Source organism: Lutra lutra, chromosome 8 (assembly GCF_902655055.1).
Source record: "Lutra lutra chromosome 8, mLutLut1.2, whole genome shotgun sequence".
Lineage (NCBI taxonomy): Eukaryota > Metazoa > Chordata > Mammalia > Carnivora > Mustelidae > Lutra > Lutra lutra.
Window position 1 is genome coordinate 101,839,057 of NC_062285.1, and position 144,179 is coordinate 101,983,235.

At 38.3% G+C, this 144,179-nt stretch overlaps 2 long non-coding RNA genes and 3 pseudogenes across 2 annotated transcripts; 3 read left to right on the forward strand and 2 right to left on the reverse strand.

Annotated features, from left to right (window-relative positions):
• The first annotated feature begins 18,958 nt into the window (after positions 1-18,958).
• LOC125106722 (uncharacterized) lies at positions 18,959-46,194 on the forward strand. The gene is made up of 3 exons (XR_007129398.1): positions 18,959-19,058; positions 22,659-22,715; positions 46,073-46,194. It is a non-coding gene; the product is annotated as an uncharacterized LOC125106722 (long non-coding RNA).
• LOC125106723 (uncharacterized) lies at positions 33,341-100,977 on the reverse strand. The gene is made up of 3 exons (XR_007129399.1): positions 100,908-100,977; positions 36,322-36,393; positions 33,341-33,416 (listed from the first exon to the last, which is right to left on the reverse strand). It is a non-coding gene; the product is annotated as an uncharacterized LOC125106723 (long non-coding RNA).
• Positions 100,978-102,213: 1,236 nt separating this feature from the next.
• On the reverse strand, positions 102,214-102,480 carry LOC125106979 (transmembrane protein 258-like; annotated as a pseudogene).
• A 1,109-nt stretch (positions 102,481-103,589) lies between these two features.
• On the forward strand, positions 103,590-103,801 carry LOC125108154 (uncharacterized; annotated as a pseudogene).
• Positions 103,802-107,387: 3,586 nt separating this feature from the next.
• On the forward strand, positions 107,388-107,914 carry LOC125106980 (40S ribosomal protein S26-like; annotated as a pseudogene).
• Positions 107,915-144,179: the final 36,265 nt, after the last annotated feature.

Below are 144,179 nucleotides of genomic sequence, written 5' to 3' on the forward strand. Positions count from 1 at the left end.
AGGAAGCCTCCAGAAGTGCTTTCAGAGAATCCATACCCCTTTGGTACTCTAAAGCTTCTCTCCTGATGATGTGGACATTTAATCAACCTGCTTGCATAACTTATTTTCCCCCTGCCTCCTGGCACCAAAATACTTGCTAATACATAGAAAGGAGAATCATGTAACTAAATGTTAGATAATGTAAAGATATTGAAAAGGAAAATAAGATGAAATTAACTTCTAGGGATCTACCATATGGGCTCCTGGTTATCAATCATTTTAATAGCAAAAAGCTTTTACATTACTTCTAATTCTTGGATTAGATACTAACTAAATACTAACACAGATATAAACATTAAATGCCTCTTTAAAAGTCAAGTGAAGGGGCTCCTGGGTGGCTCAGGGGGTTAAACCCAGTGGGTTAAAGCCTCTGCCTTCAGCTTGGGTCATGATCCCAGGGTCCTGGGATCAAGCCCTGTATCAGGCTCTCTGCTCAGCGGGGAGCCTGCTTCCTCCTCTCTCTCTGCCTGCCTCTCTGCTTACTTGTGATCTCTGTCTGTCAAATAAATAAATAAAATCTTAAAAAAAAAGTCAAGTGAAAAATTTACTCATTAAGTACCTTCAGTATTATTTGTACAAGTTTCTTGAAAAGAAGGTTAGTAACAGTTAATCATCACCTGATATTTATTGTGGAACCAGAATATGCAAACTATAAAGGAGGAAATCATCTGACAACACCAGTCCAAGGAACAAAAACAAATCCATGCATAGCAGAGAACTACACAATAAAACTTTCTGGTTCAACAATCAATACTATTAATTGAGGATCTACTATAAGCCATGCATTGTGCTAAGTATTGAGAACTCACACAACAGGAACAAAGATCTCTCTGTGGGGCATACAAAGATAGAATACCCCAGTGGTCCAGGCTTGGGATTGTACTGCATTTAAATCAACAGAAAATCTGGTCTTTTCTTTTATTACCCACAAAAGTTCTTGTCTATTTGAATATATGATCCTGGAGAATTCTCATTAAACTTACTCCTTTGCTATATTCAGACACCCTGAAGCTTCTGGGAACATCTCACACTTTGTCCCTATAAAACCCTCATTCTCTCCTACTCTCCCCATTCTTGCCATCTGGGCCTCCTGATTGTCTTCTCTCCCTTTCCATGCATCTGCCTATAATGACAGGTTTCACTTATTGATAATTGTTATGTATTCAGGCAGAACTCAACTTTCGGAATCATCTGGTCTAATGGAGAAGTAAGAGCTATAAATAAATATTTCAGGGGTGATAAGCATCAAAACAGAGATAGGTACAAGTTTCCAAGAACTATGATGAGGAGAACAACTCATGGTAGGCGCAAAAAGATGGAGGTTAGGGGTAGGGACAGTAAGAATGGCTTTTATAATTAAGAAATGCCCTTTCTGCAAGTGAAAATATTGATGGTACCCGGAATCCCTCCTGAAAAAAAAAGCTAGATTAAAACTTATGAAAGTCCCCAATTTTTGTCTCCAATACAGAAAGCATTCAGTTTTACTGATTTTTTATTTAAAAAAATGCGCACCAGTTCTTGCCAGTATTTGATGATTCCTGTTCACGTAGTTTCTCTGGGTTTTATTTCACTGGCCTGCGTTAAGATAGCCTTTTCTCCATTTGCTGTGCCCTTCTACCACCTCCTCCACAAATATTTGCAAAAGCATGTGCCTCCATTAGGAAACACTACACACACACACACACACACACACACACCCCTCAAAACAAAAGTCATAAAATTTGTAACATCAAAAATCATGAACTGATGAATTGTACAAGGAACTACAGCAAAATATGGAAGTGAACATAAGAGTTAAATTTATAAATCTTCAAAAAGTATGTAAGTTCATCTCTTTAGATTTTCACAACTCTTCTCTTGCCTATAATGTATTTGAAAAGAAATAAGTATGTATAAACAAACAAACAACTCTAGGGGACTGATTCCATTCTTAAAGTCAATCCTAAAAGCTCTGAAATTTGACCCAAACATGGCTATGGAGTCAGAAGGATATAGAACAAATGATTTATCACAAGTAGTGGCTGTATTTTCAAATGCATCAAAACCAGAAATTCAAGATGTAGATTATAATGTAATTTTCAAGACTAGTTAAAAACCCCTCCCAATGGAGCAACATACTTATTCAATTAGTTCAGGTGAATAAATATTATCCTTTAATTGATATCTCATTTGTCTGACAACAAGCTGGAGCACACTGTTCAAACAAGCTACATTTCTTGCTATAAAATGATAAATTTTAGGAGATAGGGTGCATAATGGAAATGTAATTGTTCCAGAAGAGATGTGTATAACTTGTAATCTTAAAAAATTAATTCTGCCTGGGCTACATTCCAGTATTCCAGAACAATTATTACCCAAGGAACGCCTCCAAATGGTAGGAAACGAGAATGTATACCCCTGCATACCCACTCCCAGGCACAGCCCAGAATTTTGTGGGGACCCCAAGAAAACTTTTTTCTTCTTTCTAAACAGCAATTTCATTAAAATACATGCTCTACAAGAAGGTGTGAATGGAAAAATGAGCAGTGGAAGGAAAGAGGCCAAGAAATGGAGTTGTGGAAACTATACAGTAAACAACTGCTGATTAATGTGAACATTCTGGTATAGTTAAGGGGAGTTTAGAGTGCAGAAAAGATTCCTAGGATATTTTATTAATACACTTTTGTGAAAGTTACAAATGCTGAAACCTAATTCATCCTTGAGCTTTTATGGTTAGCTTACTATTCTATTTAAGAATCTAGCAAATATTTACAACCACTTGCTAAGGCGATTTGAGTAATCCTGCTTGGTTCCCATTTACCAACTTGATAACCTAAACACCTTCAAGTATTGTAAACATCATTTATAAATTTAAAATATTCTATTTCCTTTTTAGTTAAAAAGATCTGATTGATAAACCCTTCCCAATACTTAAGGAATTCAGACAAGTTAACTTTATGAATATGATAAAACTTGAGTCCTTTTAATATTCTAGTGATGTCTATAACCTTAGTAATATCCACCAAATCGATTATTCAATTACATACTTAAAACTAAAATTAAAAGATTTTCACTCTAAGATACTCGATTTTTCTCAAATGTATAAAGCACTAATTATGCATAAATTCCTACCATAAAAATATTAGTATTATGGTTCTGATTATTTTAAACATTTTATATTAATCCTAAATATTCCCACAGTTAAACAATGCTACTCTCTCTGGAGACAATGGCATTCTCAGTTTATTTGGTTACTTTTGATTAGTAATTTCGACTGAGAGTAAGATTTGCAACTTGAGAAACCCAGGAAAATTCTTACCAGCCACTATTTAGGTGACTATTATTTGAGGAGTCTTCTTCTCAGCATGCTTAAGATTACCCAATGGCTGGAAATTTTGACCAGATGTAATTTTCATACAAAAATTCCAAGGATCCACTTCTTACTGCATACAATTCCATGATCCAAAATAGGAATGGAGTCTTTTTTTTTTTTTTTTTAAGATTTTATTTATTTATTTGTCAGAGAGAGAGGGAGAGAGAGCAAGCACAGGCAGACAGAATGGCAGGCAGAGGCAGAGGGAGAAGCAGGCTCCCTGATGAGCAAGGAGCCCGATGTGGGACTCGATCCCAGGACGCTGGGATCATGACCCGAGCCGAAGGCAGCTGCTCAACCAACTGAGCCACCCAGGCGTCCCAGGAATGGAGTCTTTATAACCATCTAGTGGGCCTTAGGCAATCCCCAACCCCCATTCCCATTGCCACCCACTTCCCCTCCTATCTAATCTCCTCCTACTCTCTTTTTTACTTTCTTTCTTTTTAAGATTTATTTATTTATTTATTTGAGAGAGAGTGAGAGAGAGGGCAGGACGGGCAGTGGGAGAGGGAGAGAGAATCTCAAGCAGACTTTGAGCTGAGCATGAAGCCTCATATGGGGCTTGATCCCATTGAGATCATGACCTAAGCTGAAAAAAGAATCAGACACTTAACTGACTGTGCCACCCAGATGCGCCCCCCCCTCCAAATACATTTTTCTAAGCAGGAAAAAGGAAGAAAGGAGGAAGGGAAGAATGGAGGGCAGGAGGACGGAAGGAAGGAGATAGAAAGAGATACTTGTTGCTCTCTTACTCAATCGACACAAGTTCCCTTCCTGCTTTTGGTACTTGCCCCATGTGCTCATGCCTCAGGACCTTTGCACTGGTTCTTCCTTCTGCATGAAACAGTTGCCTCCTAGAAATATATGTGGCTTCCTGATTATCTTTAAGTCTTTGCTCAGATATCACCTTTTCCAAGAGCCTATGCTGACCACCCTATTTAAAACCACAACCCTGCTCCCTCTATACCCTTTCCATGTTTCCTTTTTCTCAGTCACTCAACACATCTGACATACTATACAGTGTAATTATTTACTCATTTATTGCCTCTTCTCTAAGACTCCATGAGAGAAAGAATTTTCTTCTTTCTTAGTCAGTGCTGGATTCCCATCACCTAAAACAGTGCCTGACACACTGATGGTTCTCAAAAAAAAATTGTTGAGTGAATGAATAAAGGGAATGAAGAAGCTGACTTCTGGGTGTCACAAAGAGAGTCTGTGTGGATGCTATTATTTTTGGAGAGAGAAGCTTTATCTTTTTTAAAGGTGCAAAGCCGCAGAAGCACTTGAGCAATGGCTTTGGCAAGTAACATGTGGATGTGGAAATAGCCCCTCCTGTTCCTCCAGCAGGCCTGTGATGACCTCTGCCTGTTTTCTAAGCACTGTTGGTAGCAATCATTCATGTTTCTAAGTAAGGTTATATATATATTTAAAATATTCCTTCAACAGAATTTTCACTCTTTAAAATCAGCCTCATCCCTTAATTAGTTCAAAGTGGTAAATGAAGTTCACACCCCAATGCAATTCATTCCACTTCTTTACTGGGACCTCCCTGTTTCTCATTTGTTCCATTAACCATAAGGGGAGTTGAGAACGAATAAATTGTTTTCTCACGGTGAAAGGTCTGAATAGAATAATTAGACCAGTAAATTCCCAGAGTGCAACGGATAAATTTTTCTTTCTCTGATTCACACCACATCTCTGCAAGCCACAGCACTGTTAGTTATCAAATATTCCATAGACGTTCTTAGTGGAATCCCCTCTGAGGGTATCAGGGAAGCTTGGTAGAGATCAAAAAGGACTTCACCTCAAAGTTTATTGTGCAGGAGGGAATTGTGTGAGGGATTCCTCAACTTCTTTTTATCACTATTAATACAGGAACAGAACAAAAGAAGAGCTCACTCTGTGTTCTCTCTGTTCTGCATATCTGGTCATCTGCTTTCTCTTTTTTATGGAAAGTACTGGATTGGAGGGAGGGATAGAACCACTTGCTATCCATCTTCCTCAATCAATATTCATTATGTCAGAGTAAGAACATCTTGCCCTGACTTGTACTACCCTAGAGAATACCAGTTAAACTCTCGTAATAAAGACAATTCCCAAATGGCCTGTAGACTAATCTGTGGCGTGGTCAGTGAGAAACCCCAAGAAAGTACATACCTGGACTCAAAGCAATGAACAAAGGCATGAATGAAAAAAAGAATCTTGGGATTTTTCAAGACTATCCTTCCCTTTAATTCTGCTTTACTTAAACCAAAAGGTTAACATATACAATTTGACAACCTGTGGATGCCATATTGGATGACAGGAAGCCCTTTATTCTCAGAAGAGGAGCTAAACCAAAGACTGGGCTATAACCTTGTGGAATATCTATTTTACAGTGGCTATTATCTGCTATATGTAGAGGAAATGAGGTCTTTGTTTTTCTGAGGTTAACCCTGAGGGTTTTTTTTTAATTTTTTTTAATTTTATTTTTTTAAAATTTCTCTTCAGAGTAACAGTATTCATTGTTTTTGCACCACACCGAATGCTCCCTGCAATACGTGCCCTCCCCAATACCCACCACCTGGTTCCCCAACCTCCCACACCCCGCCCCTTCAAAACCCTCAGGTTGTTTTTCAGAGTCCATAGTCTCTCATGGTTCACCTCCCTTTCCAATTTGCCTCAACTCCCTTCTCCTCTCCATCTCCCCATGTCCTCCATGTTATTTGTTACGCTCCACAGATAAGTGAAACCATATGATAATTGACTCTCTCTTCTTATTTCACTCAGTGTAATCTCTTCCACTCCCGTCCATGTTGCTACAAAAGTTGGGTATTCATCTTTTCTGATGGAGGCATAATACTCCATAGTGTAAATGGGCCATATCTTCCTTATCCATTCGTCCGTTGAAGGGCATCTTGGTTCTTTCCACAGTTTGGCAACCGTGGCGATTGCTGCTATAAACATTGGGGTACAGATGGCCCTTCTTTTCACCACATCTGTATCTTTGGGGTAAGTACTGGGTAAGTACAATTGCAGGGTCATAGGGAAGCTCTATTTTTAATTTCTTAAGAAATCTCCACACCGTTCTCCAAAGTGGCTGCACCAACTTGCATTCCCACCAACAGTGTAAGAGGGTTCCCCTTTCTCCACATCCTCTCCAACACATGTTGTTTCCTGTCTTGCTAATTTTGGCCATTCTAACTGGTATAAGGTGGTATCTCAATGTGGTTTTAATTTGAATCTCCCTGATGGCTAGTGATGAACATTTTTTCATGTGTCTGATAGCCATTTGTATGTCTTCATTGGAGAAGTGTCTGTTCATATCTTCTGCCCATTTCTTGATATGATTATCTGTTTTGTGTGTGTTGAGTTTGAGGAGTTCTTTATAAATCCTGGATATTAGCCTTTTGTCTGTACTGTCATTTGCAAATATCTTCTCCCATTCCATGGGTTGCCTTTTTGTTTTGTTGACTGTTTCCTTTGCTGTGCAGAAGCTTTTGATCTTGTACAGAAATCAGTGGCTTTCTTATACACTAACAATGAAAATACAGAAAGGAAAATTAGAGAATCAATTCCATTTACTATAGCACCAAGAACCATAAGATACCTGGGAATAAACCTAACCAAAGAGGTAAAGGATCTGTACTCAAGGAACTACAGAACACTCATGAAAGAAATTTAAGAAGAAACAAAAAGATGGAAGACCATTCCATGCTCTTGGATTGGAAGAATAAACATTGTTAAAATGTCTATACTGCCTAGAGCAATCTATACTTTTAATGCCATTCTGATCAAAATTCCACCAGCATTTTTCAAAGAGCTAAAGCAAATAATCCTAAAATTTGTATGGAATCAGAAGAGACCCCAAATTGCTAAGGATATGTTGAAAAACAAAAATAAAACTGGCAGCATCACGTTACCTGATTTCAAGCTTTACTACAAAGCTGTGATCACCAAGACAGCGTGGTACTGGCATAAAAACAGACACATAGACCAGTGGAACCAAGTAGAGAGCCCAGATATGGACCCTCAACTCTATGGTCAAATAATCTTCGACAAAACAGGAAAAAACACACAGTGGAAAAAAGACAGTCTCTTCAATAAATGTTGCTGGGAAAACTGGACAGCTATATGTAGAAGAATGAAACTCGACCATTCTCTTACACCATACACAAAGATAAACTTGAAATGGATGAAAGACCTCAATGTGAGACAGGAATCCATCAGAATCCTAGAGGAGAACATAGGCAGTAACCTCTTTGATATCAGCCACAGCAACTTCTTTCAAGATATGTCTCCAAAGGCAAAGGAAACAAAAGCGAAAATAAACTTTTGGGACTTCATCAAGATCAAAAGCTTCTGCACAGCAATGGAAACAGTCAAGATAACCCTGAGATTTTTTTAGAGATCTTGAAAGTTGGTTGCCACTAGGTAAGCAAAAGATTTACATCTGGACAGATCACCCTTGTTTTAGAAAAACCACTTAAATGGGCCCATCAGTTTCAGTCATGTAATAAATATAATATAGAAACTATACCTTAGAGAAGAACTGCAAGGTCATTACTTACCTGAAAGCAGATGCTGAAAGTGAATCAGGTACTACGTCATTACTTTTCCATCTGCTTTTTGCTTTTAGTAGATTGTGGTTTAGAGTGATAGCTGTCTTCTAGTTTTATTGAAGATGGGGTTTCTGTTTCTCTTTATCATTTTTCTTATTGTTTTAGAATAATTTATGAAGGTTATGTGGTGAAATGATTTTATTATGTCACTTTAAGACTGGAAGTAATATGCCATACATTTTAGATATTTGTGTTATCATTGTGGCAACTCTGTGAGTATACTGGGAAAGACAAATTTTATTAAACTATTATTAAATAATAATAAATATTATTAAATAAAATTTATTTATTTAATATTTAAATAATTAAATTTTATTTATTTAATATTTAATATTTATTTAATATTATTATAAATAAATATTATTAAATAAATAATAAATATTATTAAAATAAACAGAATTGAAGAGGCTTCCACCTTCTTGGGAAGAGGCATAGTTCATCCCTGTTTTGATAAAAAATGATCTTGGACTTTCACACGTCTTCTGATGGAAAAAGGTTGGGCTTGCTAAGTATTATTTGAATGACTGGGGGCTAGTCGCAGAAGTTGCTATATTTTTCTGCCAATTACACATTGTGAGGAAGTTTGAGTTTCTTTAGGAAGCCTGGAAGAAAAGGGATTAGTGGTCTTAGAACTGGGAAAAGGAAAAGGAGAAGGGGAAAAATGCAAAGAAAGAGCGGGGGGGGGGGGGGGGAGGAAGATAAAAGAAAGGGGGAAGGAGACAGAGAAGAAAGGGCTATGATGTTTTTGAGCCAAATATCAGTAGGTATTGACATGGGAAGAAAGTTGGCCAGCAAGAAATTCCTTGTGCCCTTGTATAGTATGTATAAAGTGTGCATATGTATAGAGCATTATGTATAGTATGAAACGTGTACAATAGATGAAAATATATAATTATATTATTAGGAGCACAGGTACTAGTAAAATGTAGTAAAATAATTAGGAAATGAGTTTAGTGTATCTGTTAACTTTATTTTAAACCTTATTTAATTATAAGTATACTTTCATTTTTAATAATGGCTATGTTTAACAACTAACTCACAAAGTGCTTAAAAATTTAATGACCAGCTCTCATGAGCCAGTAGGAGCTAGCTCCAGCACACCTGAGTCAGCCCACTGTGATTTGGAATGCATTCACAATTTCTAAGCGTTCTTAGAAACCAGTGGATTTTAAAAAAATCTTATCCCTTAAAATCAAGGCCTGAATCTTACATTTTAAACTCTGTCCCCAGAAACTCTAGGAGATCCAGGTAGTACATAATCAGAGTAATGGAAAAGTCTAGGAACCAGGGTAAGCAGATGAGGCATGAGAGTCACCAAGAAGTAGATATTGGTATGAGAATCAGCATGCAGCCACAGAAAGCACACCCTTCTCAAGCATACCCAAACTCAATATAAAGACAAATATATAGCCATACAGGGCTGAAATTATTCCTGGAAATGCAGAGTTTTGAACTTGCAAGGCAGGACAGGTGAATAGTTGCCCTTATCCAATGTCATGGACCCTGAAGTTGCCTTTCCACCACCCAGACCCCCTCTGTTACCTGTACTTTTGTTGTGGGGGGCTGCCCATGACCTTTGGAGATGCTGACTCCAACTCTGAATCCAAAGATGGGGCATATTATTAGGATCTAAGAAAAAAGATTCAGAGGATTCATACCACCTAGTCCTAGATACATTTGTAGACCAGCAAGACAGGAAGGAGGGTTTGGTATGTCTTTTGAGTACACAGTCATTTATTCTATGGAAAATGGAAGTATGTTGACCTGAGAGTTGTCAGCAATCTGTTGGGACCACAAAAGCACAACAGCTTTTGCATGAAACTGATACCACTGAATGCTAGAAAGAAGGAAGGAAACCAGATTCTTGGTGATGCAGCTAAACCCCTAGATCAAACTGATCCTAATACCCATATACTTCTTAACTTCTAGTTATGTGAACCAATAAATCTTTAGAACTTAAGCCAGTTTGACTTGCATTTTCTGATACTGGTACTGAATGCATTATAAATGATAAAATCTTCAAAGTGATCAAGTAGGTGTTCATTGAGAGTCCAACATGACAAAACATGCCAGAGAAATCTGAGAAGTGAAAGATCAGAGAGGGCTGGTGTGGCTCATGAAGATGACACTAGTGTCTTTCTTCAGAAGTGCCCTTGAAGGAAATATAGATGTGGCAGATGAGAAAGAGAAGAGACCTGTCATCTGCAAGGAAGGCCTGACCAGCTGGGTAGGAATGGGCTAGGACCGGCTGAGCATGACCTTGCCCTTTCCCCTGTCTGACAGTTAGAGGAGGGAATTCATTTCCTCATGAGCAGAGGCTCTGCCTGTTGCATCAGCTCACTGTGCCGGCCTGGTGCCTACTCCTCAATCAGATATGGTAGCTAGAGGAAGTGAATGCCAAGTTGTAAAAATAGAAAAACAGATAATGGGAAGTTCTCTCTGATTTTCACCTGGAGAGATACGTGGAAGATGAAAGTGAGTAAACCAAACTGCCAGGTAATCCAAACATCAGGCATAGATTGTTACATGACCGACCTTCTTGGAAAAATTTGCTTTGTCAAATGTGATTTTTCTGGGGGGGGCAGGATATTGATATTCTATAATTAGTTAAGAGAAATGTCTAGAATCCAAGTCAATGTACACAATAAACCAATCAAAATCAGATCCATGTGATACACTCAGACTGGAGACACTGCTCTTTGACAATCTGACAAACTGGAGTTTGCCCCACACTCAGGGGCGCCACCTGGAATCTTGTGTGAACATGGAAACAGAGCTAATGGAGCAAAAGGAAGAGCAAAAATAATATGTAGTCAAAAATCTGAAATTTAAATGTAAGCTCCTCAGAAGTAGGCCCTCCTCCGGTTGCCAAGAAGAAATAAGGGGAAAGTGTCTGACACCATCCTTAATAACCAAACCTGTGCCACTCTGAGCTTCTGGCCCTAACATGGTAGCAATTCTGCAGGATTTCCTGAAATAATGGTTTATAATTGCAGGTAGCCCAGCAGGAATTTTTTTTTTTAAAGATTATTTATTTATTTGACAGAGAGAGATCACAAGTAGATGGAGAGGCAGGCAGAGAGAGAGAGGGAAGCAGGATCTCTGCCGAGCAGAGAACCCGATGCGGGACTCGATCCCAGGACCCTGAGATCATAACCTGAGCCGAAGGCAGCGGCTTAACCCACTGAGCCACCCAGGCGCCCCCAGCAGGAATTTTAAATTATTTTTAATATGGTTTATATTTTCATCTATTTAGTACTCTAAAAATTTTTATTTATTTATATCAAAGTTTTTTGAGTATAGTTGATGCACAATGTTACTTTAGTTTCAGGTGTATAACATAGTGATTCAACTTCTCTATATGTTACTCTATATTCGCCACAAGTGTAGCTCCCATCTGCCACCATACAATGCAATTATAATATCATTGACTCTATTCCCTACCAGCAGTAATTTTAGATATCACAACCTATGCTGACATTTTTCAGAAGTTTTTCTTTCCTTTGTTCCTTTTCCTTCTGTTAAATTTACTGATCTGCTCTCTGTTCCCCCCCCTCCTCCATCAGTCTGGAAATTCTCACACAAGCGTACCTTAGAATCTGATCCATATGTTATTCCTCCAAGAACAGAGGAATAGGAAAAAAATTCATATGTGTATTCCACAGAATACTCACTGATATCTGGGATGTGGGAGTCTCAAGGTCAAGGCCATTCAGAGCTGGATGAACCAAGACTAGAACCAGAGTTTCCTGAATCACGGGGACTACTCCAGTACCCATGTGCCCCTGAGCCTCTTTGTACATCCAGGGAAAACCAGAAACATTTTCTAATCCAAAAGATCATTTTCTTATAAAAATGAGGAGAACATTATTATTAACCTTTTTACTTACAACCTCCCTCTTCCTAATAAGAATTGAAGCAAACTTGTCATCAAATGGACTTTTCAGGGAGGCAGGGCAGAAACAGGTATGAATTTAAGCTCAATCACTGACCAGCTCTGTGACTTCTAGCAAGTTTCTTAGTCTCTTTGTCACTTGTTTTCCCCTTTGCTATAAAAAAGGGTTACTGATACTTGCATTTGGGCATGTTGCATGGATTAGAAACAATCTATAAAAACCACACAGCAGGGGCGCCTGGGTGGCTCAGTGGGTTAAAGCCTCTGCCTTCGGCTCAGGTCATGGTCCCAGGGTCCTGGGATCGAGCCCCGCATCAGGCTCTCTGCTTAGCAGGGAGCCTGCTTCCTCCTCTCTCTCTCTGCCTGCCTCTCTGACTACTTGTGATCTCTGTCAAATAAATAAATAAAATCTTAAAAAAAAAAAAAACCACACAGCACAGTGGCTGGTACAGAGTAGACACTGAACACATTATACTTCTTACTATTTCAAAACAAACCAGTTCAAACATTTGGGAACCAACCTATGCTTCTAGATGACAATATGAGCCAAAAAAAAAAAAAAAATATATATATATATATATATATATATATATATATATATCCTCCATAGAAGATTCCTGTAATTGTATATAGTGGCTGCGAATCAAGTTACCAATCAAGGACAATATATTTAAATCAATCCTAATCAAATTAAAAATAAATTCTGATAACTTGCCTCAAAAAAGGAAACAATTAAGATTCCCATTAAGACAAATTCAGTAACCACAGAAGCATACAGAACCAGACAAAAGAAGATAGTGGCATTCTTTCCATGAGTATATGACTCATTTTCAGCTCAAAGATGGTGTACAGGAAACAAATGCTCATTTACCTACTAGATGGTCCAGAGCTGCGGATACAGACAACACTCCACTCATTTTTTGCATATTCAGGCAAAATATTATGTCCTTTCTTACTGGACTCAGTCCCATTTTTGCAGGTGTAACTTTTATAAGCAACATGGCGGGGGGAAGTGTCATTTGAGAATGTATTTATTTGAAGCCCACTAAGAGGACACATCCACCTGGGTTTCTCCTTAACCTTCAGGCTGCAGGATGGCCTCACAGCCATGCTAGAGAAGCAAGGGCAGAGAGCCAAAAACAACAGAAAAAGAATACTTCAAAATTATCTGGAAAGGACAGGTGTGCTTTTTAAGAAGCCTTTCCCATAGCAGCTTTAGCTTTTGCAAGCAGCCCAGATATAGCAGATAAACTGAGGTCTCTAACTTTGCAGTTAGAGATACAGAATTTTCATACGGTATGTGGGAAAATAAGTCACACAGTGTATTGGACAGTTGTCCCTGTGTTATCAAGCAGCCCTGTTCTCTCATTTCACTAACAAATGTGCAGACAAACATACATTGTGGCAGATGCAAGGAAATCACTAGCTTGGTTTGGAACTTAAGCCTCCTCATTCTTTGGGGTGTAGCATTATTCAGGCAATAAGAGTCCATGGTACAGCATTGCCCTTTCTCTCTAGACTCCTTTAAGACTCTGGAACACTACAATAGCTAATATGTTTCAGTGTATGAGTAATTCTGATCTCAGATAGACAATCATTGTGGAGGAACTGCCATGATAATAGTTACCTCATTTTAAAAAGAAGATTTCATTGTAAAATAAAAATATTCAAAATGGCCACCTATATTTTGGCAAAAAAAAAATATCCTCTTCTTAAAAAGTAGAGGGCTAATAAATATCTGTCAAATGTATGAATAAAAGGACAAAGGAATGTTTTCGTGGATTCTGATGCCTTTCTAGAGAGATACTATCTCAATCATAGCTCATTCCTTTGGTGAGAATATTTAGACATAAAATTAGAGTAAGCCACGAACCTCATGGTCAAGAGCAGATTCAGGAACACTCTTTGCCTGTCCCTTCATGCAATTCTTCTCTACTCTTTGAAAAAGAATAAAACAAAAAAATCCTCTCTTCCTGCTGTTTCCACCCCTGAAATACTTACAGGCTGATGTCTCCTTGAGTCATCACTGAGCTAAGCTGCAATCTTTTAATCCTTTCTCAGAACTCATTTTCTCCATCTGCTTAATCATTGCATTTACTTCTGACCCCACCCAATGTACCTACATCCCTCAGACATAAAGTTCTAAAAATGGAGATAGGCTTCAAGGAACCAGAGGGATGCCTGGCAACATCAAGCCATGACAAGAGGACACGTCCTGCTGTGGGATTCTGGCACTCCTTCTCACCTCCTGGGTAAGCTGCAATCTAGACAGAGCTCCAGGGGCAGTGCTATAGCACAGGAGAACGTGCACTGCTTTTGGCCGGACACACCTGGGTCCAAATCTTAGCTTTCTCATTGTCTACCTGACGCAAGTTCTTTAGCCTCTCAAAATCAGTTTCTTTGTCACAGATAGCTTGGGAAATGCTAGCTACATCGTAGGACTCAAGTGAGAAATAAATTAGTTAACATATGTAAATGGACTATATAAAGTATGTAGAGGTCTCTACCTACACCTCTAAAGACCTGTATATGCTAAACCTCACACATGGTCCGCACAATGCTTCCAATAGCCCCCAAATCTAAAAGTTCAACCAATTCCTCTCAATTTCTTACCACATTCCATTCAACTTACCAGGAATTTGTGTCTACCCTTCCTCCATTTTTTCTAAACTTACCCATTTTTCTCCATGAATGTGAGTCACAGTGGAATCAGCTACCACCTGACTGGATAGGCCACCATTTCTTACCAGGACCATTGTAAGAGCCTGCTTCCTGATGCATCTCCCTGCTTTCAGTCTTGCCCCTTATAAACCATTCTCTACACAGCCATGATGTCATCTTTGTAAGAGTAATTAGATCAATCTACTTCTTTGCATAAAACCCCACATAGGTTTCCCATTATACTTAGAAAAAAATCCAAACTCTTTGCATGGGCTATGGGGCCTAATGGGACGCATCCCTGCCTGTATCTTTAAAGTTAGCCCTCTCTACTCTTCCATCCCTCATTCTGCTTTAGGCACAGAGGCTTTAAAAATAGTAGTAGTAGTAGTAGTAGTAATAATAATAATAATAATAATAATAACAATAATAATAATTATTATTATTTTATTTATTTATTTGAGAGAGAGAGAGAGCATGCCCATAGGCAGGGTCGGGGAGCCGAGGGAGAAGCAGAATCCCCACTGAACAGTGAGTCTCATGCCGGGCTCCATCCCAGGACCCTGGGATCATGACCTGAGCCAAAGGCAGATGCCTAACTGGCTGAGCTATCAGGTACCCCAAGCCACAGAGGCCTTTTTATTTTTCTGAAACTCATTGAGCTTATCCTGGTCACAGGAACTTTGCCCTTGCCTTCCTTGAGGCTTCGGTGTTCTTTTCTCAGATCCTCAGATCTTCATATGGCTGATTCCTTCTCATTATTCAGGTCTAAGGCCAGATATCACCAAGAGACCTCCTCTGATCACCAAATCTCATGTTGTCTCTCCCCTGGACCCCAAGACAGTCACTCTCTAGTACATTACTTTGTCTTGTTTTCTTTATATCGCTTACCACTATTTGAAGTTACCATATTTATTTACTTACTTGCAGAATGTCTGCCTCCCTCAACAGAATATTAACCCCATAACAGAAGGGCCCTTGTCTACCTTGCTTATCTCTGTACTGTCACCTTCTAAAATAGGGCCGGGCAGGATGTAGGCACTCAATAAATATTTGACAAATGAATAGGTGTTTTAAAGCCTGTCCTGGAAGAACTGAGCTCTGTCATACTGTCCATAAACATGAAATCACCAAATAATATATAGAGTCTCAAAGTATTCTCACAGAAGTTTAATATCCAGGTCCTAAACTTCACACTGCCAGAAAATTCTGGAGCATTATAAAATGGTTCAAAACACAGAGTATATTTTAATTCTAGCTTTGTACTTCCTATCCTTGTGACCTTGGACAAGTCAGTTAACATATTAAAACTGATTTCCTCATCTAAAAAAGTAAGGATAATAAGACATACATTAGATGGTTTTGTGAGGAATAAATGAGCTAAGCCTTTAGCTCAGTTCCTGGAACATTGTGCACACTTAATAAATGGCAGTTATTATTGTTACGGGTATTGTTATTACAGTAATTAATTTCCGGCACCATACTTTACAAAGAACATTGACAAATTGGAGCTCATCCAGGGGAGAACAAACAATCCTGTGAAGTGTCTGGAAACTGCAACTTGTGAGGAACAACTGAAATTGCTGAGGATGTTTACCTTGGAAAAGATGGATTTCAAGAGGAACATGATAGCTTTTTTTTTTTTTCAAAACACTGTAAAGAACTGTCTCATGGAAGAGGGATTAGATTTAGTCAATGCTGTTCTAGAAGTTACAATTAGAGCCAAGGAGTGGAGGTTAAATCTTGAACTCTTCAATACCTAATAACCAAACTGTCCAAACCAATACAGGATTGACTTCTACTTATAAAAGTAAAAGAATTAAGGTACAGTTACATATATTTTGATTCAGAAAATTATGTATGAAGCCATTTACAAGAACCACAATGAAGACTTTGTATCAATATAAAAATATGTTTGGCATGTGAATTGTTAAAAAGGAGACTAAAGTATGCATATATGCCGTGATCCCAATTCTGTATTTATCTGAGAAGAAAATATAAGCACAAACACACACAAATGAAATGTGTTTCATGAAGTAGTGTTTCCTGTCACTGCAAATGTTGAGGCAGAGGCCAGACAAACTCTTAGAAGAAATGGCATTCAAGAAGTGGTGTGTCAGAGAAAGGGCTGGGCAGAGAGAACCCGGGAAAGATTTCAAAATTCATGGGTCTCTGATCCTACGAAATTCATTGCTGAATTATGGTAATACAAAATAATGCTTTTCTTTTTTTTAAGGAGTAAAGAGGTCTCTTCAAATATTTTCATTTTCTCCCAGTTAAGCTAGGGGGAAAAAAAAAAAAAGATCGACTCTTAAAAGACCCAAAGTATTGGGCTCTGTGGCCTAAAGGGGATATTGCAGCATCAAATAGTAGATGCTTGTGGCCACTATTTCTCTTCTGCCCCAACCAAAGCCTGTCCATCTCTCTGAATCTGATGTTCTGGAGGCTTCCCTGTAAAGGAGGAAGTTGCATACTTTCAGGATCTGAAAGTCTATGATTCATCTTGATTATTTTGTTTGATAAATATGAACTTGGCCAAGAATTAGGAAGCACCTGAACTTTGTAAATATGAATGTCCAAGAAGACCAACAAAGGAATAACTTTAGGAGAATTCTGGTCCAAAAATCAAGGATGGTCCTATCCCCTGCCAGGTTCACAAAGTAATAACTGATTCCTTTTCTAATTCAATGGGTGAGAAGTTGACCCATTGTCAACTAAGTTGTCTCTAAGAGACAGGCATCCATGAACAGGGTGTTCTAGTAAAATCTCTTTGTTTATACATAAGATGAAATTACTAGGTCACCTACATCGAATTCTTAGCCTCTGATGATAAAGGCACTCTTTTTCACTGTTGTTAAAGTTCCAGGCAGAGCTTTCAGACTGTCTGCATCTTGGAAAGAGCAATATAAAAAGGATTGCCATTTTCAAGCACTGAGGACATTGTTTGATCCTCTCTTGAGGTCACCTTACCTCCCATTTCATACCTCAGATTATTTACAGTGGTGGTGAGAAGTACTTTTCCTTTCATACCCAGTGACTAAGAGATGCACTTCTTGAAATAGAGATATTATGAAGAATATCCGTGTGACCTTGGACACAAGGTGACCCCACAGAACTTCTCAAGACATCATATAAGTTACAGTTATAAAGAATAGAAGACAGTTTCATTCTCTTCAAGTCTTTGGTTATAACTCATATAGGTTATCTTGTGGGAATGGAACAAATTAAATCTTGCTGTTCCATGCTCTCTCAGTGAGAGTTCTGACTTTTATATTTCAGACGAAGAAAGCATTATAATGTGCCAATGGTCAGGAATGCCCCTGCTTCTATGCCCAGAATTTTTTTTTAATGCCCAGAATTGACCTAGAGTCCTCAAAACAATGATTTTAGGCTTAAATAATTACCATTTGAATGGAAGATAGTCTTTTTTTTCTTCTAGAATTTAGAATTTTTTGTTAATTTTGTAAATAATTGAATTAAAATTCACATTATAGAAAATTAACCATTATAAAGTGAGAAATTCCAAGAATTTAGTACACTCACCATTTCCTCCTTCCTGCAGTCCCTACCAGCCTGTTTTCTAGCTCTAAGGGTTTACCTATTCTGGAAATTTCATAGAAATGGAATCATATAATATGTGACCTTTTGATTTTGGGAAGACAGACTTTTTTTTTTAAGATTTTATTTATTTATTTGAGAGAGAGGGAGAACAAAGGAGCAGAGGGAGGGGCAGAAAGAGAGGAAGAAGCAGACTCCTGCTGAGCAGGAAGCCATATGTGGTCTGGATCTCAGGATCCCAGGATCATGACCCAAGCCTAAGGCAGATCCTAAACCAACTGAGCCACACAGGCATCCCAAGGGAAGATAGACTTTTAATCATTCCCAGTATATACTTTAAGAAGAAGCTACATTTGTGTAAGGAAATATATAAACATTATCGTAACAATTTACCTAAACAAACATTCTATTAAGACATGGCATTTGCAAAATATCTAAAGTGCTTTTTGGAGCACACACATACAAAATGCATCTTAACTGTCTTTGTACTCAAAAGACCCACAGTTTGGGAAGAAAGTGACAAAGAAAGGGGATTGGGTGCCAAACAGGAGAGGCCACTTTTTTTTTTTCTCAAACAGGAGAAGCATGGCAAACAAGGGAAGCTTGGAGCTTTGAGGTCCTTTCTTGTCCATGTTAAGAAACGGTACCATTATTAGTTAGAATACTTGGTTGCAAAGTTCCAGAAATTAGCTTAACCCAAAATGGGGAAATTTTATGGTGAAGCAGGCATTGTTTGTGACATGTAGTAGAATAGAGCCTAGACTCAAAAGAGAAGCTCAAGAAACTCCCTCTCTCATGTTGGTTCCTTTATGCATGTTAGTGCCAATTTATTCTTTGCTCTCTGCTCCCATGGGCAAAAAATGGCCATCCCACAGTTCCCAAGTTTCTATCTTCTCTGTTCAAAAGAGTACGTATGCATGGAAGCTAAGATCATGGGATCCAGAGACAGACTGGGGTAAGTCTAAATCCTACTCTGCCATTTAGGCTGCGTGACATTGGGCAAGTTATTTAACCTCTCTGATGTCAGTTTAACTGAGAAAACATATTTAAATATTACTATCATATAAATCTTCAAAAATATCATTTATTACTTTTATTATTATTATCATCATCATTATCATTAAAGAAGTCAGCTTTAACTGAGTTTTGGTCACAAATTCAGCTTTCTAGGAAAGAAACTGCTTGATCTAATTTGGATCCGGTGCTCATCTCTACTCCATCAGTCATAGCCAGAGGGTACAGCCACAAGTGAGAGCAATGGCTACCAGCAACACATTCCTGTGGTAGAGTGAGGAGAGTATGAGCTACAGAACCCAGGAGAAAAGATGCCGGTAATCAGACAGAAGGGATATGGAGAGAAAAGTCAAGGCTCCCATTCTGCCTAGCTAGCTGCCTGTGGATCCCAGTCCATAGAAGGAGAAAGGTGTTGATTAGCTAACCCCCTGGGCTTTGAAATCATTGTTTATATTCTTTTTCTTCTTCTTCTTTCTTATTTCTTTCTTTCTTTTTCTTTTTCTTTTTTTTCTTTTTTTTTTTTTTTTGATAACTTCAGCTTGTTTGGGTTATTCTTTTGTTCTTTCTGACCTTCAGCTTTAAATTTTATTTTATCTTAATTGCTCTTAGCTCATGGCCTGCTTGCTGCCTTCCAATTTCTTTTAACTCATGTTTTCACTTTTGTGTGTGGGGGCGGGTGGAGAAGGGGTCAGTTATTGAACCTAGTTTCTGTATCATTTAATCTTTACTATTTTATCTTACGTTTTACTCTAAGTTTTACTGTTACTTTTAAAGCTTTTTATTGTCTATCATTTTTGTTCTCACAAATACGGCCAGTAATGGTTATTTTTTTTACATCCTGTAAAAAATGCAGGCTGCTGGGTATTCACTTCCATTTACCATCTCAGCCAATCTATAAGGGTTCTCAGCCCCTGAGGCTGATCTTCACAAAAATCTTATAGTAAGCCACATAATTCCCCTTTACAGGTCCCCTGTGCTGAGGTTTTGCCTCAGGCTCTTTCTCACCCTACTTTGCTTCCATCCTCCCAGGAGAAAGCGCCTCCCATCAGCAGACTGAGTAGGCAGGGAGCCCTCCTCCTCTGGAGAACTAAAAGCTTGCAGCTCTGCCAAAGAATTATTGAAATGGATATACCATTCCAGTTAAAGGAGGCCTTCTCATCACGGGGGAGCTGCAGGACTTGGCCCCAGGACTTCTCTCTTCTCCGTCCACATTAGTCCCTGGTTGATCTCTCAGATGCCATCCACATGCTGATGACTCCCAAATTTGCAGAACCCAACTTCTCTCCTAAATTCCATAGAGCTAACTTCCCACCAGAAATCTCAACTTAAGTGTCCAAAAGGTATCTCAACTGTAGCATGTCCAAAACTAAGCTATTGATTCCCACCCCCGCTGAACCAGCTCCTCTTGAAGTCTTCCCTATATCAGATAATAATAACACCATTGTCCTAGTCATCTAGAGCCAAAATCTAGCAGGAAGCTTTTACTTCTCCACTTTTCTTATAGCTCACATCCAATAAATCAGCAAATCCTGTTGTTTCTACTATAACCTTCCATCACCTTTCCCTGGAGGGGTTGGAGTAGCCTATTTACTGGTCTCTCTCCTTCCATCTCTGCCTCCTAAATTCTACTCCTTATAGGACAGCTAGAGTGATTCTTTAGGCCATATTATTCCCCTGAGAACTCCAGTAAAGGTCCTTTTCTTACTAAGACTAAAGACTTTGTCTTGACTATGAGCTACAGGGTTCTACATGATATGCTCTATCACCTAACTCTTTACTCCCAAGCTACCCACCTAACTTGTTTCTTACCATTTCTCCCTGGTTTATTCCATTTCAGCTCTGCTGACTTCCTTGCTGTTGGTCCAACACCAATCATGCTTCCCCTACAAGGTTTTTGTATTTGTTCTTCCATCCTCCTAGAACTCTTACACCAGATATTCACATGATTTAAACACTCACTTCCTTCATGTTTATACTGAAAGTCCCTTTATTGTTCTGCATAAAATAGTATCCACCTCACCATCCTATCACCTTCCCTGCTTTATTTTTCTTCATAGTACTTTTTGCCATCTGCCTCAATTAGTTATTATCTGCCTCCCTTTATTTAAATGTAAGCTCCACTAAAAGAAAAGATATTCTTTTCAATTTGCTCACTGCTATATTTCTAATACCTAGAATAATGCCTGTTACTAGAAGATGCTCAAAAATCGTTTGAAAACTTGAGTTTTCAAATTGAATGATTAAATAAATGATGTGACAAATCCCGGCATAATTCAAGAAGCATTTCAAACTATGTGTGTTTGTGTGTGTGTGTGTGCGCGCGCGTGCGTGCGCGCACTGCGGGGGTGGGTAATGTTGGGAAGGAGAGAAAACAAAAGTGAAAAAGTAAAAAGGAAGGTATCAACCATTGGCTGAACTCCACCTGTATCTAAGGCACTGTGTTAGGTGTCACTTCTGGGTTATTTCTCTTAATTCTAAATTTTATAAGATAAATGACAATGTTTTTTCAACTCTAGTAGCTTCTCTGAAACTTATTCCCCATTATCTTTATCTTTTCACTCAAGCTATAATACTACTTGCAAGAAACATAGCCTTTAGAAAATAAGTCTGCTAATCTACATATTGTATATTTTTCCCCTTATCTATAAGAAATCCATTATGGCAGCCACATAATGACCATATTTATCATGGTGAATTCAAAATAAAATGTGAACCACAGAAAAGCATACAAAGTATTATGAGTTAATAATGAAAGGAGGAATTAACCTCAATATATGGAGTCAAAAAAGACTTTAATGAGAAGGTAGAATTTGATCTGGACCTCAAAGAATTGACAAGCTTTGTAAACTCAGAAGTTTGATATCAAGCAAGCTATAGTATAAAGAAAAGAACTTTAAAATACATAGTGTGCACAAAACCTTCCAGTAAATGTAGTAGGTGCTTCCAAGATGGCCCCCATTGATCCTCACCCTCTGGTATTTATGCCATTGTGTAATCCTCTCCACTTGAATATGATAGGACCAAAGACTTACTTCTAGCCAATAGAATACAGCAAAGGTGAGTGGGATGTCACTTCCATGATTAGGTTACACAAAGCTCTGACTTCTGTCTTGGCTACAGATTCCATTGCCTTCTCTGCTTGTATGCTTTGATGAAACAAGCTTTCATGCTGGAGAAGCCCAAGTGGCAAGTCACTAGCCAAGAGACAGCAAGGAACTGAGGCTAAGCTCAGTCCAATGACATTCCCCAGTCAAGACTTCACTGACACTGTAATTCCAGCCTTGTGAGAGACCTCGCTCAGAGGACCCAATGAAGCCATGCCAGGATTTCTGACTCACAGAAACTATGAATGTTGCTTTAAGCTGCTAAGTTTTATGGTAATCTGCTGTATAGCAAGAAATAACTAATTCAGTAAGGAACAAGTGAAAATTTGTATTTTCCCCCAAATATGTTTTGTAACAGATCTTCTAATTGTTAATTCAAGCATTTATTTAGTACATATTTATGATGAGTCTTCTTTATGAAAGTAATGTTGTTATAGTTACCATAAAGCCTGGAATCAATCACAGAAAGACTCTAACCTCAAGAAGTCTAGCAGGTAGGTACAATGTACTCACAAATTACTGTAAAACAAGTAGATAGCGCTAAGCCACAGGAGTAGCTGGAGATGATCCAACCAGAACTCCTGACAAAGTGGCATTTCAGCTGGATCATAGATAGCTTGGGCATGCCAGTGGACCATATATAAACAAACACATGCATGTAAGAATTGTGGGTTATGTACAACAGACAGACAATTGTGGGGTATGTCCAACAAACAATGTGCCCTATTCTGTAAGACACATTCAGGATACAGGGGATGCGCAGGTAAACAGAAATGAAGTAGGCTTGGACCATGTTTTGAAGTTCTTTGAACACTGGGTGAAGGGCTAAGACCTGGTACATTTTGGGGCACCTGGGGGTTCATTCAGTTGAATGGCCAAATCTTGATTTCAGCTCAGGTCATGATCTTGCCGTCCTGGGATTGAGCCCGTATCAGGCTCCACACTCAGCAGGGACTCTGCTTGAGTTGAGGTTCCTCTCTCTCTCTCCCTTTGCCCATTCCCCCACTCACCCACTCTTCTCTCTCTCTAAAATAAATTAATAAATCTTTGGAAAAAAAAAAGAGTTGGTATATTTTTGGAGCATTTGTTCAAATTCCATTTCAAAAAACAATGCAGTCCCAGCTTCCTTTATGAAACTTTCCTCATTCCGTAGTCAATACTTTTTAATATTGGGCCAAGGACAGAAACTTCCTGTATTTTTATCATGTTGCAGTTCATTCAGGATTAGTTATCCATCAATTCTCCGTGAAATGAATGGCTCACTGCATTTTATAATGCAGTTTGAAGACCTATATTGAAACAGAGATTAACACCATCTATAAAGTATTGGGTGTATTTTTACTAAGTGCAAATTATTTTGGTCTATGTCTTTATTTGTTTCCAGTACCAAAAACTCTTCTAATTATTTTTCCCCCAAATGTCACTTACTTTAAGTATTCCCATTTATTCATCAGGGTTTGGAGGTAGACCACATGGCTACAAAGTATGTATTTATGTCTAATTTATACACAGCTCTTGCATGTACTTTAATCAAAGGTAGCTGAAATGGCACTTGAACAATTTTTACTTGAGCATTTACCAGCATTCAATCACTTCAAAAATCCATCCCAGAACATCTTGAGATTAATCTTCACAAGTGGCTCTCTCTACATCATCTCTGCTAGTTACAAAATTCTTTGTATCGGTTCTCAGTGTGCTTCACAAGATTTCTTCTCACCCAGCAGAAAATGGCTCATTTTAGAGTCTTTCATATATTACTTTTAGAAGATAGCAAAAGGTTACCACTTTTCCTCTAATAGTAAGTTATTTATAGACTTCTGTAATTATACCTCTGTATCTATTTAAATGCCCGAAACAACACAGAAGTATTCCCTAGACTTTCAAAGTGTCAAAGTATTTTGACCTTGTCTCTCTCAATTTTGCACTCTAGGTATCTAATCACACAGCACATGTAATCCTATTGCCATAGGATTAACTGTCCAAGGATCATATTACCATCTCCATATTTTACCAGCTAAAAAATATTTGTAATTCAGTGTCATAATTTTTTTTGATTGATAATGTTTAAGCAGCCTGGAGAATTAGTAGGGTCCTAACCAGGGTTTATAATTGATATTTGGAAGGCTGCAGCCTTTTCCTTCTCAAGAGCAGTCTCATTAGTGAGGGCTGCCTATTTGTACAATGCAGGAGGAGGAGGAGCCCTGACATCTCTTCAGGGTGTGAAATTATGGAGCTCTTTCCCCATCAGAACAGCTCCACAGAAGCAAAAGAGGCAGAATACCTCTAGAAAAGAAAGGCTCTTCAAACATAGTATTTACAATTTATTCATAATTCTCCAATCAATGTTCAAAAGAATTTAGTAGTTTACTCCCCTAAATCTCACATATAACAAAACAAATTTACTCATTTAAAATTAGTTCACTCTGGGGTGTGTTTAAATAGTAAGTTCCTTGATTCACTCAAAACTACTTTATAATATAATTGACACTGGAACTTTTTTTTTTTTAAACTGGAACCACTTTTAAAAATAGGTTCATTTAAGCAGTATAATTTGATTTTTTAAAATTATGGTTTATACCCCTATATTTTAATTTTTGTATATAGTTAATAACATGATACAATGTCTGAATGGTTCAGAGACCAGGATACAAAGCATTTAACTTTTTCTCCTGGCGACCAGGCTTGGAAAAGGAACAGAGAGGAGAGAAGTTTTTGAATTCGAAATGTAATATAGCTCAGCTATATGAACTTTTAAAGAATCATTCATGTTCTTTAATTTTTCCAAATTATCAAGTAGCCAATTTCATGAAAAGCCTGCTTTTTTATAATTTTTTTCCTTCTTCAAATACATATTTCTTTTATTTCCAAATGCACACTTGATATCAAAAGATTTACTTTTGGACTCTCTGTGATCTTGACTGATGTTAAGTCTCTCTTAATCTCAGCCTGTCAAGGTCAAAAGAATATTTACTTTTCATTTTTGCTATGATAGCATAGATCTCAAATCTGTTGAATGCTTTCCTTATGGTTTTTCTGTTTATTAAATTAAAAATGCACTCATTTATAATATCTCACACAAATCCCTTATATTTTATTTACTCCTCTATCCATAACATTTACCTACAATCTTCCTTTTTATCCTTTTTACTTTAAGTTTTTATATATTATTCTCCTCAACCCATTGCATAATAAATTAGTATATTCATTTCCATTCATTCTAAGCATTTTAGTTTGTTATCAATGACCAGAGTGTAAATAATTCAATAATTCAAAATTCATTACTAAATTTAGAATAAAACCAAATGAGGTGGTCATCAGGAGACCAACTTTTTTTTTTTTTTTTTTTTTTGAGAGTGCACACATGACCACGTATGGCAGGGAGAGGCAGGGAGAGGAATAGAGAGAAACTTAAGCAGACTCCACACCCAGCACAGAGCCCTATGCAGGGCTTGATCTCAAAACCCTGAGATCATGACCTGAGCCAAAATTCAAGAGTCAGTGTTTAACCAAATGAGCCATCTAGGTGCCCCAAAAGACAACATTTCTGTCCAAGACTATAAATTCCAGAAAGGCAATGAACTTTTGGTGTTAACTTTTTTATTCTGGGTTATGGGTGAACTTTCTGGCACACAGACTGCATTCAATAGGTATTTGTAGAATGAACAAACTATAGGAAGTCAGTACTATCATTTTCCTCATTTTATCAATGAGTTCACATCATTATTATGTGGTAAAGCCAAGATCGAAAACCACGTGGAGAACTCTGGAGTTTTCTTACATTATTTTCTCACATTCTTAATTACTGTGCAATTGTGCCTCTCTTATAAAAAAAGATAGGCATCTAAGAGTTCCCCTCTTAGAGTTAGGCTCTTTTAAATATTTGAGAAATTAACTAACCTAACCTATAAGAAAAAGAAAAGAATTTTACACCTTTACATGAATATTCTTTTTAAGTAATATAATATTCTCACACAATCTCATTCAAGCATGGAAAACACTGCCAGAATATTAAATATTTAGATCTTGGAAAATCATTAACGTGTAATTTCTGCTGTAGCATTTACTTTTACCCAAATGTCAAAGCCTTGTAATTGCAGGCTTGCAAAAGCAATAAATAAATCGAAGGGTACACTCCTAAGGGTATGAAAGATTGAGATTAATATTATGCTATTACTGCTTGGTTTGCATGTCAGAAGAGACAGGTGAGGCAAATACCAGGGAAACACAGTGGAGATCAGCAGACTCAGCAAACACTGGACTCATCTCTGAGATGACAGTAAGTAGGTCCTAAATTTTCTCTCCATAAAACCTATGTGGCTAATTTTCACTTTAAAAGCTCCAATTTATCTTTTGGGCTGCAATTGCACAATGATCCATTATGCACTGGGAGTTGAAGTCTAGTACCAGTTAGTTGTTTCTGAATGCCCATGGCTACCAACCCTTGACATTACTCTGTACAAATGATATGTTTGGTCAGGAAAGCCCCAGAAGGTGATGACATACAGAGTTGGCAGGAATCACTATGGAGAAGACACATAACAACCAGTTATTGTTCTAGTAGGCTGCATCTGGTTTCATGCAGATTTGGTTTAAGATTTCAAAGTCTTTTGAATGATGAACCTAGGGCTGTGGCACAGGATCTCTGAGGCATAAATGCCCCTGCAGTTCATCCCTTGGGAGTGGGGGGTTGTGGGAGTACATCTCTGAATCCTGGCAATAGTCTCCATAATTATTCCTAACTGTGGTTAAACTGCCTCCTCCCCAAATCTAAGAATTCAATCTCATTTTCTTAAGAGTTAATGAGATCATTTTAAAAGCATTTTTCAACTCTATGATAAGTATCAAGTATAGAAAATCCTTATGATTTAACAAAACAATTTGAAAATTAGGTTTTATATCCTATTTTTATGAGAAAATGTTGGCATTTTAAACAAAAAGAGTGGAGAGTTGTAAGGCAAATATTTACCTATTTAAAATAGTAAACTACTTCTAAATACCATAGAATAATTTACATAAAAGTACTATACCTATATTGTACGTAGAAGCTAGCATTGATTTTTTCAACTTAGTTACTATATTAATTTTATCTAAATCAGTAGAGATTTACTGTCACTGTTTATTCAGTCTGTATATATTAAAATATCTCTGACTTAATATGGTTATCATTACTATACTATCAGTCTGTGCTTATAAAATATTATTTATATATCACAAATATGTATATTTATTATATATTATATGTTATGTCACTATTTTTATGTTTTTTTTAAATGATTATTTATTTATTTATTTATTTATTTTACAGACATCACAAGCAGGCAGAGAGGCAGGCAGAGAGAGAGTAGGGGAAGCAGGCTCCCCACTGAGCAGAGAGCCCAATGCGGGGCTCGATCCCAGGACCCTGGGATCATGACCCGAGCCCAAGGCAGAGGCCTTAACCTACTGAGCCACCCAGGTGCCCCTATGTTTTCTCTTTTTATGTGCAAACAGAATGATCATTAATTTGGAGGGTCACCTAACTCCCAGGCTTTATCTCTGGAAAATGGGAAAATGGTTACTTAAGAATAGTAGAGCATGGCATCCCTCTTACAGACAGGGAGAGAGTAAAGTTTAACAGAACTACTAAATTGAGAAGCTTTGTTATGGCCAAGGAATACAAGAGGTCATTTTTCTTTGTCACTGGTTCAACATTTTTTTTTTTAACTACCCAGTGTGACCAGTGAAATGGAGATAAATGTCCACACTACTCCTGAAAATTAAAAGCCTGAGTTCAGGGGAAGCTTCTTTAAAAGATAGATTGCCACAGAAAAAAGTTATAAGCAAGAAAAGTCTTCAGTTCATGAAGAAATACTGTTAACCTTGTATTTATTACAAGGTAGTGTATATGACTCTCTTGGAATGCACTCTTTTACTCTTGTTCCTTGTCTAAATACACTGAAGTACTAGTCAACACCTGTATCCTGAGCACAAAGCAATGACTTCTGAATTCCTGAAAACTGACTACTTTCCACCTTGTCCACCTAAATATCAATCTTACAACTTCCATGAGAACAACTGTAACAGAATGTTAAATTGATTTTCCTATTGTCATAGAATTTTATCAGGGGCCCAAATACGAAGTATAATTAGGCCAATCTTAGTTGAGAAGAGATCATTAATTCAGGGCTAAGACATTGTAAACTTGATGTGTGAACCCCTGACACATACAAGGGTGAGGTTTAGCTCATCACCTCTAATTTAAGGATATGACTGGTAAAGATGTCCTTAAGAGAGACTTGTCAGTGGGTATGCGTTTCAGCCACCACACACAATGGTATGCTGGAAGAAGAGCATCCACGCCCCCACCAACCAAACCAAATGAAGTGGGCTTTGGAGATCCACCTAGAAAGATCCACCTGAGTCTTCTGAAAGTTAGGTGACACAGGCTGTTTTATCTTACTTGCATCTGAAAATTTTTAAACATGAAAAAATTTAAACAAGAATCTTGATTTCTTAGAAAGCAGAGTGAGAAAAGAGGACCATAAAAGAAGTTAATTATTCCATCACCAATGGTGGAACAAAAATGTGTGTATTCTGAAAACCAGATATGGATTCTATCATAGGGAGCTGAGCTTTAATCATCTTTATAGGGACCTTGAATGGAAGGATGCAGTGACATCCACAGAGAGAATCTGAGGAGTCAGAGGCTGAGGAGGAAACTCTACATGACTGAGTGTAGGAGGCATCACTTGGGTCAGGGACTGGCAGATGAACATGCCACAGCTGTGGGCACTCCTAACTACTCCTGAAATCCCACCATGAGCCAGTATTGGCATGTCTTCCATGGCAGAGACAGTAGAGAGCCAAGGGAGATAGGGAAGACCTTTTCAGTGTATTTCTCCAAACGATCCTTCACCTCCCTTATCTCAGAGAATCCAGAGGAAGCCTAGTAAATGAGGAAGGGGGGCAAGAACTAGGAAGAAGGGGAACAGGGACCACCCAACCCACCTTTCCATTTCAGAGTTGTAGCCAAAACAGATTAGATGCATGAGATGAGAAATGAAGTATAGTAGACCGTTTAATTATCTAGAAGGGATACTCATGTGACACAAAAAGCTATGAGATCATCTAAATTTCAACCAAGCGAAGGGAAGAACAATTCAGCAGAATGGGTTTACAGGGACAGTAATGGGAAAGAATGAAGTTGCTTTCTGCTTGCTTCCTGTCAGTCCAATTCATTTAATAAGGTGTTACATTGTGGGGTTTTTTTTTTAGATTTTATTTATATATTTGACAGAGAGAGATACAGTAAGAGAGGGAACACAAGCAGGGGGAGTGGGAGAGAGCAAAGCAGGCTCCCTGCCGAGCAGGGAACCCAACATGAGGCTAGATCCCAGGATATCGGGATCATGACCTGAGCCAAAGGTAGGCACATAACAACTGAGCCACTCAGGTGCCTCTTGTTACATTGTGTTTATGCACACATTTTGTGACTAGTACTTTGGGGCTAAAAATTATATTTCTATGAATAATAATAGTTATGATGACTTGTTGACAGCTTATACATGTCAAAAAACTGTGCTCAGTATTTCTTCCATTTTTAAAAAATTTAAATTCAATTAGCCAACATATAGTGTATCATTAGTTTCAGATGTGGTATTCAATAATTTATCAGCTGAGTATAAAACCCAGTGCTTATCATATCACATGCCTTTTTTTATAAGCATTATTTCATTTGAGCTTAACCATCACATTAGAAATTCATTAAATGTACTTTGCAGTTCAGGAAACGAGCACCTAGGTTAAATAACTTGTCTAAGGTCACACAACTAGGAAACTCAGTTTTGTCTGAATTCAGTTTTGTCTCCCAAAATTATATTTAAAAAATTTTTTTTTCAATTTTTTTTATAAACATATAATGTATTATTAGCCCCAGGGGTACAGGTCTGTGAATCGCCAGGTTTGCACACTTCACAGCACTCACCATAGCACATACCCTCCCCATTGTCCATATCCCCACCACCCTCTCCCTTCCCCCCTCCCCCTGGCAACCCTCAGTTTGTTTTGTGAGATTAAGAGTCTCTTATGGTTTGTCTCCCTCCCGATCCCACCTTGTTTCATTTATTCTTTTCCTACCCCCCAAACCCCCCACATCTCTCCACTTCCTCATATCTACACTCCACTTCCTCATATCAGGGTGATCATATGATAGTTTTCTTTCTCTGATTGACTTATTTTGCTAAGCATAATACCCTCTAGTTCCATCCACGTCATTGCAAATGGCAAGATTTCATTTCTTTTGATGGCTGCATAGTATTCCATTGTATATATATATACCACATCTTCTTTTTCCATTCATCTGTTGATGGACATCTAGCTTCTTTCCATAGTTTGGTTATTGTGGACATTGCTGCTATAAACATTCGGGTGCATGTGCCCCTTCAGATCACTATGTTTGTATCTTTAGGGTAAATACTCAGTAGTGCAATTGCTGGGTCATAGGGTAGCTCTATTTTCAACTTTTTGAGGAACCTCCATGCGGTTTTCCAGAGTGGTTGCACCAGCTTGCATTCCCACCAACAGTGTAGGAGGGTTCCCCTTTCTCTGCACCCTGGCCAGCATCTCTCATTTCCTGACTTGTTAATTTTAGACATTCTGACTGGTGTGAGGTGGTATCTCATTGTGGTTTTGATTTGTATTTCCCTGATGCCGAGTGATGTGGAGCACTTTTTCATGTGTCTGTTGGCCATCTGGATGTCTTCTTTGCAGAAATGTCTGTCCATGTCCTCTGCCCATTTCTTGATTGGATTATTTGTTCTTTGGGTGTTGAGTTTGTTAAGTTCTTTATAGATTTTGGATACTAGCCCTTTATCTGATATGTCGTTTGCAAATATCTTCTCCCATTCTATCAGTTGTCTTTTGGTTTTATTGCCTGTTTCCTATGCTGTGCAAAAGCTTTTGATCTTGATGAAGTCCCAATAGTTCATTTTTGCCCTTGCTTCCCTTGCCTTTGGTGATGTTCCTAGGAAGAAGCTGCTGCGGCTGAGGTCGAAGAGGTTGCTGCCTGTGTTCTCCTCAAGGATTTTTTTTTTTTTTAAAGATTTTATTTATTTATTTGACAGAGAGAGATCACAAGTAGACGGAGAGGCAGGCAGAGAGACAGGGAAGCAGGCTTCTTGCTGAGCAGAGAGCCCGATGTGGGACTCGATCCCAGGAACCTGAGATCATGACCTGAGCCGAAGGCAGCGGCTTAACCCACTGAGCCACCCAGGCGCCCCGCTCCTCAAGGATTTTGATGGATTCCTTTCTCACATCAAGGTCCTTCATCCATTTTGAGTCTATTTTCATGTGTGGTGTAAGGAAATGGTCTAGTTTCATTTTTCTGCATGTGGCTGTCCAATTTTCCCAACACCATTTGTTGAAGAGGCTGTCTTTTTTCCATTGGACATTCTTTCCTGCTTTGTCAAAGATTAGTTGACTGTAGAGTTGAGGGTCTCTTTCTGGGCTCTCTCTTCTGTTCCATTGATCTATGTGTCTGTTTTTGTGCCAGTACCATACTGTCTTGATGATGACAGCTTTGTAATAGAGCTTGAAGTCTGGATTTGTGATGCCACCAACTTTGGCTTTCTTTTTCAATATTCCTCTGGCTATTCAAGGTCTTTTCTGGTTCCATATAAATTTTAGGATTATTTGTTCCATTTCTTTGAAAAAATTGGATGAGATTTTGATAGGGATTGCATTAAATGTGTAGATTGCTTTAGGTAACATAGACATTTTCACAATATTTGTTCTTCCAATCCATGAGCATAGAACACAAAAATTAGATTCTTAATCACTCTGCTTCTTCTGTAAAAAACTGAGCTAGGTATTATATAAAATAACAAAACTAATGTTTTAAAAAATATATGTCCATGTATTGGGTGCAGCACTGGGTGTTATATGCAAACAATGAATCATGGAACACTACATCAAAAACTAATGATGTACTGTATGGTGACTAACACAATAAAAAAATAAAAATACAAATACAAAAAAATGTCCATTTTCATTTTATCATATTACTCTCCATTTTTATATTAAAAAATTCTCACATATTATATGCTTTCATCTAGATGGCACAAATGAAGTTCAAGGGCAATATTGTTCAACAGAATTTTTTGCAATGAAGGAAATGCTCTGTGTCTGTGCTGTCTAATGTAATAGCCACATGTGACTGCCGGGCACTTAAAAGTGACTAGTGCAACAGAGAAACTGAATTTTTAATTTAATTCAATTTTAACTTCAAATTTAAATAGCTATGTGAGGTTAGTGGCTACAATATCGGAATAATCAAAGATAATACAGCAGGCATATCTTGATCGGTCCATCAGCTGACAGAGCCAGGTACATGGGCACATAATAGACTCTAGGTTATCTAAAGGAAAAAGCTCTGGATCAAGGAGGAGCTAGGTGACTCATTTGAGCCAAAAACTTCCCAGCAAAATCTACCTAACATCTGGGATGATACTGAAGTTTCAAAGATTCTTTGGATTAAGGATTTCTAATAAATTTGGGGATGTTCTCACAGAATCCAAGCTGATAAGCTATACAATTAATGGTCTTAAAATGCTTTTTTTTTTCATCACAAAAACAACAACAAAAACAACTCTCATTTCCAGTGGTTAGACTCAGAGTAACCCAAAAATGTACTGTCTGAGAATCAATGCATGTGTCCCAACAGCTAGAACATTATAATTGTTTGGGGCAATATTTTGAGAAAGACATTGTGAAAATGATTCAGAAGACAACAGCAGTATGGAGAAGGGTCTGGAAAGATAGTCACATGAGAGAACACGGGATTATTAGCCAAGAAAAGAGAAAGCACAGAGCTGGTATGGGTACTGCCTTCAAGCAATTGAATGCTTGTCATACAGGAGAAGGGTCATGTTATTCTGCACTGTTCCAAAGGGCAGAACTAAGATCAAAAGGAAAAGGTTAAAAGATCAGGTGCCCCCAATGAAAGCAAGAGCAGAAAGCTGAGATGTCGAGTCTCAGAATTTGCTATTTGAAAAGTGATGCAGTCCAGTTACTATTTATGTTTAAGCAGATTCTAGAAAATCTAAAATTCCAAAACTCAGAATTATAGTTACCATAGAGCTTATACACCTCAATGGTACTTAATGAGAAGTTATCATGGGATCCTTGAGAACACAAAGGTTGGTGTTAGCCATTTCTTTCTGTTCAAAAGAAAATGAGGATGTTCAGTGAATATTTGTATATTAGCTACCATAAAATTTAAGTTATATCCATATCTATCTGTAACTTGTCATCAAAATTTCAGTTTCTGTTTAAGTACATTTCCAGAAAGGGCAAAGAACTCTTGTATTAGACTATGTGATTTAACAGTTCTAAGTTCTAAGGACTATCGATGTGCAACTTTAAGACTATATTTCTATTATAAACATATTTGCTGGAATTTGTAAAAAATTCAGTGTGCTTTAGTAAAGTTCTAAATTATGTTTCTATAGAAGGCAAAGTTTGCTCACCAATCTTGTGGAAATTAACTCAACTAAGACATCACTAATGTATTTCTGATTAATTCAACCTATATGAAGTGCTAAGTAAAATCTCTTAGAATTAGAAACGTTACCAAGGGGAGCCTGGATGACTCAGTTGGTTGGGTGTCTGACTCTTGATTTTGGCTCAGGTTGTGATCTCAGGGCCATGGGATGGAGCCCCTTGTCGGCTCTGTGCTCAGCTTAGAGCTTGCTTGAGATTCTCTCATTCTCTCTGCCCCTCCTCCTGCTTGTGCTCTTTCTCTCTCTCACTCTCAAATAAATAAATAAATAAATAAATAAATAAATAAATAAAATCTTTTAAAAATGAAACATCAAAAAGCAGTCCTTTTTATAAATATTATTTTGTAAATAAGATACATATACTCTTTGGGCACCTGGGTGGCTCAGTGGGTTGGGCCTCTGCCCAGGGTCTTGGGATCAAACCCCGCATCGGGCTCTCTGCTCAGTTGGGAGCCTGTTTCCCCCTCTCTCTCTGCTTGCCTCTCTGCCTACTTGTGATCTCTGTCTGTCAAATGGATAAATAAAATCTTTTTTTTTTTAAAAAGATACATATACTCTTAACAGATTAATTTTAAGGTATAGTGCATCTCATTTTTTCCCAAAATCTTATTTTTTCTCATTTCTGCCAGGAATTATTTCTTTTCCCTTTTCTAGTTATCCAATTCCCACTTATTCATCAAGTCATATGTAAGCCTCTTCTTTACCATGAAATCTTCCTTTGCCTCAGCTCAAGGTGATACTATGGCCATGTCTAAATTACTGTATACTACACAGCTCTTATCATATGGTTCTCATAACACTTCTTACCGTTGTGTTTATTTTGTTTAACTATGTTGGCTTGTTTATATTCCAGCATGGTGTCTTGTATAAAAAGGCACATGGTATATGAGGATTAATTGATTGAAAAGAACTGGAACATCCATAGTGGGAGAACCAGCCAAACTAGGAAGAAATTCTATCTCGGTTATCTTTGCTGTATAACAAATTACCCAAAAACTTAGTGGCTTAAAACAATCATTTCATTATACTCAAAGATTCTTTGTCAGGAATTTGAAAGAACACAGTGCGGCTGGTATCTCTCCGTTCCATGGTGTCCAAGGTCTCAGCTGGGAAGTCTAAGGCTGGGAGTAACTCAATGGCTTAGGTTTAGAATCATCTGACTTGTTCAATTGCATGTCTAGGTTTGGATGGGAATGACTCAGAGCTTAAGACTGCCAACCGTAGTACCTATATATGACTTTTCCATGTGACTGGGCTTTATCACAGCCTAGCAGCTTCAGGGGGGTCAGACAGGGCTCCCAGCATAAGCTTTCCAGCCAACCAGCAGAAAGCTGTATTGTTGTTTTTAATCTAGCCTCTAAAGCACATAGTGTCACTACTACCACCCTGTATTGGCTAAAATGGTTACAAGCCCACTCATATTCAAGAGGAGAAAACAGACCCCACCTTTTGATGAGAGTAGTGGCACAAACACATTACTAAAAAGCAAGTGGGATGGGAAATATTGTTGCAGCCATTTGGGAAAGTATAACCCACAATGCTGGTTTTTTGTTTTTGTTTTGTTATTGTTTTTTAAAGATTTTATTTATTTACTTGTCAGAGAGAGCATAAGCAGGGGGAGCAGCAGGCAGAGAGAGAAGCAGGCTCCCGGCTGAGAAAGGAGCCAAATGTGGGACTTGATCCCAGGATCCTATGGTCATGACCTAACCTAAAGGCAGACGCTTAACCAAGTGAGCCACCTAGGTGTCCCTGACCCACAACCTTTAAAGTCTTTGGAAAATGCAATTTCTGCGTTGGTTTTAGACTCTGAGAGACTACAGTATTTGGATTGCTCAATCTGTGACCAAGTGCTCTGGAACTAGACAGAGTCCATGCCAAGGTACAACCTGTTAATAACAACAGCAATAATAGACACCATTTATTGACACGTACTATTGAATACTTACTGAGTGCCTGACAAGCTTTATCTAATTCCATCCTCAAAACAACTTTAGGAAAAAGAGCCTACTAGTATGCCATTTTACAAACAAGAAAATTGGGACACAATTTTGTGGGCACACGTAGCTTGCCCAAGGCCTGATATCAGCCATGCATGTCTGACTCTGGATACCAGGTTCTTACCACTGAAGCTGTATTGCCTCCAGATAGGAAATGACTCATCTTAAAGGGTTCAGAACCTTTCTACCCTGCAGCTCTTTGTAAATACTTAAGTCTATCTGAGGAGTGTCACTTTTATCACTTACTCCTCTGAAAGCATAATCTATTGTTCCCGGTTACATGTGGCTTGCACAAAACTTTCTGGAGATTTTGTAAAATTATTTCTCAGTCTGTTTCTCTAACCACAACTTGGTTGTAATTGCTTCTGGCATCTGTTTTCATCCGCTCACAGCATCATTTCTTCCCTTGTTCCTGCCTGTAACAGCAGCGTCAAGGCAGCAAGCAAGAACACATGCAGTTTTTAGCCCCTAATAGTGACTTTAGTTCCTACGCTTGAATCCTGTGTTAGGGCTCGTAACCTGCTCCGAAGCAAATGTCTTATTGCATGTATTTGAAAAAGGTTTACCTGAGTGCCTGGGTGATGGTTTCTCTGATTTATGGAGCAGATGAAGGTTCCTGCTGCCAGTATTGTTCCCATCTAGTTAAACACAAATTGGTGAAATCTGAGATACTGCAATGGACTAATTAAAGAAAAACTGCCAAATGGTTAGAGAATAGAATTTCCACATAGACTTCCTTATAGCTATGCTTATCAATTTGTAGGAAGCTAAGAACAAAGATTCTAATAGGGATCACGCACATGTACAAAAAGGCCCATTTGATAAACTAATAATGGAAGGCACAACTGTGGATAAGCTTCTCCACATTTCTCTCCTTAGAGGCTCAAACGCAACAATGAAACTAACCAGGTACTTGAAGGAAGTGATTTTTTTCCCTCTGAAAAGGCATCATGTTTCATCCCTACTTTCTAAATTCTTTTTTGTCTTGTCAGGCATCTGTCCCTTTATTGCACAAGAATAGAAAGCCACAAACTGCCTAAAGGCAGGTGGTCTAGCTTCCAAAGACACTAATACTCACCATTCAATTAGAATCTCCCAGAGTGTTTAACTGGAATTGGCCTTCTTTTGTTTAGCATTAGCAGGGGGACCAAGAACGGACTTTCCTTCAGGCCAACTGGGGAATAGGTGTTCTGAATATCAACTTAAAAGCCAGGAAACAAGAAAAAAGATATTTCAGGTAACAGAACTCAGCTCTACAGAATATAATTACTAACGCCATCTTGGATAGCTGTGGAGGAAAACACAAAGAGCTTTTGGCAAGTCCTGGTTCCTGGGTAGATTTTTAAACTTCTATTCTAGGACACTGTGTGGATATACCAAAGTAGAAGATGCATATCTGAAACAATGGATGGGAAAAAAAGGAAAAACAACACTGTCTGCAGCAGCCACTGAACTATAGCAACCCATGAAATGGAGGATGGATTCAAAAGCAGAGATTTTTTCAGAAATTAAATGAGATTGTGTGGAGAATACTCATTTCAAGTTTCATAGATTGACAGAATATAAGAGTTAAAAGGAATCTGAAAAGAACAGTCTTCCTAATTTTCTTATTTTGTGCTTTATTTTATTTGATAAGAGTGCACTGGGGAGGACATCTGGAAGGCTCCATTGGTTAAGTGTCTGCCTTCAGCTCATGTCATGATCCCAGGGTCCTGGGATCAAGCCCCACACCTCAGGCTCCCTGCTCAGTGAGGAGCCTGCTTCTCCTTCTCCCCTTCCCCCTCCCCTTCTGCTCATGCTCTCACTCTTGTGTTCTCTTTCTCTCATGCCCTCTTTCAAATTAATAAATATAATCTTTTTTAAAAAGTACACGGGAAAAATGGATAATTAATAATATAAATAAGACTAGCTACTAATTAGGTCTCCTAATTCCTAGGCTCTTATCGTTCCTATCATACATCTATATTTTATAGAGTAGCTTACAATGTTGTCATGTATGTCATTTCATTATATTTTTACATAATGTAAGATGTCAGAAAAAGCAACAGTCTATTTCAAAGATGATACATTTACCTAAATCCAATTAGGTATAGAAAGTTCAAGGTCTTAACATTAGCCACGTAGGTAATGATACCAATAAGACCAAACCTCAGGTCTCCAGCTTTCCAGTTTTATATTCTTCCTACTGATTCAGATGTTCCATGTCAGAAATACTGGTAATTTAGAACATTCATATGATACCTACACTGGACATTAAATGACTGTGCCCACTGAATACTGACTGAATATTCACAAACACTTGTTACACTAAATTCTATACAGTGATACCCTGGACCAATGTTCTTTTACAACAAATCTTTTCTTAAAGAAGAAAAAATAGAAAACAAAACAAAACAGGCACTGGGCATATAGCAGGTGGCAAGATTTAAAACCAACTAACCAACCAACTACTTACTCAAGTTTTTTTTTGGCCTTGACTATTTTAGGAAAAGTATAATGACCAAAGCTGAAACCTAAACTAGGGCAGGACGGGGAATAGAGTGAAAGGGTTTCTGATGGAGCAATAGGTGTAAAGGAGGGGCTGGGGGCGGGGTGGTGACAAAGAGTTTCCTGTTAGAAGAACTGAACGAAGATGGTGGGAGAAGGAACTGGGGATACAGTGGCAGAAGGTGGGACTGGACTGGAAGGCTGGGGCCACATCCACTGGGTGCTGCCAGCCCTGTCAAGACCCTGAACTCCAACTAAGGGACAGCTAGAGGACAATGAAAGGACTCAGTTGGGGAAGACGTGAACAGATGCGAATTAAGGAAAAATTACTCAGGCCAGTTAGTGGGCCAGTTAGGAGGCCGTTACTCTCTTTCTGGTGAGAGATAATAAGGGCATAAAAATAGTTGTACAAAATTGTTGGACTCACAGGACACAATTTTGTGGCCTCAATTTCATACGTTGATTTTATATTACTTATCTGCTGTTTTTCCTTCCTGTTGAAAATTTCAAGACACAGCCTATCAAATGCAGAGATATTTTAGGAGCAGGAGCCTTCAAATCTACATGCTCCCTTGAATCCTGTGAGCCTTCCAGGCTCTGAAGGTGATACGCTGAGGGTTGGTCTGGCTAAAACACATCACTCTCTTTCTGTAACACCCCCCACCCTTCCCATCCCAGACTTTACCCCAGCCTAGGCCACTGCTTTGAAATCTTTCTCCTAAATCCAACAATAGTTTTCTTCTTCAGCTCTAAGTTTTCTGCGCGTTTTCGTGACATAGGCCTCTTTTCCACGGGACTCATTTTTTTTTTTAAAGATTTTATTTATTTATGTATTTATTTGCCAGAGAGAGAGAGAGGTGTGGGAGGATGTGGGGGGCGGGGAATGGAAAGGGAAGACAAGACCAGGGGAGCAGCAGGCAGAAGGAGAAGCAGACTTCCCACTGAGCAGGGAGCTTGATGATACAGTACTCAATCCTAGGACCCTGGGATCATGACCTAAACCGAACACAGACGCTTAACGACTAAGCCACCCAGGCGCCCCAGGACTCTTATTATTTTGACCTCTGCTTTCTGAAAAGGAAGTCTGACAGAGATGTGCATTCTCCTCACTAACAAAAGAGTAACTGATCCTGAGTTTGTTGATGCAATATACTTAAAATTGTTCTTTGCAATATGTGCACAAGTTTATCCTCTTCTCTTGGGCTCCCACATTCCCTCTGTGTCCCCTGGAGAGTCTCTGCCTCTGTATCCATACAGTAACAACTTTGAGCAGCAGAGCTGGTCACAGAGCTCACGTTGGCCTGGATACTGCAGAAGGAAGTTAAGTGTCAGGAGAATGAACTGGGAGAACCCTCAGATTCTGGGCTCTCTGCTTGAGTGCTATTTCCTAAAAATTCATCAGACTGCACATCACACACACACACACACACACACACACACACACACACACGCAAAAGGCATCATACTTTAAAGATTATGAAAGTAAACTTTGCCTGATTTTAACCAAATTCATATTCTCCTACAAAAGGGCACGAAGATAGCTTTTTACTGTTTTGATTACCAGAATGGTTTTTTTGACAATGTAACAATGGAAAACAACTGAAATGTTTGGGGTGCTTAACTTATGTCCTGTGACTTATTAAAGGTTACATGGGTAAAACCAGATTCCAATTCAGTTTGATTCTTTGATGAAGAGGAACTGAAAAGAAATTGACCTGAGTTTGAACAAGTCTTATTTGTACTAAATTTTTTGCATCCCCAAAGTGGTGTTATTTATGACTCCATTACTCTGACATTGGGAAAGGAATGTACTGAATAGAGCCATAATTCACTGCAGTGGTTGAGAGTGAAGTCTCCCTGAGGAAAAAAAATTGATATTCACACTGTCAATCATCCCACAAAGAGACAGATCCTAAAACAAGAAACGAAGGCTTGAGAGAAACATGTCAGTCCCTGAGGACAAAGAGAACCTTTTTGTTTTCTAGATTAGGGACACATTTTGATGAACACTAGAGGCTGAATACTCTAACAGCAGCTCTAGTGACTGGGAAGGGATGAGCTGTCTCTGGCTACCAGATATGAAGCAAAAACTTGCCGCATTAGAAATTTTGAGAAGAATCTAGAACAGAGGCAGTGATTTAAGGTGTTTTATATAGGTTGCACTTCCCTTTTTTTTTTATCCTCAAACAATCCTGAAAATGCTCAAAGTCCTAAAAATCTTAAAATGATAAAACATACATTCTGACCGCTGTTTTAGAAAGGGGAATTAAGTCAAAGAATAGAGAGCCCACAGTTGGAGGGTACTGGTTCAATAGAGTAGTCCGCCGTTCCCAAGGCCAAAATAGCATTGGCAGCAGTAATCTTCATTGAAGAAAACCATACCCACAGAGTGATGCTCTCACAGAAGTAGGGCAGCAGCAAGGACCAGCTGTGGCTAGATTCTAAACAACTGGCATCTCAGCCTAGGCTGTGGCTGCCTGTGTCAGAGGGGGCTGCGGCTAGCTCTTGCTCCACCAGCAAGCAGGGAGAACAAACCTCATGTCTTGCTGAGAATGATGAGTGAGCATGTATCATAGTTCAAGTCAAGTCTCACCCAGAGTATCACCATCAGAACACCATCCATGGGTTTGATAATTATGCAGTTTTCAGTTGTTTTTGTTCTTATTCACTACTTAATTTATATATGTGGTGTAGCATTGGTTAAAGATAGGGAGCTAGGAGTGTCTGGTGGCTCAGTGGGTTAAGCATCTGCCTTCTGCTCAGGTCATGATCCCGGGGTCCTGGGGTCAGACCTGTGTCAGGCTCCCTCCTCAGTGGGAAACCTGCTTCTCCCTCTCCCATTCCCCCTGCTGTGTTCCCTCTCACTGTGTCTCTTTCTGTCAAATAAATAAATAAAATCTTAAAAAAAAAATCCAGCACTGTCCTGATGAAACCAGGACTCTGGATCATATTAAAATTATAATATTTAATAATACATTGATTTACTTTTTTAAAAATTATAATTATTTATATAATTATAGACTTATACAAGATGATGAGATGATTTTTTAAAACCTAAGGGAATCAATGAGATAATATATTACTGTACAAGGAATTTATGAGCCAAGAAAGGATACCTAAGGTAGTGCTATTTTAATCCAGTATATTCATTTCACAAGTCCTAAGCCTAAATCAGCTAAAACTCATGACCTAGGTATTAGAGTTAAACTACAGGAAACTTTCAAGACCCTGAATTATACTAATATCTCGATGATGGATGGCAATTATCAGCAAATCCATAACCATGCTTTAAAGAGTGAACCAAGGAACTAAAAATATAATTTTAAAAAGTACTTCCTAAAATTCTAACAATGTGAAATAATTAGCTCTTTTAATAAAAATCATGAAAAATAATTCTTATTGTCAATAATACTCTAAGGTTTTATACCACATTTATTCATAGAAACTCTCTTGTCAATCTCAGGGGCAGAAAAGATCCCTAAGGGCATCAGAGGTGAGAAGGAAATATCTGGACTGGTGACCTGGGCTGCTCCATATCTGGAGGCCAATGGCAAAGGCAGATTCTTTTTTTTTTTTTTAAGATTTTATTTTTTTATTTGAAAAAGAGAGAGAACATGAGCAGTGGGAGGAGCAGAGGAAGAAGCAGAGGGAGAGTGGCAGAGCACCAAGTTGTGCAGAGCACCAAGCCCAATGCGGGCCATCCCCACAACTCTGATCCTGCAACTCCAAGATCACAACCTGAGCCTAAACAAAGAGTCGGATGCTTAATCAGCTGAGCCACCTAAAAAGTGCCCTGGGGGGAGGCAGATTCTAATATAACAGACAACCAAGACTGCAAGTTCATCCCCACCCAGACCCTCCAACATGATGGTTCACTTAAGTAGCAATAGCTGAGCGTGAGAAAGTGCACTGAAGGAATGATAATCACGGCACCCAAATGAAGATCCAAGATCTGGGTAAGCAGAGTCAATCCACAGCAGTGGACAAAAGTCCACCTGATCTGTGCAAACTATTCACAATGGCCAGAATGGCCAGATCAGGCTTTAGTTCTCATTCTGTTTTCCACTTACAAATAGGGTCAACCCCTAAGAATTCAGTAAACCTCAGAAACCTTTGGAATTTGGAGGAGGAGAGCAATGGCCTCTCAATAAGACACCATAGGACATTTTGCAGAAAGGCAAAAGAGGCACCTTGAGTAATTAATTGGAAAAATAAGACACGTCTATACTTGTACTCCAGGTAGATGATAGTAACAGTTACACAATTAATAACAGTTAATAACAGTTACACAAAAACCATTCTAGGTGGTATTTTTATTGTGCTTAAATTCAAATTGTATGGTAATAGGCAAATGTAGACATTATAAATCATATATCTGGATAGCTTGGATATCTGATTACAAATCAGATATCTGGATAGCTATATAATTCTAGTATGTTTGCAGGCAAATTGGAAAAAAGAAAAGATGAAGAGAAGAAAAGTTATGTCTGATTAAAGAAAATTAAAGGCACCAAGTGAGTAGAACAACAAAGAAAGGTGAAATAAGGTAACAATGGTGCCCAGTGAGGGAAAGTCCTTCCATTGTTACTTAGTGCAGCTTTTCTCCATGAATTTCGTCTTTGCAGTAAACTTAACATAATCCCTTGAGTTCTGTAGAGAAAAGAATGTAAGATTTGAAGACACAAAACTTGAACTCATATCCTTGCCTCACCATTGACCTTGATTGAACATATCACTTAGCATTTTTTGTCCTTGTTTTCCTTTACTAGAGGAGTAGGAACACCTTACTCACAGGGCTTGTTGAAAGGAATAAATAAGATGACCATAGGAGCACGCTTGACATATATAAGACCATCAAATATGTTGCTTTTTTCCAAAAATATTTAAAATGATCTTGAAGAATACTTTTAAAGATAGAATGTATAAAAAAGGGATGCCTGGGTGGCTCAGTTAGTTAAGCGGCTGCCTTCAGCTCAGGTCATGATCCCAGCATCCTGGGATCGAGTCCCACATCGGGCTCCTTGCTCAGCGGGGAGCCTGCTTCTCCTTCTGCCTCTGCCTCTGCCTGCCACTCTGTCTGCCTGTGCTCACTCTCTCTGACAAATAAATAAATAAAATTTTTAAAAATGTATAAAAAATACAGAAATAACAAAGGAAATATGGAACTTGAAAAGTCTTGAAAGTAATGAGTTAACAGCCATTTAAAAGTACTCATTAGCATCTGATAACCTTTGCAGTTGGCAAAGTGCTGTTCTGAAGATTCTATTATTATATGTTATATAAGTTGCAATTAGTGAAATAGGGAAGAATGAAAACTCAATCTATCAGAAAATTGCCAGTTAGCAGGACAGGGATTAAGAATATAATTGTAATTTGAGGAGAGACATTAATAATTAAAAGGTCAAGATGGTTTACGCCTTATGAACTCATGTCATAGGGAGTTTATAATGCAAATCATAGCTCCTATTAGCTATGTGAAAGGAAAACTTCACTCTGAAGCATGCAAATTTCTAAAAGAAAACAGGCTCTCTATTTCCCTACCTAAAAAATCCCTACCCTTCTGCTCTTTGGTCTGGTCATCACCATCACCACAAGCGACATTCAATAAATATACTCTGATCTCCAGCCCTCAAGGACAGTGAGCGTGGCAATAGACATACTTTACATGTGTGTTCTCACTACTGACACCCAGGGTGTCACCAGCTTCTCCACAGCTCTGTGCTGTATGTGAAGCAGCCTTCTAAGGATGGCCACACCTATCTCCTCCAAGTGCGTTTGAGACTAGCTCCTCAACACCAGCTGGCCCTTCTGATCACAGACCACCCTTGCTTCCAGTCAATGTACTGAAGTCATACTCACATAGGTTGTCAGAGAGGATATGCCAGAAAAAGGACAGACATTCTTTCCGTGAATGATACCATGAATGATACTCTTCTCTTTCTGCCCAGGGACCCTTTGCTTATCCTCTCTACTGGTGGAGGTGTGTGGAGGACAGGGATGCAGTCAATACTAAAAGAGATCCCACTAGAGGAGTGTAGTAATTATAGCCAAGACAGGTCAAGAGAAGGCATGGTTTGGGGGCGCCTGGGTGGCTCAGTGGGTTAAGCCGCTGCCTTTGGCTCAGGTCATGATCTCAGGGCTCTCTGCTCAGCAAGAAGCCTGCTTCCCTCTCTCTCTCTCTCTCTGCCTTCCTCTCCGTCTACTTGTGATCTCTCTCTGTCAAATAAATAAATAAAATCTTTAAAAAAAAAAAAAAAGAGAAGGCATGGTTTAAAGATCTGTTTTCCTATATTTACATTATAAAATTCTGAATGGTAAATTTAACATGATAAGAAAATTAATTACTGCCCACATTTTCTTGCAACTCTGCATGAGAGTTGTATTTTTGTTTATCAACAATGAAACAGTATTCAACCTTTGATATTGGACATGACTACTCATGAGTAGCATGAAGAGTGATGCAGTAGCATGAATAATTGTGTGCAATATTGAATCAGTAGTTCTAGAGAATTGCAGAAGCAAGAAGATCTACACTGTTTCTGTACAAATGACTCCTGGATAGTCATGACATGGTGAATAATAAAACCATCACTGTCTTTTTCCCACACTGGGAGATAGGAAATTGATGAGGAATTGTGGACCATTTGACAATAAAGAATACGAAGAGAGAGTCTCTGGACCTGAACAGGAAAAGATGATGCTTGGACAGTAAAAAAAAACTTCATATGTAGTAATGGGACAATATATAAATACCTAAGAATTTCTCTAAATCTTCATCAATAAATCCCTACACTTTACATGAGCCCATACATTTTGTAATACATTTTAAAATCAAATTGTTTTTATAGACCAGAGCCCTGGTGGTGGCTTGGGGCTAGAGGATGCTCAGAATGACAAAAATGGTGCTGAGTGAAAATTGGCTCCCACACTTGGACACAGACCCATGTTCTTTGGTCAGACTTTAGCTCCCCAACAATCTGTTCAGGTAAGTTCTTTTCACCAGTGGTGTTTTGGTCCTTTATTAAAATAAATCTCTGTTGGACCACCTTGTTAGCTGTCCAAGCATGTTTTACATAGCCAAATTTGGGAAAGAAAAAAAAAGTGGTCAACAATATAAGGTAACCTCAGTGGTTCCTGTTTTACAAAAGTTTCTATGTTGATGAACACTTAGGATTGAATGAAGGTGAGACAGAACAAAGGGAATCATGAACAACGGGAAAGGAAAGGGAAAGGTGAGGAATTAGAGATCTGACATTTTAGAAGTTAACTCAGCAGACTAGATGGCTGAGTGAATAAATTTAGGTAAAGGAATATGGGTCTATGCTAATTTTGAATATAGCATACATTTTGTCATTCTTCTGTACCTCCACATATATAATTCCTCATTGTTCTCAGGAAGTAACATTCCTTATCCAGAGAGGTGTATTAGAATCTATCTCCCTCCCTTTTGGGACAATCCATAAATAAAATATCCTCTACAATACATTTCCAAAGTCTGTGCTATGCTGATGAGAATAATGTGAGAAAAATAGGTAGAAGACTTAATTCCAAGGTCAGGTTTAACCTTTGAGGTGGTCTGTGGCCAAGCTTACCATGCTTTTAGGACTTCTGATATGGCAGATCAAAATAGTGTAATAAGCATATGCCGATGTGTTGCCTGGCCACTATTATATAATTTGAAGCTAATGACACAATATGCACTGGTGATGTTGCAAATTAAAGCAAAAATTTTCAACCATTTAAGTAATTATTCTGTAATTTTTGAGTGACATGACTGGTGTGCAACAAGCACAACAAAGACCCTATTCGTCACTTCTTTCAACCTTGCAGAATGACCTCCCTTATGAAGATGAAGACAATAGCCAAGTGTCAACATGCCATCCTTGAGGGAATCAGAAGAAACCAGAGCAGTTGTGATCATGGAGTATCCCCAAACTGATGTTCTCTTGCAGCCTATGTTGAGAGCTATATCCTTTAAGCTAAATGCAATAGAGTGTAATTCATATATAAACACTGTGTTTGTCTTCATTTTCTCCTACCTTCAAATCCAGTTTTCTGTAGACCTAATTCACATTCCAAGTCTCTCCTTGCTCTGCATCACTGAATTGAGGTCCAATGGGTTACACGCATGCACACACCAAGAACAAGATTTAATTTTCACAGTCAGCACATAAGATGTATTTTATGTCCCAACCTCATAAAAATACACACATGCAGAAATTTAACTAAACAAATGTTGGACACACAGTAATTATCCTAATACATATGATATAATCTGGTATTTTCTATTTTATTTTTAACAATAATTTTCATGAACTGATTAGATGATCTACTAATGGGCTTCATTCTATGGTTTAAATTCATTTTGCTCTACATCCACTTTGCAGATTGTACCCTGGAATCCATCAATGCCTAATCAATGAAATTCATTACAGAATTATCTGCCCTGCAGGTCTACCACTCAGATTGCTTTCTTTCTTTACTTCTTGTGTCAAGTGAAAAAACTGTGCCAAGTATTTTACAGTTTTCTCAATTAATCTCTGAATTCAAAAGGAAAGCATGTACCTTCACCTTTAAGTAAATCTAAGAGTAAAGGGCTTCTTTTCCCAGAAAGATAAATATATACATTTGCACTTACAAACACACACACACACACACACACACATACACACACACACAAGCTAGGGCTTAGAAAAAGGTCTGAAAGGAAAGACCCCAAATTTATAACAGTGATTTTCTTAAGAGAGAAAGATTGGTGGAAAAAAAAAGTGAAGGGAATGAGGGACTATCACTTTTTATCTTATGTATTTATGTTTTACTTTTTATAATAGACTTGCATTATTGCTGTAATTTTTAAATTAATGAAGCTATGTTTATTTTTAAAAATTTGAGAAACATGAAGATAAATGTTTTAAACTCTATATTACCACCATTGAGAGAAAATCAATTCTAAAAATTTGATGTATTTTCTTTTTAATCTTTTCTTCTGTGAACATACACACATAAACACCACACAGAAGACTACAATTAGAGTGAATACAGACTTTTGTTCTTTTTCACTTAGCATTAAAATAAAGGATGTTTACCTACCTTGCTAAAAATTCTTCAAAAAGTTAACTTTTTATAACTGTTTATAGTTCATTAAATGGGTATTTTATAAAACAGAAAAGTAATCATTTATTATTAAAACTACTTCCAAAATCTTTAGGTAACTAAAGCAAAAATAAATAAGTAGGCCCATATCAAACTAAAAAGCTTCCACACAGGAAAAAAAAAAAAATCAATGAAATGAAAAGACAGTCTACCGAAAGAGAGAAAATATTTGCAAATCATATATATCTGATACATATGTTATAACAAAATAGAGAACTCATACAACTCAATTGAGAAAAAACAATCCAGAAGATTGTTCAGAGCAGAGGATCTGTTCAAATCCTTTCTTATTTTTCCAAAGAAGATATATAGGTGGCTAACAGGTTCATGAAAAGATGCTCAACATCACTAGTCATCAGAGAAATGTAAATCAAAGCCACAATGAGATATTACCTCATACCTGTTAGAATGCCTATTGTCAAAAAGACATGAAATAACAAGACAAAGATGTGGAGAAAGGGGAGTCCTTGTGCCCTCCTGGGAATGCCAACAGATGCAGCCACTGTGGAAAACAGTATGGAGGTTCCTTAAAAAATTAAAAAATAGAACTAACTGACCCAGCAATTCCACTTCTGGGAATTTAAACAAAGAGAAAAAAACAATTCTCTCAAAAAGAGATATGTATACCCATATACATTACAGCATTGTTTATAATAGTCAAGATATGGAAACAACCTAAATGTTCACTGATGGATGAATAGATAAAGAAACTGTAATGTCAAGGTGTCTGGGTGGCTCAGTGGGTTAAAGCCTTTGCCTTCGGCTCAGGTCATGATCTCAGGGTCCTGTGATTGAGCCCCACATCAGGCTCTCTGCTCAGCAGGGAGCCTGCTTCCCCCCTTCTCTCTGCCTGCCTCTCTGCCGACTTGTGATCTCTCTCTCTCTGTCAAATAAATAAAATCTTAAAAAAAAAAAGAAACTGTGATGTGTGTATGTATATTTGTATAATGGAATATATATGTATATTGTGTACACACACACACACACACACACACAATGGAATATTATTTAGCCATAAAAGAGAATGAAATCTTGCTACTTGTGACAACATGGGTGGACCTCGAGGGCATTATGCTATGTGAAATAAGTCAGAGAGAGAAAGACAAATACTATATTATCTCACTTATATGTGGAATCTAGAAAAAAGGGGGGAAAAAAGCTCATGGATACAGAGAATATATTGGTGGTAGCCAAAGGCAGGGGGTGGGAGATAGGCAAAATGGGTGAAGCAAGCCAAATGGTACAAACTTTCAGTTATAAAATAACTAAGTCATGGAGATGTAATGTGTATCACGGTGACTATAGTTACTAATACTGTGTCACATATATAAAAGTTGCTAAAAGAAGAGAAGTTACAAGTTCTCATCACAAGAAAAAAAAACCTCTGGAACTATGTATGGTGACAGATGTTCACTAGACTTATTGTGGTGACCTCTACTTTGCCATATATACAAATTTGAATCATTATATTGTACACTTGAAAGTAACAGAATGTGGTAAAAGGAAAGATTATTTCCAGAATTTTTAATAAAACTATTTTAATAAATTACAAACTACCAAATGAAAAATAGAATTATTAAATTTCTACCACAATTCTGTATAATAGGCATTAATCCAAAGCACTTGTTTATGGTTCAAATATAAATGATAGTTTAAAAGAAGTGTGTTTTAGTATTATTAAGTATTTCTTATCCAGCCATCACATAAAACAGTTTAAAGAAATGTTTACCCCTTTAAGGCTATGATCAAAAAAATTGCAAAGTAATCAGAATCTAATTAAGTTTAATAGCATTCATGTGTAAGGCTATATAGATAAGAAAACTAGTATCTTACCATTAAATGGGGAAAAATATCTAGAATGGCCCTAGATTTAAACATAGTACACTTGAGGTATCTGTAAAAGTCTTGTAGTAATATAGAAATATACTGTAGGGGTTGTACCTGTCAAACTCAAAAGCAATGAAGTGGTTAGACTGTATATTTAGCAATAAGGCTAAAGTCAGGACTGGTGAATAAGACCAGACAAGCACAGTAAGTATGTGGAATACAGGGAGAAGACCACAGTCACGCAACAAAACCAGGACTAGATCCTTATTGACTCCAGCCTATTCAGACCTCTCTTCCTTTTAGCATTAGAGAAAATCTGTATGTACTCTTCCTTTAAATCTATATCACACATTTTGTATTTCTAAACATATTGTGAGCTTTTCAAGGGCATGTAACTACTTTTCTTCAATTATATATAGTGTAGAGTTGGATCCTAAAGGAGTTCTGAGCTTCCATTTGCAGCAAAGACGGAGTCCATAATCCAGACCACCTTGTATAAAATGTGAATAAGATTTGCTTTAAGTCACTAGACTAAATAAGATAGTGAGTAATTACCAGGCTATGATCCAGAAGAAGAGGGAAATCAAGATAGGCAAGTCAAAATCTAGACTCACTTTTTCCCCTGGGGCACTTGCTACCACTGAAAGAGGCTGCCAAAGGACCAAGAGGCTGAGCAGTGTTCTCATCATATCCAAGGAATAGGTAGATAAAAGCTGCAGTCAAGGAGCTGTTGGACAGTACAAAGAAAGGTTATAAATCTCATGCACTTTGGGTTAAGACTCTGGAGAGCTGTATTTTGGGAGTACAATGAACTATAAGTGGTCCTCCCTTTACAGCCAAACTTTCAATCCTTTCAATCCCAGACAAGAAATTGGGGATCCCGGATTCCAAGGGCCCAGAGGCAACTATGGAAACAGACGTAAACCACCTCTAGAAAGAGATATTACACAAACCTTAATTCCTACAAGCAATTTTTTTTAAAGATTTGTTTACTTATTTTGGAGAAAGAGAGAAAAAAAATAAAAGCAAGAGCAGGGAGAGGGTTAGAGGGAGAGGGTAAGAAGCAGATTCCCCCCCACTGAGTGCAGACACCGATGAGGGGCTCCCAGAAACCTGAGCTGGGATCATGACCTGAGCTATAATCAAAAGTCAGGCACTTAACCAACCAAGCCACCCAGGTGCCCCCCTACAAACAACTTTTAAGTACAATGTCTGGCTCATAATCAAAAACATCCACACATGTGACAAGACAACATCAAATACATGAGAATACCAGAAAAAAAAACAGGAAATTTAAAAGGCCTACCTGAGCTGCAGATGTTGGTGTGATCAAACAGACTTTAATCAATAAGAGAAGAGAGAAGAACCACATGGTCCTCTCAATTGATGCAGAAAAAGCATTTGACAAAATCCAGTATCCACTCCTGATTAAAATGCTTCAAAGTATAGGGATAGAGGGAACATTCCTCAACTTCATAAAATCTATCTATGAAAAACCCACAGCAAATATCATCCTCAATGGGAAAAAGCTGACATCCTTCCCTTTGAGATCAGGAACATGACAAGGATGCCCACTCTCACCACTCTTGTTCAACATAGTATTAGAAGTCCTACCAACAGCAATCAGACAACAAAGAGAATTAAAAGGTATCCAAATTGGCAATGAAGAAGTCAAACTTTCTCTCTTTGCAGATGACATGATACTTTATATGGAAAACCCAAAAGACTCCACCCCCAAACTACTAGAACTCATACAGCAATTCAGTAATGTGGCAGGATACAAAGTCAATGTACAAAAATCAGTTGCTTTCTTATACACTAATAATGAAAATACAGAAAGGAAAATTAGAGAATCGATTCCGTTTACTAAAGCACCAAGAACAATAAGATACCTGGGAATAAACCTAACCAAAGAGGTAAAGGATCTGTACTTGAGGAACTACAGAACACTCATGAAAGAAACTGAAGAAGACACAAAAAGATGGAAGACCATTCCATGCTCATGGATCGGAAAAATAAACATTGTTAAAATGTCTATATTGCCTAGAGCAATCTATATTTTCAATGCCATTCTGATCAAAATTCCACCAGCATTTTTCAAAGAGCTAAAGCAAACAATCCTAAAATTTATATGGAATCAGAAGAGACCTGGAATTGCTAAGGAAATGTTGAAAAAGAAAAACAAAACTGGGGGCATCACATTGCCTGATTTCAAGCTTTACTACAAAGCTGTGATCATCAAGACAGCATGGTACTGGTATAAAAACAGAAATGTAGACCAGTGGAACAGAGTAGAGAGCCAGATATGGACCCTCAACTCTATGGTCAAATAATCTTCGAAAAAGCAAGAAAAAATATACAGTGGAAAAAAGTCTCTTCAATAAATGTTGCTGGGAAAATTGGACAGCTATATGTAGAAGAATGAAACTCAACCATTCTCTTATACCACACACAAGGATAAACTCAAAATGGATAAAAGATCTCAACGTGAGGCAGGAATCCATCAGAATCATAGAGGAGAACATAGGCAGTAACCTTGTCAATATCAGCCACAGCAACTTCTTTCAAGACATGTCTCCAAAGGCAAAGGAAACAAAAGCAAAAATGAATTTTGGGGGCTTCATCAAGATCAAAAACTGCTGCACAGCAAAGGAAACAGTCAAACAAAACAAAGAGGCAACCCAGGGAATGGGAGAAGATATTCGCAAATGACAGTACAGACAAAAGACTGATATCCAGGGTCTATAAAGAACTCCTCAAACTCAACCCACACAAAATAGATAATCATGTCAAAAAATGGACAGAAGACATGAACAGACACTTCTCCAGTGAAGACATACAAATGGCTAACAGACACATGAAAAAATGTTCATCATCACTGGCCATCAGGGAGATTCAAATCAAAACAACATTGAGATACCACCTTACACCAGTTAGAATGGCCAAAATTAACAAGACAGTAAACAACAAGTGTTGGAGAGGATGTGGGGAAAGGGGAACCCTCTTACACTGTTGGTGGGAATACAAGTTGGTACAGCCACTTTGGAAAACAGTGTGGAGATTCCTTAAGAAATTAAAAATAGAGCTACCTTATGACCCTGCAATTGCACTACTGGGTATCTACCCCAAAGATATTGATGTGGTGAAAAGAAGGGCCATCTGTACCCCAATGTTCATAGCAGCAATGGCCACGGTCGCAAAACTGTGGAAAGAACCAAGATGCCCTTCAATGGACAAATGGATAAGGAAGATGTGGTCCATATACACTATGGAATATTATGCCTCCATCAGAAAGGATGAATACCCAACTTTTGTAGCAACATGGACGGGACTGGAAGAGATTATGCTGAGTGAAATAAGTCAAGCAGAGAGAGTCAATTATCATATGGTTTCACTTATTTGTGGAGCATAAGAAATAACATGGAGGACATGGGGAGATGGAGAGGAGAAGGGAGTTGGGAGAAATTGGAGGGGGAGACGAATCATGAGAAACTGCGGGCTCTGAAAAACAATCTGAGGGTTTTGAAGGGGCAGGGCGTGGGTGGTTGGGTGAGCCTGGTGGTGGGTATTATGGAGGGCACATATTGCATGGAGCACTGGGTGTGGTACATAAACAATGAATTCTGGTACACTGAAAAGAAATTTAAAAAATAAAATAAAATTAAAAAATAACTACGTTTACTATGATTAAGGTTATAAAGATAAAATTGAGAATTTCCACAGAGCTGGAAACTATGAGAAAAGACATAGAGGATTTTTAAAAACACATAGAAATTCTAGAAACTAGAAATACAATTAACGAAATGAAGAACTCAAGGATTGGTTGAACACTAAGGTAAATGAAGAGAAAATTAGAAAATAATATATAAATCAGAAGAAACAATTTAGAAAGAAGCACAAAGAAAGAAACAAGAAAAGATAAATGCAGAAGCAAGGATAAGGGGCATAGAGAATAGAATGAGAAGTTATAAACCAGGTGTAAAACCTAGTCCCCGAAAAAGAGGGATGAGAGCATGGGGCAGAAGTAATACTTGAACAACCATTGGTAATATTCTAAAACTGAACATTCTAAGACACAGTTCAAGAAACCCTACAAATCCAAGGGGCAAAATAAAAAGAAATATATGAGTAGACACATCTTAGCAAAAAGCAATTATAATCAAGAACAAATTGTCTGCAAAATAGCAGAAGAGAAAAGATTACCTCAAAAGAAGCAATAATTACACTGAGAATTGACTTCTCAAAAAAAAAAATCAGTGAAAGCCAGATATAGTGATATTTGTAAATGGCTGAAAGAAAATAAGTATTAATTTATATTTCTAATGAATGTAAATAGAAACATTTTTGGATAAATAAGAACTAAGAAAATTCATTACCAGCAGACCAATATTAAGATAAATAAATAAGGTCATTCTTTAGGTGACAGAAAATGAAACCAAACGAAAAATAAAAGATGAAAAAAGAAGAAGAAATAGCAAATAACATGGTAACTTTAGATGTAGATATATTTGACTGTTGTTTATGTAAAATAATAATTAAAATTAACAACAAAGGTAGCATTTAATTTGGAGGCAGTAAATATCATTAAAATGGTCTAAGATATTATATTTTGGGGGGAGCAGGTTAAAAGTGACAATTAACATCAGACTTTGATGACTCAGAAATACGTGTCACAACCCTAAGATACAACTGAAGAGTACATAAATTCTAAGCTAATGGATGAGGGAAATGGAAACAATTTAAAAGTATCAATCCAAAAGAAGGAGAAAAGAAACATAGGACAATTAAGACAGATAAGAAGCACATAATAGATGGGAGATTTAAATCCAACTAGATCACAAATTATACTAACATAAATGTTAAATGTTTCAATTAAAATGCAGATTATTGGACTGGTTTTAAAAAAACAACAGGGGCACATGGGTGGCTCAGTGGGTTAAAGCCTCTGCCTTCGGCTCAGGTCATGATCCCAGGGTCCTGGGATCGAGTCCCATATCAGGCTCTCTGCTTGGCAGGGAGCCTGCTTCCCCGCCCCCCACCCTGCCTGTCTCTCTGCCTATTTGTGATCTCTGTCTGTCAAATAAATAAATAAAATCTTAAAAAAAAAAAAAAAACTACATGCTATATACAAGACACACGTCTCAACAGAGGGATGCAGAAAAAAAAAATTCAAAGGATGAAAAAGATTGATTTTGCAAACAGTAACAAAAAATGTTGAGCTATGGTAATGCCCAGTTAGGTAGATTTAAAGGCAAAACCATAAAGAGGTAAAGAGGGACATTTTTGTTGATCAACAACTATATACCAGTGAGATAGCTAAAATTAAGGAGTGAAGCAAAGGAGAATAAGGCACAACAATTCTCATACATCCCAGTAGGAGTATGAAAAAGCACATTTGTAAGACATTCTAGTATTATGCATTAAAGATTAAGAAGTGCATAGCTGTTATGGACTACATAGTCATATGTTGAAACCCTAACCCCAATGTGATGGTATTAGGAGGTGGGGCCTTTGGGAGAGAAAAAGGTCCTGAGGTTGGAGGCTTCATGATGAGATTAGTGCCCCTTATAAAAAGAGACACAAGAGATCTTGCTTCCTCTCTGCTCTCTATTATGTGAGGACACAGCAAAGAGATGGTCATCTGCAACCCATGAAGACGGCCCTCACCAGGACCTTCATCTGGGGCTTCCCAGCCTCCAGAACTATGAGAATAAATATTTGCCATTTAAGCTACTCAGTCTCTGGTAATTTGTTATAGTGGCTCAAACTGAAAGACAATACCCTATGACCCAACAAAATCTATTCAATGATATAGAAAAATATATACGTATGCATCAGGGTCCATACACAAGAATGTTTATAGTAGCACTATTTATAGATTCCCAAAACTGGGAGCTCACAAATTTTTATGAACTTAGGACAAATAAATGAATTGAAAATACTCATATAGGGGCGCCTGGGTGGCTCAGTGGATTAACCCTCTGCCTTTGGCTCAGGTCATGATCTCAGGGTCCTAGGATCAAGCCCCGCATCGGGCTCTCTGCTCAGCAGGGAGCCTGCTTCCCCCTCTCTCTCTGCCTGCTTCTCTGTCTACTTGTGATCTCTGTCTGTCAAATAAGTAAATAAAATCTTTATAAAAAAAAAAAAGAAAAGAAAATACTCATATAATAGAGTAGTATAAAGCATTTAAGATGAATAAATTATGTTACAAACAACATGAAAAAGATGTTCCACAAATACCTTACAAATACTACTTTTAGCGAAAGATGACAGACAACATAAGAATGCATGATTCCCTTTGAAAAGTAATCATTACTAAATTATAGCATTTAGAAATATATATGTGGATAATAAAACTCTAAAGAAAAGCAAAGAAGTGGCACTATAAATTAGGATAGTGATAAACTTTGTGAAGAAAAATATAGGAGTTATTAACTAGAAGGGAAGATAAGGGACTTTTGAGAAGCTGGCAATGTTCTATTTCTTGACCTGGGTGGTAGTTTTACAATCACTTTGTAATAATGCATTGAGTTGTACATTTTGGCTTGTTTTGCATTTTATTCTGTTTGTGTATGTGTGTTTTGTTGTTTTTTTAAATGTTCGAGGGGCGCCTGGGTAGCAAAGTCAGTTAAGCGACTAATTCTTGGTTTCAGCTCAGGTCGTGATCTCAGGGTCATGAGATCAAGCCCAGCATTGGGCTCTGTGTTCTGCATGGAGTCTGCTTAAGACTCTCTTTCCCTCTCCCCTTTGCCTCCCCTCCCCAAAATAAATAAATAAAGCTTCAAAATGTTTGAAATAAACATATAAATAAAAGCCCTCTGTGACATTTATACTTTACCTGATATGATCTGGAAGGTAGTGGATTGGTCAATTAAATTGGTTCATTAATCTAGGAATCATTTAAATAATGATGCTGCCATACCTAGAATATTTAATTTTCAGTTAAAATTTATATAATTCTACTCCTAGGTATTTATCCAAAATAAGTGAAAATGTACATCCACAGAAACACTTGTAATAGAACATTCATAGCCACTTTATTTCTAAGAGCTCCAGAATAGAAATAACATGAATGTGTATCATTGCAATTTTCAATATATCTATATGATACACTGACACACAATTTGTGGTATATCTATACAAAAAATACTATTCTGCAGTATAAATGAGTGCACAACTGATTTACCCAACTATGTGAATGAAACCAGTGATGTGCTGATCATTGGCTCTTCGGGGTAGGGAAAACCCTGATTTGTAGGGTTTGCCAATTTCTAGGATTTAAATGTTCCCAATGCAATACTCCTAGTTCAGCTTGAAGTCACTGAATGCGGAGTTGGGAAGAGATGCACTCACGTGACTTTTAGAACGGGTTTGAGCGGGCGCCAGTACACCACAGGGAAGTCTCTCAGACATTATGCTGAGCAAAAGAAGGCCACACACACAGAAGTACACATTATATGACTTCATTTATATGAAGTTTTAGAAAAATAGTCTAAAATGGTAAAGAAAATCAGGAAAGTGATCACATTTAGGGAGTTGGGGTATGCAATTCCCTGGCAAGGGGCATGAGGAAATTTTCTGGGGAGACAGAAATGCTCTGTATTGTGATAGGGTCGTGTATCCCACAGGTATCTGGTCAAAATCATACAGGTAAGGTTTGTGCATTTCCAAGTACGTAAATTTTACCTCAAGCATAAAAGAACCATAGAAAAATAATGAGAGTAACAAAGCTGGAGGAATGAGTGGAAGTATTAATAACAGTACAGGAAAGGCAGAAAGTTGATAATTACTGAAGCGAGGTGATGAGTATGGAAGTTCATTATATTATTCTATTTATTTTGTATGTGTTTAACTTCTTCTGCATAAAGCTTAAAATAACATATTCACAGATGAACAAAGATCCACCAATTTTTCCAATGTACTACTGTGACTTCTTCATAGATCAAGGGTCCTCTAGTTTTGCTTTGTGTTTGTTACAGAAAATAACCAGTATATTTCAAGTTGTCCCGCCTTTCGAGTAGGAAGACAAAGACACACATAAAGCCATCATTATGCAGGGGTACCTGGGTGGCTCAGTGGTTTAAAGCCTTTGCCTTCAGCTCAGGTCATGATCCTAGGGTCCTGGGATCGAGCCCCACATTGGGCTCTCTGCTTAGCAAGGAGCCTGCTTCCTCCTCCTCCTCTCTCTCTCTGCCTGCTTGTAATATCTGTCTGCCAAACAAATAAATAAAATCTTTTAAAAAATAAATAAATAAAGCCATCATTATGCAGAATTCTAGATTGTCATGATTTTTCCTATATAGTTCTCCTCTTCAACAGTTGTCTTATCCATACCTAATGGGGTAGATTTTTTTTTAGCTAACTAAATGTATTGTGCTTTTCCATAACATTAAATTTAGTTGCCTTAAAAAACCAATACGCTTCTTTCTTTTTGCATTCACATTTTATCAATTTATGATTTTTAAAGTATGATATTAAAAATAATAATATACCTGGCATATATAGGTTTGGGAACAAAGTCAATGATATCTGAGGTCAGAAGGAAAGAAAGATATGATAGTAACTTATAAACTGAGTACCTCTGCATAAGTCATGCCGCCAAACTCCTCCAACAGTTGAGGAAGGCCAGACACAAAAGAGTGCATACCTTATGACTTAAGTAACATAAAGTTCTAGAAAGTGAATACAACATTAAAAAAAGAAATCAGAAGAGTGATCATCTAGTTTACGGAGAAGAGGAATGAAATGAATTTCAAACATATACAGAGACCATTTACCCTGGAAACAAGGACTTCAGACCAACAATCTTATTTTACACTTATAAGAATGGTAGAAAAGAGAAAAGAAAACTGGGCACAGCTCTGTCTATTTATCTGTTTATCTAGACTAAACTCACCTTAGACAAAAGGTTGCTGTCTATTGTGTTGTTTTACTTCCTGGAGGGAAAGTTAGAACATGAATAAAGAATGATTTTTTTTGTTCCAGAAGAGACTATGGTCAGATATACTCTGACCAATGAATATCCTTCGGTGGCTAACAATGGGCCTTCCTTTAGTCCTTTGAAAGTCAAGAGAACAGGAGAGAATAACTCCATGACTGACAGCCGGAGAGGAGCTCTGAACACCTGTGCAGGCCCGCCCTAGGGCCCACAGTTCCATTTGGGTGCACCTTTTGGAAAATCTAGGTAATCTGGCCTTCTCCATCTCTCTACAGATTAACAATATTTAATTTCATAATAATAATAATAATAATAATAGCAACTCTTTATAGAACTTTTAATTTGCCCAGGGAATAATCACTTTTTATACATATTCTCATTTGACCTTTGCAACAATCCTGTATGGGAGACTCTATTATTGCCCACATTTTTTAAAATGGAAAAATGAGACTCAGAAAGCTTGAATAACTATCCCAAGATTGCTAGATAAACAAGAGGAAGAGCCCAGATTCCCAGCCATGCAATCTGACTGCAGAGTGTACCTCATTAGCCACTGACAAGCTAAGTGACTAATACACTATAGGGAGCTGGGGGAAATGGCAGCAGAGTACTCTCTTTCCTTATACTTAGTATTAGCCAGCAAGCTAAAAGATACAGCGGATGAATTTTGGCCCAAATATGCCCAGTGAGCCAATGTCTCTAAAAGATGATGAAAACAGAAATGATATGATTAGTATCCTGAAAAACTAGCAGAGATCTTTTTAAATCATAGGATTCACAATCAAGAAGATCAACAAGAGCTCTGCATTTTTTTAGGCAAAAGGGAAAGGAAGAATAAGAGGGGAGGCCTAATTTTTAAAGGACATTTTCCTATATTTTAGAACATTATCATTTTGCTCTAGGTTTCAAGAGGAAAGAAGAGTAATGGGTACCATTTCATATCCTTGCAATTTATATCAGACATGAATTATCCGAATTTAAATGCTTCCTATAGTGTATATTCGATCAGTTTATTTTACTACTTTGATGTTTTCACTTTGCCCAAATTCAGACACATTTGTCTACTGTCCCTGCAGACCAAGGAACTATTACTAGAGGCAAAACACATATGCATGCATGTGACTGTTTATACAGATAGAGAATAAATATATATTTCTATCTTATCAAAATACAGACTTCTGACAAGTCAGAAAGAACAGACCATATTAAAACTATCACCATCAAACACAATGTCCAATGACCTCTAGGTTAAATAGGAAGAAAAAATATTTCTTTGTAAAAAGGAACTTCTTGTTTATTACCTTGAGATTTTTTTCCCCCCAAGATCCAGTACCAAAATATTACAAGAGGATAATGGCATGATTAGCCAGATGACCTTGGGCAAGTCACTAAAATTCTTTTTATCTTAGAACAGAGAGCTGAGGTCAAGGCTCCAACTCTGAGTTCTCCTTGAGCCCTGATTTTATGTAGGTCTCTGCTGCAGCATGATGGGGGTAAGCCTTCAATGAAAGAAACATTCCACGTGTTCATTCTACCTCCTCAGGCCGTTTCCCCATTCTGTAGGGAGGCACCTACAAAATGGTGGTGGTTGAACTAAGTGAGGCAGTTGACATCTCTTATAGTTTGCCTCTAGCATTGCATCTGAGTTTTGAAAAGTCATCAGACATTAGAGGTATGTATTCCAAAGCCCCGTGAAACTCAAACTGTTTGATAAGTCTTGTAAAAAAACAGAAACCAAAAATAAAAAAAAACCTAGATTGAATTGCAATAGGAAAACACGTCTGGGTAACACTTAGGGGAAGCTCCAGCTGATTGGGAATGAATGGGCTCTGTGCTCAGCAACAGCTGCAACAACACAGGGCTAGCCTGGGTAGATGGATGCGTACAGAACAAGCTGAGCTGGGGCCTGGAATTTCCCGAAATGAAATCTGAGAAGTATTTAGGTTGACCTTCTCTCTCTCAGCACAGCTGACCCTTAAGAAATAAGAGATGACACATCCCAAAGCACACTAAACTTTTACAACAGCAGCCCAAAAAAAAGAGTTGGAAAATGCATGGGAGTCCTCCTGCAACGCTGGCAGAATAAACTGGTTGATTTGACTGCCTTCTGTTTGGGGAATAAACAAAGAGGTTATTTAAGAATCGTATATGCTGGGGCTGCTGTGGAATGCACAGTTTCCAGAAAACAGATGTATCTGTCGATTATAATCAGGCTTCCTACACTGCAGGACTCACTTTTCCACAGCAGTCAGGGTTATAATGACATAAAACAGAATGCCATGAACTTGTATTTAGAAAAGCTGATCTAAGAAAAACAGTGGGGAGAAAGATTGAAGTGTTTGGAAAAAGATACATAAGCAGGTACAATATGGATGGGGAAATGTATTATTTTCCAATAACAGCCTCCTCAATGGTGTTTTCCAGAAAACTGCAGAAAAAATTTTCTTAGCAGGGAAATCATGGAAGTAAGTGGAGTCACCTCCTGGGTAGTTGTATAAAGACACACCTTAAAAGGAATCTTTAGAGTAGGTTTCACATGTGGAAAGTGAGGCCATTATGAGCTATAGCCCCTCAGGTTATCCACTTCCATCTGGCCTAATAGGATGGGATTTTGTGAGGTAGAATAAAGTGGCACCTAGAATACCTGTCCTGGACATAAGCCTCCTCTTCGAGCTGTGACTGTGTCAAGTCACTTAGCCCTTGCTTCGCTCTGTTGGATCCTCATAACATACACCTAAAGGATTTTGTAAAAACTATGCCTCACTTTCACAAACATAAAAGAAGTAAAAGCAGCCCTAAGGACAACCCAGCAGGAAGTGCTGGGAAATAAAATGCTCCACAATGATTCAGTTGGGAAGAAGCTTAGAAGTCATTTAGGCTCTTAGCTTCCATATGCTGGCTCAAGCCCTGTGTTCTTTCCAAAGTAGTAATCAAAGAAAATAGAGATCAGAGATAGTATTGATTCTATGTTACATACAGAATGTCTATAGACATAGTGACTTTAGTAAACTATCTTACACTGAACACATCACAAATAAAGGAATGGCAAAACTCAAGAGTTGTCTGTAATTCTCTTCTCCCATTTTCTTAATTGCACTCCTTTAAGTCTTTTGGCCCCAACAGCAATAACTGCCCTTATCAAGGCTAATGGTCATGTTGCCAAATCATGTGACTCAGGTCTCAATCTTCATCTTACCTGAGCCCTGAGCAGTACCTGGCGGAGCTGATCATTCCCTCCCTCTTGAAACTCATTTGTCACTTAGATCAGGACCATCACACTCTCTTACTACTCTCCCTTCTTGGCTAATCCTTCCTACCATCCCTCATCCTTCTTTATCTAACCTCTAAATATTGAAGTGAATTTGTAACATCTCTCAGGGTTTATTGTATAGGACCTCAGTAATCCAAGCTTAAGGAAAAACAAAAAGAAAATCATGAATTATATGGAAATTGGGTGCACCGAGGAAAGCATTTCTTAGCGGCGGGTCCTCTCAGTGGCTGCACTGTTTCCAGTCAGGGGCAGACTCTGCTCCCTCCAGGCTCCAGGAAAACAGCCTGCTCCCATGCCCTTGTTACTTCTGCAACATAGAAAGCAGAGCAAACTCCTCTGTGGGACCCTTTGTCTTATTCGCATGCTGACTCATGATGACAGGGTGACCATATAGTCTGAAAACATAGGCATATGTCAGCCATCCCGAAGTGACTAAATAATGCCTATTGCTGATAGGTTAGGAGAAAGTCCTCCAGAGGGCTGGTGCCAGAGTGGTAGGGCTGGATGCCTATATAGAGACTGATGGAAAGCTGTGTCACACACCATGCTCCTTGCAGTTTTGCACAGCACATTACACTGTATGTTGTGAAGGAGAGATGACACATACTATGTATTGTAGATACAGAGATGAACATACTATGTATCGTAAGGTAATATCCACAAACTACTTATCATGTGTATTCTCCTGTTTCCGCGATTTTACTGTATGCTGCAGACTGAATGTTTGTGTCCCCCAAATCCATATGTTGAAATCCTAATCCCCAATTTAGAGGTGAGGGCTTTGGGTGACTAGGTTATGAGTGGAGCCCTCACGGACAAGATTAGTGCCCTTAAGAAAGAGGTCCTTTGTTCTTTCCACCATATGAAGACATAGCAAACAAACAAAAAAACAAAAAAACCCCAGCCAGCTATAAACTTGAAGTGAGCTCTCACCAAACACTGATCTGCCAGAACCTTGATCTTGAACTTCCCAGCCCCCAGAACTGTGAGAAATAAATTTCTGTTGTTTATAAACCACTCAGCCTATGGTATTTTGTTATAATAGCCCACACAAATTAAGACACTAGAGAATCTACTCCCATTGAACAAGGCAATAAATGTGTCCTGACTTGTTCTGGTCCTCTAATTCAAACGTTTATTGACAATATGAGCAGAGGTCCTTTGCTCCTGAAAAACAAAGGAGTTTTTGACCTCTACACAACTAACTGCCCAGATAATGAACAAGGAAATTAATACTCACATAGTCCTGGCTGTACACTAGGCATAGTCCTGGAGACTTTCACACACCCACTCCATTTAACCCTTATGAACTCATAGGCAGAGATAGCACTTAATCCTCATTACAACCCTATGAAGGGGATCCTAACACCTTTCCGGCTCCAACAGGCTAAGGAACTGGGATTTAAACTAATTTCCTCTGCCTTAAACTCATTATTGCTGCTACATCCCACATTATTTATTCAATTTTTATAAATGAGTAAGTAGGGATCTTAAGAGGTTGAAAATTTGCCTAAAATTACATGGCAAGACTGAAATTCAATCCTGGATCTTTCTTTTTTCTTTTTTTTTTTTAAATTTTATTTTATTTTATTTTTTTATTATTATTAATTTTATTTTTTATAAACATATATTTTTATCCCCAGAGGTACAGGTGTGCGAATCACCAGGTTTACACACTTCACAGCACTCACCATAGCACATACCCTCCCCAGTGTCCGTAATCCCACCCCCCTCCCAACCCCCCTCCCCCCATCAACCCTCAGTTTGTTTTGTGAGATTAAGAGTCACTTATGGTTTGTCTCCCTCCCAATTTGAGCGTCCCATGTTCTTCCTGCTATATATGGCAGAACAGTTATATGTATATTCAAAATGGAGGACAAAGAAAAAAGACAGAATAAATCAAAAGGGAATATGGGGTCTAAGTCCTTATGCCAAATAAAAATGAGGTTGATATGTCAAAAAAAAAAAATGAAAAGACTTCAGAACATTCATTATTCTGTATTTCTATGACCTTGAGTAGTTGAGTTGGAACCACCCAGAATTAGGACCAAATTAATGTTGAATTCACTGCAATTGGTTCAGAATATAGGAGCATAGTGCTAATGAGGTCCAGATAAGAACTTCAGACTACCTAACTTTTCTGTTTTACAGCTCAAACTGCAAAGTTCACCCTACACAGTCAACTCAGAAACTCATCCTGTTGGTCACAGGTAGGACCCAGGTGGAAAGCTCAAGTCAATATATTGTTATAAGTGCCAGAAGAACAAAATTCAAGGACATGTCCCATAGCTGGTTCATCAGAGCCACTAGTTTCATATCATATTCAAAGGAGAGCTTCCTATATGGGGCAGAGGAACAAACAACATGCACATCACCTGTGGATTTTATCAGACAGAAAGCTCTAGGGTGTGTAATAGCATAGTCAGAGCCTATGGAGAAGATATACTGCTCTGTGCTGTCCTCCTACTACCTTCTGGCCACAGAGCTCCCTGAGATGTGAACTTGATCCTGCTGGAGACATACGACAGGAGAACTGGGACACTGAACCATAATATTTACAGCAGCACTAAAAACAATCAGTTCTTTGCTTCAAAAATAATGAGTTCAACCAAATTTCCTAAGATTTGTAATTTTTTTTAATGATAAGTTATTTCAGAGAAGTAATTGCTAAAGAAAGGAAAAAAGAGCTAAGGTTTTAAGTCTAGCAGAGCCTCCATGAGGTTGGAAGTGTCTGTTCTTTCTTCAGCTCTACACTATTTAATGAAAAGAGGTCAAAACATGAGTGTTGTCAGAGAATGAAGGGTACAGTGAGGTACACGGCTTTATTTTTAATGTTCAAAAAATCACAAGTGACATTTTTCAGCAAATTACAACAACAGAGTGCAGCAAATATTATACAAGACTGCTTTCCTTCTAGGGAGGGGAGTTTAGAAAGTAATGCATCCCCTTTGGAAGATTTCATTTGGAGAACAAAAGCACCTCTGTCTGCAGTTGGTTCCAGGTGATTGTGATTATACTGGCTCATTCTTTTGCCCTAAAAAAGGGCTGGTCTCAAAGATGACCGGCCCTCTTGGTTAGATTTCTTGGCAGCTGAGCCTAGGAGAGGCCTCGGTACTTTTTCACACCCAGAACATGTGAGGCCAGCGTCTTTTTTTTTTTTTTCTTTTTAAGATTTTTATTTATTTATTTGCCAGAGAGAGAGAACAAGCAGGGAGAGTGGCAGAGGGAGAAGCAGGCTCCCTGCTGAGCCGAGAGCCTGATGCAGGCTCCATCCAAGGACCCTAAGATTGTAACCTGAGCCAAAGGAAGACAACTGAGCCACCCAGGTGTCCTGAGGCCAGCGTCTTTAATGCCTTCTAAAATTAGTATTAGTTACCTGCTCTGGAGATCAGGGTTGTTTTAGGTCCTACAGCCTAGTGTACCTGGCCATTGCTTCCTGGATTTCTGTCTTCCTGCATATATTTACACATGCCCATCAACAGCTAAAAGTTGATCTCTACTTTCTGCAAGGGGTCTGGCTGTCTAGTTCAACATTCCAAATGCTGATGGGAACTGCACATCCTCAGCTTCTGTCTCTGGCCTCCCTGCCACTGTGGCACGGGTGTATTTAATGCTCGGGTTGTCTTTTCTTACCTTGAGTTGCAGTTCCAACAACAGTATCTAGTAATGCTGGAAGGAGTCATCATTCTAATGCTGGAAGGAGTCATCATTCTGTATAGATTCATAAGAATGAGCTAGTGTGTAAACAAAGGAAAAAAGGCACCACAAATCTTCAATCTGCCTGTAGTTTCATCTAGCCTTGCCTCGAAATGTCCCAAAGTAGATGGGAAATGTGTCTGTAACCATCAGACACCGAGTCCAGCTTATTAAAGGAACACACCCGATACCTGCTAAATATTTACTGGCCCAGATGTTCCCTGCTGTAATAGAGGTCAGTGGGCAAATTTATTTGTGTGTGCAGGCATCACTCAAGGATTGTTGTCTAAGCCCTCATTTTAATTACATAGAAATGATGAAACTAGTCAGGATCATAGTCTGTTGCCTCAGTGTGAAAAAGGCAACCCCTCCTTCTGGAATGTGGAAATTGAAGTTAGCCCCATCACAAATTGAATTAAACTGACTACTAGAGCTGAATTATCTGCTTGCAAAAAAAGTCTTGCTCTTCTAGCCGTATGGAGGGAGAAAAGGAATCCACTCCTGGTATCTCAGACACAACCTTATTCCACTGGGGTATAAGAAAGGTATTCTCTGCAAAACTAACTATTCTGAAAGCCACTTAGAGAGGAGGGAGGATGGGCCGCAGTGTGCTCTGCTCGTTAGGTAACACAGAGCTGGACTGACTGAACGCAAGCATCTCCTACCTGTTTCCAAATGCCCTCCTTTCTCTACTCTGAGTTTTCCATAAAGCTCCCCAGTGTCATTTGTCTGGTCAACAGACACAGAGGCAATGCTGAGATTAGTACTTAAAAAAAAAAAAACTGGAAACAAAAGAGAGATAAAAATTGGATCTCAGAATTTGTCAATTTGTTCTTCTTTATATATAAGATGTTTGCCCTCTTATGCCATAGTTCTTTGTATTGTGTGACATTAGACCAGCTCCTCAAAATATTCATTGTTTAGGTAGACAAATATCATAAACTAACCAAGTAATACGAAATTGGTTTTACTTTTCATACCAATAGACTTTGACCAGAATTAATTAATAGGTCACCAGTATCTCAAAGTTTTTAAAAGTATATACAAGACAACTTGATAGGTAATAAAGCAAATACATTTATCACTTGGGTCATTTACTTTCTGTACAGGACTAATAGGAAAGACTAGAGAATTTTAAGTCACAATTCAATTCTAACTTTGGCTTAATTTATCTTTGGGGTTCACAGTTAACTTCCCTTAGAGTTTCAACTTCTACATGAGGATTTAACTGAAAACCCATAATTTGTATTATCATTTGTACTTCCTGTCTCAATAGCCTCACCTTGAAACTGGGAAAGTTCCCAAGAATGTAACGTCAAAGTCAAGTTGAACTACTTTTCAAAGGCTTTTTTGGTGCCCTTTTCTAATCAAGGGACCTTTATTTACCTTGACTCATAGTTCGAAGGGCTTAGAAAAACCTTTGTTGCTAATGCAGCTAAGACGCAATAATTCCTTTTCAAATTGTCTAAATGTTAAACAAATGCCATCCATAATTAACTGAAAATTATCAAATGCCAGATTTGTAGCATTTTATACCTATCTTTGCTTTTCTAAAAAAAAAAAAAAGAAGTAGGTTGTTCACTCTGGCAAACAGAAAAATAAAAGAGCAATATATCTATCTTTAAAATTTACAATGAACCTCAGTTATATAACATAATGTCAAGAGTTGTTCCAGTTGATAGTTTTCCTGATACCAAGGAGTTGACCATGTGAGGCTTCAAGAGCTATGAAGGAATGAAGAAAAATATGTAAAAGATTCTGGAGTGTTTTCTCCTAATTTGCTAAGTGGCCTTAACATCTTTAAGCTTCAGTTTCTGCATCTATAAAACAGGGATAATCTTTTTTATATGATACAAAAAGTACAGCTGGCACATAATAAGCACTGAATAGAAAATCGCAGAGATGTGTGTGTTCTAGACCATCATCTTCAGATACTACTCAACCTAGGGAAAGAAAACACCTGTTGCCTATTCTTACGAGGACTGATGCAACAGCAGCCAAACAGAAGCACTCTTAACTGTCCCTGTCTTCGTTGCTGGCTCCATTTCCCCAGCTCCATTACTCCCCAACCCCCGGATGTCTCCCACCTGTCACCCAGCTGCCTCTGCCCCACTATCATGACCACTACACTACTATTCCCCACTGTTTCTTTTCCTCCATCCCTCTCTCCCCGCTTTCCTCTGTCCCTTCATTCCTTCTTTTTGCTTCTGATTCTTGTTTTCCTTGACTTCTCTGCAGATAGGCATCACTACTTAGCATACCCTTTACCTTCTTTTCCTTCTAGTCAGAAAACTGACCAATCACATAGTACATCAGCTTTTCATTCTTCTGCACAATTTCATGCCAGTTGTTTAAAAGTGTTTTTTCCCTGCCACAAATTATTCTATTTCTTTCTATTCAGAACGCTTGAAAGTGAAAACATATCTGATCACTAGCTGCCCAAGTTTTTGCCATATCTCATGCAAAAAGTCATAATCAAAGTCAGCTATCATTTCTCCTTATTCTGTAAGTCTATCTCATGCAAATATTAAAAGCATTGACGACTGCTTTGTTTAGTAATAATGATCTACAATACTCATGGAATGTTGTGTGTGTGCCAGGTATTAGGATGAGTATTTTACTTGTAATAGCTCATTTACTTCTCACCAAAATCCCAAGCGATAATGATGGTGATGGTGGTGGGGGTGGTGATGGTAATTCCCATTTCATAGAAAAAGAATCTGAGGCTCATCTCTGCCCTTTTTTAGTCTTAAGTGGCTAGGATACAATCACAGAAGAGTCTTGCTTAGAAGTCTCCCTAATACTGGGGGAGGAGTCAAGATGGAGGAGAAGTAGCAGGCTGAGACTACATCAGGTAGCAGGAGATCAGCTAGATAGCTTATCAAACCATTCCATACACCTACAAATCCAACGGGAGATCGAAGAGAAGAAGAACAGCAATTCTAGAAACAGAAAATCAACCACTTTCTGAAAGGTAGGACTGGCAGAGAAGTGAACCCAAAGCAATGGGAAGATAGACCGTGGGAGGATGGGCCGGCTCCCGGCAAGTGGCGGAGCAATGGAGCACTAAATCAGGACTTTTAAAACTCTGCTCCGCTGAGGGACATCGCTCCAGAGGCTAAACCGGGGTGAAGCCCACGCGGGGTGAGCATGGCCCCAGGTCCCGCAGGGTCACAGAAGGATCAGGGGTGTCTGAGTGTCGCAGAGCTCACAGGTATTAGACCAGGGAAGCAGGCTACAGAGATCCGAGGAGTGAGCTCTCAGCTCAGGGTTACCTTGAACTGGTCCCAGGCTGGGTGAGCTCGGAGCGCAGCTGGAGGCCAGGGAGACGGGAGTGATTGAGCACTTGAGGGCGCACTGAGGAGTGGGGCCCCGAGCTCTCGGCTCCTCCAGGCCAGAGATTGGGAGGCCGCCATTTTCATTCCCATCCTCTGGAACTCTTGGAAAGCGTTCAGGGAACAAAAGCTCCCAAAAGCGGACCCGAAAGGATTACTTAGCCTGGTCCCTGGTAAGGGTGGTGCAATTCCACCTCAGGCAAAGACACTTGAGAATCACTACAAGCAGGCCCCTCCCCCAGAAGATCAACAAGAAATCCAGCCAAGACCAAGTTCACTTACCAAGGAGAGCTGCAGAATTCCAGAGGAGGAGAAAGCAAAGCATGGAACGCATGGCTTTCTCCACATGATTCTTTAGTCTTGCAGTTAATTTAATTTTCTTTTAATTTAATTATTTTCATCTGCTAATTTTTTTAACTTTTACCCTTTTCTTTTTTAACATTTTTTAACTAGTTTATCTTAACAATACCTTTCATAAAAAAATAATAATCTTTTTTGAACCTTCATTATTATAGTCATATTTTATCCTTCATTGTATTTAACTTTATTTTTTTGTATGCACATAGGGTTTTTTCTTTTAAAAAATTTGGGATACAACTTCTTCTAATAGATCAAAATATACCCTAAATCTAGCTCCGGGCATGTTCTAGTCTCCAGCCCAAGCAAATTCTCTCCACTTTCTTTTTCTTTTTTCTCCCAACCAACTTACCTTATCAACTCCTTTTTTAAAAATTAAAAAAAATTTTTTTTCGTCTTTATATGCATATTCCATCCCTTCATTGTGATAACGCTTATATATGTTTTTCATTCTTTAAAATTTTGGGAGGTAGTTTCTTCTATGAGACCAAAATACTCCCAAAATTAAGTGGGTGACCCTGTTCTACTTACCAGTCTAATACATATATATTTTTTTCTTTTTTATACTTTTCCTTTATTTGTTTTCTTTTTTTAATTTTTTTTTTCTGAACTTCTTATTATCCCCTTTCTATCCCCAACGATTTGGGGTCTCTTCTGATTTGGTTAAAGCGCATTTTCCTGGGGTCGTTGCCACCCTTTTAGTATTTTATTTGCTCCTTCATATACTCTTATCTGGACAAAATGACAAGGAGGAAAAACTCACCACAAAATAAAGAATAAGAGGCAGTACCAAATGCTAGGGACCTAATCAATACAGACTTGGTAATATGTCAGATCTAGAGTTCAGAATGACAATTCTCAAGGTTCTAGCCGGGCCCGAAAAAGGCATGGAAGATATTAGAGAAACCCTCTCTAGAGATATAAAAGCCCTTTCTGGAGAAAGAAAAGAACTAAAATCTAACAAGTTGAAATAAAAAAAAAGCTATTAATGACGTGCAATCAAAAATGGAGGCTCTTACTGCTAGAATAAATGAGGCAGAAGAAAGAATTAGTGACATAGAAGACCAAATGACAGAGAATAAAGATGCTGAGCAAAAGAGGGACAAACGGCTAATGGACCACGAGGGGAGAATTCGAGAGATAAGTGACACCATAAGATGAAACAACATTAGAATAATTGGGATTCCAGAAGAAGAAGAAAATGGGGAGCAGAAGGTATATTGGAGAGAATTATTGTGGAGAATTTCCCTAATATGGAAAAGGGAACAAGCAACAAAATCCAGGAGGTGCAGAGAACCCCCCTCAAAATCAATAAGAATAGGTCCTCACCCCGTCACCTAATAGTGGAATTTACAAGCCTTAGCGACAAAGAAATAATCCTGAAAGCAGCCGGGGAAAAGAAGTCTGTAACATACAATGGTAAAAATATTAGATTGGTAGCAGACTTATCCACAGAGACCTGGTAGGCCAGAAAGAACCGGCATGATATATTCAGAGCACTAAATGAGAAAAACATGCAGCCAAGAATACTATATCCAGCTAGGCTATCATTGAACATAGAAGGAGAGATAAAAAGCTTCCAGGACAAACAAAAACTGAAAGAATTTGTAAACACCAAACCAGCTCTACAGGAAATATTGAAAGGGGTCCTCTAAGCAAAGAGAGACCCTAAAAGTAGTAGATCAGAAAGGAACAGAGACACTATAGAGTAACAGTCACCTTACAGGCAATACAATGGCACTAAATTCACATCCCTCAATAGTTACCCTGAACGTAAATGGTCTAAATGCCCCAATCAAAAGACACAGGGTATCAGAATGGATAAAAAAACAAATCCCATCAATATGTTGCCTACAAGAAACTCATTTTAGACCTGAAGACACCTCCAGATTTAAAGTGAGGGGGTGGAAAACAATTTACCATGCTAATGGACATCAGAAGAAAGCTGGGGTGGCAATCCTTATATCAGAGCAATTAGATTTTAAGCCAAAGACTATAATAAGAGATGAGGAAGGACACTATATCAAACTCAAAGGGTCTGTCCAACAAGAAGATCCAACAATTTTAAATATCTACGCCCCAACATGGGAGCAGCCAACTATATAAACCAATTAATAACAAAATCAAAGAAACACATCAACAATAATACAATAATAGTAGGGGACTTTAACACTCCCCTCACTGAAATGGACAGATCATCCAAGCAAAAGATCAACAAGGAAATAAAGGCCTTAAATGACACACTGGACCAGAAGGACATCACAGATATATTCAGAACATTTCATCCCAAAGCAACAGAATAAACATTCTTCTCTAGTGCACATGGAACATTCTCCAGAACAGATCACATCCTGGGTCATAAATCAGGTCTCAACTGGTATCAAAAGATTGGGATCGTTCCCTGCATATTTTCAGACCACAATGCTCTGAAGCTAGAACTCAATCACAAGAGGAAATTTGGAAAGAACCCAAATACATGGAGACTAAACAGCATCCTTCTAAAGAATGAATGGGTCAACCAGGAAATTAAAGAAGAATTGAAAAAATTCATAGAAACAAATGATAATGAAAACACAACAGTTCAAAATCTGTGGGACACAACAAAGGCAGTCCTGAGAGGAAAATATATAGCAGTACAAGCCTTTCTCAAGAAACAAGAAAGGTCTCAGGTACACAACCTAACCCTACACCTAAAGGAGCTGGAGAAAGAACAAGAAAGAAACCCTAAACCCAGCAGGAGAAGAGAAATCATAAAGATCAGAGCAGAAATCAATGAAATAGAAACCAAAAAAACAATAGACGAATCAACGAAACTAGGAGCTGGTTCTTTGAAAGAATTAATAAGATTGATAAACCCCTGGCCAGACTTATCAAAAAGAAAAGAGAAAGGACCCAAATAAATAAAATCATGAATGAAAGAGGAGAGATCACAACGAACACCAAAGAAATACAGACAATTATAAGAACATACTACGAGCAACTCTACGCCAACAAATTTGACAATCTGGAAGAAATGGATGCATTCCTAGAGACATATAAACTACCACAACTGAACCAGGAAGAAATAGCCTGAACAGACCCATAAGCAGTAAGGAGATTGAAACAGTCATCAAAAATCTCCAAACAAAAGCCCAGGGCCAGATGGCTTCCCGGGGGAATTCTACCAAACATTTAAAGAAGAACTAATTCCTATTCTCCTGAAACTGTTCCAAAAAATAGAAATGGAAGGAAAACTTCCAAACTCATTTTATGAGGCCAGCATCACCTTGATCCCAAAACCAGACAAGGATCCCATCAAAAAAGAGAACTACAGACCAATATCCTTGATGAACACAGATGCAAAAATTCTCACCAAGGGGCGCCTGGGTGGCTCAGTGGTTTAGGCCTCTGCCTTCGGCTCAGATCATGATCTCAGGGTTCTGGGATGGAGCCCCACATCGGGCTCTCTGCTCAGCAGGGAGCCTGCTTCCCTCTCTCTCTCTGCCTGCCTCTCTGCCTACTTGTGATTTTTCTGTCAAATAAATAAATTCTTAAAAAAAAAAAAAATCTCACCAAAACACTAGCCTATAGGATCCAACAGTACGTTAAAAGGATTATTCACCACAACCAAGTGGGATTTATTCCAGGGCTACAAGGTTGGTTCAACATCTGCAAATCAATCAATGTCATACAACACATTAATAAAAGAAAGAACAAGAACCATATGATACTCTCAATAGATGCTGAAAAAGCATTTGACAAAGTACAGCATCCCTTCCTGATCAAAACTCTTCAGAGTGTAGGGATAGAGGGCACATACCTCAATATTATCAAAGCCATCTGTGAAAAACCCACTGCAAATATCATTCTCAATGAAGAAAAACTGAAAGCTTTTCAGCTAAGGTCAGGAACAAGCAGGGATGTCCATTATCACCACTGATATTCAACATAGTACTAGAAATCCTAGCCTCAGCAATCAGACAACAAAAAGAAATTAAAGGCATCCAAATCGGCAAAGAAGAAGTCAAACTATCACTCTTTGCAGATGATATGATACTATATGTGGAAAACCCAAAAGACTCCCCTCCAAAACTGCTAGAACTTGTACATGAATTTAGTAAAGCGTCAGGATATAAAATCAATGCACAGAAATCAGTTGCATTTCTCTACATCAACAATAAGACAACAATAAGAGAAATTAAGGAGTCAATCCCATTTACAATTGCACCCAAAACTATAAGATACCTAGGAATAAACCTAACCTAAGAGCCTAAGAATCTATACTCAGAAAACTATAAAGTACTCATAAAAGAAATTGAGGAAGACACAAAGATGGAAAAATGTTCCCTGCTCCTGGATTGGAAGAACAAATATTGTGAAAATGTCTATGCTACCTAAAGCAATCCACACATTTAATGCAATCCCTATCAAAATACCATCAATTTTTTTCAAAGAAATGGAACAAATAATCCTAAAATTTATATGGAACCAGAAAAGACCTCAAATAGCCAAAGGAATATTGAAAAGAAAGCCAAAGTTTGTGGCATCACAGTTCCGGACTTCAAGCTCTATTACAAAGCTGTCATCATCAAGACAGTATGGTATTGGCACAAAAACAGACACATAGATCAATGGAACAGAAGAGAGAGCCCAGAAATAGACCCTCAACTCTACAGTCAACTAATCTTTGATAAAGCAGGAAAGAATGTCCAATGGAAAAAAGACAGCCTCTTCAATAAATGGTGTTGGGAAAATTGGACAGCCACACACAGAAAAATGAAATTGGACCATTTCCTTACACCACACACGAAAATAAACTCAAAATGGATGAAGGACCTCGATGTGAGAAAGGAATCCATCAAAATCCTTGAGGAGAACACAGGCAGCAACCTCTTCGACCTCAGCTGCAGCAAATTCTTCCTAGGAACATCGCCAAAGGCAAGGGAAGCAAGGGCAAAAATGAACTATTGGGACTTCATCAAGATCAAAAGCTTTTGCACAGCAAAGGAAACAGTTAACAAAACCAAAAGACAACTGATAGAATGGGAGAAGATATTTGCAAACGACATATCAGATAAAGGGCTCGTGTCCAAAATCTATAAAGAACTTAACAAACTCAACACCCAAAGAACAAATAAGCCAATCAAGAAATGGGCAGAGGACATGAGCAGACATTTCTGCAAAGAAGACATCCAGATGGCCAACAGACACATGAAAAAGTGCTCCACATCACTCGGCATCAGGGAAATACAAATCAAAACCACAATGAGATACCACCTCACACCAGTGAGAATGGCTCAAATTAACAAGTCAGGAAATGACAGATGCTGGCAAGGATGCGGAGTAAGGGGAACCCTCTTACACTGTTGCTGGGAATGCAAGCTGGTGCAACCACTCTGGAAAACCGCATGGAGTTTCCTCAAAATGTTGAAAATAGAACTACCCTATGAGCTAGCAACTGCACTACTGGGTATTTACCCTAAAGATACAAATGTAGTGATCCGAAGGGGCACATGCACCCGAATGTTTATAGCAGCAATGTCTACAATAGCCAAACTGTGAAAAGAACCTAGATGTCCATCAACAGATGAATGGATAAAGAAGATGTGGTATATATGGGACGCCTGGGTGGCTCAGTTGGTTAAGCGGCTGCCTTCGGCTCAGGTCATGATCCCAGCGTCCTGGGATCGAGTCCCACATCGGGCTCCTTGCTCGGCAGGGAACCTGCTTCTCCCTCTGTCTCTGCCTGCCACTCTGCCTACTTGTGATTTCTCTCTCTCTCTCTCTCTCTCTGACAAATAAATAAATAAAATCTTAAAAAAAAAAAAGAAGATGTAGTATATATACACAATGGAATACTATGCAGCCATCAAAAGAAATGAAATCATGCCATTTGCGACAACGTGGATGGAACTAGAGGGTATCATGCTTAGCGAAATAAGTCAATCGGAGAAAGACAACTATCATATGATCTCCCTGATATGAGGAAGTGGAGATGCAACATGGGGGGTTAAGGGGGTAGGAGAAGAATAAATGAAACAAGATGGGATTGGGAGGGAGACAAACCATAAGTGACTGTTAATCTCACAAAACAAACTGAGAGTTGCTGGGGGGAGGGGGGTTGGGAGAAGGGGGGTGGGGTTATGTACATGGGGAGGGTATGTGCTATGGTGAGTGCTGTGAAGTGTGTAAACCTGGAGATTCACAGACCTGTACCCCTGTTTATATATGTTTATAAAATAAATAAATAAAAAAGAAAGAAACGAAATCTTGCCATTTGCAATGACGTGGATGGAACTAGAGGGTATTATGCTGAGTGAAATAAGTCAATCAGAGAAAGACAATTATCATATGACCTCCCTGATATGAGTTATTTGAGAGGCAGAGTGGGGGATTTGGGGGGTAGAGAAGGAAAAAATGAAAGAAGATGGGATCAGGAGGGAGACAAACCATAAGAGACTCTTAATTCCACAAAACAAACTGAGGGTTGCCAGGGGGGTAGGGAGATGGTGGTTGGGTTATGGACACTGGGGAAGGTATGTGCTATGGTGAGTGCTGTGAAGTGCGTAAGCCTGACGATTCACAGACCTGTACCTCCTGGGGCTAATAATACATTATATGTTAATTTAAAAAATCCAACTAAAAATTTATTTTAAAGACCATACCTATGGGTCATAAACCTCTGGGGGGACTCGATTTACTGCAAAGAGTTCCCATATCAGTATACATACCAAGTAGAGTACGTATCTATTCTTAGAATTTAAAAAGACTAAGTAGAGACTGTTGAGAGGAATAATAATAATGAATTTGAAAGATCTACTGAATTCATAGTCACTTAGTCCCTTTTAACCAGTTTGTATTTTCTCTATCAATGGATGACAAAATAAAGCAATTATGATATAATAATATATTTTACATTTAATGTATTTAGACTAAAAAAGTAGGGATCTGGAAGTGTTTGTATTTGAAATGACTTTGTTATTTTGAAAGGCAGAATTGTCCCAGCAGCCTGAAATGATGTCAAGATCTCTACATTCTGAGATCTCTGAGATCAGCTCACTGATTTATGGGGATGGTACAGCTTAGCGGTGAAGAATGCTGGTGCAGGAATCATAGCTCTGATACTAATGAACTATGTCATTTTTGGCAATTTACTTAACTTCTCCGTTCCTTAAACCCTCCTCTATAAAATGGATAAAGTAATAATGTCTACCTGTTGTTAGGATTTTTTGAAGTATTACATGTGAGGTTTTAGAACAGTACCAGGCACAGAGTAAATTTTCAGTCAATATTTATTTTCTGTTTGATGCTCTTGGTAGAAACAGACCCAGTCATTTTAAAGACTCATGGACTGAACAGAAGGCTAACCCACTTTGGTTATGAGCAGAGTCTGATATTTAACTTAGCCCTACTCCCCACCCCTCAATGCCCTTGATTCTTCTTATGAACTTCACTTTTTTCCTTTTTTTCATGTTCCTCTAATGTACTATATAATTTATTTAGCTGTTGTGCCTATTGCTTATTAACTGTCCCCCTCCAATACACTGTAAGTTCTACAAGGGCAAAGATATTTGTTTTTTTCTACTTGCGTATCTCAAATACATAGAACAGTTCATTGCACAAAAGTAATTGCTCAATAAATACCAGTTAAAGTATGAATAAATATAAGGATAGTTTGTCAAATGTCTTTCCACAAATTTTGCCCATCTTCTACTTTTCTTTAGCCTCACTCCCCTTTCAAACTCTATTTCCAATGACAATAACAGTAATAAAATGGCCAGTATTTATTGAACGCTTCCTGATTTCCAGATACTATGTCCAGAATAAAAAGATGCATTATCTCATTTAATCCTATGAAACAAGTACTATTATTCCTCTTACTTTACAGAAGCTTAAAAAGTTTAAGGCACTTGTCCAAGGTCACAGAGCTAGTTTAAATAAGGAACCAGGTTAGAACTCAGGAAGTCTTTCGTGGAATCTGATTTCTTAACCATGGTCTTGTGTATGTGACTATGGGCCTCGTACAGTGCCCTTTTCCATGAATGATGGAACCTAAGTTCAAAGAACAGGATCTCATCTCATAGAAGATACTTTTTCTACACACATCTAGAGCAAAAATCCCCACAGACTTAGTAAAGTGAAGCTGAGACGAACTATGTTTACTGCCATGCAAAAATAACATTCTATGGTAATAATATTTCTATCTTCCAACTCATTTCATTCACTTCATCATTGTGAACAACATGTCCCAGTGCATGCTAATCTACCAACCTAACCCCAGAGTAATGATAAATTAAGTCCTGCCATACATGAAGCCCTGAATTTTTAGCAGCATTTACTACTCAATATTAATTAACTTGAATGATCCACAAAGATTTGACTTTGCAAGGAGTCCCACTGTCTATGTCTTCAAGGTTCTGTAAGATTATGTCTCTGAGCTTTTGGGGTAATTAATTCCACTAGCAGTGAAGGAGAAGCCCTTGGGATATGCAAATGAGACTTGGGATTTGAGCATTTCCTGGTTTCTGTAGCAACAGTGGCTTCGATGACAATCAGTCAGGGCATGGTGTTACCAAACTCTGCCACCCCTGTCTAGCCTTGGGCACTTCCAGTTCACTCAAAACAGAATCATTTAGCACATCTGGGAATATGCTCATTTTCCAGGCCTGTATAGAATTCAACAACACAAGGTGGCATGTGTTAGGGTGGCAAGCTCTCAGGCAATGAGACTTTACAAAGAATAAACCAGAGAGAAAGTGATGGAATTGAAGTTACAAAGTGAGCATTAAAACAGTTCAAGATCAAAACTGTTCCATGGAGACCTACACACAGCTGGGCCCTCTATCTATTTGTTTATGACCTGATAGTAGTGCATATATGAGAAGGAATATGATCAGCACCATTGCTACTCAGCAGGCAGGGGAAGTTGGATGGGACTTGAGCCCTACAAGTGTTCTCTTTGCCATTCCTTCTTCTCTTTCTTTTAGTCCAACTGATCATAAATACCCAATCAATGAAATGTGGCCTTTTAGGAGTTAGTTCTTCTGTCATGCCTTATCTATCCTATTAGAGAATCAAACTCCTTTCAAGGGTAACTTTCTCGATTATTACAAAAAACAAACAAACAAACAGATGAATTTGTGTTTCCATGAATGAAAGCTGGAATTAGAAGAACAAACTGGTATTGCTTAGTGAAAGTTGACCAAAACCTGCTATTTAACATCTACTACAGCAGTTTAAACGATCTACATCAGAAGAATAACTCAATTTATTTTTCTGAGAAGCAGGATGGTTAAATAAAGAAAAATTTCATCAGTCTGATATACTTCAGTACTTATTTCAACTAAAGCTATATGAAATGGCAAGACAGGGGAGCTGCTTTTAATCATTTAGGGGAAGCCTAAATATGTGCACCTAAATATGCACGCACCTCCTTTCTTGATAAAAATTTTCAACAAAGTAGGGATAGATGGAACATACCTCAACGTCATACAGGTCATATATAAAAGACCCACAGCTAACATCACCCACAATGGGGAAAAACAAACAGCCTTTCCCCTAAGGTCAGGAAGAAGACAGGGATGGCCACTCTCACCATTACTATTTAACATAGTACTGGAGGGCTTAGCCTCAGCAATGAGACAATAAAAAGAAATAAAAGGCATCCAAATCTGCTATGAAGAAGTCAAACTTCCACTATTTGCGGATGACATGATACTCTGTGTAGAAAACCTGAAAGATTACACCAAAAAATTGCTAGAACTAGTACATGAATTCAGCAAATATGCAGAATATAAGATCAATGTGCAGAAATCTGTTGCATTTCTCTATACCAATAATGAAGCAGCAGAAAAAGAAATCAAGGAATTGATCCCATTTGCAATTATAACAAAACCAATAAGATTCCTACCTAGTAATAAACCTAACTAAAGAGGTAAAAGATCTGTACTCTGAAAACTATAGAACACTTATGAAAGAAATTGAAGAGGACACAAAGAAATGGAAAAGTGTTCCATGCTCCTATACCGGAAGAACAAACATTATTAAAAATGTCTATACTACCCAAAGTAATCTATATATTTAATGCAATCCTTATCAAAATACTACCAGTATATTTTACAGAGCTAGAACAACAATCTTAAAATTTGTGTGGAACCATAAAAGACCCCAAATAGCCAAAGCAATCTTGAAAAAGAAAAACAAAACTGGAGGCATTATATTTCCAGATTTCAAGCTATATTACAAAGCTATAATCATCAAAACAGTATGGTAGTAGCACAAAAACAGACACATAGATCAATGAAACAGAATAGAGAACCCAGAAATGGGCCCAAAACTATACAGTCAACTAATCTCCAACAAAGCAGGAAAGAATATACAATGGAAGAAAGACAATCTCTTCGATAAATGGTGTTGGGAAAACTGGGCCACGATAGGCAGAAGAATTAAACTGGACCACTTTATTATATTATACACAAAAATAAATTCAAAATGGATGAAAGACCTAAATGTGAGATAGGAAACCATCAAAATCCTAGAGGAGAACACAGTCAGAAACGTCTTTGACCTTGGCTGAAGCAACTTCTTACCAGACATGTCTCCAGAAGCAAGGGAAACAAAAGCAAAAATGAACTACTGGGACTTCATCAAGATAAAATCTTTTGCACAACAAAGGAAACAATCAACAAAACTAAAAGGCAGCCTACAAAATGGGAGAAGATAATTGCAAACAACATATCTGATAAAGGATAATATCCAAAATCTATAACGGATTTATAAAACTCCACACCCAAAAACCAATTCATCCAGTTAAGAAATGGCAGAAGATATGAACAGATAATTTTCCAAAGAAGGCATGCAGATGGCTAACAGACACATGAAAAGATGCTCAACATCACTCATCATCAGGGAAATACAAATCAAAACCACAATGAGATACAACATTACACCTGTCAGAAAGGCTAAAATTAACAAAACAAGAAACAACAGGTGTTGGCAAGGATGCAGGGAAAGGGGAATCCTCTTGCACTATTGGTGGGAATGCAAACTAGTGCAGCCACTTGAGAACTGTATGGAGGTTTTCAAAATGTTAAAAATAAAACTGCCCTCTTGACCCAGCAATTGCATTACTAGGTATTTATCCAAAGGATACAAAAATACAGATTTGTAGGGGTACATGAACTCTAATGTTTATAGCAGCATTATCAACAATGCCAAACTGTGGAGAGATCCCAAATGTCCACTGACTGATGAAAGGGTAAAGAAGATGTGGTATGTATATTCAGTGGAAAATTACTCAGCCATTAACAGGAAGAAAGAAAGAAAGAAATCTTGCCATTTGCAACAATGTGGATGGAACTAGAATGTATTGTGCTAAGTGAAAAAGGTCAGTCACAGAAAGACAAATGCCCTATGGATCTCACTCATATGTGGAATTTAAGAAATAAAACAAATGAACATATGGGAAAGGGGAAAAAAGGAGAGATGGAAATAAACCATAAGAGACACTTAACAATAGAGAACAAACAGGTATGCTGGAGGGAGGTGGGTGGGGGATGGACTAGATGGATGATGGGTATTAAAGAGGGTACTTGTGATGAGCACTGAGTGTTGTATGTAAGTGATCATTCACAGAAGTCTACTCCAGAAGCCAATATTGCACTGTATGTTAACTAACTAAAATTTAAATTAAAAAAATAAAGATGCAATTACCTTAGCTAAGATGGGTAGTAAACATTGGATGGACAGATGGATTCATTTATTCAGTAGATATTTATTGAGCACTTATTATATTCTAGGTACTAGGAGACAGAAAAAATGATGAAAAATAGATAAAAATCTCTGACTTATGGAGTATATATTCTAATAGGTTAATTGATAGATGATTGAATAAATTCTAAATGCTTAAGAGGCTCCTAAGTCCCTGTTAAATTGCTTCAGAGGCTACAAGATTGTGCATTTATCAGAACAGACCCATAAGAATTAGTATCTCCAGACTACAGGAGTACTGCCAGCATTGATATCAAACTGCTCTTTACACTGATGAATGCTGTATCCCATAGATGGAGTTCAAGGTTAAAGCTAAGAGAAAGTGTCAGAAAAGGACATTTGCTCTTTCTATGTGGGTACGAACAAATGTATCTAAAAAGTACCATGTGTGCTCTGTGCTGAAATGTGATGGAAAAGCAGAAGACTGGTATTGGTCATCTACTTATGAGAATACACTTGGATTTTGCTTACTATAAACAAGCAAAAGGAAATGGAATTATTCATGAATGGAGATATGGCACCATCACTCTCATTTCTAAAAGAAATTAAGCCTGCCTGGGAAAACACCTCTGAGGTGATTTTTTTTTCCCACTAAAATTTATAGTACAGCCAAAAAAAAAAAAAAAAAAAAAAAAAAACCAGGGGACAAGACTTTTAAGTACTAATATTCATCATCATTGTATGTATATTTTAATGAAAAAACTAAAGAAAGAATAAATTTCCTCCCTAAATCTGTATTCCATCTTTGAGATTCTTCAAGTAAAGAAAAACTGAATGTGTAGATCCTTTAGGACAGAACCTCATGTGGAACCAGAGGAAGTAAAGCATAGGGATTCCTGATTAGGAGATGAAGCTAAGTTTGCTGATAGTATCATGGCGGAATTATCCTGGGCTAGCTATTATCTTCAAGTTTTCAAGTTCTAAAACTTAATTTTTATCATGGTACACAGAGATGTTCAGCCCTTTAGAGGTCCATTTACCCACTGACCAAACTCACAAGATTATGATATACAAACCATAATGCCAATTTATGAATTTTTGCTGGATATTATCTCCTGGTTGGAGTGTATGCCTTCTGATGGGAATGAACACCTAGACCTCTAAATTATCCTTCAAAAGGCTTAAATTAAAACCAAGGAAGTTACATAGTCTCAAGACAGGAGAGATTTGCTAAAAGCTACGTGATTAGGATATGGTTGAGACTAGGGTTAGGTTCCAGATTTACTAGTGACTTTGGGCAAGTTCACTAGTGCTGATTTTCCTCTTCTGAGTATGGGAATAAAGGGAAAAAGGGACAACCCACTTAAAGCACTAAGCACAACAACTGGCACACAGGAAACATTCAATAAATCTTTAGCATTATTTATATTCTCTTTCCAAAAAATTGATATTGGTTTCCTGGGACAAAAGCCTATCTTAATAGAGTTGTTGTGAGAATTAATTAAGATGTTCCAACAATATTAACTATTGTTGTTTCTAGCTAAAGAAATAGGTCTTACAGCCTTTGGCTGAATAATAGTGCTTGACAGACATTAAAACTTCCCAGTATCAAGAGTGCTTTCATAAAATACCATCAAACACCCTAGATCATGACAAGTGAATTATAATCCAGCTGAATGGGGGCTACAGTTTCCTTTTCCATCAGTCACATTCCAGGCACGCCTTTCTGTAACTGGCAGCATCCTCTGGACTCGGGGGTTTCCTAAATCTCTCTCAGAAAAGTTAATTTGACAGGCATGTTAAATTTATCCATTACATGACTATTTCTACTAGTTTAGCCTCAGAACAACAGGTGAGTTTTTCCCAACCGTGGTACTCAATCCACTGATTTTCAAAAGATGAAGAAACACACATGCATCCAGATCACTTGAGCAGCTGGTTAAAAAAGCAGATTCCTGGAATCATTAAAATGATGATTATCTTGAGCAGGGTGGGGTGGAGTTGGCCTGGGGAGGGATATCAGCAAACATTCTGGGGTGTTGGAACATTCCACAGCTTTATCTAGGCGGTGGCTACACAGATGTACACATACATAAAAACTGAGTGGATTGGAGGACTTCCGGTTTTCAGTTTCCCATGTAAGGAACCTGGCAGTTGCCACTCCATCATAACAACAAACAAAAAGCTGAATAGACTGAAAAATCAACAACTCTTCTTGGATTCATGAGAAGGAAGGACACAGAGCAAACTGTTGCCCTCAACACTGGAGAGACAGACAGGAATACAATGAGACTAAGAAGTGGGAGCCATTTGAGTATGATGATGCCTTTTAGATAATGACACCAAAGACAATATCCATGCAAGAAATAATTGATATGCTGGACTTCATTAAAATTAACAGCTTCTAGGGATGTCTGGGTGGCTCAGTTGGTTAAGTGTCGGCCTTTGACTCAGGTCATGATTCCAGAGTCCTGGGATGGAGTCCACACTGGGCTCCTTGTTCAGTGGACAACTTGCTTCTCCCTCTGCTTGTTCTGCCTGTTGCTCCCCCTGCTTATGCTCTCTCTCTCTGACAAATAAATAAATAAAATCTTTAAAAGAATAACAACTTTAATGAAAGATAATATCAAGAGAATTAGAAAAGAAGCCACAAACTAGGAGAACATACTTGCAAAAATACTTCTGAATTGGGGCGCCTGGGTGGCTCAGTAGGTTAAGCCGCTGCCTTCGGCTCAGGTCATGATCTCAGGGTCCTGGGATCGAGTCCCGCATCGGGCTCTCTGCTCAGCGGGGAGCCTGCTTCCCTCTCTCTCTGCCTGCCTCTCCGTCTGCTTGTGATCTCTCTCTGTCAAATGAATAAATAAAATCTTTGAAGAAAAAAAAAATACTTCTGAATTTAAAGGACTGTTATTGAAATATACAATGAACTCCTTTTTTTTAAATTTTTAAATTAACATATAACATATTATTAGTGAGTCGCCAGGTTTACACACTTCACAGCACTCACCATAGCACATACCCTCCCCAATGTCTATAACCCCACCCCCCTCTCCCAACCCCCCTCCCACAACCTCCCTCCCCCCAGCAACTCTCAGTTTGTTTTGTGAGATTTAAGAGTCACTTATGGTTTGTCTCCCTCCTGATCCCATCTTGTTTCATTTATTCTTTTCCTACCCCCCCAAACCCACCATGTTGCATCTCCCCTTCCTCATATCAGGGAGATCATATGATAGTTGTCTTTCTCCGATTGACTTATTTCACTAAGCATGATACCCTCTAGTTCCATCCACATCATCACAAATGGCAAGATTTCATTTCTTTTGATGGCTGCATAGTATTCCATGAAATATACAATGAACTCTTAAAACCCAGTAGTAAGAAAAAAAAATCCAATTAAAAAATGGGTCAAATCAGCCACAGCAACTTCTTCCTAGGAACATCGCCAAAGGCAAGGGAAGCAAGGGCAAAAATGAACTATTGGGACTTCATCAAGATCAAAAGCTTTTGCACAGCAAAGGAAACAGTTAACAAAACCAAAAGACAACTGATAGAATGGGAGAAGATATTTGCAAACGACATATCAGATAAAGGGCTCGTGTCCAAAATCTATAAAGAACTTAACAAACTCAACACCCAAAGAACAAATAAGCCAATCAAGAAATGGGCAGAGGACATGAGCAGACATTTCTGCAAAGAAGACATCCAGATGGCCAACAGACACATGAAAAAGTGCTCCATATCACTCGGCATCAGGGAAATACAAATCAAAACCACAATGAGATACCACTTCATGCCAGTGAGAATGGCTCAAATTAACAAGTCAGGAAATGACAGATGCTGGCAAGGATGCGGAGAAAGGGGAACCCTCTTACACTGTTGGTGGGAATGCAAGCTGGTGCAACCACTCTGGAAAACCACATGGAGGTTCCTCAAAATGTTGAAAATAGAACTACCCTATGAGCCAGCAACTGCACTACTGGGTATTTACCCTAAAGATACAAATGTAGCGATCCGAAGGGGCACATGCACCCGAATGTTTATAGCAGCAATGTCTACAATAGCCAAACTGTGGAAAGAACCTAGATGTCCATCAACAGATGAATGGATAAAGAAGATGTGGTATATATATATATAGGAATACTATGCAGCCATCAAAAGAAATGAAATCTTGCCATTTGTGATGATGTGGATGGAACTAGAGGGTATCATGCTTAGTGAAATAAGTCAATCGGAGAAAGACAACTATCATATGATCTCCCTGATATGAGGAAGGGGAGATGCAACATGGTGGGTTTGGGGGGGTAGGAAAAGAATAAATGAAACAAGATGGGATCAGGAGGGAGACAAACCATAAGTGACTCTTAAATCTCACAAAACAAACTGAGAGTTGCTGGGGGGAGGGAGGTTGTGGGAGGGGGGTTGGGAGAGGGGGGTGGGGTTATAGACATTGGGGAGGGTATGTGCTATGGTGAGTGCTGTGAAGTGTGTAAACCTGGCGATTCACAGACCTGTACCCCTGGGGATAAAAATACATTATATGTTTATAAAAAAAAAAAAAAAAGTTGGTAAATTCAAAAAAAAATGGGTCAAAAACCTTAAAAGAGAGCTCATCAAAGAAGATAGACAGATGGCAAAAAGCATGTGAAAAGATGTTCCACATCCCCTTGCATTTTAGGGGAATGCAAGTTAAAACAATGAGATACCAGTACCCACCTATTAGAATGGCCAAAATCCAGAACCCCAACAACACGAAATCCTGGCTAGTCTGTGGAACAACAGGAATTCTCATTCACTGCTGGTAGGCATACAGAATGCTACTGCCACTTTGGAAGACAGTTTGATGATTTCTTATAGAAATAAACATACTCTTACTATTTGATACAGCAATCACACTTACTGGCATTTACCCAAAGGAGTTGAAAACTTATATCCATGCAAAAACCTGCATGTGGATCCTTATAGCAGCTTTATTTATAATTGCAGAAGCAAATCTGGAAGCAACCGGATGTTCTTCAGTAGGTGAATGGAAAAATAAATGCTGCTACATCCAGACAACAGAATATTATTCAGTGCTAAAAAGAAATAGCTCATTTCTTTTCATGAATAGACCTCGAAGAATCTTAAATGCACACTACTAAGTAAAAGAAGACATACAAATGGCTATCTGACACTTGAAAAAATGTTCATCATCACTAGCCATCAGGGAGATTCAAATTAAAACCACATTGAGATATCACCTTACACCAGTTAGAATGGCCAAAATTAGCAAGACAGGAAACAACATGTGTTGGAGGGGATGTGGAGAAAGGGGAACCCTCTTATACTGTTGGTGGGAATGCAAGTTGGTGCAGCCTCTTTGGAGAACAGTGTGGAGATTCCTCAAGAAATTAAAAATAGAGCTTCCCTATGACCCTGCAATTGCACTACTGGGTATTTACCCCAAAGATACAGATGGAGTGAAAAGAAGGGCCATCTGTACCCCAATGTTTATAGCAGCAATGGCCACGGTCGCCAAACTGTGGAAAGAACCAAGATGCCCTTCAACGGACAAATGGATAAGGAAGATGTGGTCCATATACACTATGGAGTATTATGCCTCCATCAGAAAGGATGAATACCCACCTTTTGTAGCAACATGGATGGGACTGGAAGAGATTATGCTGAGTGAAATAAATCAAGCAGAGAGAGTCAATTATCATATGGTTTCACTTATCTGTGGAGCATAACAAATAACATGGAGGACATGGGGAGATGGAGAGGAGAAGGGAGTTGAGGGAAATTGGAAGGGGAGGTGAACCATGAGAGACTATGGACTCTGAAAAACAACCTGAGGGTCTTGAAGGGGTGGGGGGTGGAAGGTTGGGGGAACAAGGTGGTGGGTATTATGGAGGGCACGTATTGCATGGAGCACTGGGTGTGGTGCAAAAACAATGAATACTGTTACGCTGAAAAGAAATAAAAAAAAAAAAAGCCAATCTGAGAAGGCTACATAACTGTTCAATTTCAACTACATGATTTTCTGGAAAAAGTAGAACTACAGAGAATACAAAGTTCAGAGGTTGTCAGTGGGAGGGTGGAGAAAGCAGGGGAAGGGGAATGACTAGGAATAGCACAAAAGATTTTCAAGGCAGCAAATACTCTGCATTTTATAATGATGGATATATATCTTTACACATTTGTCCAACACTGAGATAAACTATGGACTTTAGGTGATGATGATGTGTCGATGTGGGTTCATCCTTAATAAAACATGTACTGTTCTGGTGAGTGATGTTGATAAAGGGGAGGCTGTGCATGTGTGGGGGCAGAAAATAAGTGGGAAATCTCTGTACCTCCCTCTCAATTTTACTAGAAGCCTCAGACTTCTCTAAAAACATAAAAGTCTTAAAAAACTGATTGAGCTGCGAACTTAAGGTAGAGCACTTACTGTCTGTGACCACTCAATAAAAAGATTTAAATATCAATAGAAATATCTGGCTCTACCTCAGATCTTTTGAATCAGAATCGCAGAAGGGCATGGGAGTCTTCATTTTTAATAAGCATCCTCAAATGATTTTAATGTACACTGAAGTTGGAGAACCACTGATGTAAGAAAAAAAAACACATTTTCAATATCAAAGATCAAGAAAAAGAATTGAAATCAAGACCATCCCAAGAAATGTGAGATAAATGCCATGTAAATACCAGTATTCATATATTCTGAGAGCTTGGAGATTTGAGTCAAGGAACCAACATCTGTTTCTTGTGCTATCCGATAGGTCTCTACATGCAGCTCTGACATAAAAATTGAAATGAGCCATTGGGAGGTGAGGACCTCCTGAGAGCAGTGCAGCAGCCATTCACCTCTGCAGCGAGAGCCTCAGGCAGAAGTGCTTCTCTCTCCAATCTGATAATGTCAAAAGCTGATCAAGTTACTGGGGTTTGAATTACAATGCAGTGCATCTGGGAAGAGCACTTGTCAAGAACATACCTCCTCCAAAAAAGCAGGGGTCTGTTCCAAAAAGAAGAAAAAGAATCTGCCTAATGGAGCTTTTTGAAAGCTGAGATAAAAGATTTTCTTCCGTGTAACTGCCTGCAGAGTGTCATGATTCCAAATGAAAAGCTCTGCTGGCTCACAAACAGATGGTCTCATGTTGGAGTGAATGGATTGCAAGAATATTTAGAGACCAACCAAGATTGCTGCAAGGATTTGTTTACAAAAGGCTCCTTTTGCTTTGGTGTTGCTTTATACCAAATCGTTTTTCCTGCAGTATTCACTGTGGTGTTATTAGGGCTGAATGCAGGGAAAGGCAGCTTGCCTTAAAGGGCACTTATGCCTGCAGGCTTGCAGCCCTGGGGAGGACGGGCAACATCTACACTGCAGTAGAACTGACCACAGGATTCCACTTACCCACCTACTGTGGTTTACTTTTACAGTTCTGGACCAATGGAGCACTCTTTTTATAAAGAGGGCCCCAACAGAACAAACGTTTTCGAGGGTTGCAAACGGAATGAGAAAATAGAAATCTAGGATCTCCCTCTAGACAGTAGGGCTAAGGTTATGGTGAAAACCGATCCAGAGCACAACTTTCATTACTAATCCTCTCCATCTATACCCCCGTTCCCCACTCACAATAATCATTTCCTCAGTTCGTGCCCCCCCCAACAACACACCTGTTACTGCAGACCTATAATAACAGAGTGTATATTTCCCTGGGGAAATGGCAAAATGACTCAAGGTATTTATCTGTTGGCAAAACTGGGCCTCCCTCTGAGACTGTTAAATGTACAGCGATATTTTTCCTTGCATGAATCACAGCACTTTCCAGCTGGAAAAGACCTTGAGGATAATCTGGAGGAAGCTTCTCATTAGTTAGATACAGAAACACGGGCCCAGAAAGGCAAGCTTACCCCAAGTAACAGAGCCAGTCAGGGATAAAACCGAGCTTCAGTTAATGCCCTCTGGTTAAATTAGGAAAGTCTTGATAACTGAGACCTTGTCAACAACTCAGTCCTTTTTCTTCTTTTCCTTTCTTTTTTTTTTTTTTAAAGGCTTTATCGCTTATAGCAGCTTTAGAGTCACAGAAACACTGAGTGCAAGGTACAGAGATATCCCATATGTGCCCCTGACCCCACATGTGCCTCTCAGTCCTTTTAGGAGTCTCAGTGACTCTGGGCTTGTTCATGGAGGTTAAACCAACTTACCAGCCTTTTCCCTCTCTATTGGTATATTTTTAAATATTTTATTTATTTATTTGAGAGCAAGAAAGAGAGAAAGAGAGCATGAGCAGGGGGAGGGGCTGAGAAAGGGAGAAGCAGGCTATCCGCTGAACATGTAGGACTGGATCCCAGAACCCTGGGATCTATGACCTGAGCTGAAAGCAGATGCTTAACTGACTGAGCCAACCAGGTGCCCCATCTATTTGTATATTTTTATAGGATGAGGTATCAGACAGGACAGGATACCCTATCAAGGTCACATTAGGAAGAACTCCAGAAATGTTCCCATCCTCCTGTAACCAAAACACACTTGCTTCCTTCTCCCCAGAAATGAATCCTATTCCCTATCTCTTGGCAATGGGTAATGCCTCCCACTGGCAATACTACATTTCCTTCCTAAGTTCTGGAATTTCTCCACCTGGACTTTCCTGGGATCCACCACACACAGTCTCTTTTGAAACCATTTACTCTTTTCTTTATTCTATTTCTTTCTACTATCAGTTTTCTCAAACGGAATCATGGGTCACTTTGGCATTCTTGGTAGTCTATGGTTGCATCTCAACAGTCTCCTACAAACTGAATGACAAAAATGTCCACAATATTCAATAAGTTGAACATTTTCATCATGCTCCATTGTCCTGTGCAATGAAAGCACATGTTCAGGATGAGTCATCCTGTTTTCTGCCAACAATAATTGGCAAACATCCTGTGGCTTCCTTTAGTTTGTCATTTCTTAGTCTCAGCCATTGAATTTTTAAATCTTGAAACAGAGTGTGTGATTTTGTTCGAATCTGCAATTATTATAAGAAATGCCCTATTTAATCTGATGAGGGAGGTACATGTGAAATATATATATATATATCTATATATATATAGATATATATATATATTCCTGAATTGCATATATATATGCAATTCAGGAATTTAGTGCTGCTAATTAATATGTGGTTTAGCCTGTTTTTTTTCTCAATAAGTATCAACACAGTCCATAATGCTTCCAGATTACCTAATTTAAGATGGAGATCTTAATCACTTTCCTGATGTCATATCCTCCCAAAATTTCAGCTATGTTAGATAGTTTTTTATATAGTATTGTGCTTTAATTTTGATGTATGAAAAAGTCAAATCATCAAGTCCATGGTCATGAAGTACCCATGAGAGAACAAGGAATACAATGTGTGTCAAGTCCACCTAATCAGTGAACCAAAATCTAGCAACAGACCTTGAAATCTTTCATGACAGGTTCCTAAATTATCACCATTGCACTCCCTACTTAACCAAGCTCCCCCATCATTCATTTACATGCCAGTGTTCCTAAGGTTTCCCAGATATAAAGTGGAGCATTCTGACTCATCCAGCCTCTCAGAATCTTCCAGTCAATATCACATAATGTCTGCTCTTCTTTACTTTTAGCCTCCATTCCTAAAGAGATAGCAAGAAAATGGAAATGAGTAAAAAAAAAAGGGGCTAGAAATCCTTGACCTTGGTATTCTAATTTTTAATTATTGGAAAGAGAGGCAGAATGATTAAGTAGAAAGAATAATGGATTTGGTGTCAGAAAAAGCAAAGTTCAGTCTGATGTCACTTACCAGCCCTGTGACTTTCACTGATAAATTAATCTCACAGAGCTTCCATTTCCTAATGACTTATGCAGAGATGGTGTACTGGCTTACTGTGAGATGGAAAATCCACTGAATGTACTTTGTAAACTATACAGTGCCACATGAATGTAAACAGTATGACGCTGATACTTCTAACCCTGAAGGCAAAGGGCCTTTTAGGGATTTAGTGACACCCACACCAAAAGCTGATAATCAAGTCTTACTTAGGCCAATGATCTTAATTTTTTTTTTCCTGGAAAGGAGAATGAAAAATGAACTAGTACCTGGGCTAAGTGACAGAAATTTGTTTAAAAAATTATTTCTCCTTTTTAATGTATGTCTCATTTTAGGACAAAGAGTTTGAATTTCATTACAACTGATGCTTAGGAAAGATGGGACATATTTACCATGTGGTTTTCCATACCGCTGGAACTGCATCCCATGGCATCCCTGTGGCATAGTTTGTGGACCTGTCGCTTCCTCATCTGTGTTTCCTTGGAAGGTATCAGAGCTATATTATAGTGATCTGTTTAATAGCCTGCCTCTTAGAGACAGGCACTTTGGTTAATTTCTTATTTTATCCCTAGAGCTTTGCACAGTGCTTGGTGTACTGTAAACAACCCTATACATATTTGCTGAATGAATCAATCAACTTCCTGTTTTCAAAGATACATTTTGGGGTATGGTTGATAATTAATCTTCTAATTACTATTGACCTCCACTGATAAACATGAAGAGGGCAAAATGAGAACTTTCAAAGTGAAATAGCTAGACTCAAATCCCAAGACCATGTTGGCTTTCAGCTCTTCCATCCAGCACCCCAGTTATCCTTCCCTGATGTGCAACAGTCTGCCTCTCGGCATCAAGGTTTATTTCATCACTGTTGGCCCATATTTGCAGAGGAACACTACTGATGGTCTCTTCTACCCATTAATTTTCTGTAAGTCTCAATTATGAACATAAGAAACCTTGCTCTAGTCTTTGTTCCACATTCCACAATGTCTGTTTCACACACACAAATTTCCCTTTGAAACCAAGGAGCATTCTGAGCCAGAAGATATCCTGGGGATGGGGGAAGAAGGCAGGAAAGAAAGAATCAGAGTCACCATCTGTTGACAACACTCTTGTGCGGGGCCAGTTTTGAAGGTTAATGACATGTCACGCATCCTCTAGCGTCTGGTAACAAAAATAGGCTGCTCTCCCAGAATTCGGTAGAACAGTTGTTGCGCTGTGGAAGATGTAACATGTCAGCCAGCACTCCAGCAGGGTCCAGGAAGGCAGTTCTTGCCAAAAGCTGGATGAAATTTAACAGTGGTCCAGGAAAAACAACTTTTACCAAAATTCAGATGTGGAAGTGATCATTTTTTCCTGAGGCTAGTAAAGGGCTATAAAGCATTGACCTTCCAAAATGACCATGCATACTGGGTCATTTTTTTTTTAAAGAACCCTTGAGTTTCAACAGTAACTCTTCAATATTTATCTAGTCCTTTCTCTACCCATTTTCAGAAAAATAAGGATCATAAGCCTGTAATAAAAACAGGTCCAAGGGTTTACCAGGGTTCTCCCACGGTTTCTTCGGATGGTTAAATTACTGGCATTGCAGCTGATCCAAGGCAAATCTGGGTCCCGGCTTCATTGACAGCCTACTGTTTATAATGACTCACTTTGCTGTCTCATCAAGAATTCACCCAGTTGAAAGGCTGCACCTTCTCAAATGTAATTGCACACTCTCCCCACATCTCATCTGGGCTTTCTTTAATTTTCAAAGTCCTGCTGAGTAACCTTTGAAAATTCAAGCCCTTTACCACATGGCGATCCATAGACATTTTAAGAGGAGGCAGATCTGCCTATCTTTCTGTTAATACCTAAAAACAAACTGTCTGGTCCCAGCATGGAGTAGAGTGGGTTGAATGGGGACTTGTATAAAGGGACAGAATAGGGGAACTGGAAAGCACCCAAGTTCTTCTGGATCATGTTTTTATAGTGTGACATCACTATTTTGTTTGAAGTAAAGTTTCTGGGCTTTAGCTCTTCCTAACTTCAAATAGAAGTGTAGAATACAAATAAAAAAACTAAATGATTCTTTGATTATTTGCCAGTTTCGAGTACCCAAGCTCTTCTTATTCAAGAGAAGACATACCAGTAAAAGTTCAGTGGTGTGAAATGCTGAAATGATCACTTGCATGAAAGTCAGGATATTTAGGCTCATTTTCAGGCTCTTTTGTGATTTACATAAATCATTTAATTTCTCTGGGCCTCAAATTCCTCAACCCTAAAATTAAATTTAATTTTATCAATTTAATCAATATGTTTTCAGTCATGGAAAATGGGAGAGAATTTGTATAGATCAGGACTATCCAATAGAACTTCCTCCAAAAAATGAAATGTTTTATATTTGTGCTATTTAATAAGGTAGCCATTAACCATATTAAGCACTATTGATACCATGACTGAAGAACTGAATTTTTCATTTTATTTAATTTTAGTCAGTTTAAACTTAAAACAAATGTGTAGCTACTGGATATATATCATATGGCTCAGGTTTAATTATTTCTAAAGTTCCTTATGAAAAGTTCTGTTTTGATGATTTCTAAACCTAGCTAATGACCCACAGTGAATCTTTCTTCTTGTTCTGCCTACCATGAAATTCACTTCACAAATTATTTAGCATAGATTAATAACTTTAATCTTTATCAGTGTAATAATTAATAAATTCAATAAAAATTAGATATCTAAATGAGCAAGATAAAATATATGTGAAACAATTTTGTAAATTCTAAAATGCTTTGCAAAATATAAAGCATCACTAACAAAATCTGTCACAACTAGTTGCACTCCTTTGTCAAATATCAGCTGGCATCTATAGATTGAAAACTCTTCTATTTTCATATCCCAGACCAATAGAAATACCTTGATGGGATCCTGTAGTAGGTCAGAAAACACATTTTTTGAGTATATCTTTTTGAGTATAACTGATTTTTTTTTGTGTGTAACTGAGTATTTATGAGTATTTTTTGAGTATAACTGACATTTAAATAAACAATATTTGTATTCCTTTTTTTAATACTGCATCCATCAAGGGTTTCAACCTAGATGTTGCCATAATCTATATAAGAAAATAATTTTTTAATTTTTATTTAAGTAATTTCTACACCCAACATGGGGCTTGAACTCACAACCCAAGATCAAGAGTCACGTGCTCTTCTGACTGAGCCAGCCAGGTACCCCTAAGAAAATAATTTTTATTAATTATATAACATCTTATAACCCTTGAGTGCATTTCTTCTGCTTCTAGGCTTTGCGTCACACTAGCAGAGCACATAAAACATTGACCAGAGTAAGTCCAAAGGGATGACTTACCAGAAGCCCCCACTTTGGCCTAGACCTGAGTTTGCCTCTTTCTACTTCTGTTTAATCCCTTTTAGCCTCACAGCTTCCTATTCCTGACTTTCAGACTCTTCTACCCCTTACCATGTGGCATCCTGACTAATGTTTTCCTTGAGTTCATAACCATCTCCTTTTCTTCTCTCATCTATTCTCGTCTTCTCTCTCCTGGCACAGTATTTGCTCAGCTCTGTACCTTCAGTGACTATCCCTTCCAAGTTGGCTCTGAGATGTCTCCTGGTTAGTGACTCAATAAAGAGCTTAAGCTGGCAAAGCCTAGAGATTATGCCTCTAGCCCCTCCTTAGCTCTTCAAGATCTAGGTTCTAGACAATGAGCTTTGACTTGAAGGAAAGTCCTCTCTTACCAACTATTAAGAAACAAAAATTTTCCCATTTTGTCTTATTTTTAAGTGAGTCTCTAATCTTCTAAATAAGATATGTGGTTCATAGTTTGGAAAAAGTTATTTTAAAAATGACTTTATTATATGTATAACTGGCATGCAATAAATGACACACATTTAAGGTATACAGTTTGTTAAATTTTGACAAATGTATATAACCACAAAACCACTGATACAACTAAGAAAATGAATATATCCATTACTGCAAAGGTCTCCTATGTTCCTCCTTAATTCCTTACGAATACCCTTAACTTCCACCCTTATCTTTGCCCTGGGCTTAGGCAACTACTAATCCATTTGCTGTCACTATAGAAGACTTGGAATTTTCTAGAATTTTAAATAAATAGAATCATACAGTATATACTATTTTTCATCTAGCTTCTTTCCTTTTTGTTGATGAGTACTGTTCATTTTATGGATATAACATACACATGGATCAATATACCATCCATTGACCTGTTGGATAGACATTTGAGTTATATCCTATTTGGGCTGTTACAGATAAAGCTTCTATGAACATTTAAGAACAAGTATGGACAAATGACTATATTTCTCTTGGGTAAACATCTAAGAAGAAATAGCTGGATCATAGTTTTTAAGAAACTGATAACACTCAGCATAATCAGTATTTTTCATTTAGTTACTCTAATAATTGAATGATGGATATTTGTAGCTTCCTGAAGTTGTTTCATAGTTCACTGATGCTTTATTTATTTACTTTTTATTCCTTTTTGTCTTTATCTTTCATTTTGGATATGTTCTATTGCAATGTCTTCCAATTCACTAATCTTTTTTTTTAAAGATTTTATTTATTTATTTGACAGACAGAGATCACAAGTAGGTAGAGAGGCAGGCAGGGGCGGGGGGGAAAGCAGGATCCCTGCTGAGCAGAGAGCCCGATGCGGGGCTCGATCCCAGGACCCTGAGATCATGACCTGAGCTGAAGGCAGAGGCTTTAACCCACTGAGCCACCCAGGCGCCCTTCACTAATCTTCCTTTTTGAAACGTCTAATCCACTACCAATCCCATTTGGTGCATTTTTCAACTAAGATATTATAGTTTTCAGCTTTGCAAATTTAATTTGGTCCTTTTTTATCTTCCAACTTCCTACTTAACATTTTCTTTAGTTGCGGGACTATGAAATATAGTTATAATAACTTTTCAAATGCCTTATGCTAATTCTAACATCTATGCTAGTTCTGGTTTGGTGTCCTTATTCTGGGCTATATCTTCTTATTTCTTTGCATGCCTGGTAACTTTTTAATAGATGCCAGACATTTTGAAATTTACCATGGGGTGTATGTACTACATATCTTTGTGTTCCTATAAATAAATATTTTTGAGTTCGTATTACTTGGAAAAAATTTGACACTTTCCAGTCCTATTTTTGAGATTCGTTAAGTTGAACCAAAGCAGCATTTAGTCTATTAGTATTCTCCACTACACAGGCAATCTCTCTCTCTCTCTCTCCATATATATATATATATATATATATTTAATTTCTATTTATAAATATTCAAATATTTATGTTTTTATTTATTTATTTTAGAGAGAGAGAGAGCATGTGCACAAGTGGAAGGGAGGGACAAAGGGAGAGGGAGAGAGAATCCTCAAGCAGACTCCCTGTTGAGTGTGAAGCCTGATGTGGGGCTCAATCCCAGGATCGTGATATCATGCCCTAAGCTGAAACCAAGAGTTGGGCGCTTGACTGACTGAGCCATCCTGAGGCAATAATTTTCTATGTACTCTATCCAATGCCCCATGAGTTTTAAGTTTTCCAATCTGGCTCATGGGAATAGGTACTATTTCTAGCCCTTTGTGAGCTCCTGGAACTTTTCCCTCTAATCTTCCTAGGAAATTCATTCCACAGCCAAGAATAGTTTTCTCATCACATGTACACTTCAGCATTCTGCTTAAAACTTGAAGAGCCCCCTCAGCAGGTTTCTGAGCTTCTCTTCTCTGCAGCTTCTTCTCTCCAGAACTCTGTCCCACAAACTTTAACTGCTTTTGCCTCCTGGCCTTTCAGTTTTACTCTTCAATTCATGGGGTCCACTGGCTCTGCCTGGGTCCTCTCTTCTTGCACAACAATCCTGAAACCCATTCAAGGCAGGAATTTGGGACAATTATAGAGCTCCCTATCTCTCATGTGTCACTGTTCTTCATTGTTTGATCTTCACTATCTTAATAACTTTTATTTCATATATTTTTCCTGGTTTTTTTTTTTTTTTTCATTGTTTCAGGGTGGAGGGTAAACTTGTTCCCACTTTCTCTATCTTGGCCTGAAGCAGAAGTTAATTAATTCATTTTGAAACATATTTACTTCTACTCTATACCCTCAAACTAAGGAGGAGGAACACATAAAAAATAATTGTATCTTCACAGGAAAGTTTATAAGTTAGGATCTACCCAGGCCACCTACAGAGTACCAAACAAAGCTTCAGTTGGAAAACAGGGGAAACTGATTGGTCCTTCTTTGGTGTTTAGGCCCAGAAATGCAAAGATTTCTGGAATAAGGTCACATGGATAAAGGCAAAAAGAAAAAGCTACTTCTGAGGAAAGACTGGTTATCACATGGGATCGTGAGTCCCCTGAAGAACAAAAGGAGAATACGGAAAGGAATTCATACTTAACTCACTCAAGTTCCTCCCCTTCCCTCCCTCTCTAGCTCTTGCTACTTTGGTACACTGAGAATTATAAGCTTCTAAAACCCTGTTAATATGTCTTTGCTCTAGCCCCTAACTAATCTTGTCCTCTCCTCTCATTTTTTACAAGCTAAAACTCCTGCTTCTCACACCATTTCTCTTAGCTACAATTAGATGGGTGGGCAAGAGTTGGTACAGGAAAGCTGTCCTCTATTATGTGTCAGAAGGCACCATCCTTAAGGGAGAGGACAGATCTGTCTAGGACTTTTGGCAATATAGAGGACTCAATTGTAACTGGAGAGAATATTCTACTTAAATCTTGTTTTTTTTTTTAAGTTTTATTTATTTATTTGACAGAGAGAGCAAGAGAGCACAAGCAGGGGGAGCTGCAGAGGGAGAGGGAGAAGTAGACTCCCCCCTGAGCAGGGAGCCTGACACATGGCTTGAGCCCAGGACCCCGAGATCATGACCTGAGCAGAAAACAGATGCTTAACCAGGTGCCCCCCATTTTTTTCTTTTACTATTTTTCTTCCTTTTCTTTTAAATAGATTATTTATTTTAGAGAGAGAGATAGAGAGGGGAGAAGGGTAGAGGGAGAGCAAGAGAGAAAGCAGACTCCCTGCTGAGCATGAAGCCTAATGCAGGGCTCAATCTTACAACCCTGAGAGCACAACCTAAGCTAAACCCAAGAATCAGAGGCTCCCAACTATACCACCCAGGTCCTCATTTTACTGTTTTTCTATCAAGTGGATATGAATTTTAATTTTAACCAAATTAACATAGGACTTCTGAATACCTAAATTTAGATAAAAAGTAAGTTTGAAAAACAGATAACCCTTTTATTTTGATAGAAAAAATGAGATTCTAAATAGTACCTTTCAACTAATCATTTTTACATTGACTTCAATATTCATTTTACTCTAATAGCATATCTTTTACCATAAATGTGCAGAGAGATAGCACGAGTATAGTAAAACTCCAAAGAAACACTAGACATTTCTTAATGAATAGAAAGATGCCACAGGTCAGGTCACATTCTCAAAACATAGTTACAAGCATTAAAAGGCCATTATAGAATGACTAAAACAAACCAAAAAACCTATTAGTTCTGACTCTAACCTGGAACTATAAAACAATGTCACCTTTTGATGGTAAGAATCCAGTAACAAAAGTGAAAGGATTGTCTTCTTTTAGATTCATCACACTTATTTCCAAATGGGTCTGTGGGGAATAGAAACAAATGGCTAAAAATGTAGTATGATGAGATACTTGGTATCATACAGAATTTTAATATTTGGTTTGAAATTAGTTTCATTCAAACTGATATCTATGTAGACAGATCCAATGTTGAAGATAGATTGATAGCAGATAAATGATAGATAGGTAGATGGAAAAAGGGATAGATGAATGAATGGATGGATGGGTGGATGAATAGATAGATGACAGATAGTTATCAAAATGTCATTATTTTCACATTTTTTTCCTTGCATTAAAGAGTATACTGAGGTAGTAGGAAACAGAAACATAGTCTTTCAACAACAGTAACAAAGACAGGCTAATGTTATGATTTACAGCAGTGTTTCTCTGAGTATCATTCACAAGTATATGAAACATTTGTTAAAGATGCAAATACTCAGGCCCCTGCCAGACACACTAAATCAGAATCTTGGAGATGTGGCCTGGGATTCTGAATTTTAATACACTTCCCAAGTATTTTTACTTCATATTAAGACTTAGGAACTCCAGGTTTCAGGCATGGATCCTACAGCAAAATTTCCTGGGTTCAAAATTCAACTTCACCAAATAGCTATTTGGGGCACCTGGGTGGCTCAGTGGGTTAAGCCTCTGCCTTCAGCTCAGGTCATGATCTCAGGGTCCTGGGATCAAGCCCTGCATTGGGCTCTCTGCTCGGCGGGGAGCCTACTTCCCCCTCTCTCTCTGCCTGCCTCTCTGCCTGCTTGTGATCTCTCTCTCTCTCTCTCTCTCTCTCTCTCTGTGTCAAATAAATAAATAAATAAAATCTTTAATTTAAAAAAAATAGCTATTTTACTGCAGACATATTACTCTGTTTTTTCTTCTGCAAACTGGAGGTGATAATAAAAATAGTTCCTACCTCATAAGATTATCAAAGAGTTAAATGAGCTAATATATAAAGTCCTTAGAATTGTGTTGGGTACAATATAAGTACTATCTGTGTAAGTGCAACAAATGTAACTAAGTCAACCGTATCCTATTACTATGTCCTGAAGGACAGGAAGGAAATATCAACAGTAAGTTATAAGAGCAAAAACACAAGTTTGATCCACAGCATTCCCTATAGCTAATCATTTCAGGTTCTTTATTTCATTTTGTTTCACTTTTACTGGCAAAAGAACAGCCTTTTGTGAAGCTGTCCCTTACTGCCCTACAGGAGGATATGGTGGCACCAAGTAATTCCTCATCTGTAGCCAAAACACCACTGTTCTCCTTACTGCAAAATTCTAGTAAATTCTGGTAATTGTCCTCCCCAAATTAAAGCCATATGCCTGTAAAGGAAAAATTCTTTATTCAGCTCTTGTCAAGACACCTGGCTAACGCAGAAGTGATCTGGTTGCCTACTTGCCCTCTGGATCTTATGTGACTCAGGTGTTTCGACCTCACTCATACTGTCAGGAATCCACCTTGGCCCAAATCCACAGTGTCTAGCAAAGACTAACTCTTGAGAAAAATTGGTGGAGAGGATTCTGAATAAACAGGATTCAGAAACCATACTTACATTGTACAAAGTCATTGGTTAAGACTGGACAGAGAATTAAATATAAGCCTTTGAACAATGTCCCATTTATAATTCCGCAGTTTCATTAACACTGTGGGCCAGGATATAAACAGAGCAATGAGAAGTCTGGCAAGGTGTATGCCCATTCCCTTATTACCACACCTTCAAATTATCAGCATCTTCCAGCCTTCACACACCTTTTCATGCAGCCTGGCTTCCCTGATCCACGACTTCTACCTCTCTCCCTCTTACCCCTCTTTGAGTACCTAAATTAAATCTCACCCTGAATCAATATAAATACGCACTATGATAAAGTCCAGCTTTCTTACGTTCACTGCAAAGCTTCATGCTGTCCACTCTCTCTCTCTCTCTGTTCTGTAGACATATTAAACTGTTTGCAGGTGCTCAAATGTGCCTCTGCCTCTCTTCCTACAGATCTTCCTGTATGCTCTGCCCTCTCCCTAGGACACATTTCTCTCCCACCCACGCCCCAGCTATTCACTTGACTAATACCAACTCATTCTTCAAAATTCAGCTAAGGCATCACCTCATTCAATGTCTTACCTAATCCAGTCCCTCCCAATGTACACATCAATCAGGCCTTTTTCACACTATAAGTCTTATTTATTCACTTTAACTATTTAACTTTAACTTTAATTAAATCCTTAAAGAACCATGTTTTGTTCATCCTTGTCACCCCACCCACAGCACAAGTAGACCACTCAATACCATTAGTAAGATGAAAATGTTGGTTCATGACTATGTGTTTAAGAGCGTCACAGCTATGTAGCTCAATGGAAAGAACACATGCCTTGGAGTCAGGCAGATCTAGGCTTCAATGACAGTGGGGCCACTTACTATCTGTGATGTTGGGCAACAAATTCCATAAACTAATTTAAATCCAAGTTGTACATCTGTAAGTAGAAATGATAATCCTTATTCTACAGATATGCTGTAAGAATTAAATTAGATATTACATACAAAATATTTACCTGGTATCTAATAAAAGGTAGATTTTACTGTTGTATTAACGATGAGAATCAGAATTTATTCCTGTATGGATCAGATCAAAACCAATCATAGTTCATAGACAATGTGTTATAAATATCTGAAAGAGACTCTGAGGTCTCTCGAGTATCTGAGATTGGCTGCACACACCTGAGAGAGACCCCGAGGATATTAGTTGCCCATAATCATGTTGCAAATAAAATACATCAGAGTTTTTCAATACCAGGATTAATTTCAAATCAGTTGGTCCAGCTTCCAAGTGTTGCTATGGGAGAAATTGCCAAATGTGCTAAAAGTAACGTATTCAGTGTAACATTTATGAATTAAAATCCTTATTGAACATGGTACTAAATGCCATATATACTTTTTTTAAAAACTTAATCCTTAAAACCAACTGATAAGGTACTCACCATCGTCCCTATTTGACAGTTGAGACAGGTTCAGCAAACGTCCAAGGTCACACACTGAGTGGGATACAGCTTGTAAGATTTTAGAAGATTTTTTTTTAAGATTTACTTATTTATTTCAGAGAGAGAAAGTACAAGCAAGAGGGACAGAGAGAGAGAGAACATCAAGCAGACTCCATGTTGAGTGCAGAATCTGACACGGGGCTCTATCTCATGGCCCTGAGATCATCACAAGGTGAGTGCAAACCAAGAATCACATGCTTAACCCACTGCGCCTAGTGCCCCTAGAAGATATTTTTTGATAGCAGAGTCACTTTATTATCTGTTACAGTGTGATAACTCACATCAAAAGCATGTGAATAAACTGAAGCTCTCCAGAGTTTCTCATCTGAAAGTTCCTCTACCCCAATTTGGTCCATTCTGTGATTTGAATAGTCTGAAGTGGTGGATCAGAGAGGTATTTGAGTTCAAATTTTCCACTGGAGCTGGCATTACCATAGTCTGGGATCTGCTATGGAAGACAGCTCAAAACAAGGTTTCAGCTGCTGCTTTTCTGGGCCTGCAGTCGTAGACCAGAGACTCTGAAATGGCATGGCAGGTATTGTAATTGAGGGCACTGGTTTCAGTGACAGCTACAGAACTTCTGGACTCCCACAATGGTAGCAATTGGGTCTTCTTTCCGTTTTGTAGCTAACCCTGTTGTTTGAGCAAAAGGAAGTTGGTGATTCTCTGCCAACCAGCACCATTCCTAATTCATGATTCTTTAGTAGGAGAATGGCTTATTCTTTTTTTTTTATTAATTTTTTAAAAATTTCTTTTCAGCATAACAGTATTCATTGTTTTTGCACCACACCCAGTGCTCCATGCAATCCGTGCCCTCCTTGAGAATGGCTTATTCTTAATCCATTAGTTCTGTAATTCATTAGCTTTTTTTGCCATTAGGAATTCATTAGTTTATATAAGAAATTATTTACTTATTTAAAAATTAACGAATTAATTTAAAACTCATTTATTAAGCACTTGCTATGTAATGGCACAGTGAGAGTCATCACAATACAGTGCCAAGACTGTGGATTTTTCAAGTCAGGTAAACAAGGTTTTGCATCCTACTTTTTAATTTACTAGCTAATAGCCCACACTGATATAAATGGTTATTAGAGTATGAATTTTGGAGTCAGACAGACTTGGCTTAAAAATACATCTCTGCCCACTTATTTATTTATTTGTTTGTTTGTTGGTCACACATCTGCCTTTATTGTGAGCAGCAGGTGGGACATTTCCAGCAATAGTAAAAAAAAAAAAAATTAATTTACAAAAGAAGGAATTCAGTGAAGCTGCCTGGTTGGAACAGCAGGAAGAGCTGCAGGAAGAGGACTCCAGAGCCCATGAAGAACAAGGCCACCAAGGAGATGAGGAGCTCTTTGTGGATATCTCAAATGTACCTAATAGAGGTAACCTCATAAGTGAAGAACCAGGCTGTAAAGAACATGTCAGTGGCCAACAGCACCATGGTCAGATGGGGGAAGACAGCCAAGCTCACGGGGTTGGTGTATCTGTGCATGACCTCGGGCTCCATTTTGGCAGGCACAGGGTAATCTACCACTCCTCTGCCTACTTATTTGATCTGTGACCTTGGACATGTGTCTCTGAACTTTAGCTTCTCCATCCATAAAGTGGAAAAAATAACAACTAATGTATAGAATTCTCATGGAGAATTAAATTGAGATGAGTCTATAAGGCACTCTATGCAGTACCTGACAGACAGTGGGTCTTCAACAGATTTACTTCTCTTTCCTCTCCCGCTCAATTCTAGGCACTATAGAAATAGATATATTTGAAATTTATAGCATCTATTAAAAAAGACAATAAAAGGAAAGGAAGCTAAAGTATTAAGCACCTATTTTGTGCCAGTCATTTCATGTGATATTACTGAAGTTAGGTAAAACACATGCTTTCATTTATTTACTCATTCATTCATTCAAGAAATATTTCTTGGGCACCTGCTGTGTGCTAGGAACTTGCTTCAGCAATGGAGACACAGCAATGAATACAATGGATTAAGTCCTGCCTTGAGTTTACATTCTAGAGATTTATTCCCTTTGCTGTACCTTGATGCACAAATAAAAAGCTTGGAAAATTAAAAAAGAATCCAAATTAGATATTAGAAAGGCTTTATGGAGGAGGGTAAGTGTAACCTAGACTCAAAGGACCATAGGGTTCCAAGATAAGAGGTGAGAGTGGGGTTGGGAGGAACAGCATACTCAATAGCCCAAAGGCAAAAAAAGGTGGGACCCATGAGGAAGCATGAGTTTGATCTGGTCATTGGGTGTGGTGGGTAAAAGTGAGTAACAGGAAAGAAATTCTCTTGGAAATGTATATGGAAATCAGACGGTAGTGCATATGGAAAGGCCGACTGATGAGTCCAGACTTCATCTGTAGACCAGGGAGGTAATAAGATTGAAAATATGCTTCAGAAATATTAAATGGGCAACACTGTGTAAATTGGATTAAAGGGGAGAGACCAGAGACAGAGAGAGACTCAGGAGGTTGTTGATTAAACTTCACATATGTTTGGGTTTTTGCTGTTGCTGTTTTTATGACCAATGACAAGCAGAACCTCAGGAAATTTAGGTAAATTCTTTTTCATGAGAGTTTGCAAGGGTAAAAGTAGGTTTAAAAAAATATATCGCTTCTCGGCCTTTTGGCTAAGATCAAGTGTAGTATCTGTTCTTATCAGTTTAATATCTGATACGTCCTCTATCCAAGAGGATAGATATATTAAGAGGATAGGATATATTAAATGGATTTTTGGAGCAGGGAGTTGGAATAGGAGCTTGCTCCGTCCACTCCACGCATCGACCTGCTATTGCAGTACTTCCAGGAACGGTGCACCCCCTCGGGGATTAAAAATTAATTAATTAATTAATTAATTAAAAAATAAAGTACCTGTTTCATCTGAGAAAGCACTAATGATATCGCATAAAGAAACAGTTCCTTTGATACATGAAAGAGAGTGTCTTCAGAAGAAGAACAAACTAAATTAGATATCAGGGAGGATAAAACCCAAGACAACAGACCTTATGGTATAATTTTCACACTAAGTTGATTCTTAGGCCAGAGCTTTAAAATGTTTGCCAGTAAATTCTGACTCCTGAATGGCTTTTTGTCATTAAAGTCCTTATCGTAAAATAAAAAAAAGTTAAACACGTATATAAGAACACTTGCAAGGTGACAAATGCCCTCAGTCAATTTTTGCTCATCAAGGAAAGGAGGTTTTGGGACCAGTTTGTGCTCCTCTGGCTAGTAGTGCTATGGGTCTACCTCCAGCCTTCAGCTAATGGAGAACAACCCATTCCCAGACCAGCAGGTGTCACACAGCATTCTGCCTTCAAAACATTACCAGCTTTTGCTACCTTCTTTGGGTTTCTGCAGAATCAACCCAAACACTCCCAGACTGAGGTCATTATCTTCTCCCATTCCTTCCCGTGCCAACTTCTTCTTTTTGCCTTCTTATTTGTTCAATAAAAATATATTTAGCACTGTCTTGTACCTGGTCCATACAGATCCCTGGGATCTCTGCTAAAGGCATCACTGACCAATAAACCCTTGGAGTCACCCCCAACATCTCTGTCCCTGTTAGCTCTCATGTCTTCTCAGCAACCAAGGCCTTTGGAGTTTACCTCCCCAGGAGTCCCCTAATTGATCTTTACTACTTCCCTCTACCTCCTCTACCTCTCCCTCTACCCCCACCCTGTCTCTCTCCAATCCAGGTTCTCTTTCATGGAAGGATCCAACAAAAGGTGTGGTCCATAAATCATACCTTGCAGCAGCAGTATCACCTGGCAGCTAGTCAGATATGAAGACTCTCATGACAGAATCTGCATTTTAACAGAACCCCCAGATGATTCATATGCACACGTAAGTTTGAGATCACCGGCTGAAAGCACAAATCAAACCCTGTCACTCCCCAGCTGACATTCTAGTCCAGGGGCCAACAAATTATATCCCAAAGGCTTAATCTGGCTCACCACCTGTTTTTGTATCCTCTGCAAAGTAACAATGTTTTTTACACTTCTAAATGATTGGGGGGGTGGAAATCCAAAGAATAATATTTCACAACACAAGAGAATTATATGAAATTCAAATTTCAACCTCTATAAATACAGCTGTATTGGGATGCACCATGACCAGACACTGACATATTGTCTAGGGCTGCTTTTGCAATACAATGGCAGAGTCAGTAGTTACGATAGAGACTGTTATGGCTAGCAAATCCTAAAATACTTGCTATTTGGCCCTACATAAAAAGTTTGTTGACCTTTGTTCTAAGGAGAAAACATATATGGCAAAAAAGAAAAAAAAATGCTAGCTATGAGATATAAAGGGAAAAAAGGAGACCTGAACAAAATGCAGTCTCTCCTGGGTACCCATAGCAGGTGCTTATGACCATCTATCATCCCACATGTCATTTTGTTGGTTTAGTCTTTGCTGACTGGGGAGGAGAGTCAGTTACCTTCATTCAGTTTTCTACTGATACCTCCCCTCAGAAGGACAGAGGGTGGGTTTTTAAACATAATGAGAGTAGGAGGATCATTCTGGGGATCCAGATATGAAGAAGGAATTATGAGGGATGTGAGGGTTAATAATTTCATATATAATAATTTCATGGATACTCTCTGCACTTGAGTCCTAATTTCTAAGGAAAACAAAACAAAATAAACAAAAAAAAAACTTCAGGCTTTGGAGAACTAAATGAATCACCAAAGGGATACAGTACTTTGTTAGGGGCAATAATTCTTCCCCTAAAAGGAATTTCTGAAAATTCCAAAATTCGGTATCTTAAATATCAACAACACCCCACCTGCAGGCCTTCTCTTAGCCACATTCTCTGATTTTATGTCTATATGAGACATTAAGAAGATCAGCTCAGATTTCACTCATTTTCTGTAGGCAGATCCTTTTAGGAATAACACTGTTGGAGCTATTTCTAGTGGCTTCCTCTTTGCTTAATTGATATATTCCTTTAGAGTCACTTTAAGCCACTGAAGCAGGTGTGAGAAAATAGTCCGAATTCCAATTCCATCCCAGAATGAGAAAGAAGGGGAAGTCCACGGATCAAAAACCTCTCAGATAAGTTGTCACAAAGACACTGAACATCTTAGGGACAGAAAGTGGTTGCCTTTCCATTCCTTTTCCCCCATCCCTACCTTTACATTTTTGGGAAAAGTTAAAGGAATGATTTTGCATCTGCCCCAAAGCAAGTTATATTGCCAGCTGGCAGTGTAGTCGAGTACTATGGTAGGTCCCTGGGCTACAGCAGGAAATAAGATATTGCTCCTGTCGTGGAGAAGTAGACTGCTTTGTGGAAAAGGCAGATGCAGAGGCAGATAACTATAACACTGATTTAAATGCTACAGTTCACAGTGAGTAAAGATACTATGTGAGCACAGACGGATGCCGAACTCAGCTCTGGGGTTAGAAAGGAAACCTAGAGGAGATGTCTTGAGCTGAGGTCTAAAGAACAAATAGAAATCAACAGATAGAGGGCACAAAGTTAGGACTAAAAGGGGTATTCAAAGCATAAAGATACTCAAGATAAAAGTAAATAGAAGGGGGTGCCTGGGTGGCTTAGTGGGTTAAAGCCTCTGCCTTCCGCTCGGGTCATGATCCCAGGGTCCTGGGATCGAGCCCTGCGTCGGGCTCTCTGCTCAGCGGGGAGCTTGCTTCCCTTCCTCTCTCTCTGCCTGCCTCTCTGCCTACTTGTGATCTCTGTCTGTCAAATAAATAAAATCTTAAAAAAAAAAAAAGTAAATAGAAGGCAAGTGGGGTACAGTAAGAGAGGAGAAGAGAAAAGCCAGCAGAGTCAGGTAAAGAGTGGTGTGTTTGCTAAACCAGAGAGTCTGGACTCCATGCTGAGGACAATGGGAGTGTACTGTAGAATTATTGGGGGGGCTGACAAGATCAGAGTTGTGCTTAGAGGGGTGCCTGGGTGGTTCAGTTGGTTAAGCAACTGCCTTCAGCTCAGGTCATGATCCTGGAGTCCCACATTGGGCTCCCTGCTCAGCAGGGTGTCTGCTTCTCCCTCTGACCCTCTCCCCTCTCATGCTCTCTCATTCTCTCTCAAAAAAAATAAATAAAATCTTTAAAAAAGAAAAAAGTTGTGTTTAGAAACCAAATCGGCTGCTGTGTAGGAAGAGCACTGGAGAAGGTCAAGATTGGAGGTAATGAGAAGAGTTGAGATAAATGCTGCAGGGAAGAAATGCTAGTGACTTAAATCACCATCAAGACAATGGTGGGGCGGAGAATAAGACCAAAGCCACAGTATATGGCCATCAGCTTCTGCCCTGTGTAAAGCATGTTCCCAAGGTCGAGTGGTTGCTGACCAGACTGGTCTGCTAACCAAGTACTGTGGCCCCACAGGAGAAGGAAAGGGGCCCTTTTTCATTCATCAGCCAGATAAGGTACGATGTTATTATTCTCACAATGTCACCAGATGTATGGGCAGTGTTGAAGGCCCTCTCGAAAATCAATATATCCCAGAGATTTTTAAGAAGAAAGCAGTTGATCAGAATAGGAGTTAGAGGGAGAGAATTCAAAGAGGACACTGAAAAAAAGGGCCGTGGCCACGTGCAGCCTATTCACTGCACCAACTGCACCCGTTGTGTGCCCAAGGACAAGGCCATTAGAAGTTTGTTATTCGGAACATAGTAGAGGCCGCCGCTGTCAGGGATATTTCCGAAGCCAGTGTCTTCGATGCCTATGTGATTCCCAAGCTCTATGTGAAGGTACATTATTGCGTGAGTTGTGCCATTCACAGCAAGGTAGTCAGGAATCACTCTCGTGAAGCACGGAAGGACCCAACACCCACACCCCGATTTAGACCCACAGGTGCTGCCCCACGACCTCCACCAAAGCCCATGTAAGGAGCTAAGTTCTTAAGGACTGAAGAAAAGCTGTTCTCCAGAAAAAAAAAAAAAAAAATGGCAATTACACTTCAAAAAAAAAAAAAATTGTATGGCCCTTGCATCTTGACATTCAACACGGCAGCAAGCTCCTCCTCAGCCCCGGCTCCACTTCGCCTGTTCAACACAATTCCTTTCCTCGCTGTCATGAATCTCTTCGATAAATTCAAATAAGTTCATTCAAATAAAAAAGAAATGCATTTTACTTGTATTTAACATTTTTTACTTATTTTATTCTTTGTCTTTTCCTGGTTTTATTTACACCACATCTGAGACAACGTGGTATAGTGAGAAGAAAGTCGGCTTTGTTGTCAGACAAACTATGAATCTCAGCTTGGCCGACAGTTATAGGACCCTTCACTCTTCTGAGCTTTAGTTAATTCATTTGAAAAATGGAAATGATCATCCTTAACGGTAGGATGGCTATAAAAGGCGGTGTACATAAACCATCTCACCTTAGTATCCAGCACATATAGTAGTGGAAATGTAATACCTTTAGCTACTATTGTTATTATTTACTGATCAAATATTCTGTAGTGTATTTCTTTCTCTATTCCCATTTTCTGTTTTGATCTCAACTTTTATAGTCCTGTCCTTTTTTCTGTCAATATTATGACAGCAGTTAACATAGCTTCTAGAAGTGCTTGCCTCTTTGCAAAACCCTCCCACTTAAAGAACTTTTCAAATGTGCATGTTCACCTCATAAAACTCCATTGATAATTCTAAAACCATATCCAAAATACAACTCCTTAAAAATAACAGATTTACTCTTATGAGTACTGACAGTACATGTGCTTATCTGTGAAGTTTTCCTGAAATTTACTGGAAAATAGAAGAAAAATCCAGACCTTGTTAGGCCATGTAGCTTATATGACTTTTCATAAACAGTAATTCTACCTTACATAATTTGGTTTAGAGAGCTTTAAATGTATACTGTGTGGCCAGCACTGCATGCATAATTTAGGGACATCATAAAGAAGAAGAAAGCATGGTTCCTCCTCTTGGGAAATGGGGCTTCATTTTCTATTTTCAGTTGGGGATTTTAAGAAGTTGATTCTATTTCAATAAAACTGTATTTACTGAAACATTTAGGTAGGAAGCAAGATCTTAGCCAGGAATTTTTAGTTAATCTTCAGCGGCCTATGCATAAAAAGATGTTACTGGAAACACTTTCAGATTTGTTTATCCTTAAATAATGTGGTCCATTTTCATTTTGAGAAAAAAGGAATTCCACAGAAAGAAAGGCTCGCATGACTGGCTGAGTCATCCCGTGTAGATTTTTTCCAGTAAGCTACATTATGCTGGATGCTGTTCAAGAGGGAAAATGTCAAATGCACTGGGGTTCAGTCTGGCATGTGGGTGGGTTTACTCAAGCACAGAAATCAAATATAGGCATTGGAGCCAATACTTTGGAAAACAACAGAATGGCTTACAAATCAGAGTTGGAATTTCCAGAAGTTTTTTTTCAGCTGAATCCTACAAATAAAATATAAGTGAATAATGCACAGTGAACATTTTAATGACATTTATTGTGTTTCTTTCTTAGAACCTTAAAATAGAAAAAATTAGACATTAGACATTATAACATTTAGCCTTCTTTCCATACAACAAATTATATGACACATATCTCTGACAGATTCTCATACTTCTGCTTAAAAACTTCCGATGATTCATTTCTTTGTAACACAGCCCCCTTCCTTTGACAGAGGGAATACAGAGGAAAATATAGAGGATGGATATAAGCCAAGGTAATAATAGTGGTTACCTATGGATGAGTGAAATCATGAGTTTTTGTTCTTTTTTTGCTTCTCTACATTTTCTAACTTTTCTATAATGATTTTGCATTTTTTATAATATGAAAACAATAAGTACTTGAGAGCCATGAAGAATTCAAATACTAACATTAAGATTGTTCCAACTTCCCACTATGAAAGTCAAGGCAGATTAATTGGTTGAAAATTAGGCACCAAAATTACCAATGTTCCAAAAGTCTGTAACTAGGAAATACCAATTTCAGCCACATCATTATGTCAACCAAGATACTGTTGTTCAAATCATGTTCAGCTAAATTTTTGTTGGTTATATTTTTTTTTTATAAGATTTATTTGCCAGAGAGATAGAGAGAGCATGCACCCAGGGGCAGAGGGAAAGAGAATCTTAAGCAGACCCCATGCTGAGTGAGAAGCCCAGTGCAGGGCTTGATACCAAGACCCCGAGATGATGACCTGAGACGAAATCAAGAATCAGGTGCTTAATCGACCAGGCCACCCAAGTGATTTTTTTAAATATTAAGCTTCACATTTATTGCTGTTAAGTTTGATTGTATCATCTTAGTTTGTTCCTTCTTATGGGGTGTTAAGCGGAGCATTTAACATGCTGTAAGGGACAAATTTTTCCTGGATGAGAAAACATGTTCTGAAGAATTATTTGTCCTCATAACTGCTTACTCTTCCCTGCCTCAGAGATCCTTGGCCTTCTCTCCCTGTTTCCAATAAATTATTAGCCAACTCCTGGTAAATCATATGTTTTAAAATAAATCATAAGTATTAAACACCTACTATGTACCTTTGTTTCATAGGTAACATAGGTTACCCCACCTATTCTTCAAAATAGCCCATTTGGTATAGGTATCATTACTTCCATTTTTATAGTGGAGAAACAGAGGCTCTGAAATTAAAGCAATCTTATTTATTTATTTATTTATTTATTTATTTTTTTTTTTTTTTTTTGAGCCACACAGGTACTCATTAACAAGGATCAGATTTGAACCTACATGGGACTGGGTTTAATGTCAGTGTTGCCTCCAGGTATTTTTGGCCTTGGCTGCCTGCCCTTACCCTTGCCTCGCTGGTCTCAGATAGACTCTGTCACCTTTCCTCTGATCTCCAACACTGACCTTGACACCACTCGGGTTTTTTTCCTTTGCATGATCCCTGATCATGTCCAATGCAGTGCTTCCCACCTGTCTGGAGTCTGGGTATCCAATGTCTAAGCATTACCTTCAAGATCTGTAAGAGTTCATATTTGCTCATTTACATTTTCTTCTATTAGAAAACTTGTGAAATATCAATAGAGAAATTTTCCAGACTGACATATTTCCACACAGATAATTTGGGTGCATATTAAACAAACTGCCATTCATCTTCTTGTTGATGAGCCTATTTCAAATACCTTGCTAAAACCAGGCTTAGAACATTCTCTTGTTCTATCATTTTAGTAACTTCCAATTAGTAAACAGAAATTGAAATCATACTGGACTATACCAGCTCAGGTACCTGAATAGTTCGAAAACAGAACGGGGTTGATGCAGACACTCAAGTAATGTCATCAAAACCTGATCTCTCCATTTCTTGGTTCAGTGCTCCTCTATCTCAGCTTCAGTCTTGGGCTTTATATGGTACAAGATAACTGCCAGCTGCTCCCACCTTACATCCTCCCACCTCCAGTACATACAAATCACTTCCACTGCTTTAGAAATTATAGGAGGCAGATACATGAGTAAAAAGGAGCCCTTGATCACAAAAAGGCAGCACAGCCTAATAGAAAAAGCACATGTTTTGGTGTAAAATAGATCTGGATTTGAACTTGCACTTATCCTTGAGTGAGTTATTCAAACTTGGTTTCCTTAATCATAAAATGGAGATACTATGCAGTTCATACAGTTGATGTGAAGTTGAAGTCCTAACATTTAAATAAAATAATGTAAATAAAATGTCTACCATAATGCCAGGAATATCAAAGGTATATGACATATGAACAAAGGCTTGCACACAATGTTAAGAATATGAGTAGTAGGGACACAGGTTCCATAATATTGAGACATCTCTAGTATACTAGTTAGAGAGTTAGAAGGCTCTAACTCTCTAATCCCAATTGGGGTGATGGGTTGGAAAAGTTTTCATGAATGAGATGTATTTGAAGTGGATCTTTTTTTTTTTTTAAGATTTTATTTACGTATTCAACAGAGAGACAGAGAGATCACAAGCAGGGGAAAGAGCAGAGGGAGAAGCAGGCTCCCTACGGAGCAGGGAGCCCAGTGTGGGACTTGATCCCAGGACCCTGGGATCATGACCTGAGCTGAAGGCACACACTTAACTGACTAAGCCAGCCAGGAGCCCCTTGAAGTAGATCTTAAAAGGACGTATGAAATTATGATAAGTAGCTCTAAGAGAGAAGAGCCAAGGGCATATTCAGGATATGATTGAAGTAGAGGTTGTCAGTAATGGAAGTGACTATGGGTACACTTGGAAAGGCAGACTGAAGCCTATTCTTGTGGGTTGTGGATATGAGTAAGGAGTTTGTGTTTAATTCATTAAATGAACCCCACCCACCTAGAGTGACATGACAAGGGTTGAGCTGTAGGAAGGAAGACTAACAGTGGTATACCCAATGGATAGCAAAATCAGGAGACAGAAGGCAGAGGCAAATTAGGAAACTATTTATAATCATTTATAACAGTCTGACCCCAGAAAGTCTCCCCCAGCCCTGCCCCCACCCCACCCCCATCAAGAGGGGTGACCCACATGTCCCTTTCCCCACTGGGTATGGCAGCCACTCTATAGGCCCTGCAGTCACCTGCTGGTGTGGCCACCAGCACACTGCCACCCTCATGTGCCACAGTTATGGTCCCCAGAGGAGTGGGAAGAACATACCTTTTGCCTTTGCATCACTCCACTCTAAAGGATCCCCAAAGCAGGGCTACCTGATACCATCAGGTGCCCTGATGTTTTAGAGGAACTACAAATTCAGTTATTATTACAGCTCCTGGTGGGATCCTCACTTGACCCACTAGACCCACAAATCCTGAGTCTAGATTCATGTTCTCAGAAGAGTTCTCAACCTGGAGCTATGTCTGGAGCATCCTGACTAACTTGCAAGACAAATATGTTTGTATCATAATTAGTCCTTTTGAGTGAATGGCTGAGTATCATTTTAATTCAACAATTCAATGTTTAAATCATAACATCATCTAGGGTCCCTGCTCCATGAGATTCATTAAAAGTTTATCATTTCATCTGTTCCATGGTCAATACTTTACATTTTAGTATGAGAAATAATTAAAATTAAGAAAAAAATCACCTTTCCTTGAGCCATGAGAGTTCACAGCAGAGTACATAGACCTATTAAATATTTTTCAGTGAATAAAAGAACAAATGAACTATATCAAATGACACAAGGAAAGCCATGAAAATAGAGCAAATGTTAAATTATTTCCTTTCTTCAACAACATTATCCACAGCTAAGGTAGAATGGTAATCTCACACTTCAGAACTTTGGATTCTAATGCAGGCTACATATGCAGTGAAAAGAGAAATTCTATAAAACTGGAGTTGATATAGTTCAATCTAGTGTAGTGAGAACCCCACGGAACCACATGTCAAAAAGACCAAAAACTGGCCCTCTGTAAGCTTGACTGTTAAGATAAAATTTTTTTTTAAAGATTTCTTTAGGGGTACTAGGTGGCTCAGTCAGTTAAGCATCTGCCTTCAGTTCAGGTCATGATCCCAGGGTCCTAGGATCGAATCCTGCTTCGGGCTCCCTACTCAGTGGCAAGTCTGTTTCTCTCTGTACCTCCCCTCATTCTTTTTTATAAAGATTTATTTATATGCAACTAATGAATCATTGAACACTACATCAAAAACTAGTGATGTACTATCTGTTGGCTAATTAAGCACAATAATAAAAAATAAATTTTAAAAAAGATTTATTTATTTGTGACACACAGAGAGAGAGCAAGCACCAGCAAGGGGAGGAGCAGAGGGAGGGAGAGAATCCATAAGAAGACTCCATGCTGAGCAAGGCATCAGAGTCAGGACTTAATCCCAGGACCCTGAGATCAGGACCCGAGCTGAAACCAAGACCTGGTCGCTTAACAAACTGAGGCACCCAGGCACCCCAAGATAAAATTTTAAAAGTAGAAAAAAAAATGAGGGTTAATCCTAAAAATCTTCTTGCCAAGTGCCTTTTGCATTTGGGACTGAGTTGTAGGTTGTAATATAAGTAGCTAAGTAAATCAGTAAATCATTATTCTGAGATGTGCATAACACTTCGCTTTTAAGTAAAGCTTTATTTCTTATACATTATATCATTTCATCCTGTTAAGCAGAGCACAGAATAGAAAAGAGAGGAAATGGAAAAAGGTTATAAATATAATCAAAGTTTCCTAAAAGAACTTATAGGTATGGAGCTAAAGCGATGCTGTGAATTTCAATCAATGTGTATCTAAGTGAAATTTGTATGCTTTAAATATCATGAATACCTAGAGCTTATGGTTTGCAGACACTGAATTTTGCAGATGTGTAATTAAGGGAATCACCTTAACACAGGATTTATGTAAAGTAACCTTCTGAAACAAATCACACAAATTCTCTGTGAGAATAAAAAACAGGGAGAACATCAACCCACCGATTTGGGACAGAGGGAAATCCCTTCCCTTTTATCTATGAAGGAGGCCATCTTTATATACAATCTGTTAGCCCCATTTAATTCCTCTGGTTTGCTTGCCCTGGCTCAGAATCATGAGCAAAAATAATAAATACGCTAATGTTGCACCTGAGAGCATCTCTCTCTCTCAGTGGGGGAGAGCCAATGTCAAAATTATGAACCACGTCATACCTGAAATAGGTAGATATATTTAAAAGTCATAACCTAGACAGAGCACTCTGTTTACACTTCCTTACGTGAGTGAAGTACCAAAGCAAACTGGAAGTCTATGCTGAGCTTGGAATTTTTACACACACACACACACACACACACACACACACACACACACACATCTTGCCTTACACCTAACCCCTCACTCTATTCCCCTACTCTCCCTTTAACAACATGTCCATTAAGCGCCCCCTCCCCACCAGGTGCATTTGTTTTGTGGGAACTGAAGCCCAAGGGAAAGTAAACAGATGTGTACATGTATTTTCCATTACTTTATTCAACAAGTACTTGGAAAGTGTTTACTATGGTCCAGGTACAGTATGATTAGTAGGTACTGTATGGCCAGTTGCTTTGTGAGTTTCCCATATCCTTCAGTAACCCTGAAGAAGGACAAATTGGTAAAACAACACTGGAGAGACAATGCCACTTTTCCCATTTTACAGATGATGAAATAAAGGCTCAGAGATCTCAAACAGATTTCTCAAGGTCAAGAGCTTTGTAAGTTGTAGAAGTGGGTTTTGAATCAGGTCTGTTTTATTCCAAAGTCTACACCTCTCTGATTCTTCAATTATCCTTCTACTTATCTACTGAGGTGAACCAGCATCAATTCTGATGCTTAAAAAAAATCCTGTCCAATGGGCACAAAAATCAAATAAATAATCCAATCTAGAAAAAGCAATCAGCAAGAAAAGAACAACATTCCCACTCACTCAATTAAACAATCCATTTTGTTGTTGTTGTTGTTGTTGGAGGTCTTCCCCCCCCAATTTTATGGAGATATAATTGACATGCATTGCTACGTAAGTTTATACCACATAATGTTTAACTTACATATATTGTGAACTGATTACCACAATAAGTTTAGTTAACACCCATCATCTCATACAGATATAATAAAAAGAATTTTTTTTCCTTGTTATAAGAACACTTAGGATCCGCTATCTTAACAGCTTTCCTATCTATCACATATCAGTGTTAACTATAGTCATTATGTCATACATTATAGCTTAAGACTTATCTTATAGCTGGCAGCTTATACTTTCTGGCCTTCCTTCAATTCCCCTTCCCTCCACCCCCCTAAGCTCTGATAACCATAAATCTTATCTCCTTTTCTATGAGTTTGGTTTTTCATTTGTGTTTTTAGGTTCCACATTTAAGTAAGATCAGATAGTACTTGCCCTTCTTTGTCTGAATTATTTCACTTACCATGATGCCCTCAAGGTTCACCCATGTTGTTGCAAATGGTGGGATTTCCTCATTTTTTAAAAAGATTTTATTTATTTATTTGACAGAGAGAGAGATCACAAGTAGGCAGAGAGGCAGGCAGAGGCGGGGAACAGGTTCCCCGCTGAGCAGAGAGCCAATATTATGGGGCTTGATCTCAGGACCCTGAGATCATGACCTGGGCCAAAGGCAGAAGCTTAACCCACTGAGCCACCCAGGTGCCCCAGGATTTCCTCATTTTTAATGGCTGAATTATATTCCAAATAATTGATCTTAATAGAACCTGTGATTCTTGTTCCATTCCTGGAGAAGCAATGAATAGGTAAATGGTTACTTCTCTGAGCTGCAGTCATTTGTTATTTGCTATTTATCACCCAAACTCATTTTTGAATTGCAATTCCTACTGAAATGAAAATTATTTGTTGATCAGAACAATAAGACATCAATTTACACACATTTAAAAAAAATTACTTTACTGAGTTAGATATCAGAGCTATTAAGCCAAGCCATCAGTGTTTCTTGTCCAGCCTTGGCAGCTTTCTCCTTGGCCCTACCCACAGTATTATTATTATCCTTTGTCTCCTGTGTACACAATAAGGAACCAAGTTCTGGGTAACTCTCCAGACCAGGATATAACTTACTGACTTTGAATACATGCAAGTGAGAAATGAACAAATCAGCCATGGGAAAGTACAACCTTATTTTCTTAGCAACTATAATGCTCGTTTGAAATAACTGAAACATGCCAATAACTGAAACCATTATGGAATTAAGAAATAAAATTCTTCTTCACTGAAGACAGTAGCAAGCAATCCTTTATCCTACACAGAATTAATCCCATTTTGGGGACTACCTAAGGGAAGAACATCAAAATATTTCAGGAAGCCCCTCTCCCCCCCCAAAAAATACTGCAAATCAGAAAAAAAGTGATCTAAGTGAAAAAGAGCAAAAAGTGGCGTTGTAGAACTTAACAGGAAGACAGAGGAGAAATCTGGTAAGCCTTGCCTATTATTTGAGAAGGATTTTTTTATACAGAGAGAGGGGAATGGTGCATTTGTGGTCTAATGATTAAGAGTAAGTATCTGTAAATGGGTATTTATTAAAATTAGGTGCAGCCGCAGATGACATAAATGACAAAGTGACGTTGAGAGAAGTGCATTTCTCATGTAAATAGAGTTTGGGGGAAGACAGGCCATGGCTAGCAAGAGCTTTACCATCTATAATGCATGGTCTCCACTTCATTGTTCAGAATGGCTGCTTAACTTCCAGACATCATGTCTGCAGTCTACCAGCAGAAAAAGAAGGCATGTCCCTTCCCTTTAAAAAAAGACCTTGAAAACTGCACATAATACTTCTGTTAACATTCCACTGGCCAGTCACTTGGTCACAGCAGGCCAAAAGGGGAGCTGGGAACTGAAATCTTAATGCCAGACAGCCAAATGTCCAGCAAAAAACTGTGGGTTCAGTTACCAAAGAAGAGAACACAGATATTAGGGGGTGACTAGCAAACTTTAATGCAGAACCACATAGGGAATAGACTTACAATTAAAGAAGATCCTAATTAAGACCTTACATAATAAGGTCTACTGAAGCCTGAAGCAGTTTATCTAGAGACACTGTCTCCCTCTTTGAATACTCTCAGGCAAAGACAAAATTAAAATCTCTTCTTCCCTTTGTAGGAGGCAGAGGATATGGGTTTAGAGATTTTAAAAGCCCCAACTGGCCTCCAATGCCCCTAAGGTAATTGTTTTCTTGCAATTATACCCCCATTATTCCTCTGTTTACAACCATCCAGTGTCTCCCTACTGCCTACAGAATAAAGATCAAGCTCCCTGGAACGATGTTCTATGCCCTTCCTACATGATTTGGTCTCCACTTCACCTATTTCTTCACAAATTTTATTCAAGCAACATCAAACTACTTCTGTATTCCTGAGTATACCACACTGTGTCAAATTTCTGTTCCTTATTCATTCATTCAAAAAATACATATTGATTGTCTGACATACCTCCACCCCTAGTGGTAAGCAGTAGGGATAGAGTGATATCTAGTATGTAAATAATATTAGCAGCAAATATTTATTGAATGCTTAGGATATATCGAGTGCCATGCTAACTACATGTATTATCTTATAATTGCTTATGATAATCCTATGATATTGTACCTATTTATCTCCATTTTATAGATGAGTAAACTAAGGCACAGAAATGTTAAGTAAGTTTGCTGGAGACCATAGATCTTGTAAGTTGAAGAGCAGGTTTTTTCTGATTTTAGAGCTGTTCAAGTTTATAACCATAAACTACTTTGCACTGTCGGTTCCTCTGCCTGAAATGTTCACCCACCCTTGCTCCACCACCCCCTCCCCCTCCGGCCCCACCACTATTTCCCCAGTAGGCTTCCATTGGCCATGTAAAACAAAACCTAATCTTCATCTTTTCTAAGAAGCCCTCTTTTAACTCCCTTGGACAGTAAATCACTCCCCAACACCACACCTAGACATGCTTGTTTTTTTACCTTTCATCTACAAATCTAGCACTGCCTCATCCGTGCTAAACAAAAAAACCGCACAAATCTATGTTGGGAAAGGATTATTCAGTAAGTAGTTATCTATTTGGAGGGAAAATCAATCTAGATGTCAGATCAGATCATAAACCAAATTAATACATGTGGATTAGAGCATTAAATTTGTTGTTGTTTTCAAAAAAAGAAATCAAAGCATGAAAGAGCTAAATTAAGAGCAAATATTTATCAACACCCTGTAGGGGTAGGAGCTTCTAGGTTTCAAAGAATGAAAGAATTCATAAAGGAAAAGATCAATGGATTTTACTGTGCAAACCTGTCCAAAATGTCTGTATGTTGAAATATAACCAAAATTATAAGGAATTAAAAAAAATATTTGCCTCAAATATGATAGAAAAAAACTTGCTTTCATTTTTTAAGTTGCTATAACAAATGGAAATAATAACACTGTGATACACTACAGCTCCACACGGCAACATGAATCAATCTTACACATGAAATGTTGAAGAAGTAGGTGGTCCCAAGAGTTCAGAGTAGGATTCTAGCCATATAAAGTTCAAAAATAGATGCAACTAAACTCAATTGTTTATAAATGCCTATAAGGGTAATAATAACATTAAGAAAAGCAAGGGAATGATTAGTCAGAATAAGGATTGTGTTTACTAGGGCCTGGGTAGAGTGCTGGGGGTGTAAGTAGGACACAAAAGAGAAGAAGGTGGTTTTCAAGGAGGGGCACATGCATCTTCGGGGTAGAGAAAACATTTTACATGCTATTTCTTAACTCAGGCTGCAGTTACATAGGAGTTTACTATATAATTATTCTCTAAACTGTGTGTATGTTTTATACCCTCTTCTGTATGTACAACATGTATTTCTCAATAAGAAAGAGAAAAAGATCTAAAAAAATGAATGAGCAAGCAACGTGTATAGAAACCACAAAAAGAGGATATGCAAATGCCTAATCATCTTATGGGAAAATATCCAGTTTACTGGGAATCAAAAACATGCAATTTTTCCAATGATACCTTGCCATTTCCTGCCTAATTTTTGTTTTTGTCCTTTTTTTTTTTAAAAGATTTTATTTATTTATTTGACAGAGAGAAATCACAAGTAGGCAGAGAGGCAGGCAGAGAGAGAGGAGGAAGCAGGCTCCCTGCTGAGCAGAAAGCCCAATGCGGGGCTCGAACCCAGGACCTGGGATCATGACCTGAGCCGAAGGCAGGGGCTTAACCCACTGAGCCACCCAGGTGCCCCTTGTCTTTCTTTTTTAATGAGAGTACTCAATGCTGATGGTAACATAGTGGAAAGGGTACCCTTGAAACACTGCTACAGGAAGTGAAAACAATTTGGCAAGGGTTAAACTGGTATTTAACCTTTAACCCACAGATTCCACCTTGAAGGTCTCTATGAGAAAGAAGTCCTAAATTGGAGAGGAAAAGCAATAAACAGCAGAGAATGACAGCTAAAAACTTTTAAATCCTAATCTTCTGAAGTCTAATAATGGGAAAAATAAGTAACTCTACACTTAAGTGATAAAATATCACATAAAAATTAAAATAATGTTTATCAAGAATTATGGTAATATAGAATACATTTATGTTCTATTAAAAGAAATAAGCTGGACACTTAACTGTATATATAGTTGGGCACATCCGTATAAAAGTATATAACTCTTTTACCTTGAGGTAAAAAAGACTGGAAGGAAACATACCAAAGTGTTAACTGTGGTTTTCTTTAGAAGGTGAAAGCTATGGTAAATTTTCTTTTTCTTTATTTCTTTTTTTAAATTTCCCTTTGGGGCACCTGGGTGGCTCAGACAGTTAAGCGTCTGCCTTCAGTTTAGGTCATGATCTCCACGTCCTCGGATTGAGCCCTGCATCTGGCTCCCTGCTCAGTGGGAAGTCTGCTGCTCTCTCTCTCTCTTTCTCTCCTTCTGCCCCTCCCAGCTGCTCATTCTCTCTCTCTCAAATAAATAAAATCTTAAAAAAAATAAATTTCCCTAAATGCTTTAAATTTTTTTATAATGAGAATACATCATATATAACTTTCTCCCTTCTTTCCTCTCTTCATTTATAACCTTTCCTTCTCTCCTCCTCTCCTTTCTTCCTTCTTTCCCCCTTTTCCAGGTCCTTTCATTTAAGGTGCCAATCCTGACCCAACAGAAGTAGACTAAATAACAAATCAGTCAGAATTCTGACTTTGCAATATTCAGTCTGAATTAACCTTTTTTATTCACCTTAGCCCTATCTTGATCTACAATGGCATTTTAGCCCCTGATCCATAGTTTTATTTCTAAAACTCAGTCTTCAGGTTCGCTGTTCTAACTTGGTGTTGAGCTGGGCTGACCGTCAATGTCCTGATGTCTCTGTTGTGGCCCCTGCATCAGCTCTCCAAAACGGTCCCAAAGGAAAGCTCTGGTGTGCATTGCAAGCTTTCTGGGGCTTAGTGATACAAAGATATTCTAAGTTTCAGTTCTGTGATGGATATCAATTACAGCATTCTGTTTTCTCTAGAAGGGATAGCTATACAGAGCTACACCTAGACCTGAATTACCTCAATATAGGGTAATGGTTAAATCACTGGTCTCAGAGTCAAAGAGACTTGAGTTTGTGTCCTAGTCCTGCCACTTAGTTGTTATGTGACCTTGAACAAGTTACTTATTCTCTCTATGCCATGTCTAGTCTGCAAAGTATGCATAATAATAATACCTACTTATAAAAGTTAGCTTTTATAGCTTAAAAAAATAGCTTATAAAAGTTAAATGGGATGAGAGTGGTCAAAGATACAATGTCTTTGGAATGGAATGTGGAGCATGGTGATTCTGGCTAACAATACAATATCCTATATTTGGAAGTTGCTAAAAATTCTCCTTACAAGAAAAAAAAAAGTATAACCATGTGCGGTGATAGATGTTAACTTACTGTGCTAATCATTTTGCCATAAATAATGTATTAAACCATTATGTTGTACATCTAAAACTAATACAATGGTATACGTCAACAGTATCTCAACCACAACAACAAAAGTAAAACAAGAAAAAATTAACAGGATGGACCACGCAAAACACTTTGTGCCTAGCATATAAAAGTGTCTTACAAATTAATTAATTAATTAATTAATTAATAAAAATAGAAGTGTCTTACCAGTGTTCTGTTATTAGCATAGGTGCAGCCTCATCTACCACCACTTTTCACTTCAAATTTTATATTCTAATAGAAGGTAAAACACTTATTCAGGACTTTTTATACTTAATTTTATTACAGTCCTTTGTCTTCTGTCTCCTGACAAACCAACCATTCTGCCTAAGAATACTCTGCAAGAAATACTGCTCTCCATTCTTCTTTGTAATTAATCTTTTTCAGCAAGTTATGAATCCAAAAGAGTCCTAAAAGAAGTGGAGGAATATGCACTGAGCAATGTTCCTGGAGAACTGCAAAGAGGAGAAATTGCAGTGTGTGTGAGAGCTACCTTGAGAAATCGAATCCGAAATAATTGAGAACTCCTCAAGCATAGGAAGCAAAGAAACAGAACATGAGAACCTTCAAAGCTGCATATGAGGTACTTACACCAAACCTGAGGATGAACCATGAAAAATCAGACTAGTGCCAAGATTTGACTATAGAGTTCCCAGATTGATGGCTTTGTTTTAGCTCACTGGCTGACTCTACGAAAACCATCAGTCAGTTCTGTTGTTTTGCATTTTGAGAATGTGGCAACTGATGGACTCATTCACTTGGTTGCTTGGCCATCTTATGAATAAGCAGTATATGCCTCCCCTTGATGATCCCAGAGCAAGTGGCTGAATTACATAGTTAAAATACACACTTTCAATTTCTTAGCTGGAAATGCCTCCTCTTCGTGCTGTAGGAAGACCGCCCCTTTTAGTTTCCTTCTGCAGGATGTCTACACCAGCTGATAGGGAGAAACCTGTTTCTTTATAAGACAAAATGCTCCCTACAAATTGAAAAGCTTTTATATCCCAGGACACATTATTCAAAACACCTTCAAACACAGCTTCTTATAGTGGTGTCTAGAAAAACACAGAACAATAGCTATGTCTTATGAATAAAATCAATAGTTCCCTCACAAACTAGAGGACGTGGCATGCAACACAAAAAGCAATTACATTTTGGATCAGGCCGAGCAGTAACAGTATCAGCCTAACAACATTATCAGCATTTACCTTGTTAAATGTACATTCAAGGACACAGACTTGTTCATTTCTCTTGATCTCTTACCTGATTATCTGTAAGCAAATGGATATGTTTTTTTGTTCTACCTTTCTGGCCCAGAAAAGGCACCAAAATATACAGAGGCCTAGAAAAAGGCAGATGCTTTTCCTTATAAATGCATTTAACTTGAACATATTGCACAGAAAAGCCACAGAGACTCTGGCTGACATATCCCATGCTTAACTATGTGTTTCACGTTTATAGGTCATTTAGTCCTCGTTCGCATTATAATTTTGCTGTGTTTCATAGTGCTTTTTGATATATGATTTCAGTTTATTACATTTCCATAAAGCTGTCCAATATTTACTAAGATTTTATAACTTTATTAAATGATTTTCTTCTACTACCAAAGAGATGCCATCACCATAGTAACAGTGTTTCTTCCTATATCCCATTTTCAGCTTTCTTTGGTTTCATCGAAGTGGCACATTTTCCATTAAACTTTGTAGGACATAAAGTCGTTAAGGTGACAGTTGAGCACTATTATGGCTGTAGAAGGAACATTGACAGAAACTTCACCCTTGGGCCATTTGAAACAATTATTAGGAAAAGCTTCACGATATACCAAATGGTTTAGAATTTTCAAATTTGCTTCTTTAAGCAGGTGACAAAGAAAGAACACTTTCAAAGTTCAGCTTGCCTCTGGACATCTCTCTGAGCTGTAGCACCCAGATGAGTAAGGTAATGCCTCCTTTTCAGTCTCTCAGAAGCAGCACTGGGGACCCCAGATCCTGATCTTCCCCCAGGGTGCTCAGTGTTGGGAAAGATTTGCACTGAGGTCAACACAAACCTCGAATCCCTGTGTTGGTTTCCATTCCCTTCTCAGGACTTAACCACAATCTATAACTACAGAATTTTTTACTTTATCTGTGTATTTGTTGACCTCCATGCTCAAACCAGAGAAGAGTTGTAAGTTCCATGGAGGCAGGTACATTTTCTGCTTTTTATCTTATACCCTAATCATTAAGCATAATGCCTGACCTGTGGGTTTAAGTACTGAATAAATAAGTAATTCAAGTAGATGATGTCATTCTCCTCTCATGTGTAGAGTCCTCAACTTTGTAGATCTCCAGTTATCCAAGTATTTACTTAGAAGTAGGTACTGGTAAGTAAAGTATTTTACTTCAGGGAGAATAAAGCTGCAATAAGCTTGAATTAGATCATTGTAAGACTTCAATATACAGCATCTTTTTTTTTAAGCAGCTTTCATTCCAAATATACTTTATGTATCAACCACTCTTGGGCTAGGTACCCTGTCACTACTCCATCAGCCCCTCCCTGATGACATGGTCTAGACTGATTGCTTTACACGGCGGATATCTCTGTCTTCACTAATGTTGCAAAACAACCTGCTCCTGACTCAGCTTATCCCCCACATCATGGCAGCTTGATTCACCAAATCACATTTCCATAATGACAGCTTTGACTACAGCAGAAAGAATATCCATATACTATGTGTGAAAAATACTGGCTTCCTGCATCAGAAGATATGATCTAAAAGGTCTCAAAAGAGAGAGATCAAGAAACTAGCCTTGTATTTTCAGAATTATTTTTCTAACCTAAAGAAAGATAATTCCTATTTAAAACCAAGTATTGAGTCAATATACTTCCCAATTTCAAATAAAAGGGAGAATATTTAGATACCAAGAAGCCCATTCTGAGTTATCTTCATGTGGGAAATTCCTAACTGTTCAAAGCAGTGGCCCCATACTCATGATCCAACTGTGGAATCAGCTAGAAGGGTTATGCTAAATAGGGCAATCCTGGGCTCCATCCCCACAAGTGGCAGTTGGCCTGTTCTGCTTCATGGTCATAGCTGCACCCCTCATTCAGCAATCACTCTTTTCCAACGGTCAAAGAGGGAATTTAAACAGAAAACATGGCTAGATAGCATGCCAGCGTTCTCACATTTGAGTCACAACAATCCAGAAGAGTAATTTTCACATAGGAAGGACAGAATGGGGACGCCTGAGTGGCTCAGATGGTTAAGTGTCTGCCTTCAGCTCAGGTCATGATCCCAGGCTCCTGGGATCGAGCCCCACATCAGGTTCCCTGCTTGGTGAGGAGCCTGCTTCTACCTCTCTTTCTCCCCTCTGTTCTCCCTGCTTGTGCTCTCTCACTCTCTCTGTCAAAATAAATAAATAAAATCTTAAAAAAAAAAAAAAGGACAGAATGTTAGCTAATAGGTTAATAATATAATCAATACAATAAAAATGTTAATAAAGAATTCAAATTGCACTATTTGGGGATCACATGAAAATGGACATAAAAGTAATGGACGTATCAGTCCTGAGTGTTATTTTATTAAAAAAAAATTCCCACATATGTGGTGTCTGAAGTTCAAATTTACAAATAGATTATCCAGATAAGGGAACTGTAATTAATTTTAATGAACATGTTTTAATGGCATTTAGTTATTGATGTTTAATGAAAAGACAAAAGATAACTACATAATTTTAAATACAGGAGGGAATTATTCTTCAAAGAACCAACTTGGGATATTAATTATTCCTTTAACATCTTATTTTCAAAAGAAAAGAATACTTCCATTTCTTCACAATTTAATGAAAATACAATGTAATAAAACAGTTAATATTTTTTATCCTGAAATTCCCTCAGTCTGAAAATCAATATTAATTAAATATACTATAGTAAATGGGTTCATAATAGAGAAGTAATTAAAAAACACAATCAACTATGGCCAACTATGGCCAATCCTACATTTACTGATATATATTACCATGATATTGACAATTCAGCAAAGATAGTCAATGAGAGTCTTAGAGGAGTAGAATAATGTACATCTTGCAGTGAGTTCCACTTCCCTTTGACATAATTGTGTATGAAGCCGCCCCACTGCTTTCATTCATCCAGCAAATATGCATTGCCTCACCACTATGTATCAGTTACTGCATTGTGCATAACAGATACATAATGCAGGTGACCCAGTTCACACTCCAGGGGTTAAGATAAACAGATAACTAAAAGCTAGAATAGAGTGAAGTAAATGCTAACAGAGGTACCCATGGCACAAAGGAGCACAGGCTTATCTATGTCAGGAGAGGGCATGAGGGCAGAGTCATGGTAAAGAGTAAATTTCAACCATCCCATGCTTCTATCACTTTCTAGCACCATACAGCAGGTTCCCATATGATTATCAGCAGAGCTGTGGTGGGTTTTCACATTTCATAGTAAAATGAGATAATTTTTTAAAAATTAATTCATTTCCATAAAGCTAATTGGTGCCATTTAAGGATTTCTCTTTCATCCTGAGATTGTGTCCTTCTAAGTTGTTAATGTCCTTTCTCTCCTAAAAACATAGATAATACATGATAGGGCTACATTCTCCTCCTTAACTGCCCTAATAAGTAGTGGCAACTCTATGTGAGTTCTCCAAAATTACTTCTGAAATTTTCTTTGTCAGTGAAATTTAAAAGTCCAGAAACCACTCTCATGGAGCAAGACCAGTTGGACCATGAAAGCAGGAAGTAGGCAAGCTGGTTGATTCATCAGTTGAGTGTCGACAGTAAAAGCTTTCTTATGCAATGTGTTCTGGGGCAGTAGTTAATAAATTTAATCCAAACACCAATTAAGATGGAACATCAGAAAATGTACATTTTTTGAATCTTTTATATTTCGATTTAAAATATTGGTTTACCTGTGTTAAATCTATAGGAAGGGTCTTTTGTTTGACTCTGGAAGTGCTGATGATTAGAGTGTTAAATAATCTTTTTCATATGAACCACTTCCAAAACTCCAGGTCCAGAATGTAGCCTTTTATTTTTTTTAAACTGGCACAGCAATCATGAAGCAAGATGACTACACAGTCAATCCAGAATTTTACAAATTTTCCCCTCAATTTTTACAGATTATCTCCAACTTCATTTGATAGGCAATTTTATACTCAACCTATATTGTCTCTCAAAATATTCCATTTTGTTTTCATGGCAACAACTGTCTTTGTGTACTAATTATATGATATTCATACAATTACAGTTATAACTGGATAACCAGATTGGGGAACAAAGATAGCTCACCTTTGGTATACTTGCTACTGGCAGGTGGTGACAAAAGTGTCTGGACCTGCCAGAGCAGGGCTTCTCAACTTCCACGTGCAGGTAAATCACCTAGAGATCCCATTAAAACATAGATTCTGCTTCAGTAGTTCTGGGGTGCAGCAGAGTCCATAGTTCTAAATTCTGAGACGTTGCTGCTGCTGGCCAGAGACCACACTCTGAGCAACTCCAGCAACGGTTCTCTGCCTTGGTGGCACATTGGAATCACTTGAGTTCACCCTGAATGGTTCAGATTTAAGTGGTCTAGAGTGGGACCTAGAAAACAGGATTTTGAAAACCGTACCAGATGACTGAAACATACTAGAATGTAGCCTGCTAGCCCAAACATTCTATGAGGTGTGAGAATCAGGGAGTGTCTTTCACAGAGGGAATAGAGAGTGTCAGTTACACAGTGAGTAAATCTGTTCAGTAAAGTCAATTAAGAGAACTACTACATATATAATCAGTGGATGTCATCTTCCTATCTGACATCCCTCAGGCGCAATGTGTTATAGAGTGTTTTTTTGTTTTGGTTTGGTTTGGTTTGGTTTGGCTTTTTAACTGACTTCCTCTCTAAGCCTTCTGATTTCTCCTGTATAAAAATCCTGGGGCTTGCGGAAAGGGAAAAAAAAACAGAACAGTTAATAGTACCAACATCTGATATCCACTAAGCTACCTAGATATTGAATGTGCCTGTCCTCCTGGCTTTGGCTTGGTGTAACAATTACACAAGAGTTCACAGAGTCTCCACCTCCTAGGGGGACCAATCTAACCTGATTCAATATTAAAGATTAGGAAGTGGTGACAGAAACACAGAAAGCCAGAGAGGAAGGCACAGGAGGAAAAATGAGGGAACTTCAAGCTTAATACCGGCCATTCAATTTATGATGCAAAGATAAAATACAAATAATATGAAATCAGAAACCATCACCTGTGAGATAATAGTTTAGTTATTTCTTGTAAATATGTATGCATGATTTAAGACTGTTCTGTGTGGGACTTGTTCAGCCATGATTTTCGTCTCTTGACAAAGAGCAGGGACCAGCTGTCCATTCTTGTAAACACAGTTTTATTGGAACACACCCCTGTTCATTTGTTTACATACTGTCAACGGCTGCTTTCAGGCTGTTTTGGGCAGAACTGCATTATGACAGACACCACAGGTCCCATGAATACTAAAATATTTACTATTTGGACCTTTACAGAAAAAAATTGATGATCTCTACATAAAGGAACCATCATCAAAACTCCTTCATCCCCATTACCAACAAAACACAGTCTTACTGACAATTCCACACTGGAGCACCGCATGGCTAGTCCTGAAAATCAGTAATATTCTCTAAGTTTCATTAATGATCCCTCCTTAAATCACTTAAAATCTTTGCTGGGGAGGATATTTTATAAGTTGGCCAGAGTGTGCGGCCGTGAACTTAGAAGGAAGTTGAAATGTAGCCCATAATAAAGGCAAGACCCAGAAAAGAAAGTGGGCTCATGAGAAATCAAGCTCTGGGTAGTGGTGTAGGTCCAGAAATGGATTCTGTTCATAAACCCCTTTCCTGCTCTGTTTGTGCCAAGCTATAGATCTTTTTAATGCAAAAGCAGTTATTTCAGCCTGAGGTTCAATGTTTGAGCAGGAGAGTTTCTAGGCACAGTTTCTTTCACATTATTCAAACTGGTCCTACTAATTGATTGCCTTTTGTTTAGAGTCCAAAACAGAACATTATCCTTTTTCATCAATTTTCTCAGAAGTCTGCAAACGTACTATTTATTGCATGTAAAATTCTACTTAAATAACATTCAATCATCTTTCCAACAAATTTCAATGAGCAATGTCCCTGGAGGTGCTTAACAACCTGTAATGCCTAGTCATTGTGGGGAACGCTTCTAATGACAAATGGCCAATATAGGAGCTCTTTAGGCTTATAATTTCTTTAGATGAATTTTCTTGACAGTGCTGAAAAATGAACAACACTATTGCAAATGAGTGTATCGTGCATTCTCGCAGTTATTCTTAAAGCTGCCTTTGTTCAAACAGTATGAAGTGGGATGACAATTCTGTTACATAGTGGGTTTTTCTGGGGGGGGGGATATAAAAATTCCATAGAGCATACTCATCAGTATGACATTTTAATATATTTATAGTTTATTTAAAATGCATTTCATCAAAAGCTAGTATTTGTAATTTTTGCTCAGTGTTCCCAAAATGATCAGGATCTAAAAATGAAAGTATCTGTTATTCAAATCTGGTTGTTGCACTTCTTGTGGTGGTGCCTGATAGGATAATTCACCTAACTGGCCCTAGGATATAGACTTCCTTACTAAATTACTCATATACAGATCACCCTGCCTATGAGGAAGTATTTTAAATAAATTATAGGCAACGGAATATACACCAGTTTCTCAGCACCCTAATACGAGCATGTACATAAATCTATCGGGTACAGAGAAGGGAAGGATTTATTCAGCCTCAGGTGTTAGGAAGGCTTCAACAAGGAAGTGACATTTAATGGAGTCCTGAGTTCAGCAGGGAGAAGAAGGCGGGGCACAAGAATTCTAGGCTGAAAGAACAATATGCATAAAAGCAGGAAGACAAAAACAGTCATGCATGACCAGGTACCCTGAGAAATTCAGTGCCGCTGAAACATGAACTGAATGGGAGGGGGTGTGGGTAGAAGGGACGGATGAATGAAGGAATCTTTGGTTCAACAAAGGACAAGTAGCTTAGACTGCCTTTGATTCTTTCCTGCCCTTTTTATTTCCCGCAGCCTGAGATGCTAGAAAAAACACAGTCTTCCTGGTCAGATTTTGTCTTGGTCATTTAACCTTGGGCAAGTGATCCGTTGGGGTTCATTCATTAAAGTGTTGACTCAGAGACCTGCCTAATCATTGCATCAAAATACTGGTTCCCAGCCCCCTCCTACACCTCCTGAATCACACTCTGGAGGTGGCCCCAGGAAGCCCTGCAGTTTAAGCTCCCAGTTTGTGAATCACCATCTTAAATACAATATTATGTGGAAGAAATCACCTTTGTTAAAAATACCCTAAGTGGATGTTATTTCTTTTGGCCTTCTTTCTTCAAAGGAGGAAATAAACAGCAGTAATCTGAAGACTCTGAAATATTTAAAACAGAAAACCTTTAAAATCCCAATTTAGCTGGCTTGTGGTATTTGCAGGGGGAGGGAGAGATTATCCAAAGGTAAGAGACTTTTCTTTCTTTGAAGCTATATTCATGTGATGTGAATCAAACCATTCATGCAGAGAACAAAAGCACTTTTGACTTCAAGGGCCAGTTAAGATGGTAACTTAAATAAACAGGGAGGAAAAGAGATATGACAAAAGGTCAGCTTAGTCATAGCTTCTTGAGCTTCAACCCAAGTAGTGCCTAAGGCTGAACAGCTAAATTGAGTTTGCAATTATCCATCGTTACAGAGGTTCCTGTACTGAAGTCACCAGATCTGTAAAGTCGGTTCAGATGGAGGTCTGGGAGCTATTTTCAATATTTCAAAATTTACAGTGCAGTGCTTCTCAAAGGATGGTTCAAGAAACATAAGATATGAACCACCTGAAGAATGAGGACAGGACTTATCACAAATGAAGGTTCCTATGTCCCAAGCCAAAAAACAGTATTTCAGAATATTTGGTATGGAGCTTGGAAATCTGTATTTCTTTTCAAACACTAGGTGATTCTGAGAGAACTCTTTGTGATAAGGTTAACTAAAATATCCCCATGTAGCATCGCAATTTTCTCTACCTTAGCTGTCATGATCAGGTCACTTAGCACAGGCTAATCAGAATATCTAATGATCAGATGCAGGTCTTTCGTTAATAAAAGTGGAGAAATAAGTTATTATGTAATAAAAACCATTTGCTTAGTAGTGAAAAATCTATCAAAATGTGGGCCAATAGAGAAACTTTCTTTTGAAGGAATCCTTGATAGTAAAAATTTGAAATGACTTACATTTGACAGCTCTCCGCCCCCATTTTGTCTAGAATTTTGATAGTAGAAAAATACTAGTGAAAGCAATTTTCTCCCCTATTTTCATACCCAACATCCCTTCCTTTACCCTCCCTCTCCATGTGCCCCCTTCTTTTCAAATGAAGACAGCTGCTCTGGTTGACATCTGGATGTGTACCTGAGGTCCTATAAGGGGACCTACACTTCTGAACATTTCTCTGGAGAATAAAACACCAATGACCTTCTACCACTTGGAATAAAAGTATTTCCAGGGCCAACTTTGTTAAGGATTTGGCACACAGTTTAGGAGTGTTTTCTTCTAATTTCCATTATCAATAGAACGGCTTTTGGGTGTTCTGACTTGAGAAGTTACCAAAAGAGAGAGAGAGGAAGAGAGGGAGAGCTAAAATCTAATCCCATATTATTTTAATAAGCAGAGAGTCACATGATTCTGTGAATGTAAAATATAAAACACAAGTTTCCATCAAATTCAAAGGTCTTTAAAATTCAATAAAAAAGACATTTATATAGTTAAAAGCTGAGGAAGTACAATATCTAATCAAACAATGTGGGGATTATAGAGTTCCCTGAGCACAAAATTAAAGATCCTGTTTATGAAACCACCACCTCTCCTGCAGTTATAAATTCACTGACATAGCAACCAACTTAATAGGGTTCCATCAAGGTTACCAAAAAAATCTCTTCTCATTATGCAACCATAAGTTAATAGCAAAATTACATGGAAAGAGGTTTCAAACTGGCTTAAGTCAAACTGGTTAGGACAACCATTAGTTCCTTTTTAGTAATAACAGTAGTGATAAGTTACTCACCTACAACCTCACCAATATGTTACTGCAAAGGTTAAGACTCAAAGCAAATTCTACCACACATACAGATAGATTTAGAGATAAAGGAGAAGGGTTAGCAAGATTCATATGCTCTTCACTGAAGGTAAAGTCTGTCTCAAATGTTTTAGCCAAACCACATATTTTAATAACTCCAATTCCGGGGTGCCTGGGTGGCTCAGTGGGTTAAAGCCTCTGCCTTCGGCTCGGGTCATGATCTCAGGGTCCTGGGATAGAGCCCCACATCGGGCTCTCTGCTCAGCAGGGAGCCTGCTTCCTCCTCTCTCCCTGCCTGCCTCTCTGACTACTTGTAATCTCTATCAAATAAATAAATAAAATCTTTATTTTAAAAAAAGAACATATTTCTGTCATCCATGATGCTAACAAGTTGCTACTTCAAAATATTTCTATTATTATGTAAATTAGACCAAATGTCTGCTGTTGATTAGAGATGAAGATAGCTGAAGCTTTTCCAGAGACTGTCTGTGGGATTGGATCTCTCTGACCACAAGGGTACTGACAGCACTTAGGTGTAAATATCTGCTGAGTGCTGCTCTTTATCCCTAGATTTTAGTTTAAACTAATGGCCACACAAATATGCACATCTCTAATTGGGGAAGGAGAGGCATGATGTAATTATTTCCTTAGTGCTGGTAAGTATGTTTTAATCTTAGGAAGATTTTTAAATTTATTTATTTGAGGGAGAGAGAGAAGAGAGAGAGAGCATGTGCACAATCAGGGGGAGGAGCAGAGAGAGAAGCAGGCTCCCCACTGAGCAGGAAGCCCTAGCAGGGATCCATTCCCAGGAGCCTGGGATCTTGACCTGCGCCAGAAGGCAGATGCTTAACTGACTGAGCCACCCAGGTGCCCCTTAATCTTAGGAAGATTTTAAATTAAGTATAACACTGTGCATTAAAACAATATTATTCTGTGAAGAAAGCTGTACATATTTGGAATTATTTTTAGGGAGCAATATTTAATAAAATTTATCCAATCAGAGTAACAGGTCAGCCTGTTTATCCCAATTTAAAATATATTTTGAGGGACACCTGGGTGACTGAGTCAGTTAAACATCTGCCTTTGGCTCAGATTGTGATCCCAGGGTCTTGGGATGGAGCCCCACATCTGGCTCCCTGCTCAGCCACAGGTCTGCTTCTCCCTCTACCTGCTCTCCCTGCTTGTGTTCTCTCTCTCTCTCTCTGACAAATAAATAAAATCTTTAAAAAATAAAATAAAATATATATTTGAGAAGTTGATTTAGATTTGTGAATTCCAGTTGAAATCTTACTAAGTTTATATATGGTATTAGAACTTTTAAGTAGATCTTAGTTTGCCATATTTATAAATGTACTTTGTAGACTTACAAGAAGTACTGAAGTACACAGAAAGCTTTGACAGTCAGTTAAAGTCTTTTAGAAGCATTCAAATCTGTTAAATGTAACTTTAATATTTAAGGGTGTTTAAATGACTAAATTAAATGGGACCAAATATTATTCAAAGACCCCATCAAAATAGTTGCTAAAATTCACTAGATAAAGATTTTGAAAATGAATTAAAAGCCAATAGGACTGGATTTTTATTTGTAATTTTATTAAATTGAATATTAATTTCTATGAATTAGAATTAAAATTGAATTAGCTTTTCCCATGTACAAAACTCACTTTCAGGACTCCAATAAGTTCACTATTAACATCACTGAACAAACTCTCCTTGTCACTAAAGATGATCTAGGCTTGCATCATTTCTCACTTATTAATATTAAAATACCTCCTTTGGGTCCTAAAGAAAGAAGAGTCAAGGAACTACATTCTGTGGGCTGCAGTGAGTCAGGGTTTTATTAGAATCAGTGTTTTAGGACTAGACAGGGGTGATAGAGGTCATTTAATCCAAGCTATTGAAGAAAAAACAAACTGAGACCCAATAAGTTTGACTTGTCCAACATAATATATAAACCAGCAGTGGAACCAGGATCAAATACAGGTGCCATCACTCCCAACCCAGCGTTCTTGTCAATATTAATGAATATTTATTAAATGCTTACTATGAACACAGCACTGTTTCTAGACCCTAAAGATACAGCAGTAACGAGGACAAACTTCTCAGAAGATGGAGAAGATGATAAACACACATATAAAGGAGTACATATGAGTTGGTGATATATATTCTAAAGAACACAAAAGAAGATGTCATGAAGGAGAAAGAGTTGTACACTCAACAGGTGGATGGAGGTTGGGCTGTGATACATTTATCTAGGTTGGTCAGGAAGGAAAGTCATCTCCACAGTATTGACATTTGAACTGAATGGTGAGAGAAAGCTGTCAGGCAAAGAGCCGTGGGAAGAATATTTCAGCCATTACAAAACATGGCAATAAAAAGAGCCTGGAGGCAGAGCAGAGCTTGGGAGGTAGGAAGAGTGAACACTGGGACTTGAAGGCAAGGCAAAGCAGTTTGGATTTTATTCTGAATACATGATAGGACCATTGGTGGATGCTAAGCAAAGAGTGGCATAAGCAGATTTACCTTTTTAAGGGATCACGCCAACTGCTGGGAGGAGAGTGTCTGTAGGAGCGAGAGAGTAGGAGCAAGAAAACCAGTTGGGAAACTGTTGCAATCCTCCAGACAGTGTGGTGGCGACTTAAACAAGGATGGTAGTGTATGAGATGGGAAGAAATAGTCAGGCTCTCAATATATTCCGAAGGTAGAATCTACATTGTTTTTCTGTGACTGAGAGACATTTATTGTGTTCCTCTGATGATATCCTCATTATGTGAGTGACAAGGGAGTAGTGAAAATTGTTCAAAATTTGGGATCTTCCTATTTTAAAATATCAGAAGAGAATATAAGTTTTTAGGTTAATTTCGAATGGACAGATCCCCAGGCCCAGACATTGCCAATCTCAAATCCCCTCATCATTCAAAGACTCCTAGAATGGTGGTAGTGCCTGAGAGCTGTATTTTATGTGTTAATTGCTCAAAAGAAAACTCGATAAAGCAAAAAAGGCATTAAGGAGAGATAGACCTGGATCCAAATCTTGGTACCAGCTCTGTGATCTTGAGTAAGTTACCTGATGCCTTTGAATCTTGGTTTTACTATCTACAAACTTGGCATAGTTGTATGAATATATTTTAAATATCTAAAATACCTTCCACAGTGCCTGATTATGCTTCCACCAGACATTCAAAAAGGGCAGTTATTACTCTTAACTTGTTCTCTGAGACCGCTTTCATTTTACCAATACCAGAACCAGGAAAATGTTAGCCCTTGAGCTCAGAAGTGAAAAAATAACATAAAGGCACATTTTATCCAGTCATGGGAGATCTCAGTAATAGTATAAATATCTTCTGCTATGTTCACAAATATTTAAATTAGGTGGGCATTTATCACAGGCTGGCCTGAAACTGTAACTTTATTTAACGTTGGTCTCCTAAGGCTTTGAAATTGCCTATAGCCCATAATGTTAAACATCTTCTTAATTAAAACTTTGATTCTGAGAAAAATAATCTAGGATAGGGAAAAAGCCAGAGTGGGTCCCTGACTGTTGAAATTATCTAAGGGTCTCGAGGTCAAGGTCCATTTAACAAAGCTTAGTAGAGAGATTTTTCAGTCCCTCATGCAAATCAAAAACCACTAACTTAAATATATTTCTGGGCATACTATTCAGACAGGTCAGTTCAGCCAATTCAGGCCTCCTTTTCCAGCTGAACACCTATAATTTGTCATATGTACTTAAATGTTTCCTTTCTGGCATCTTCAACACTACAATTAAGGGAAGAATAAATCATATGGTAATGTGTTGGCTTTGTCCACAGATATCACCACCTTTAGTTTTCAAGGTCTTTCATCAGACTCTGGCCTTTTAGTTTTTTCTTTGTTTTCTTGAAGGTCAAGTGCTTCTGCTTCTTACAGACACAGACAGCCCTGCCAAGCACGCCGTTAATTTTCAATTGTTATGTCCGTTAGACTTTCTTGTCCCCCATCTCGGAGCTTCTCTTCCACTTAGAGAATCCACACATCTTTGATCTTTTAGGAATCTTCAAAACATGATTAACTAACTCAACTCAAATACCACCTAAACATATATGATGTACTATTATGTGCACTGAGATCATTTCCTTTTCAGCATCATAACCCTAAATCAGCTGTAGGAAAGTAGCAGAGAGAAATTAGTGTCATACAATTCACTGACACTTTGATTCCAGTACCTTATGGGTCATATCAAATTAGTCAGCCTGTATTGATCATTACTTTTTAAGATGGTTTTTAGTGAATTCCCTCCCCCCAAATACTTCGCAGAGATTCTATTATTCTGATAATTTTTAAATATATCCTATGCTCTTTTGCAAAAAAATAGCATCAAACATTTACATGGTATTGACTACATATGGGCATTATTTTGAGAAATTTATATATATTAACTCACTTAATAATCATAAAAACTCTATAAGTAAAATATTATTTTTATCCCACTTTACAGAAGGGGAATTGTGGAACAGAGATTAAGTAATCTGTACAAAGTCACCAGTTATGAAGTGAGGCTCAGTCAGACTGACTACATAAATTAAGCTTTTAGCTCCTACACCAGGGTTTCTCAATCCTGGCACTACTGATATTTAGATAGGATAATTTCTGCTGTGAGAGGCTCTCTGTGCATGGTAGGATGTTTAGTAACATCCTTGGCCTCCACCCACTAGATGCAAACAGCACCACCCCACTCCACTCCCTGGGTTATAACAGCCATAAATGTTTCCAGACACTGCTTAGTGTCCCCTGGAAAGGGGGAAGGGCCAAATAAGCCCGTTCCACTGCCCACTAGGAATCACTGCATTGCATTATACTGTCACTACACACAAAAATGCAAAGTGTAATTATGTTTATAGTTGTAGAAGAAAAGTTAAGAGGCTTGTCCCTGAAATTCAAGGATTAATATCATCAATCAAATAGATCCTCACTCAAATAAAATTAATATCAACCCCAAGTCCACTGTCTTTTCCTTGTTCCTTCTTCTCTCTTTTCTCTTCTTACATGGGAAACTGCTCATCTAAGTTCCACAGGTTGCTAAGTTGGTCATTTCTCGCTTTCCTTCAGGTCTATGACTGAAGCATTCAAAGAGGTGCATAGCTTTTTAGACAGTAACTAAGGATAATCTAAAACAAACAAACAAACAAAAACAAACAAAACAAAGCCAAACACAACAGGGAACCTCAAGATCCTTTCATGATCCTGAAGGTATAAGAGGAAAGCACCAATAGAATTGCATTCCCATTCAGAAAAGAAACTTAGGTTCCTCTTTGGATCCATAGCAAGTTTTTGCTGCCTCATTCTCTAAATAGTGGCATAAACGCTGTATGGTTCACAGGATTCTAAAGGTTTGTGTGCTCACCTGATAAAGTTTAGGCTCTCTCTGGATATTGTCTGCAGGCAGGTATTGGGAACTTGCCCCTTGTTCATACTTCTTTGATATTTTATGGGACTAAATAGGTTGGGTTGAAAATAAGAAAGACTTCTTAGGTTTTCAAATCTCTATAACCAAAAAGATGCCTTTGGTAGTCTTGGAAACTCCTGCCAGAGTGAACATGTCTCATGGCCAACGTCTGGTGAGTAGGTAGAAGACCACACCTGATGGATAAACAATGGTGGAATTGTTTCATGGTATGTGTTTTCCATGGACTCAACCCAAGCAAATCACACCATACATAAACCACCAGCCAATGTGATATCTTTAAGAAATCAGACTATGCTCAACTAGAATACAAACATCCAACCGTGTGTCATCAAGCTTTTGAAAGCTCTTACGCTGTTAGAATTTTTCCTTGAGGTAATGATTTTGTTCTATATTGATGCAATACGCATTTATTGAGTATCTGCCACGTGCTTGGAACAATTATGCTATTCTCCCCCACCCACAACTTTTCTGGCAGCTACTATAGTGAAAATTTCAGTGAGGAAGAAATCAAGAGATCACAGGTTCCATTGTTCTGCCTGCTTACAATAAAGTTGCAACTCTGAGTAAGCTACTTAACCTCAATGAGATACCGACTCTTCGACCTTAAAGTGAGGAGGTTAGGTTGTTAGGATAAACTGTAATGTCTTCTACAACTATTGAGTTCCTTGATTTTCTAAGTTTATTTTTTATCTGAAATGTATTGAGCTCCTATTATGTGCCATGTACTAAAATGCTAACATTTTTTAAAAGATTATTTATTTATTTATTTGACACAGAGAGAGAGAGAGAGCATAAGCAGGGGAAGTGGCAGGCAGAGACAGAGGGAGAAGCAGGCTCCCCACTGAGCAGGAGCCCTGATGCTGGGCTCAATCCCAGGACCCTGAGATCATGACCTGAGCTGAAGGCAGATGCTTACTGACTGAACCATCCAGGTACCCCTAAAATTCTAACAATTTTACATGTATTATCCCATCAAAATTTCCTAATAACCCTGTAAGGTTGTTCCTATTATCTCCATGTTAAGGATGAGGAATAATTCTATTTATTCAGTTTAGTGCACTGCTTCATCAAGAAGAATTCTACCATTTGGGTGGATGAAGAATCACACTAGACAAGGAGCACCAGAAGAGCAGATGCCCTGGCCAATTCATTGATCTTTAGCAGCACTCATCACAGGGTCCAGCACATACAGAAAGTCAAACATATAAATGAAAGAATATAATTTTAATATTATTTTTATCAAGTGTATCAATAAGGATGGGAAGGTATCATTTTCAAGTTTAGAACCCATTCAAAAGGTTATATTCTGGGTTTTAAAACAACTGAGGATTTAGTGATCACATGAGTATTTGATGTGTTGAGATTATCCTTCCCCAGATTTTTCAAAGTTAAATAAATGATGGAGGAATTTTAAAAACAAAATATTCATCATGGCTTCTCACTGATAACTCTAGAATGTGTAAGAGTTTTAATTTTTCTAATCCTGGTTCATATAGTCAGGAAGTGTATTTTTTGTGGGACTCTACATAATTGCAATCTTGTTTTGCAGAATCCCATACGGTAAGCTTTAAATTCAATTACCGCTCACAGGCCATGCAATCTTATATTGAAACTTTTCATAAAAAAGGTGTACCTTTTTGTGGCTATCTCAGAAATCATGCTTTTATCAGATAAAATAGTAGTAAGGCTTTCTGATACTTTCAGTAAACACTGAAAAGGAAAAAGTGTTTTAGATGAGGAAAAAAAAATCAAGTTACTGTAATGACTTATTTAAATTCAAATAAAATGTTATTCTGTTCTTTTTTTTATGCCTGACATAGTTCATAAAAGTAAAAAAATAAAATGTGTTGATAAAGATCAAATGATGGTTCAAAAATCAATTATTTGTTATTAGTGTTAATTTTTTCCTATTACTTCCATTTGGGAGTAATAACATAAAGAAAATGTTTTAAGGTATATCTCAAGGTAAAGTTCAAAGTTAACCACTGCAGAATAAGCATTTAAAAATAGTGGGAAGAGTAATGGAATGAATAATATCCAGACTTCATTTCTAAGAGTTCATCTCAAAAGTTAAAAACCGGTCAATCCAAAATGACCTTATATTGTCAGTTCTTATAAACATGTACAAAAAAATGAAGTCTGTTGCATTCAAAGATGTGTATTCCTAGTCTATAAATTTTTACGCAGACATATACCTGTATACCACTTACGTATCGTGTAGAAGAGCAACTAAGATACTCATAGGGCCCAATTCCTTCATAGCAAAGCTTTTTATTCCCTTTAATTTTGATGATAACACATTAATCATAGTTGTAAAAGAAAGCAAAATTCAGAGCTGAATAAGTTTGCTTTTGTGGGGCAAAATACTCTACTGCATTCTTCCACAAAATGCCCAAGTTTTATTTCGTTCACTCTTCAAAGATTCATTCCTTAATAAAGCCATTTTTCATAGCCACAATGAGCCCTTACATGTTTTAGGAAAACCTAACCTAGATTTCCTGCATAGAAAATGTTTAATAAAGGATTTGGATCTAGTTTAAAGAAACCTTGAAAAATAGCTATTTTTCTATTTGCCCATATATTTAATTTTAAATTTTATTTTAAATTTATTAAATTTTATTGATATTTTTCTACTTGCCCATCTATCCCTTCCAACAAATATTTATTGGCTGCCTTGCATTACAGGTGGTCGGTGTTGTGAGTACAATGATGAATAAGACAACAGATCCTAGTCCAGAGATGACAGAAAAGATCAGTGAGGACAGATCCAATTGCTATCCTCAGTGATAAGTATCATGACATGAACTGGGCACCTTGCCCAAACTGCTGGGGTCTAAGAAAGTTTCCCAAAGGAAACAGCATCTATGTTGAAATCTGAAGGATGAGTAGAAGGAATCTAGGGAAAACTGGGAAGAGGGAAATGGGAGAGATGCAGGTAGAGAAGTTATTTCAGGTAGAGGAGATAAGATTATCAGAGGGAGTATGATGCATTCCAGAAACAAGTCTTTTTTTTTTTTTAATAGGAGAAAGAGATGTTTGCTCCCAATACTGTATCCTATTTACAACTTCTTTCAAAGTAGACAGCATAGTTAAGATAACTTATGGGTAATTAGGCTGTATTGAACAATTTTTTTCTTAGCTCTCAAATTTGGTGACATATTATTTCCCCTTTATTCGCCTCATGATATGTTCTCCTTCTCCCAGTGACCCCAGGCTGGCTCCTTTGAAATCTCCAGTTGCCTTCTGACTACGTCACTCTCAACACTGAAGGGCCAATGAGACTGGACAGAAGGGCAGGTGCTGTCACACTGGTGCTTAAAGCTCAAGCCCCAGCTGCCTGCATTTCTCTGGCCCACAGAATTCCACTGTTCTCCTAGTAGGAAGAAAAGGATTACAAGATTAACTTCATGATACCATTTCCAGCCTACCATATATAGTAAGAGGAAGCAACTAAATGTGACTTCTATGACAACATTTCAGTGTTCAGGCCAGACTTCCTACTAGGATGTCTGCCGGGAGGGAGGGAGCAGAAGTCTTAACCATGTAGGGGTTTATTATTTATTATTTAAGGGGTATATTATCACAGCTGAGAGCTACAGAAGCTAATGTCCCTGTTAGCCTCCTGACAAGAACACTCCCCACAGCGGGAATGAGGCACAAAACAGTTGCCAAAGTAAGAAAGCCAACATCACAGTGACTATACAGGTCTAGCTCCCACAGGTAATGCAGAGTCCTTGAAATGAAGAGAGTCAGTGTTGAGAAACACTCTTAATCGAGCCACAGCTAGCTTTGATTTTATCTGGAAGAGGAAAAAGAAAAGAAAAGGAAAGGAAAGGAATGGAAAGGAAAGGAAAGGAAAGAAAAAAAGGAGAAAGAAAGGAAATACACATGTCAGAATCCTATTTTTTTCAAAGCTCAACTATTCCAAGAAGCTTTCTCAAATGTATCCAAACAAAATGGTTATCAGCAATATGAAATCACAAAGTTTTCTTGGGTATCAGAAGAAAACAAGGCGATTTCCAGCCCTTTCCTTCTCAAGGAAAGTGGGCAGATCTGCTAAAGAAAACTCAAGATCTCTACTGGTCTTCTGAACTCATAAATGGGTAATGAGAATTTTGTTCTGATCAATGTTTTGAGGTTTGGGGTTTGTAAAGGGCTTACAGTGGAGTTGCTCTGTGTACACAAGAGTGAGGAGAATGTGTTATCCCTAGGAACTATGGAGTGTGAAAGTAGAACTAGGTCTAGGAGTCAAGGCAAAGTCTCCAGCTTCAGAAAACCATTACAGGTAGAGATATGCTTTTGGGTTCCTGTCTCTCTTTTAAGAGAAGTCTGTTGGCTTTGGGGAGAATAAGAGCCATGGATCTGGGGCTGAGAACAGCAGGGAAAACCAATGCTCTGAGGCAGGATGGTCCCAAGAACTTTTGGGAATGGGAGTGTTAATATTCCATCTTAAATAACTTGCTTTTCTGCAATGTAAACCCCACCTCAAAACGTCAATCCCCTGTATATAGAAAAGCTGTGAATGAGTGGCTATTCCTGTGGATAGTGGAAAAGGAGAATCAGTTCTGTATATGTGTTCAGGTGGAATAAAACAAGAATGGTAGTCAGGAGAGTCTAAAAAAAAATTCATAACATAAGAAAAATCACAGAGTCAGAGATGACACCATGAGACAAAGTCCTCCAGAAATTTGCATGTATCCTGTATCACGAATCAGACTTTCTCAGTTCTAGAATGGGGTATAGAAAAGTTAATCTTTTCTAGATTTTAGGGGCAGAGGAGCTGTCACTCAGGTAATATAATGATTCTGCTAAGGTCTTCATCATATGATTTAAAGGATGCAATAAGAATCTCCTAATTGAAACATCTAATAATTCCTCATGGCCTGTGGCAAAGCCCAAAATCAATACCATCATTATTCCTTTAGGCTGAACCATTAAAATCTTCTGTTAAAATGCAACCACACTCTCACACCCATTAGAATGGCTACTAATAACCAACAACCACCGCAACTACAAACCAGAAAATAACAAGTATTGGTGGGGATTTGGAGAAGTTGGAACCCTGTGTACAGCTGGGATTGTCAAATGATGCAGCCACTATGGAAAATGGTATGGCAGGCAGTTCCTCAAAAAATTAAAAATAGAACTACCATGTGATCTAACAATCCTATTTCTGGATACAAATTTGAAAGAACTGACATATTCTCAAATATTCATATATCCATGTTCATAACAGCAACCAAAAAAGGAAAACAACCCAAATGCCCAACAATGGATGAATGGGTAAACAAAATGTGCTACATACATACAATGGAATACTATGCAGCCCCAAAAAGGAAATCCTTCATATGCTCCAACATGTATGAACCCTGAGCCAGTCACATAAGGACAAATAATGCATGATTCCATTTACATAAAGTATATAAAGTAATCAAATTTATAGATATAGAAAGTAGAAATGTGGTTACCAGGGGAGGAAATGGGGGAAAATGGGAACTGTCTAATGGATATAGTTTCAATTGTGCAAAATGAAAATGTTCTAGAGATCTGTTTCACAATGTGAATATACTTAGAAACACAAATTATACACTTAAATATGGTTAAGACGTTAAGTTTTTTGATGTGCATTTTTTACCACAATTTAAAACAATGCTCCATACTCTCTATAAGAAGTAATTTTAAACCACCAGATTAGCTTTATTCCTTTAGAGACAGATATATCAGTTTTGATAAAGAAGAGAGAGTGAGATCCAGGACAAGGGGGTATTAGGAAAGGCAGGCTTGGGAAAGCCTGGGCATCCAGGAAGAGCACAGGCATGGGAGTTCCCTGGCTACTGTGGAAGTGGAGGGGGCCTTCTAGGGGCTTGAGAAAGGGTGCAAGAAAAGAGATCGGCAACAAACGGGCCTGAGAAAATGCACTAAACATACATTTTCTTTTGCTTCTTCCTATTTTTCCTAAAGGCTGCTATCCCTGGGTGACCTCAATAACATGCAGGCAGGGAGAACTTGCCTTTGCAAAGGCTGCCCTGAGAGACACTAAGAATAACACGACTTGAAGGGCCCTTCTGGCAAGTGCATCACAGCTGAGTTTCCAGAACCACAAAGACAGACTTCAAACTTCTTCCATTTGCTACAGACGCACCCTGCTGAACTTTGTGGACCCAGCTGGTGGTTATTTTTAGGCCTGTTCCTCTTTCCATGACTGACTGGGAACTGTAAAGTATGGACGGAGAACTGGGTCTAGGAGCCAAGGCAAAGTCTCTATTTTCAGGAAACCATTACAGCAAGAGAAAAACTTTGGCCCAGAAGTCTTCGAGGTTCCTGTCTCTCTGTTAAAGGATAGAAAGTCTATTGGCCTTAGTCAGGAAAACAGACATGAACTTGGGGCTGAGGAAACCCTGAGAACCTATCAGCCCCAAATGGCTTAGCTATATGTACCAGGGGCCCTGGTGAATGAAGTGTTAGAATTTTTACCCCCATGCTGCCTCCAGTGGGGTGATTCCTCGGTGATGGGCTCTCAGAGCCCTGCCCCGACCTGCCCAGCTGCTCACCCACCCACACACAGGACTCCAAGCCTTGTGTTGCTTATCTTGCTTTTCTCTCCAGGCCTTGCCCACATTGCACCAAGGCTAGCCTTGCCTACCATGGAGCTCTGATGTCCAAGCAGAGAAGCTCAGTGGATTCATAAAGGAATTACAGGGTCTTCTGAGAGCTTTCACTCAGTGAATAGTGACCCATGCATAAACTTCAGTCCATTCACTCAGATATGTAAAAAATAAAGCATCCACTGTTTTTGCTTTCTTTAAATGCATCTAATTCTGACTCCAAGTCCCAATCCTACTGGACTGTGAAGAAGTTAAACCTTGGGCATTCTCAGGGCTCCCTCCCGCAATGGTATAAAGCACTAGGGTCTCACCTAGCTCCCAGGTGAGAAGGTACCTCAGATTGTCAGGCATGAGATGAGTCCACACTGGTTTGGCTAAGAGACCTGTTGTCCCTGGCTCTGCTACTTCTTTGCCAAGGGTAGAAATCTTATGTGGGCTGGGAAACACAGTGGTAGAACATAAGCTACCTAAGGGCACCCTTACTGCTTATCAACACCTCTCTCCCAAGACCTTGTCACCTCCTGAGTAGAGTGCAAGTCCTGGAGGTAGGCTCTCTCTCTCCTTCCCTTCGGGTCACCAGAAGTCTATCCTTTCAGTCTCATTGCCTCTTTCCCACTCCCTAGCTCCTCCAGGATACCCTTCAACCATTTAGGATTTTAAGACAGCATGTTGAATTTCATTTAAGCATTTTCTACTTTACACCTTGACAAATTCCTAAGATAAAGAACCACAAAGCTTTGCCAATTTAGGAGTCAGGATCTCCATTTGAAATAAGGCACA